This window comes from Cetorhinus maximus, chromosome 26, assembly GCF_964194155.1.
Source record: "Cetorhinus maximus chromosome 26, sCetMax3.hap1.1, whole genome shotgun sequence".
Taxonomy (NCBI): domain Eukaryota; kingdom Metazoa; phylum Chordata; class Chondrichthyes; order Lamniformes; family Cetorhinidae; genus Cetorhinus; species Cetorhinus maximus.
This window is the reverse complement of record NC_135904.1, coordinates 7833149-7977327: the sequence shown is the minus strand read 5'-3', so window position 1 is coordinate 7977327 and position 144179 is coordinate 7833149.

The following is a 144179-nucleotide window of genomic DNA, read 5'->3' as shown; positions in this document are numbered from 1 at the left end:
ACACTGCGCACACTGACACTGGTCACACTGACACAGCGCACACTAACACTGCGTACACTGACACTGCTCACATTGGAACTGCTCACATTGGCACTGCGCACACTGACACTGCGCGCACGGACACTGCTCACACTGACACATCGCACACTGACACTGCGCACACTGACACTGCACACACTGACACTGCTCACACTGACACCACGCACACTGACACCACGCACACTGAGACAGCACATGCTGACACTGCGTACACTGACACTGCTCACACTGACACTGCGCACACTAACACTGCGCACACTGACACTGCTCACATTGGCACTGCTCACATTGGCACTGTGCACACTGACACTGCGCATCACTGACACTGCGCACACTGACACAGCACACACTGACACTGCTCATACTGACACTGCTCACACTGATTCTGCTCACACTGACACTGCTCACACTGACACTGCTCATGCTGACTCTGCGCACGCTGACACTGCGCACACTGACACTGCGCACACTGACACTGTACGCACTTAAACTGCGCACACTGACACTGTACACACTTAAACTGCACACACTGACACTGCGCACACTGACGCTGCGCACACTGACACTGCTCACACTGACCTGCGCACGCTGACACTGCGCACACTGACACTGCTCACACTGACACTGCTCACACGGACACTGCTCACACTGACACTGCTCACACTGACACTGCTCACACTGACACTGCTCACATGGACACTGCTCACACTGACACTGCTCACACTGACACTGCGCACACTGACACTGCGCACACAGACACTGCGCACACTGACACTGCTCACATTGGCACCGCTCACATTGGCACTGCGCACACTGACACTGCGCTCACTGACACTGCTCACACTGACACTGCTCACACTGACAATGCTCACACTGAAACAGCGTACACTGAAACTGCTCACACTGACACTGCTCACATTGGCACTGCTCACATTGGCACTGCGCACACTGACACTGCGCTCACTGACACTGCGCACACTGACACAGCACACACTGACACTGCTCATACTGACACTGCTCACACTGATTCTGCTCACACTGACACTGCTCACACTGACACTGCTCATGCTGACACTGCTCACACTTACACAGTGCGTGCTGACACCGCGCACACTGGCACTACGCACACTGACACTGCTCACACTGACACTGCTCACACTGACACTGCTCACGCTGACACCGCACACACCGAGACAGCACACACTGACACTGCACACACAGACACTGTGCACGCTGACACTGCTCACACTGACACTGCTCACACTGACACTGTGCACGCTGACACTGCTCACACTGACACAGCGCACACTAACACTGCGTACACTGACACTGCTCACATTGGCACTGCTCACATTGCCACTGCGCACACTGACACTGCGCGCACGGACACTGCGCACACTGACACAGCGCACACTGACACGGCTCATACTGACACTGCTCACACTGACACTGCTCACACAGACACCACGCACACTGAGACAGCACACGCTGACACTGCGTACACCGACACTGCTCACACTGACACTGCGCACACTAACACTGCGTACACCGACACTGCTCACATTGGCACTGCTCACATTGGCACTGTGCACACTGACACTGCGCATCACTGACACTGCGCACACTGACACAGCACACACTGACACTGTTCATACTGACACTGTTCACACTGATTCTGCTCACACAGACACTGCTCATGCTGACTCTGCGCACGCTGACACTGCGCACACTGACACCGCGCACACTGACACCGCGCACACTGACACTGCTCACACTGACACTGCGCACACTGACACATCGCACACTGACACTGCTCACACTGACACAGTGCACGCTGACACCGTGCAAACTGACACTGCGCACACTGACACTGATCACACTTACACAGTGCGTGCTGACACCTCGTACACAGACACAGCGCATACTGACACTGCTCACACTGACACTGCTCACACTGACGCTGCTCACACTGACACTGCTCACGCTGACACATCGCACACTGACACTGCGCACACTGACACTGCACACACTGACACTGCACACACAGACACTGTGCACGCTGACACTGCGCACACTGACACTGCGCACACTGAGACAGCACACACTGACACTGCACACACAGACACTGTGCACGCTGACACTGCGCACACTGACACTGCTCACACTGACACTGCTCACGCTGACCCTGCTGATGCTGAAAGTGCGCATGCTGACACTGCGCACGCTGGCACTGCGCACATTGACACTGCGCACACTGACACTGCTCACATTGGCACTGCGCACACTGACACTGCTCACATTGGCACTGCGCACACCGACACAGCGCACACTGACACTGCTCACACTGGCACTGCGCACACTGACACTGCTCACACTTTCACAGCACACACTGACACTGCTCATACTGACACATCTGACACTGACACTGGTCACGCTGACACTGAGCACGCTGACACTGCTGACACTGACACTGCGCACACTGACACTGCACACACTTAAACTGCGCACACTGACGCTGCGCACACTGACACTGCTGACACTGACACTGCGCACACTGACACTGCACACACTTAAACTGCGCACACTGACGCTGCGCACACTGACACTGCTCTCACTGACACTGCGCACACTGACGCTGCGCACACTGACACAGCGCACACTGACGCTGCTCACACTGACACTGCACACACTGACACTGCTCACACTGACACTGCGCACACTGACACTGCTCACACTGACACTGCGCACACTGACGCTGCGCACACTGACACTGCTCACACTGACACTGCACACACTGACACTGCTCACACGGACACTGCTCACACTGACACTGCTCACACTGACACTGCGCACCCTGACACTGCTCACACTGACAAAGCTCACACTGATACAGCGCACGCTGGCACTGCGCACACTGACAATGCGCACACTGACACTGCGCACACTGACACTGCTCACACAGACACTGCGCACACTGACACTGCTCACACTGACACTGCCCACACTGGCACTGCGCACGCTGACACTGCTCACACTGACACTGCTCACGCTGACACATCGCACACTGACACTGCGCACACTGACACTGCACACACTGACACTGCACACACAGACACTTTGCACGCTGACACTGCGCACACTGACACTGCGCACACTGAGACAGCACACACTGACACTGCACACACAGACACTGTGCACGCTGACACTGCGCACACTGACACTGCTCACACTGACACTGCGCATGCTGACACAGCGCACACTGACACTGCTCACGCTGACCCTGCTGATGCTGAAAGTGCGCATGCTGACACTGCGCACGCTGGCACTGCGCACATTGACACTGCGCACACTGACACTGCTCACATTGGCACTGCGCACACTGACACTGCTCACATTGGCACTGCGCACACCGACACAGCGCACACTGACACTGCTCACACTGGCACTGCGCACACTGACACTGCTCACACTTTCACAGCACACACTGACACTGCTCATACTGACACAGCTGACACTGACACTGGTCACGCTGACACTGAGCACGCTGACACTGCTGACACTGACACTGCGCACACTGACACTGCACACACTTAAACTGCGCACACTGACGCTGCGCACACTGACACTGCTGACACTGACACTGCGCACACTGACACTGCACACACTTAAACTGCGCACACTGACGCTGCGCACACTGACACTGCTCTCACTGACACTGCGCACACTGACGCTGCGCACACTGACACAGCGCACACTGACGCTGCTCACACTGACACTGCACACACTGACACTGCTCACACTGACACTGCGCACACTGACACTGCTCACACTGACACTGCGCACACTGACGCTGCGCACACTGACACTGCTCACACTGACACTGCACACACTGACACTGCTCACACGGACACTGCTCACACTGACACTGCTCACACTGACACTGCGCACCCTGACACTGCTCACACTGACAAAGCTCACACTGATACAGCGCACGCTGGCACTGCGCACACTGACAATGCGCACACTGACACTGCGCACACTGACACTGCTCACACAGACACTGCGCACACTGACACTGCTCACACTGACACTGCCCACACTGGCACTGCGCACGCTGACACTGCTCATGCTGACACTGGGCACACTGACCCTGCTGATGCTCACACTGCGCACACTGACACTGCGCACGCTGACACTGCACATGCTGACACAGCGCACACTGACACTGCTCACACTGACACTGCTCACGCTGACCCTGCTGATGCTGAAACTGCGCATGCTGACACTGCGCACAATGACACTGCTCACATTGGCACTGCGCACACTGACACTGCTCACATTGGCACTGCGCACACTGACACTGCTCACATTGGCACTGCGCACACTGACACTGCTCACATTGGCACTGCGCACACTGACACTGCGCACACTGACACTGCTCACACTGACACTGTGCACGCTGACACTGCACGCATTGACACTGCTCACACTGACACTGCGCACACTAACACTGCGCACACTGACACTGCTCACATTGGCACTGCTCACATTGGCACTGCGCACACTGACACTGCGCACACTGACACTGCGCACACTGACACTGCTCATACTGACACTGCTCACACTGACACTGCTCACGCTGACACTGCGCATGCTGACACTGTGCACAATGAGACAGTGCACACGGACACTGCATACACTGACACTGCTCACTCTGACACTGCGCACACTGACACTGCTGACACTGACACTGCGCACACTGACACTGCACACACTTAAACTGTGCAGACTGACACTGCGCACACTGACGCTGCGCACACTGACACTGCTCACACTGACACTGCGCACACTGACGCTGCACACACTGACCTGTGCACACTGACACTGCGCACACTGACGCTGCGCACACTGACACTGCTCACACTGACACTGCTCACACTGACACTGCTCACGCTGACACATCGCACACTGACACTGCGCACACTGACACTGCGCACACTGACACTGCTCACACTGACACCACGCACACTGGCACCACGCTCACTGAGACAGCACATGCTGACACTGCGTACACTGACACTGCTCACACTGACACTGCGCACACTAACACTGCGCACACTGACACTGCTCACATTGGCACTGCTCACGTTGGCACTGTGCACACTGACACTGCGCATCACTGACACTGCGCACACTGACACAGCGCACACTGACACTGCTCATACTGACACTGCTCACACTGATTCTGCTCACACTGACACTGCTCACACTGACACTGCTCATGCTGACTCTGCGCACGCTGACACTGCGCACACTGACACTGCGCACACTGACACTGTACACACTTAAACTGCGCACACTGACACTGTACACACTTAAACTGCACACACTGACACTGCGCACACTTTCACAGCACACACTGACACTGCTCATACTGACACAGCTGACACTGACACTGGTCACGCTGACACTGAGCACGCTGACACTGCTGACACTGACACTGCGCACACTGACACTGCACACACTTAAACTGCGCACACTGACGCTGCGCACACTGACACTGCTGACACTGACACTGCGCACACTGACACTGCACACACTTAAACTGCGCACACTGACGCTGCGCACACTGACACTGCTCTCACTGACACTGCGCACACTGACGCTGCGCACACTGACACAGCGCACACTGACGCTGCTCACACTGACACTGCACACACTGACACTGCTCACACTGACACTGCGCACACTGACACTGCTCACACTGACACTGCGCACACTGACGCTGCGCACACTGACACTGCTCACACTGACACTGCACACACTGACACTGCTCACACGGACACTGCTCACACTGACACTGCTCACACTGACACTGCGCACCCTGACACTGCTCACACTGACAAAGCTCACACTGATACAGCGCACGCTGGCACTGCGCACACTGACAATGCGCACACTGACACTGCGCACACTGACACTGCTCACACAGACACTGCGCACACTGACACTGCTCACACTGACACTGCCCACACTGGCACTGCGCACGCTGACACTGCTCATGCTGACACTGGGCACACTGACCCTGCTGATGCTCACACTGCGCACACTGACACTGCGCACGCTGACACTGCACATGCTGACACAGCGCACACTGACACTGCTCACACTGACACTGCTCACGCTGACCCTGCTGATGCTGAAACTGCGCATGCTGACACTGCGCACAATGACACTGCTCACATTGGCACTGCGCACACTGACACTGCTCACATTGGCACTGCGCACACTGACACTGCTCACATTGGCACTGCGCACACTGACACTGCTCACATTGGCACTGCGCACACTGACACTGCGCACACTGACACTGCTCACACTGACACTGTGCACGCTGACACTGCACGCATTGACACTGCTCACACTGACACTGCGCACACTAACACTGCGCACACTGACACTGCTCACATTGGCACTGCTCACATTGGCACTGCGCACACTGACACTGCGCACACTGACACTGCGCACACTGACACTGCTCATACTGACACTGCTCACACTGACACTGCTCACGCTGACACTGCGCATGCTGACACTGTGCACAATGAGACAGTGCACACGGACACTGCATACACTGACACTGCTCACTCTGACACTGCGCACACTGACACTGCTGACACTGACACTGCGCACACTGACACTGCACACACTTAAACTGTGCAGACTGACACTGCGCACACTGACGCTGCGCACACTGACACTGCTCACACTGACACTGCGCACACTGACGCTGCACACACTGACCTGTGCACACTGACACTGCGCACACTGACGCTGCGCACACTGACACTGCTCACACTGACACTGCTCACACTGACACTGCTCACGCTGACACATCGCACACTGACACTGCGCACACTGACACTGCGCACACTGACACTGCTCACACTGACACCACGCACACTGGCACCACGCTCACTGAGACAGCACATGCTGACACTGCGTACACTGACACTGCTCACACTGACACTGCGCACACTAACACTGCGCACACTGACACTGCTCACATTGGCACTGCTCACGTTGGCACTGTGCACACTGACACTGCGCATCACTGACACTGCGCACACTGACACAGCGCACACTGACACTGCTCATACTGACACTGCTCACACTGATTCTGCTCACACTGACACTGCTCACACTGACACTGCTCATGCTGACTCTGCGCACGCTGACACTGCGCACACTGACACTGCGCACACTGACACTGTACACACTTAAACTGCGCACACTGACACTGTACACACTTAAACTGCACACACTGACACTGCGCACACTTTCACAGCACACACTGACACTGCTCATACTGACACAGCTGACACTGACACTGGTCACGCTGACACTGAGCACGCTGACACTGCATACACTGACACTGCTCACTCTGACACTGCGCACACTGACACTACTGACACTGACACTGCGCACACTGACACTGCACAGACTTAAACTGTGCAGACTGACACTGCTCACACTGACACTGCGCACACTGACGCTGCGCACACTGACCTGTGCACACTGACACTGCGCACACTGACGCTGCGCACACTGACACTGCTCACACTGACACTGCGCTCACTGACACTGCGCACACTGACACTGCTCACACTGACACTGCTCACGCTGACACATCGCACACTGACACTGCGCACACTGACACTGCGCACACTGACACTGCTCACACTGACACCACGCACACTGACACTGCACACACTGACACTGCTCACACTGACACCACGCACACTGGCACCACGCTCACTGAGACAGCACACGCTGACACTGCGTACACTGACACTGCTCACACTGACACTGCGCACACTAACACTGCGCACACTGACACTGCTCACATTGGCACTGCTCACGTTGGCACTGTGCACACTGACACTGCGCACACTGACACTGCGCACACTGACACTGCGCACACTGACACTGCTCACATTGGCACTGCTCACGTTGGCACTGTGCACACTGACACTGCGCACACTGACACTGCGCACACTGACACAGCACACACTGACACTGTTCATACTGACACTGCTCACACTGATTCTGCTCACACTGACACTGCTCACACTGACACTGCTCATGCTGACTCTGCGCACGCTGACACTGCGCACACTGACACTGCGCACACTGACACTGTACACACTTAAACTGCGCACACTGACACTGTACACACTTAAACTGCACACACTGACACTGCGCACACTGACGCTGCGCACTCTGACACTGCTCACACTGACCTGCGCACGCTGACACTGCGCACACTGACACTGCTCACACTGACACTGCTCACACGGACACTGCTCACACTGACACTGCTCACACTGACACTGCTCACACTGACACTGCTCACATGGACACTGCTCACACTGACACTGCTCACACTGACACTGCGCACACTGACACTGCGCACACAGACACTGCGCACACTGACACTGCTCACATTGGCACCGCTCACATTGGCACTGCGCACACTGACACTGTGCTCACTGACACTGCTCACACTGACACTGCTCACACTGACAATGCTCACACTAAAACAGCGTACACTGAAACTGCTCACACTGACACTGCTCACATTGGCACTGCTCACATTGGCACTGCGCACACTGACACTGCGCTCACTGACACTGCTCACACTGACACTGCTCACACTGACAATGCTCACACTGAAACAGCGTACACTGAAACTGCTCACACTGACACTGCTCACATTGTCACTGCTCACATTGGCACTGCGCACACTGACACTGCGCTCACTGACACTGCGCACACTGACACAGCACACACTGACACTGCTCATACTGACACTGCGTACACTGATTCTGCTCACACTGACACTGCTCACACTGACACTGCTCATGCTGACACTGCTCACACTTACACAGTGCGTGCTGACACCGCGCACACTGGCACTGCGCACACTGACACTGCACACACTGACACTGCTCACACTGACACTGCTCACACTGACACCACGCACACTGAGACAGCACACGCTGACACTGCGTACACTGACACTGCTCACACTGACACTGCGCACACTAACACTGCGTACACTGACACTGCTCACGTTGGGACTGCTCACATTGGCACTGTGCACACTGACACTGCGCATCACTGACACTGCGCACACTGACACAGCACACACTGACACTGCTCATTCTGACACGGCTCACACTGATTCTGCTCACACTGACACTGCTCACACTGACACTGCTCATGCTGACTCTGCGCACGCTGACACTGCGCACACTGACACTGCGCACACTGACACTGTACACACTTAAACTGCGCACACTGACACTGTACACACTTAAAGTGCACACACTGACACTGCGCACACTGACGCTGCGCACACTGACACTGCTCACACTGACCTGCGCACGCTGACACTGCGCACACTGACACTGCTCACACTGACACTGCTCACACGGACACTGCTCACACTGACACTGCTCACACTGACACTGCTCACACTGACACTGCTCACATGGACACTGCTCACACTGACACTGCTCACACTGACACTGCGCACACTGACACTGCGCACACAGACACTGCGCACACTGACACTGCTCACATTGGCACCGCTCACATTGGCACTGCGCACACTGACACTGCGCTCACTGACACTGCTCACACTGACACTGCTCACACTGACAATGCTCACACTGAAACAGCGTACACTGAAACTGCTCACACTGACACTGCTCACATTTGCACTGCTCACATTGGCACTGCGCACACTGACACTGCGCTCACTGACACTGCGCACACTGACACAGCACACACTGACACTGCTCATACTGACACTGCTCACACTGATTCTGCTCACACTGACACTGCTCACACTGACACTGCTCATGCTGACACTGCTCACACTTACACAGTGCGTGCTGACACCGCGCACACTGGCACTGCGCACACTGACACTGCTCACACTGACACTGCTCACACTGACACTGCTCACGCTGACACCGCACACACCGAGACAGCACACACTGACACTGCACACACAGACACTGTGCCCGCTGACACTGCGCACACTGCCACTGGTCACACTGACACAGCGCACACTAACACTGCGTACACTGACACTGCTCACATTGGCACTGCTCACATTGCCACTGCGCACACTGACACTGCGCGCACGGACACTGCGCACACTGACACAGCGCACACTGACACGGCTCATACTGACACTGCTCACACTGACACTGCTCACACAGACACCACGCACACTGAGACAGCACACGCTGACACTGCGTACACTGACACTGCTCACACTGACACTGCGCACACTAACACTGCATACACCGACACTGCTCACATTGGCACTGCTCACATTGGCACTGTGCACACTGACACTGCGCATCACTGACACTGCGCACACTGACACAGCACACACTGACACTGTTCATACTGACACTGTTCACACTGATTCTGCTCACACTGACACTGCTCACACTGACACTGCTCATGCTGACTCTGCGCACGCTGACACTGCGCACACTGACACTGCGCACACTGACACTGCGCACACTGACACTGTACACACTTAAACTGCACACACTGACACTGCGCACACTGACGCTGCGCACACTGACACTGCTCACACGGACACTGCTCACACGGACACTGCTCACACTGACACTGCTCACACTGACACTGCTCACATGGACACTGCTCACATGGACACTGCTCACATGGTTACTGCTCACACTGACACTGCTCACACTGACACTGCGCACACTGACACTGCGCACACTGACACTGCTCACATTGGCACCGCTCACATCGGCACCGCTCACATTGGCACTGCGCTCACTGACACTGCGCTCACTGACACTGCTCACACTGACAATGCTCACACTGACAATGCTCACACTGAAACAGCGTACACTGAAACTGCTCACACTGACACTGCTCACATTGGCACTGCTCACATTGGCACTGCGCACACTGACACTGCGCTCACTGACACTGCGCACACTGACACTGCTCACACAGACACTGCGCACACTGAAACATCGCACACTGACACGGCTCACACAGACACAGTGCACGCTGACACTGCGTACACTGACACTGCGCACACTGACACTGCTCACACTGACACATCACACACTGACACTGCTCACACTTACACAGTGCGTGCTGACACCGCTCACACTGACACAGCGCATACCGACACTGCTCACACTGACACTGCTCACACTGACACTGCTCACACTTACACAGTGCGTGCTGACACCGCGCACACTGAAACTGCGCACATTGACACTGCTCACACTGACACTGCGCACACTGACACTGCTCACGCTGACACATCGCACACTGACACTGCGCACACTGACACTGCGCACACTGACACTGCACACACTGACACTGCTCACACTGACACCTCGCACACTGAGACAGCACACACTGAGACTGCACACACACACACTGTGCACGCTGACACTGCGCACACTAACACTGCGTACACTGACACTGCTCACATTAGCACTGCTCACATTGGCACTGCGCACACTGACACTGCGCACACTGACACTGCGCACACTGACACTGTACACACTTAACCTGTGCACACTGACACTGTACACACTTAAACTGCGCACGCTGACCATGCTCATGCTTACACTGCTCACACTGACCTGCGCACACTGACGCAGCGCACACTGACACTGCGCACGCTGACACTGCGCGCACTGACACTGCTCATACTGACAGTGCGCACACTGACACAGCACACACTGACACTGCTCACACTGACACTGCACACATTGACACTGCGCACGCTGACACTGCGTACACTGAGACATCGCACACTGACACTGCTCACACTGACACTGCACACATTGACACTGCTCACGCTGACACTGCGTACACTGACACATCGCACACTGACACTGCTCACACTGACACAGTGCATGCTGAAACCGCGCACACTGACACAGCGCATACTGACACTGCTCACACTGACACTGCTCACACTGACACTGCTCACACTGACACTGTGCATGCTGACACTGCGCACACTGACACTGCTCACTCTGACACTACTCACATTGGCACTGCTCACATTGGCACTGCGCACACTGACACTGCGCACACTGACACGGCGCACACTGACACTGCTCATACTGACACTGCTCACACTGACACTGCTCACACTGACACTGCTCACGCTGACACTGCGCATGCTGACACTGTGCACACAGACACTGCGCACACTGACACTGCTCACACTGACACTGCTCACACTGACACTGCTCACGCTGACACTGCGCTCACTGACACTGCGCATGCTGACACTGTGCACACAGACACTGCGCACACTGACACTGCTCACACTGACACTGTGCACACAGACACCGCGCACACTGACACTGCTCACACTGACACTGCGCTCACTGACACTGCGCACACTGACACTGCTCACACTGACACTGCTCACACTGACACTGCTCACACTGACACTGCTCACACTGACACCACGCACACTGGCACCATGCACACTGGCACCACGCTCACTGAGACAGCACACGCTGACACTGCGCACACTGACACTGCTCACACTGACACCACGCACACTGGCACCACGCTCACTGAGACAGCACACGCTGACACTGCGTACACTGACACTGCTCACACTGACACTGCGCACACTAACACTGCGCACACTGACACTGCTCACATTGGCACTGCTCACGTTGGCACTGTGCACACTGACACTGCGCATCACTGACACTGCGCACACTGACACAGCACACACTGACACTGCTCATACTGACACTGCTCACACTGATTCTGCTCACACTGACACTGCTCACACTGACACTGCTCATGCTGACTCTGCGCACGCTGACACTGCGCACACTGACACTGCGCACACTGACACTGTACACACTTAAACTGCGCACACTGACACTGTACACACTTAAACTGCACACACTGACACTGCGCACACTGACGCTGCGCACACTGACACTGCTCACACTGACCTGCGCACGCTGACACTGCGCACACTGACACTGCTCACACTGACACTGCTCACACGGACACTGCTCACACTGACACTGCTCACACTGACACTGCTCACACTGACAATGCTCACACTAAAACAGCGTACACTGAAACTGCTCACACTGACACTGCTCACATTGGCACTGCTCACATTGGCACTGCGCACACTGACACTGCGCTCACTGACACTGCTCACACTGACACTGCTCACACTGACAATGCTCACACTGAAACAGCGTACACTGAAACTGCTCACACTGACACTGCTCACATTGTCACTGCTCACATTGGCACTGCGCACACTGACACTGCGCTCACTGACACTGCGCACACTGACACAGCACACACTGACACTGCTCATACTGACACTGCGTACACTGATTCTGCTCACACTGACACTGCTCACACTGACACTGCTCATGCTGACACTGCTCACACTTACACAGTGCGTGCTGACACCGCGCACACTGGCACTGCGCACACTGACACTGCTCACACTGACACTGCTCACACTGACACTGCTCACACTGACACTGCTCACACTGACACCACGCACACTGAGACAGCACACGCTGACACTGCGTACACTGACACTGCTCACACTGACACTGCGCACACTAACACTGCGTACACTGACACTGCTCACGTTGGCACTGCTCACGTTGGCACTGTGCACACTGACACTGCGCATCACTGACACTGCGCACACTGACACAGCACACACTGACACTGCTCATACTGACACTGCTCACACTGATTCTGCTCACACTGACACTGCTCACACTGACACTGCTCATGCTGACTCTGCGCACGCTGACACTGCGCACACTGACACTGCGCACACTGACACTGTACACACTTAAACTGCGCACACTGACACTGTACACACTTAAACTGCACACACTGACACTGCGCACACTGACGCTGCGCACACTGACACTGCTCACACTGACCTGCGCACGCTGACACTGCGCACACTGACACTGCTCACACTGACACTGCTCACACGGACACTGCTCACACTGACACTGCTCACACTGACACTGCTCACACTGACACTGCTCACATGGACACTGCTCACACTGACACTGCTCACACTGACACTGCGCACACTGACACTGCGCACACAGACACTGCGCACACTGACACTGCTCACATTGGCACCGCTCACATTGGCACTGCGCACACTGACACTGTGCTCACTGACACTGCTCACACTGACACTGCTCACACTGACAATGCTCACACTAAAACAGCGTACACTGAAACTGCTCACACTGACACTGCTCACATTGGCACTGCTCACATTGGCACTGCGCACACTGACACTGCGCTCACTGACACTGCTCACACTGACACTGCTCACACTGACAATGCTCACACTGGAACAGCGTACACTGAAACTGCTCACACTGACACTGCTCACATTGTCACTGCTCACATTGGCACTGCGCACACTGACACTGCGCTCACTGACACTGCGCACACTGACACAGCACACACTGACACTGCTCATACTGACACTGCGTACACTGATTCTGCTCACACTGACACTGCTCACACTGACACTGCTCATGCTGACACTGCTCACACTTACACAGTGCGTGCTGACACCGCGCACACTGGCACTGCGCACACTGACACTGCTCACACTGACACTGCTCACACTGACACTGCTCACACTGACACCACGCACACTGAGACAGCATACGCTGACACTGCGTACACTGACACTGCTCACACTGACACTGCGCACACTAACACTGCGTACACTGACACTGCTCACGTTGGCACTGCTCACATTGGCACTGTGCACACTGACACTGCGCATCACTGACACTGCGCACACTGACACAGCACACACTGACACTGCTCATTCTGACACTGCTCACACTGATTCTGCTCACACTGACACTGCTCACACTGACACTGCTCATGCTGACTCTGCGCACGCTGACACTGCGCACACTGACACTGCGCACACTGACACTGTACACACTTAAACTGCGCACACTGACACTGTACACACTTAAAGTGCACACACTGACACTGCGCACACTGACGCTGCGCACACTGACACTGCTCACACTGACCTGCGCACGCTGACACTGCGCACACTGACACTGCTCACACTGACACTGCTCACACGGACACTGCTCACACTGACACTGCTCACACTGACACTGCTCACACTGACACTGCTCACATGGACACTGCTCACACTGACACTGCGCACACTGACACTGTACACACTTAAACTGCACACACTGACACTGCGCACACTGACGCTGCGCACACTGACACTGCGCACACTGACACTGCGCACACAGACACTGCGCACACTGACACTGCTCACATTGGCACCGCTCACATTGGCACTGCGCACACTGACACTGCGCTCACTGACACTGCTCACACTGACACTGCTCTCACTGACAATGCTCACACTGAAACAGCGTACACTGAAACTGCTCACACTGACACTGCTCACATTGGCACTGCTCACATTGGCACTGCGCACACTGACACTGCGCTCACTGACACTGCGCACACTGACACAGCACACACTGACACTGCTCATACTGACACTGCTCACACTGATTCTGCTCACACTGACACTGCTCACACTGACACTGCTCATGCTGACACTGCTCACACTTACACAGTGCGTGCTGACACCGCGCACACTGGCACTGCGCACACTGACACTGCTCACACTGACACTGCTCACACTGACACTGCTCACGCTGACACCGCACACACCGAGACAGCACACACTGACACTGCACACACAGACACTGTGCCCGCTGACACTGCGCACACTGCCACTGGTCACACTGACACAGCGCACACTAACACTGCGTACACTGACACTGCTCACATTGGCACTGCTCACATTGCCACTGCGCACACTGACACTGCGCGCACGGACACTGCGCACACTGACACAGCGCACACTGACACGGCTCATACTGACACTGCTCACACTGACACTGCTCACACAGACACCACGCACACTGAGACAGCACACGCTGACACTGCGTACACTGACACTGCTCACACTGACACTGCGCACACTAACACTGCATACACCGACACTGCTCACATTGGCACTGCTCACATTGGCACTGTGCACACTGACACTGCGCATCACTGACACTGCGCACACTGACACAGCACACACTGACACTGTTCATACTGACACTGTTCACACTGATTCTGCTCACACTGACACTGCTCACACTGACACTGCTCATGCTGACTCTGCGCACGCTGACACTGCGCACACTGACACTGCGCACACTGACACTGCGCACACTGACACTGTACACACTTAAACTGCACACACTGACACTGCGCACACTGACGCTGCGCACACTGACACTGCGCACACTGACGCTGCGCACACTGACACTGCTCACACGGACACTGCTCACACGGACACTGCTCACACTGACACTGCTCACACTGACACTGCTCACACTGACACTGCTCACATGGACACTGCTCACATGGTTACTGCTCACACTGACACTGCTCACACTGACACTGCGCACACTGACACTGCGCACACTGACACTGCTCACATTGGCACCGCTCACATCGGCACCGCTCACATTGGCACTGCGCTCACTGACACTGCGCTCACTGACACTGCTCACACTGACAATGCTCACACTGACAATGCTCACACTGAAACAGCGTACACTGAAACTGCTCACACTGACACTGCTCACATTGGCACTGCTCACATTGGCACTGCGCACACTGACACTGCGCTCACTGACACTGCGCACACTGACACTGCTCACACAGACACTGCGCACACTGACACATCGCACACTGACACGGCTCACACAGACACAGTGCACGCTGACACTGCGTACACTGACACGGCGCACACTGACACTGCTCACACTGACACATCACACACTGACACTGCTCACACTTACACAGTGCGTGCTGACACCGCTCACACTGACACAGCGCATACCGACACTGCTCACACTGACACTGCTCACACTGACACTGCTCACACTTACACAGTGCGTGCTGACACCGCGCACACTGAAACTGCGCACATTGACACTGCTCACACTGACACTGCGCACACTGACACTGCTCACGCTGACACATCGCACACTGACACTGCGCACACTGACACTGCTCACACTGACACATCGCACACTGACACTGCGCACACTGACACTGCGCACAGTGACACTGCACACACTGACACTGCGCACGCTGACACTGCACACACTGACACTGCTCACACTGACACCTCGCACACTGAGACAGCACACACTGAGACTGCACACACACACACTGTGCACGCTGACACTGCGCACACTAACACTGCGTACACTGACACTGCTCACATTAGCACTGCTCACATTGGCACTGCGCACACTGACACTGCGCACACTGACACTGCGCACACTGACACTGTACACACTTAACCTGTGCACACTGACACTGTACACACTTAAACTGCGCACGCTGACCATGCTCATGCTTACACTGCTCACACTGACACTGCGCACACTGACACTGCTCACACTGACCTGCGCACACTGACGCAGCGCACACTGACACTGCGCACGCTGACACTGCGCGCACTGACACTGCTCATACTGACAGTGCGCACACTGACACAGCACACACTGACACTGCTCACACTGACACTGCACACATTGACACTGCTCACGCTGACACTGCGTACACTGACACATCGCACACTGACACTGCTCACACTGACACAGTGCATGCTGAAACCGCGCACACTGACACTGCGCACACTGACACTGCTCACACTTACACAGTGCGTGCTGACACCGCGCACACTGACACAGCGCATACTGACACTGCTCACACTGACACTGCTCACACTGACACTGCTCACACTGACACTGTGCATGCTGACACTGCGCACACTGACACTGCTCACTCTGACACTACTCACATTGGCACTGCTCACATTGGCACTGCGCACACTGACACTGCGCACACTGACACGGCGCACACTGACACTGCTCATACTGACACTGCTCACACTGACACTGCTCACACTGACACTGCTCACGCTGACACTGCGCATGCTGACACTGTGCACACAGACACTGCGCACACTGACACTGCTCACACTGACACTGCCCACACTGGCACTGCACACGCTGACACTGCTCACGCTGACACTGCGCACACGGCCACTGTGGACGCTGACACTGCTCTCACTGACACTGCTGACACTGACACTGCTCACACTGTCCCTGCGCACGCTGGCCCGCCGCACGCTGGAACTGCCCACGCTGACACTGCTCATACTGGCACTGCGCACGCTGACAATGTGCACGCTGACACTGCTCCCACTGACACTGCGCACACTGACACAGCGCACACTGACACTGCACACACTGACCCTGCTGATGCTCACACTGCGCACACTGACACTGCGCACGCTAACACTGCTCACACTGACACTGCGCATGCTCACACTGCGCACACTGACACTGCTCACATTGGCATTGCGCACACTGACACTGCTCACATTGGCACTGCGCACACTGACACTGTGCACACTGATACTGCTCACGCTGACACTGCGCACAATGACACTGCGCACACTGACACTGCTCACACTGACCTGCGCACACTGACGCTGCGCACACTGACACTGCGCACCCTGACACTGCGCACACTGACACTGCTCATACTGACAGTGCGCACACTGACGCTGCGCACACTGACACTGCTCACACTGACGCTGCGCACACTGATACTGCTCACGCTGACACTGCGCACTATGACACTGCGCACACTGACACTGCTCACACTGACCTGCGCACACTGACGCTGTGCACACTGACACTGCGCACGCTGACACTGCTCACCCTGACCTGCGCACACTGACACTGCACACCCTGACACTGCGCAAGCTGACACTGCTCATACTGACAGTGCGCACACTGACGCTGCGCACACTGACACTGCTCACACTGACGCTGCGCACACTGATACTGCTCATGCTGACACTGCGCACAATAACACTGCGCACACTGACACTGCTCACACGGACCTGCGCACACTGACGCTGCGCACACTGACGCTGCGCACACTGATACTGCTAACGCTGACACTGCGCACACTGACACAGCACACACTGACACTGCTCAAACTGACACTGCACACACTGACACTGATCACACTGACACTGCCCACACTGACACATCGCACACTGACACTGCTCACACTGAGACAGCAGACACTGACACTGCACACAAAGACACTGTGCTCGCTGACACTGCGCACGCTGGCACTGCTCACACTGACACTGCTCACACTGACGCTGCTCACACTGACACTGCTCTCACTGACCTGCGCACACTGACGCTGCGCACACTGACACTGCGCACGCTGACACTGCGGACACTGACACTGCTCATACTGACAGTGCGCACACTGACACAGCACACACTGACACTGCTCACACTGACACTGCACACATTGACACTGCTCACGCTGACACTGCGCACACTGACACAGCACACACTGACACTGCTCACACTGACACCGCACACATTGACACTGCTCACGCTGACACTGCGCACACTGACACATCGCACACTGACACTGCTCACACTGACACCGCGCACACTGACACTGCTCACACTGACACTGCGCACACTGACACATCGCACACTGACACTGCTCACACTGACACAGTGCACGCTGACACCGTGCAAACTGACACTGCGCACACTGACACTGATCACACTTACACAGTGCGTGCTGACACCTCGTACACAGACACAGCGCATACTGACACTGCTCACACTGACACTGCTCACACTGACGCTGCTCACACTGACACTGCTCACGCTGACACATCGCACACTGACACTGCGCACACTGACACTGCACACACTGACACTGCACACACAGACACTGTGCACGCTGACACTGCGCACACTGACACTGCGCACACTGAGACAGCACACACTGACACTGCACACACAGACACTGTGCACGCTGACACTGCGCACACTGACACTGCTCACACTGACACTGCGCATGCTGACACAGCGCACACTGACACTGCTCACGCTGACCCTGCTGATGCTGAAAGTGCGCATGCTGACACTGCGCACGCTGGCACTGCGCACATTGACACTGCGCACACTGACACTGCTCACATTGGCACTGCGCACACTGACACTGCTCACATTGGCACTGCGCACACCGACACAGCGCACACTGACACTGCTCACACTGGCACTGCGCACACTGACACTGCGCACACTGACACTGCGCACACTTTCACAGCACACACTGACACTGCTCATACTGACACAGCTGACACTGACACTGGTCACGCTGACACTGAGCACGCTGACACTGCTGACACTGACACTGCGCACACTGACACTGCACACACTTAAACTGCGCACACTGACGCTGCGCACACTGACACTGCTGACACTGACACTGCGCACACTGACACTGCACACACTTAAACTGCGCACACTGACGCTGCGCACACTGACACTGCTCTCACTGACACTGCGCACACTGACGCTGCGCACACTGACACAGCGCACACTGACGCTGCTCACACTGACACTGCACACACTGACACTGCTCACACTGACACTGCGCACACTGACACTGCTCACACTGACACTGCGCACACTGACGCTGCGCACACTGACACTGCTCACACTGACACTGCACACACTGACACTGCTCACACGGACACTGCTCACACTGACACTGCTCACACTGACACTGCGCACCCTGACACTGCTCACACTGACAAAGCTCACACTGATACAGCGCACGCTGGCACTGCGCACACTGACAATGCGCACACTGACACTGCGCACACTGACACTGCTCACACAGACACTGCGCACACTGACACTGCTCACACTGACACTGCCCACACTGGCACTGCGCACGCTGACACTGCTCATGCTGACACTGGGCACACTGACCCTGCTGATGCTCACACTGCGCACACTGACACTGCGCACGCTGACACTGCACATGCTGACACAGCGCACACTGACACTGCTCACACTGACACTGCTCACGCTGACCCTGCTGATGCTGAAACTGCGCATGCTGACACTGCGCACAATGACACTGCTCACATTGGCACTGCGCACACTGACACTGCTCACATTGGCACTGCGCACACTGACACTGCTCACATTGGCACTGCGCACACTGACACTGCTCACATTGGCACTGCGCACACTGACACTGCGCACACTGACACTGCTCACACTGACACTGTGCACGCTGACACTGCACGCATTGACACTGCTCACACTGACACTGCGCACACTAACACTGCACACACTGACACTGCTCACATTGGCACTGCTCACATTGGCACTGCGCACACTGACACTGCGCACACTGACACTGCGCACACTGACACTGCTCATACTGACACTGCTCACACTGACACTGCTCACGCTGACACTGCGCATGCTGACACTGTGCACAATGAGACAGTGCACACGGACAATGCATACACTGACACTGCTCACTCTGACACTGCGCACACTGACACTGCTGACACTGACACTGCGCACACTGACACTGCACACACTTAAACTGTGCAGACTGACACTGCGCACACTGACGCTGCGCACACTGACACTGCTCACACTGACACTGCGCACACTGACGCTGCACACACTGACCTGTGCACACTGACACTGCGCACACTGACGCTGCGCACACTGACACTGCTCACACTGACACTGAGCTCACTGACACTGCTCACACTGACACTGCTCACACTGACACTGCTCACACTGACACTGCTCACACTGACACTGCTCACACTGACACTGCTCACGCTGACACATCGCACACTGACAATGCGCACACTGACACTGCGCACACTGACACTGCTCACACTGACACCACGCACACTGGCACCACGCTCACTGAGACAGCACATGCTGACACTGCGCACACTGACACTGCTCACACTGACACTGCGCACACTCACACTGCGCACACTGACACTGCTCACATTGGCACTGCTCACGTTGGCACTGTGCACACTGACACTGCGCATCACTGACACTGCGCACACTGACACAGCACACACTGACACTGCTCACACTGACACTGCTCACACTGATTCTGCTCACACTGACACTGCTCACACTGACACTGCTCATGCTGACTCTGCGCACGCTGACACTGCGCACACTGACACTGCGCACACTGACACTGTACACACTTAAACTGCGCACACTGACACTGTACACACTTAAACTGCACACACTGACACTGCGCACACTTTCACAGCACACACTGACACTGCTCATACTGACACAGCTGACACTGACACTGGTCACGCTGACACTGAGCACGCTGACACTGCTGACACTGACACTGCGCACACTGACACTGCACACACTTAAACTGCGCACACTGACGCTGCGCACACTGACACTGCTGACACTGACACTGCGCACACTGACACAGCACACACTTGAACTGCGCACACTGACGCTGCGCACACTGACACTGCTCTCACTGACACTGCGCACACTGACGCTGCGCACACTGACACAGCGCACACTGACGCTGCTCACACTGACACTGCACACACTGACACTGCTCACACTGACACTGCGCACACTGACACTGCTCACACTGACACTGCGCACACTGACGCTGCGCACACTGACACTGCTCACACTGACACTGCACACACTGACACTGCTCACACGGACACTGCTCACACTGACACTGCTCACACTGACACTGCGCGCCCTGACACTGCTCACACTGACAAAGCTCACACTGATACAGCGCACGCTGGCACTGCGCACACTGACAATGCGCACACTGACACTGCGCACACTGACACTGCTCACACAGACACTGCGCACACTGACACTGCTCACACTGACACTGCCCACACTGGCACTGCGCACGCTGACACTGCTCATGCTGACACTGGGCACACTGACCCTGCTGATGCTCACACTGCGCACACTGACACTGCGCACGCTGACACTGCACATGCTGACACAGCGCACACTGACACTGCTCACACTGACACTGCTCACGCTGACCCTGCTGATGCTGAAACTGCGCATGCTGACACTGCGCACAATGACACTGCTCACATTGGCACTGCGCACACTGACACTGCTCACATTGGCACTGCGCACACTGACACTGCTCACATTGGCACTGCGCACACTGACACTGCTCACATTGGCACTGCGCACACTGACACTGCGCACACTGACACTGCTCACACTGACACTGTGCACGCTGACACTGCACGCATTGACACTGCTCACACTGACACTGCGCACACTAACACTGCGCACACTGACACTGCTCACATTGGCACTGCTCACATTGGCACTGCGCACACTGACACTGCGCACACTGACACTGCGCACACTGACACTGCTCACACTGACACTGCTCACGCTGACACTGCGCATGCTGACACTGTGCACAATGAGACAGTGCACACGGACACTGCATACACTGACACTGCTCACTCTGACACTGCGCACACTGACACTGCTGACACTGACACTGCGCACACTGACACTGCACACACTTAAACTGTGCAGACTGACACTGCGCACACTGACGCTGCGCACACTGACACTGCTCACACTGACACTGCGCACACTGACGCTGCACACACTGACCTGTGCACACTGACACTGCGCACACTGACGCTGCGCACACTGACACTGCTCACACTGACACTGCGCTCACTGACACTGCGCACACTGACACTGCTCACACTGACACTGCTCACGCTGACACATCGCACACTGACACTGCGCACACTGACACTGCGCACACTGACACTGCTCACACTGACACCACGCACACTGGCACCACGCTCACTGAGACAGCACACGCTGACACTGCGTACACTGACACTGCTCACACTGACACTGCGCACACTAACACTGCGCACACTGACACTGCTCACATTGGCACTGCTCACGTTGGCACTGTGCACACTGACACTGCGCATCACTGACACTGCGCACACTGACACAGCACACACTGACACTGCTCATACTGACACTGCTCACACTGATTCTGCTCACACTGACACTGCTCACACTGACACTGCTCATGCTGACTCTGCGCACGCTGACACTGCGCACACTGACACTGCGCACACTGACACTGTACACACTTAAACTGCGCACACTGACACTGTACACACTTAAACTGCACACACTGACACTGCGCACACTGACGCTGCGCACACTGACACTGCTCACACTGACCTGCGCACGCTGACACTGCGCACACTGACACTGCTCACACTGACACTGCTCACACGGACACTGCTCACACTGACACTGCTCACACTGACACTGCTCACACTGACACTGCTCACATGGACACTGCTCACACTGACACTGCTCACACTGACACTGCGCACACTGACACTGCGCACACAGACACTGCGCACACTGACACTGCTCACATTGGCACCGCTCACATTGGCACTGCGCACACTGACACTGTGCTCACTGACACTGCTCACACTGACACTGCTCACACTGACAATGCTCACACTAAAACAGCGTACACTGAAACTGCTCACACTGACACTGCTCACATTGGCACTGCTCACATTGGCACTGCGCACACTGACACTGCGCTCACTGACACTGCTCACACTGACACTGCTCACACTGACAATGCTCACACTGAAACAGCGTACACTGAAACTGCTCACACTGACACTGCTCACATTGTCACTGCTCACATTGGCACTGCGCACACTGACACTGCGCTCACTGACACTGCGCACACTGACACAGCACACACTGACACTGCTCATACTGACACTGCGTACACTGATTCTGCTCACACTGACACTGCTCACACTGACACTGCTCATGCTGACACTGCTCACACTTACACAGTGCGTGCTGACACCGCGCACACTGGCACTGCGCACACTGACACTGCTCACACTGACACTGCTCACGCTGACACCGCACACACCGAGACAGCACACACTGACACTGCACACACAGACACTGTGCCCGCTGACACTGCGCACACTGCCACTGGTCACACTGACACAGCGCACACTAACACTGCGTACACTGACACTGCTCACATTGGCACTGCTCACATTGGCACTGCGCACACTGACACTGCGCGCACGGACACTGCGCACACTGACACAGCGCACACTGACACGGCTCATACTGACACTGCTCACACTGACACTGCTCACACAGACACCACGCACACTGAGACAGCACACGCTGACACTGCGTACACTGACACTGCTCACACTGACACTGCGCACACTAACACTGCGTACACCGACACTGCTCACATTGGCACTGCTCACATTGGCACTGTGCACACTGACACTGCGCATCACTGACACTGCGCACACTGACACAGCACACACTGACACTGTTCATACTGACACTGTTCACACTGATTCTGCTCACACTGACACTGCTCACACTGACACTGCTCATGCTGACTCTGCGCACGCTGACACTGCGCACACTGACACTGCGCACACTGACACTGTACACACTTAAACTGCACACACTGACACTGCGCACACTGACGTTGCGCACACTGACACTGCTCACACTGACCTGCGCACGCTGACACTGCGCACACTGACACTGCTCACACGGACACTGCTCACACTGACACTGCTCACACTGACACTGCTCACACTGACACTGCTCACATGGACACTGCTCACATGGACACTGCTCACACTGACACTGCTCACACTGACACTGCGCACACTGACACTGCGCACACTGACACTGCTCACATTGGCACCGCTCACATTGGCACCGCTCACATTGGCACTGCGCTCACTGACACTGCGCTCACTGACACTGCTCACACTGACAATGCTCACACTGACAATGCTCACACTGAAACAGCGTACACTGAAACTGCTCACACTGACACTGCTCACATTGGCACTGCTCACATTGCAACTGCGCACACTGACACTGCGCTCACTGACACTGCGCACACTGACACTGCTCACACAGACACTGCGCACACTGACACATCGCACACTGACACGGCTCACACAGACACAGTGCACGCTGACACTGCGTACACTGACACTGCGCACACTGACACTGCTCACACTGACACATCACACACTGACACTGCTCACACTTACACAGTGCGTGCTGACACCGCTCACACTGACACAGCGCATACCGACACTGCTCACACTGACACTGCTCACACTGACACTGCTCACACTTACACAGTGCGTGCTGACACCGCGCACACTGAAACTGCGCACATTGACACTGCTCACACTGACACTGCGCACACTGACACTGCTCACGCTGACACATCGCACACTGACACTGCGCACACTGACACTGCACACACTGACACTGCTCACACTGACACCTCGCACACTGACACTGCACACACTGACACTGCTCACACTGACACCTCGCACACTGACACTGCACACACTGACACTGCTCACACTGACACTGCGCACACTGACACTGCGCACAGTGACACTGCACACACTGACACTGCTCACACTGACACTGCGCACACTGACACTGCTCACACTGACACCTCGCACACTGAGACAGCACACACTGAGACTGCACACACACACACTGTGCACGCTGACACTGCGCACACTAACACTGCGTACACTGACACTGCTCACATTAGCACTGCTCACATTGGCACTGCGCACACTGACACTGCGCACACTGACACTGCGCACACTGACACTGTACACACTTAACCTGCGCACACTGACACTGTACACACTTAAACTGCGCACGCTGACAATGCTCATGCTTACACTGCGCACACTGACACTGCGCGCACTGACACTGATCACACTGACACTGCGCGCACTGACACTGCTCATACTGACAGTGCGCACACTGACACAGCACACACTGACACTGCTCACGCTGACACTGCGTACACTGACACATCGCACACTGACACTGCTCACACTGACACAGTGCATGCTGAAACCGCGCACACTGACACTGCGCACACTGACACTGCTCACACTTACACAGTGCGTGCTGACACCGCGCACACTGACACAGCACATACTGACACTGCTCACACTGACACTGCTCACACTGACACTGCTCACACTGACACTGTGCATGCTGACACTGCGCACACTGACACTGCTCACTCTGACACTACTCACATTGGCACTGCTCACATTGGCTCTGCGCACACTGACACTGCGCACACTGACACTGCTCATACTGACACTGCTCACACTGACACTGCTCACGCTGACACTGCGCATGCTGACACTGTGCACACAGACACTGCGCACACTGACACTGCTCACACTGACACTGCCCACACTGGCACTGCACACGCTGACACTGCTCACGCTGACACTGCGCACACGGCCACTGTGGACGCTGACACTGCTCTCACTGACACTGCTGACACTGACACTGCTCACACTGTCCCTGCGCACGCTGGCCCGCCGCACGCTGGAACTGCGCACGCTGACACTGCTCATACTGGCACTGCGCACGCTGACAATGTGCACGCTGACACTGCTCCCACTGACACTGCGCCCACTGACACTGCGCACACTGACACAGCGCACACTGACACTGCACACACTGACCCTGCTGATGCTCACACTGCGCACACTGACACTGCGCACGCTAACACTGCTCACACTGACACTGCGCATGCTCACACTGCGCACACTGACACTGCTCACATTGGCATTGCGCACACTGACACTGCTCACATTGGCACTGCGCACACTGACACTGTGCACACTGATACTGCGCACCCTGACACTGCGCACACTGACACTGCTCATACTGACAGTGCGCACACTGACGCTGCGCACACTGACACTGCTCACACTGACGCTGCGCACACTGATACTGCTCACGCTGACACTGCGCACGATGACACTGCGCACACTGACACTGCTCACACTGACCTGCGCACACTGACGCTGTGCACACTGACACTGCGCACGCTGACACTGCTCACCCTGACCTGCGCACACTGACACTACACACCCTGACACTGCGCAAGCTGACACTGCTCATACTGACAGTGCGCACACTGACGCTGCGCACACTGACACTGCTCACACTGACGCTGCGCACACTGATACTGCTCATGCTGACACTGCGCACAATAACACTGCGCACACTGACACTGCTCACACGGACCTGCGCACACTGACGCTGCGCACACTGACGCTGCGCACACTGATACTGCTAACGCTGACACTGCGTACACTGACACATCGCACACTGACACTGATCACACTGACACTGCCCACACTGACACATCGCACACTGACACTGCTCACACTGACACTGCCCACACTGAGACAGCACACACTGACACTGCACACAAAGACACTGTGCTCGCTGACACTGCGCACGCTGGCACTGCTCACACTGACACTGCTCACACTGACGCTGCTCACACTGACACTGCTCACACTGACACAGTGCACGCTGACACCGCGCACACTGACACTACGCACACTGACACTGCCCATACTGACAGTGCGCACACTGACACAGCACACACTGACACTGCGCACACTGACACTGCTCACGCTGACCCTGCTGATGCTGACGCTGCGCATGCTGACACTGCGCACGCTGGCACTGCGCACACTGACACTGCGCACACTGACACTGCTCACATTGGCACTGCGCACACTGACACTGCTCACATTGGCACTGCGCACACTGACACTGCGCACACTGACACTGCTCACACTGACACTGCTCACACTTACACAGTGCGTGCTGACACCACGCACACTGACACAGCGCACACTGATACTACTCACACTGACACTGCGCACACTGACACTGCTCACACTGACACTGCTCACACTTACACAGTGCGTGCTGACACCGCGCACACTGACACTGCGCACACTGACACTGCTCACGCTGACACATCGCACACTGACACTGCGCACACTGACACTGCACACACTGACACTGCTCACACTGACACTGCTCACACTGACACCGCGCACACTGAGACAGCACGCACTGACATTGCACACACAGACACTGTGCTCGCTGACACTGCGCACACTGACACTGCTCACACTGACACTGCGCACACTAACACTGCGTACACTGACACTGCTCACACTTACACAGTGCGTGCTGACACCGCGCACACTGACACTGCGCACACTGACACTGCACACACTGACACTGCTCACACTGACACTGCTCACGCTGACCCTGCTGATGCTGACACTGCGCATGCTGACACTGCGCACGCTGGCACTGCGCACACTGACACTGCGCACACTGACACTGCTCACATTGGCACTGCGCACACTGACACTGCTCACATTGGCACTGCGCACACTGACACTGCGCACACTGACACTGCTCACACTGACACTGCTCACACTGACGCTGCGCACACTGATACTGCTCACGCTGACACTGCGCACAATGACACTGCGCACACTGACACTGCTCACACAGACCTGCGCACACTGACGCTGCGCACACTGACACTGCGCACCTTGACACTGCGCACACTGACACTGCTCATACTGACAGTGCGCACACTGACACAGCACACACTGACACTGCTCACACTGACACTGCGAAAACTGACACATCGCACACTGACACTGCTCACACTGACACAGTGCACGCTGACACCGCGCACACTGACACTGCGCACACTGACGCTGCGCACACTGACACTGCGCACACTGACACAGCTCACACTGACACTGCTCACGCTGACACATCGCACACTGACACTGCGCACACTGACACTGCACACACTGACACTGCGCACACTGACACTGCTCACACTGACACAGCGCACACTGACACTGCTCACATTGGCACTGTGCACACTGACGCTGCGCACACTGACACTGCTCACACTGACACTGCACACACTGACACTGCACACACTGACGCTGCGCACACTGACACTGCGCACACTAACACTGCGTACACTGACACTGCTCACACTTACACAGTGCGTGCTGACACCGCGCACACTGACACTGCGCACACTGACACTGCTCACACTGACACTGCTCACGCTGACCCTGCTGATGCTGACACTGCGCATGCTGACACTGCGCACGCTGGCACTGCGCACACTGACACTGCGCACACTGACACTGCTCACATTGGCACTGCGCACACTGACACTGCTCACACTGACACTGCGCACACTGACACATCGCACACTGACAGTGCTCACACTGACACAGTGCACGCTGACACCGCGCACACTGACACTGCACACACTGACACTGCTCACACTTACACATTGCGTGCTGACACCGCGCACACTGACACAGCGCATACTGACACTGCTCACACTGACACTGCTCACACTTACACAGTGCGTGCTGACACCGCGCACACTGGCACTGCGCACACTGACACTGCTCACACTGACACTGCTCACACTGACACTGCTCATGCTGACACCGCACACACCGAGACAGCACACACTGACACTGCACACACAGACACTGTGCCCGCTGACACTGCGCACACTGCCACTGGTCACACTGACACAGCGCACACTAACACTGCGTACACTGACACTGCTCACATTGGCACTGCTCACATTGGCACTGCGCACACTGACACTGCGCGCACGGACACTGCGCACACTGACACAGCGCACACTGACACTGCTCATACTGACACTGCTCACACTGACACTGCTCACACTGACACCACGCACACTGAGACAGCACACGCTGACACTGCGTACACTGACACTGCTCACACTGACACTGCGCACACTAACACTGCGTACACTGACACTGCTCACATTGGCACTGCTCACATTGGCACTGTGCACACTGACACTGCGCATCACTGACACTGCGCACACTGACACAGCACACACTAACAATGCTCAAACTGACACTGCTCACACTGATTCTGCTCACACTGACACTGCTCACACTGACACTGCTCATGCTGACTCTGCGCACGCTGACACTGCGCACACTGACACTGTACACACTTAAACTGCGCACACTGACACTGTACACACTTAAACTGCACACACTGACACTGCGCACACTGACGCTGCGCACACTGACACTGCTCACACTGACCTGCGCACGCTGACACTGCGCACACTGACACTGCTCACACGGACACTGCTCACACTGACACTGCTCACACTGACACTGCTCACATGGACACTGCTCACATGGACACTGCTCACACTGACACTGCTCACACTGACACTGCGCACACTGACACTGCGCACACTGAAACTGCTCACATTGGCACCGCTCACATTGGCACCGCTCACATTGGCACTGCGCTCACTGACACTGCGCTCACTGACACTGCTCACACTGACAATGCTCACACTGACAATGCTCACACTGAAACAGCGTACACTGAAACTGCTCACACTGACACTGCTCACATTGGCACTGCTCACATTGGCACTGCGCACACTGACACTGCGCTCACTGACACTGCGCACACTGACACTGCTCACACAGACACTGCGCACACTGACACATCGCACACTGACACGGCTCACACAGACACAGTGCACGCTGAGACTGCGTACACTGACACTGCGCACACTGACACTGCTCACACTGACACTGCGCACACTGACACTGCGCACACTGACACTGCTCACATTGGCACCGCTCACATTGGCACCGCTCACATTGGCACTGCGCTCACTGACACTGCGCTCACTGACACTGCTCACACTGACAATGCTCACACTGACAATGCTCACACTGAAACAGCGTACACTGAAACTGCTCACACTGACACTGCTCACATTGGCACTGCTCACATTGCAACTGCGCACACTGACACTGCGCTCACTGACACTGCGCACACTGACACTGCTCACACAGACACTGCGCACACTGACACATCGCACACTGACACGGCTCACACAGACACAGTGCACGCTGACACTGCGTACACTGACACTGCGCACACTGACACTGCTCACACTGACACATCACACACTGACACTGCTCACACTTACACAGTGCGTGCTGACACCGCTCACACTGACACAGCGCATACCGACACTGCTCACACTGACACTGCTCACACTGACACTGCTCACACTTACACAGTGCGTGCTGACACCGCGCACACTGAAACTGCGCACATTGACACTGCTCACACTGACACTGCGCACACTGACACTGCTCACGCTGACACATCGCACACTGACACTGCGCACACTGACACTGCACACACTGACACTGCTCACACTGACACCTCGCACACTGACACTGCACACACTGACACTGCTCACACTGACACCTCGCACACTGACACTGCACACACTGACACTGCTCACACTGACACTGCGCACACTGACACTGCGCACAGTGACACTGCACACACTGACACTGCTCACACTGACACTGCGCACACTGACACTGCTCACACTGACACCTCGCACACTGAGACAGCACACACTGAGACTGCACACACACACACTGTGCACGCTGACACTGCGCACACTAACACTGCGTACACTGACACTGCTCACATTAGCACTGCTCACATTGGCACTGCGCACACTGACACTGCGCACACTGACACTGCGCACACTGACACTGTACACACTTAACCTGCGCACACTGACACTGTACACACTTAAACTGCGCACGCTGACAATGCTCATGCTTACACTGCGCACACTGACACTGCGCGCACTGACACTGATCACACTGACACTGCGCGCACTGACACTGCTCATACTGACAGTGCGCACACTGACACAGCACACACTGACACTGCTCACGCTGACACTGCGTACACTGACACATCGCACACTGACACTGCTCACACTGACACAGTGCATGCTGAAACCGCGCACACTGACACTGCGCACACTGACACTGCTCACACTTACACAGTGCGTGCTGACACCGCGCACACTGACACAGCACATACTGACACTGCTCACACTGACACTGCTCACACTGACACTGCTCACACTGACACTGTGCATGCTGACACTGCGCACACTGACACTGCTCACTCTGACACTACTCACATTGGCACTGCTCACATTGGCTCTGCGCACACTGACACTGCGCACACTGACACTGCTCATACTGACACTGCTCACACTGACACTGCTCACGCTGACACTGCGCATGCTGACACTGTGCACACAGACACTGCGCACACTGACACTGCTCACACTGACACTGCCCACACTGGCACTGCACACGCTGACACTGCTCACGCTGACACTGCGCACACGGCCACTGTGGACGCTGACACTGCTCTCACTGACACTGCTGACACTGACACTGCTCACACTGTCCCTGCGCACGCTGGCCCGCCGCACGCTGGAACTGCGCACGCTGACACTGCTCATACTGGCACTGCGCACGCTGACAATGTGCACGCTGACACTGCTCCCACTGACACTGCGCCCACTGACACTGCGCACACTGACACAGCGCACACTGACACTGCACACACTGACCCTGCTGATGCTCACACTGCGCACACTGACACTGCGCACGCTAACACTGCTCACACTGACACTGCGCATGCTCACACTGCGCACACTGACACTGCTCACATTGGCATTGCGCACACTGACACTGCTCACATTGGCACTGCGCACACTGACACTGTGCACACTGATACTGCGCACCCTGACACTGCGCACACTGACACTGCTCATACTGACAGTGCGCACACTGACGCTGCGCACACTGACACTGCTCACACTGACGCTGCGCACACTGATACTGCTCACGCTGACACTGCGCACGATGACACTGCGCACACTGACACTGCTCACACTGACCTGCGCACACTGACGCTGTGCACACTGACACTGCGCACGCTGACACTGCTCACCCTGACCTGCGCACACTGACACTACACACCCTGACACTGCGCAAGCTGACACTGCTCATACTGACAGTGCGCACACTGACGCTGCGCACACTGACACTGCTCACACTGACGCTGCGCACACTGATACTGCTCATGCTGACACTGCGCACAATAACACTGCGCACACTGACACTGCTCACACGGACCTGCGCACACTGACGCTGCGCACACTGACGCTGCGCACACTGATACTGCTAACGCTGACACTGCGTACACTGACACATCGCACACTGACACTGATCACACTGACACTGCCCACACTGACACATCGCACACTGACACTGCTCACACTGACACTGCCCACACTGAGACAGCACACACTGACACTGCACACAAAGACACTGTGCTCGCTGACACTGCGCACGCTGGCACTGCTCACACTGACACTGCTCACACTGACGCTGCTCACACTGACACTGCTCACACTGACACAGTGCACGCTGACACCGCGCACACTGACACTACGCACACTGACACTGCCCATACTGACAGTGCGCACACTGACACAGCACACACTGACACTGCGCACACTGACACTGCTCACGCTGACCCTGCTGATGCTGACGCTGCGCATGCTGACACTGCGCACGCTGGCACTGCGCACACTGACACTGCGCACACTGACACTGCTCACATTGGCACTGCGCACACTGACACTGCTCACATTGGCACTGCGCACACTGACACTGCGCACACTGACACTGCTCACACTGACACTGCTCACACTTACACAGTGCGTGCTGACACCACGCACACTGACACAGCGCACACTGATACTACTCACACTGACACTGCGCACACTGACACTGCTCACACTGACACTGCTCACACTTACACAGTGCGTGCTGACACCGCGCACACTGACACTGCGCACACTGACACTGCTCACGCTGACACATCGCACACTGACACTGCGCACACTGACACTGCACACACTGACACTGCTCACACTGACACTGCTCACACTGACACCGCGCACACTGAGACAGCACGCACTGACATTGCACACACAGACACTGTGCTCGCTGACACTGCGCACACTGACACTGCTCACACTGACACTGCGCACACTAACACTGCGTACACTGACACTGCTCACACTTACACAGTGCGTGCTGACACCGCGCACACTGACACTGCGCACACTGACACTGCACACACTGACACTGCTCACACTGACACTGCTCACGCTGACCCTGCTGATGCTGACACTGCGCATGCTGACACTGCGCACGCTGGCACTGCGCACACTGACACTGCGCACACTGACACTGCTCACATTGGCACTGCGCACACTGACACTGCTCACATTGGCACTGCGCACACTGACACTGCGCACACTGACACTGCTCACACTGACACTGCTCACACTGACGCTGCGCACACTGATACTGCTCACGCTGACACTGCGCACAATGACACTGCGCACACTGACACTGCTCACACAGACCTGCGCACACTGACGCTGCGCACACTGACACTGCGCACCTTGACACTGCGCACACTGACACTGCTCATACTGACAGTGCGCACACTGACACAGCACACACTGACACTGCTCACACTGACACTGCGAAAACTGACACATCGCACACTGACACTGCTCACACTGACACAGTGCACGCTGACACCGCGCACACTGACACTGCGCACACTGACGCTGCGCACACTGACACTGCGCACACTGACACAGCTCACACTGACACTGCTCACGCTGACACATCGCACACTGACACTGCGCACACTGACACTGCACACACTGACACTGCGCACACTGACACTGCTCACACTGACACAGCGCACACTGACACTGCTCACATTGGCACTGTGCACACTGACGCTGCGCACACTGACACTGCTCACACTGACACTGCACACACTGACACTGCACACACTGACGCTGCGCACACTGACACTGCGCACACTAACACTGCGTACACTGACACTGCTCACACTTACACAGTGCGTGCTGACACCGCGCACACTGACACTGCGCACACTGACACTGCTCACACTGACACTGCTCACGCTGACCCTGCTGATGCTGACACTGCGCATGCTGACACTGCGCACGCTGGCACTGCGCACACTGACACTGCGCACACTGACACTGCTCACATTGGCACTGCGCACACTGACACTGCTCACACTGACACTGCGCACACTGACACATCGCACACTGACAGTGCTCACACTGACACAGTGCACGCTGACACCGCGCACACTGACACTGCACACACTGACACTGCTCACACTTACACATTGCGTGCTGACACCGCGCACACTGACACAGCGCATACTGACACTGCTCACACTGACACTGCTCACACTTACACAGTGCGTGCTGACACCGCGCACACTGGCACTGCGCACACTGACACTGCTCACACTGACACTGCTCACACTGACACTGCTCATGCTGACACCGCACACACCGAGACAGCACACACTGACACTGCACACACAGACACTGTGCCCGCTGACACTGCGCACACTGCCACTGGTCACACTGACACAGCGCACACTAACACTGCGTACACTGACACTGCTCACATTGGCACTGCTCACATTGGCACTGCGCACACTGACACTGCGCGCACGGACACTGCGCACACTGACACAGCGCACACTGACACTGCTCATACTGACACTGCTCACACTGACACTGCTCACACTGACACCACGCACACTGAGACAGCACACGCTGACACTGCGTACACTGACACTGCTCACACTGACACTGCGCACACTAACACTGCGTACACTGACACTGCTCACATTGGCACTGCTCACATTGGCACTGTGCACACTGACACTGCGCATCACTGACACTGCGCACACTGACACAGCACACACTAACAATGCTCAAACTGACACTGCTCACACTGATTCTGCTCACACTGACACTGCTCACACTGACACTGCTCATGCTGACTCTGCGCACGCTGACACTGCGCACACTGACACTGTACACACTTAAACTGCGCACACTGACACTGTACACACTTAAACTGCACACACTGACACTGCGCACACTGACGCTGCGCACACTGACACTGCTCACACTGACCTGCGCACGCTGACACTGCGCACACTGACACTGCTCACACGGACACTGCTCACACTGACACTGCTCACACTGACACTGCTCACATGGACACTGCTCACATGGACACTGCTCACACTGACACTGCTCACACTGACACTGCGCACACTGACACTGCGCACACTGAAACTGCTCACATTGGCACCGCTCACATTGGCACCGCTCACATTGGCACTGCGCTCACTGACACTGCGCTCACTGACACTGCTCACACTGACAATGCTCACACTGACAATGCTCACACTGAAACAGCGTACACTGAAACTGCTCACACTGACACTGCTCACATTGGCACTGCTCACATTGGCACTGCGCACACTGACACTGCGCTCACTGACACTGCGCACACTGACACTGCTCACACAGACACTGCGCACACTGACACATCGCACACTGACACGGCTCACACAGACACAGTGCACGCTGAGACTGCGTACACTGACACTGCGCACACTGACACTGCTCACACTGACACATCACACACTGACACTGCTCACACTTACACAGTGCGTGCTGACACCGCGCACACTGACTGCGCACACTGAAACTGCGCACATTGACACTGCTCACACTGACACTGCGCACACTGACACTGCTCACGCTGACACATCGCACACTGACACTGCGCACACTGACACTGCGCACACTGACACTGCACACACTGACACTGCTCACACTGACACCTCGCACACTGAGACAGCACACACTGAGACTGCACACACACACACTGTGCACGCTGACACTGCGCACACTAACACTGCGTACACTGACACTGCTCACATTGGCACTGCTCACATTGGCACTGCGCACACTGACACTGCGCACACTGACACTGCGCACACTGACACTGTACACACTTAACCTGCGCACACTGACACTGTACACACTTAAACTGCGCACGCTGACAATGCTCATGCTGACACTGTGCACACTGACACAGCGCACACTAACACTGCGCACACTGACACTGCGCACACTGACACTGCTCACACTGACACTGCTCACACTGACACTGCACACATTGACACTGCTCACGCTGACACTGCGTACACTGACGCTGCGCACACTGACACTGCTCACACTGACACTGGTCACACTGACACAGCGCACACTAACACTGCGTACACTGACACTGCTCACATTGGCACTGCTCACATTGGCACTGCGCACACTGACACTGCGCGCACGGACACTGCTCACACTGACACAGCTCACACTGACACTGCTCATACTGACACTGCTCACACTGACACATCGCACACTGACACTGCGCACACTGACACTGCTCACACTGACACTGCTCACACTGACACTGCTCACACTGACACCACGCACACTGAGACAGCACACGCTGACACTGCGTACACTGACACTGCTCACACTGACACTGCTCACACTGACGCTGCCCACACTGACACTGTGCACACTGACACTGCGCACACTGACACTGCTCACACTGACACCACGCACACTGGCACCACGCTCACTGAGACAGCACACGCTGACACTGCGTACACTGACACTGCTCACACTGACACTGCGCACACTAACACTGCGTACACTGACACTGCTCACGTTGGCACTGCTCACATTGGCACTGTGCACACTGACACTGCGCATCACTGACACTGCTCACACTGACACTGCTCACACTGACACTGCGCACACTGACACAGCACACACTGACACTGCTCATTCTGACACTGCTCACACTGATTCTGCTCACACTGACACTGCTCACACTGACACTGCTCATGCTGACTCTGCGCACGCTGACACTGCGCACACTGACACTGCGCACACTGACACTGTACACACTTAAACTGCGCACACTGACACTGTACACACTTAAAATGCACACACTAACACTGCGCACACTGACACTGCGCACACTGACACTGCTCACACTAACCTGCGCACGCTGACACTGCGCACACTGACACTGCTCACACTGACACTGCTCACACGGACACTGCTCACACTGACACTGCTCACACTGACACTGCTCACACTGACACTGCTCACATGGACACTGCTCACACTGACACTGCTCACACTGACACTGCGCACACTGACACTGCGCACACTGACACTGCTCACATTGGCACCGCTCACATTGGCACTGCGTACACTGACACTGCGCTCACTGACACTGCTCACACTGACACTCCTCACACTGACAATGCTCACACTGAAACAGCGTACACTGAAACTGCTCACACTGACACTGCTCACATTGGCACTGCTCACATTGGCACTGCGCACACTGACACTGCGCTCACTGACACTGCGCACACTGACACAGCACACACTGACACTGCTCATACTGACACTGCTCACACTGATTCTGCTCACACTGACACTGCTCACACTGACACTGCTCATGCTGACACTGCGCACCCTGACACTGTGCACACTGACCCTGCGCGCACTGACACTGTACACACTTAAACTGCACACACTGACACTGTACACACTTAAACTGCACACACTGACACTGCTCACACTGACGCTGCGCACACTGACACTGCTCACACTGACACTGCGCACACTGACGCTGCGCACACTGATACTGCTCACGCTGACACTGCACACAATGACACAGCGCACACTGACACTGCTCACACTGACCTGCGCACGCTGACACTGCGCACACTGACACTGCTCACACTGACACTGCTCACACGGACACTGCGCACACTGACACTGCTCACACTGACACTGCTCACACTGAAACAGCGTACACTGACACTGCACACACTGACACTGCTCACACGGACACTGCTCACACTGACACTGCTCACACTGACACTGCGCACACTGACACTGCACACACTGACACTGCTCACACTGACAAAACTCACACTGATACAGCGCACGCTGGCACTGCGCACACTGACACTGCGCACACTGACACTGCGCACACTGACACTGCTCACACAGACACTGCGCACACTGACACTGCTCACACTGACACTGCCCACACTGGCACTGCGCACGCTGACACTGCTCACGCTGACTCTGCGCACACGGACACTGTGGACGCTGACACTGCTCTCACTGACACTTCTCACACAGACACTGCGCACGCTGACACTGCACACAATGAGACAGTGCACACCGACACTGCATACACTGATACTGCTCACACTGACAGTGCGCACACTGACCCTGCACACACTGAAACTGCGCACACTGACACTGCGCACACTGACGCTGCGCACACTGACACTGCTCACACTGACACTGCTCACACTGACACTGCACATCCTGACACTGCTCACACGGACACTGCTCACACTGACACTGCTCACACTGACACTGCGCACACTGACACTGCGCACACAGACGCTGCGCACACTGACACTGCTCACACTGACAAAGCTCACACTGATACAGCGCACACTGGCACTGCGCACACTGACACTGCCCACACTGGCACTGCGCACGCTGACACTGCGCACACGGACACTGCGCACGCTGACACTGCGCACACTGACACTGCTCACACTGACACTGCTCACACGGACACTGCGCACACTGACACTGCTCACACTGACACTGCTCACACTGAAACAGCGTACACTGACACTGCTCACACTGACACTGCTCACACTGACACTGCACACACTGACACTGCTCACACGGACACTGCTCACACTGACACTGCTCACACTGACACTGCGCACACCGACACTGCGCACACAGACACTGCACACACTGACACTGCTCACACTGACAAAGCTCACACTGATACAGCGCACGCTGGCACTGCGCACACTGACACTGCGCACACTGACACTGCGCACACTGACACTGCCCACACAGACACTGCGCACACTGACACTGCTCACACTGACACTGCCCACACTGGCACTGCGCACGCTGACACTGCTCACGCTGACTCTGCGCACACGGACACTGTGGACGCTGACACTGCTCTCACTGACACTTCTCACACAGACACTGCGCACGCTGACACTGCACACAATGAGACAGTGCACACCGACACTGCATACACTGACACTGCTCACACTGACAGTGCGCACACTGACACTGCACACACTGAAACTGCGCACACTGACACTGCGCACACTGACGCTGCGCACACTGACACTGCTCACACTGACACTGCTCACACTGACACTGCACATCCTGACACTGCTCACACGGACACTGCTCACACTGACACTGCTCACACTGACACTGCGCACACTGACACTGCACACACAGACGCTGCGCACAGTGCTGCTCACACTGACAAAGCTCACACTGATACAGCGCACACTGGCACTGCGCACACTGACACTGCCCTCACTGGCACTGCGCACGCTGACACTGCGCACACGGACACTGTGGACGCTGACACTGCTATCAATGACTCTGCTCACACTGACCCTGCTCACACTGTCCCGGCGCACGCTGGGACTGCTCACACTGGCACTGCGCACGCTGACACTGCTCATACTGGCACTGCGCACGCTGACAATGTGCACGCTGACACTGCTCCCACTGACACTGCGCACACTGACACTGCTCACACTGGCACTGCGCACGCTGACACTGCTCATGCTGACACTGCGCACACGGACACTGTGGACGCTGAAACTGCTCTCACTGACACTGCTCACACTGACACTGCGCACACTGACACTGCACACACTTAAACTGCGCACACTGACACTGCGCACACTGACGCTGCGCACACTGACACTGCTCACCCTGACACTGCGCACACTGACGCTGCGCACACTGACGCTGCGCACACTGACACTGCTCACACTGGCCTGCGCACATTGACTCTGCACACATTGACACTGCTCACGCTGACACTGCGTACACTGACGCTGCGCCACTGACACTGCTCACACTAACACTGCTCACACTGACACTGCTCACACTGACACTGCTCACACTGACCTGCGCACACTGACGCTGCGCACACTGACACTACGCACGCTGACACTGCTCACACTGACCTGCGCACACTGACACTGCACACACTGACACTGCTCACACTGACACTGCTCACACTGACACTGTGCACACTGACACAGCGCACACTAACACTGCGCACACTGACACTGCGCACACTGACACTGCTCACACTGACACTGCTCACACTGACACTGCACACATTGACACTGCTCACGCTGACACTGCGTACACTGACGCTGCGCACACTGACACTGCTCACACTGACACTGGTCACACTGACACAGCGCACACTAACACTGCGTACACTGACACTGCTCACATTGGCACTGCTCACATTGGCACTGCGCACACTGACACTGCGCGCACGGACACTGCTCACACTGACACAGCTCACACTGACACTGCTCATACTGACACTGCTCACACTGACACATCGCACACTGACACTGCGCACACTGACACTGCTCACACTGACACTGCTCACACTGACACTGCTCACACTGACACCACGCACACTGAGACAGCACACGCTGACACTGCGTACACTGACACTGCTCACACTGACACTGCTCACACTGACGCTGCCCACACTGACACTGTGCACACTGACACTGCGCACACTGACACTGCTCACACTGACACCACGCACACTGGCACCACGCTCACTGAGACAGCACACGCTGACACTGCGTACACTGACACTGCTCACACTGACACTGCGCACACTAACACTGCGTACACTGACACTGCTCACGTTGGCACTGCTCACATTGGCACTGTGCACACTGACACTGCGCATCACTGACACTGCTCACACTGACACTGCTCACACTGACACTGCGCACACTGACACAGCACACACTGACACTGCTCATTCTGACACTGCTCACACTGATTCTGCTCACACTGACACTGCTCACACTGACACTGCTCATGCTGACTCTGCGCACGCTGACACTGCGCACACTGACACTGCGCACACTGACACTGTACACACTTAAACTGCGCACACTGACACTGTACACACTTAAAATGCACACACTAACACTGCGCACACTGACACTGCGCACACTGACACTGCTCACACTAACCTGCGCACGCTGACACTGCGCACACTGACACTGCTCACACTGACACTGCTCACACGGACACTGCTCACACTGACACTGCTCACACTGACACTGCTCACACTGACACTGTTCACATGGACACTGCTCACACTGACACTGCTCACACTGACACTGCGCACACTGACACTGCGCACACTGACACTGCTCACATTGGCACCGCTCACATTGGCACTGCGTACACTGACACTGCGCTCACTGACACTGCTCACACTGACACTCCTCACACTGACAATGCTCACACTGAAACAGCGTACACTGAAACTGCTCACACTGACACTGCTCACATTGGCACTGCTCACATTGGCACTGCGCACACTGACACTGCGCTCACTGACACTGCGCACACTGACACAGCACACACTGACACTGCTCATACTGACACTGCTCACACTGATTCTGCTCACACTGACACTGCTCACACTGACACTGCTCATGCTGACACTGCGCACCCTGACACTGTGCACACTGACCCTGCGCGCACTGACACTGTACACACTTAAACTGCACACACTGACACTGTACACACTTAAACTGCACACACTGACACTGCTCACACTGACGCTGCGCACACTGACACTGCTCACACTGACACTGCGCACACTGACGCTGCGCACACTGATACTGCTCACGCTGACACTGCACACAATGACACAGCGCACACTGACACTGCTCACACTGACCTGCGCACGCTGACACTGCGCACACTGACACTGCTCACACTGACACTGCTCACACGGACACTGCGCACACTGACACTGCTCACACTGACACTGCTCACACTGAAACAGCGTACACTGACACTGCACACACTGACACTGCTCACACGGACACTGCTCACACTGACACTGCTCACACTGACACTGCGCACACTGACACTGCACACACTGACACTGCTCACACTGACAAAACTCACACTGATACAGCGCACGCTGGCACTGCGCACACTGACACTGCGCACACTGACACTGCGCACACTGACACTGCTCACACAGACACTGCGCACACTGACACTGCTCACACTGACACTGCCCACACTGGCACTGCGCACGCTGACACTGCTCACGCTGACTCTGCGCACACGGACACTGTGGACGCTGACACTGCTCTCACTGACACTTCTCACACAGACACTGCGCACGCTGACACTGCACACAATGAGACAGTGCACACCGACACTGCATACACTGATACTGCTCACACTGACAGTGCGCACACTGACCCTGCACACACTGAAACTGCGCACACTGACACTGCGCACACTGACGCTGCGCACACTGACACTGCTCACACTGACACTGCTCACACTGACACTGCACATCCTGACACTGCTCACACGGACACTGCTCACACTGACACTGCTCACACTGACACTGCGCACACTGACACTGCGCACACAGACGCTGCGCACACTGACACTGCTCACACTGACAAAGCTCACACTGATACAGCGCACACTGGCACTGCGCACACTGACACTGCCCACACTGGCACTGCGCACGCTGACACTGCGCACACGGACACTGCGCACGCTGACACTGCGCACACTGACACTGCTCACACTGACACTGCTCACACGGACACTGCGCACACTGACACTGCTCACACTGACACTGCTCACACTGAAACAGCGTACACTGACACTGCTCACACTGACACTGCTCACACTGACACTGCACACACTGACACTGCTCACACGGACACTGCTCACACTGACACTGCTCACACTGACACTGCGCACACCGACACTGCGCACACAGACACTGCACACACTGACACTGCTCACACTGACAAAGCTCACACTGATACAGCGCACGCTGGCACTGCGCACACTGACACTGCGCACACTGACACTGCGCACACTGACACTGCCCACACAGACACTGCGCACACTGACACTGCTCACACTGACACTGCCCACACTGGCACTGCGCACGCTGACACTGCTCACGCTGACTCTGCGCACACGGACACTGTGGACGCTGACACTGATCTCACTGACACTTCTCACACAGACACTGCGCACGCTGACACTGCACACAATGAGACAGTGCACACCGACACTGCATACACTGACACTGCTCACACTGACAGTGCGCACACTGACACTGCACACACTGAAACTGCGCACACTGACACTGCGCACACTGACGCTGCGCACACTGACACTGCTCACACTGACACTGCTCACACTGACACTGCACATCCTGACACTGCTCACACGGACACTGCTCACACTGACACTGCTCACACTGACACTGCGCACACTGACACTGCACACACAGACGCTGCGCACAGTGCTGCTCACACTGACAAAGCTCACACTGATACAGCGCACACTGGCACTGCGCACACTGACACTGCCCTCACTGGCACTGCGCACGCTGACACTGCGCACACGGACACTGTGGACGCTGACACTGCTATCAATGACTCTGCTCACACTGACCCTGCTCACACTGTCCCGGCGCACGCTGGGACTGCTCACACTGGCACTGCGCACGCTGACACTGCTCATACTGGCACTGCGCACGCTGACAATGTGCACGCTGACACTGCTCCCACTGACACTGCGCACACTGACACTGCTCACACTGGCACTGCGCACGCTGACACTGCTCATGCTGACACTGCGCACACGGACACTGTGGACGCTGAAACTGCTCTCACTGACACTGCTCACACTGACACTGCGCACACTGACACTGCACACACTTAAACTGCGCACACTGCCACTGCGCACACTGACGCTGCGCACACTGACACTGCTCACACTGACACTGCGCACACTGACGCTGCGCACACTGACGCTGCGCACACTGACACTGCTCACACTGGCCTGCGCACATTGACTCTGCACACATTGACACTGCTCACGCTGACACTGCGTACACTGACGCTGCGCCACTGACACTGCTCACACTAACACTGCTCACACTGACACTGCTCACACTGACACTGCTCACACTGACCTGCGCACACTGACGCTGCGCACACTGACACTACGCACGCTGACACTGCTCACACTGACCTGCGCACACTGACACTGCACACACTGACACTGCTCACACTGACACTGCTCACACTGACACTGCGCACACTGACACTGCTCACACTGACGTGCGCACACTGACGCTGCGCACACTGACACCGCGCACGCTGACACTGCACACACTGACACTGCTCATGCTGACAGTGCGCACACGGACACATCGCACACTGACACTGCTCACACTGACACTTTGCACACTGACACATCGCACACTGACACGGCTCACACAGACACAGTGCACGCTGACACTGCGTACACTGACACTGCGCACACTGACACTGCTCACACTGACACATCGCACACTGACACTGCTCACACTTACACAGTGCGTGCTGACACCGCTCACACTGACACAGCGCATACCGACACTGCTCACACTGACACTGCTCACACTGACACTGCTCACACTTACACAGTGCGTTCTGACACCGCGCACACTGACACTGCGCACATTGACACTGCTCACACTGACACTGCGCACACTGACACTACTCACGCTGACACTGCTCACACTGACACTGCGCACACTGACACTGCGCACACTGACACTGCGCACGCTGACACATCGCACACTGACACTGCTCACACTGACACTGCTCACACTGACACCGCGCACACCGAGACAGCACACACTGACACTGCGCACACAGACACTGTGCACGCTGACACTGCTCACACTGACACTGCTCACGCTGACACATCGCACACTGACACTGCGCACACTGACACTGCACACACTGACACTGCTCACACTGACACTGCTCACACTGACACTGCACACACTGACACTGCTCACACTGACACCACGCACACTGACACCACGCACACTGAGACAGCACACGCTGACACTGCGTACACTGACACTGCTCACACTGACACTGCGCACACTAACACTGCGCACACTGACACTGCTCACATTGGCACTGCTCACATTGACACTGTGCACACTGACACTGCGCATCACTGACACTGCGCACACTGACACAGCACACACTGACACTGCTCATTCTGACACTGCTCACACTGATTCTGCTCACACTGACACTGCTCACACTGACACTGCTCATGCTGACTCTGCGCACGCTGACACTGCGCACACTGACACTGCGCACACTGACACTGTACACACTTAAACTGCACACACTGACACTGCGCACACTGACGCTGCGCACACTGACACTGCTCACACTGACCTGCGCACGCTGACACTGCGCACACTGACACTGCTCACACTGACACTGCTCACACGGACACTGCTCACACTGACACTGCTCACACTGACACTGCTCACACTGACACTGCTCACATGGACACTGCTCACACTGACACTGCTCACACTGACACTGCGCACACTGACACTGCGCACACAGACACTGCGCACACTGACACTGCTCACATTGGCACCGCTCACATTGGCACTGCGCACACTGACACTGCGCTCACTGACACTGCTCACACTGACACTGCTCACACTGACAATGCTCACACTGAAACAGCGTACACTGAAACTGCTCACACTGACACTGCTCACATTGGCACTGCTCACATTGGCACTGCGCACACTGACACTGCGCTCACTGACACTGCGCACACTGACACTGCTCACACTGACACTGCACATCCTGACACTGCTCACACGGACACTGCTCACACTGACACTGCTCACACTGACACTGCGCACACTGACACTGCGCACACAGACGCTGCGCACACTGACACTGCTCACACTGACAAAGCTCACACTGATACAGCGCACACTGGCACTGCGCACACTGACACTGCCCACACTGGCACTGCGCACGCTGACACTGCGCACACGGACACTGCGCACGCTGACACTGCGCACACTGACACTGCTCACACTGACACTGCTCACACGGACACTGCGCACACTGACACTGCTCACACTGACACTGCTCACACTGAAACAGCGTACACTGACACTGCTCACACTGACACTGCTCACACTGACACTGCACACACTGACACTGCTCACACGGACACTGCTCACACTGACACTGCTCACACTGACACTGCGCACACCGACACTGCGCACACAGACACTGCACACACTGACACTGCTCACACTGACAAAGCTCACACTGATACAGCGCACGCTGGCACTGCGCACACTGACACTGCGCACACTGACACTGCGCACACTGACACTGCCCACACAGACACTGCGCACACTGACACTGCTCACACTGACACTGCCCACACTGGCACTGCGCACGCTGACACTGCTCACGCTGACTCTGCGCACACGGACACTGTGGACGCTGACACTGCTCTCACTGACACTTCTCACACAGACACTGCGCACGCTGACACTGCACACAATGAGACAGTGCACACCGACACTGCATACACTGACACTGCTCACACTGACAGTGCGCACACTGACACTGCACACACTGAAACTGCGCACACTGACACTGCGCACACTGACGCTGCGCACACTGACACTGCTCACACTGACACTGCTCACACTGACACTGCACATCCTGACACTGCTCACACGGACACTGCTCACACTGACACTGCTCACACTGACACTGCGCACACTGACACTGCACACACAGACGCTGCGCACAGTGCTGCTCACACTGACAAAGCTCACACTGATACAGCGCACACTGGCACTGCGCACACTGACACTGCCCTCACTGGCACTGCGCACGCTGACACTGCGCACACGGACACTGTGGACGCTGACACTGCTATCAATGACTCTGCTCACACTGACCCTGCTCACACTGTCCTGGCGCACGCTGGGACTGCTCACACTGGCACTGCGCACGCTGACACTGCTCATACTGGCACTGCGCACGCTGACAATGTGCACGCTGACACTGCTCCCACTGACACTGCGCACACTGACACTGCTCACACTGGCACTGCGCACGCTGACACTGCTCATGCTGACACTGCGCACACGGACACTGTGGACGCTGAAACTGCTCTCACTGACACTGCTCACACTGACACTGCGCACACTGACACTGCACACACTTAAACTGCGCACACTGACACTGCGCACACTGACGCTGCGCACACTGACACTGCTCACACTGACACTGCGCACACTGACGCTGCGCACACTGACGCTGCGCACACTGACACTGCTCACACTGGCCTGCGCACATTGACTCTGCACACATTGACACTGCTCACGCTGACACTGCGTACACTGACGCTGCGCCACTGACACTGCTCACACTAACACTGCTCACACTGACACTGCTCACACTGACACTGCTCACACTGACCTGCGCACACTGACGCTGCGCACACTGACACTACGCACGCTGACACTGCTCACACTGACCTGCGCACACTGACACTGCACACACTGACACTGCTCACACTGACACTGCTCACACTGACACTGCGCACACTGACACTGCTCACACTGACGTGCGCACACTGACGCTGCGCACACTGACACCGCGCACGCTGACACTGCACACACTGACACTGCTCATGCTGACAGTGCGCACACGGACACAGCACACACTGACACTCCTCACACTGACACGGCACACATTGGCACTGCTCACGCTGACACTGCGTACACTGACACATCGCACACTGACACTGCTCACACTGACACTTTGCACACTGACACATCGCACACTGACACGGCTCACACAGACACAGTGCACGCTGACACTGCGTACACTGACACTGCGCACACTGACACTGCTCACACTGACACATCGCACACTGACACTGCTCACACTTACACAGTGCGTGCTGACACCGCTCACACTGACACAGCGCATACCGACACTGCTCACACTGACACTGCTCACACTGACACTGCTCACACTTACACAGTGCGTTCTGACACCGCGCACACTGACACTGCGCACATTGACACTGCTCACACTGACACTGCGCACACTGACACTGCTCACGCTGACACTGCTCACACTGACACTGCGCACACTGACACTGCTCACACTGACACTGCTCACGCTGACACATCGCACACTGACACCACGCACACTGACACTGCTCACACTGACACTGCTCACGCTGACACATCGCACACTGACACTGCGCACACTGACACTGCTCACACTGACACTGCTCACACTGACACTGCTCACACTGACACTGCGTACACTGACACTGCGCACACTGACACTGCTCACATTGGCACTGCTCACATTGGCACTGCGCACACTGACACTGCGCATCACTGACACTGCGCACACTGACACAGCTCACACTGACCTGCGCACGCTGACACTGCGCACACTGACACTGCTCACACTGACACTGCTCACACTGACCTGCGCACGCTGACACTGCGCACACTGACACTGCTCACACTGACACTGCTCACACGGACACTGCTCACACTGACACTGCTCACACTGACACTGCTCACACTGACACTGCTCACATGGACACTGCTCACACTGACACTGCGCACACAGACACTGCGCACACTGACACTGCTCACATTGGCACCGCTCACATTGGCACTGCGCACACTGACACTGCGCTCACTGACACTGCTCACACTGACACTGCTCACACTGACAATGCTCACACTGAAACAGCGTACACTGAAACTGCTCACACTGACACTGCTCACATTGGCACTGCTCACATTGGCACTGCGCACACTGACACTGCGCTCACTGACACTGCGCACACTGACACAGCACACACTGACACTGCTCATACTGACACTGCTCACACTGATTCTGCTCACACTGACACTGCTCACACTGACACTGCTCATGCTGACACTGCTCACACTTACACAGTGCGTGCTGACACCGCGCACACTGGCACTGCGCACACTGACACTGCTCACACTGACACTGCTCACACTGACACTGCTCACGCTGACACCGCACACACCGAGACAGCACACACTGACACTGCACACACAGACACTGTGCCCGCTGACACTGCGCACACTGCCACTGGTCACACTGACACAGCGCACACTAACACTGCGTACACTGACACTGCTCACATTGGCACTGCTCACATTGCCACTGCGCACACTGACACTGCGCATCACTGACACTGCTCACACTGACACTGCTCACACAGACACCACGCACACTGAGACAGCACGCGCTGACACTGCGCACACTGGCACTGCGCACACTGGCACTGCGCACACTGGCACTGCGCACACTGACACTGCCCACACTGGCACTGCGCACGCTGACACTGCGCACACGGACACTGTGGACGCTGACACTGCTATCAATGACTCTGCTCACACTGACCCTGCTCACACTGTCCCGGCGCACGCTGGGACTGCTCACGCTGACAATGTGCACGCTGACACTGCTCCCACTGACACTGCGCACACTGACACTGCTCACACTGGCACTGCGCACGCTGACACTGCTCATGCTGACACTGCGCACACGGACACTGTGGACGCTGAAACTGCTCTCACTGACACTGCTCACACAGACACTGTGCACACTGACACTGCGCACAATGAGACAGTGCACACGGACACTGCATTCACTGACACTGCTCACACTGACACTGCACACACTGACACTGCACACACTTAAACTGCGCACACTGACACTGCGCACACTGACGCTGCGCACACTGACACTGCTCACACTGACACTGCGCACACTGACGCTGCACACACTGACGCTGCGCACACTGACACTGCTCACACTGGCCTGCGCACATTGACTCTGCACACATTGACGCTGCTCACGCTGACACTGCGTACACTGACGCTGCGCCACTGACACTGCTCACACTAACACTGCTCACACTGACACTGCTCACACTGACACTGCTCACACTGACCTGCGCACACTAACGCTGCGCACACTGACACTACGCACGCTGACACTGCTCACACTGACACTGCGCACACTGACACTGCTCACACTGACGTGCGCACACTGACGCTGCGCACACTGACACCGCGCACGCTGACACTGCACACACTGACACTCCTCACACTGACACGGCACACATTGGCACTGCTCACGCTGACACTGCGTACACTGACACATCGCACACTGACACTGCTCACACTGACACTTTGCACACTGACACATCGCACACTGACACGGCTCACACAGACACAGTGCACGCTGACACTGCGTACACTGACACTGCGCACACTGACACTGCTCACACTGACACATCGCACACTGACACTGCTCACACTTACACAGTGCGTGCTGACACCGCTCACACTGACACAGCGCATACCGACACTGCTCACACTGACACTGCTCACACTGACACTGCTCACACTTACACAGTGCGTTCTGACACCGCGCACACTGACACTGCGCACATTGACACTGCTCACACTGACACTGCGCACACTGACACTGCTCACGCTGACACTGCTCACACTGACACTGCGCACACTGACACTGCTCACGCTGACTCTGCGCACACGGACACTGTGGACGCTGACACTGCTCTCACTGACACTTCTCACACAGACACTGCGCACGCTGACACTGCACACAATGAGACAGTGCACACCGACACTGCATACACTGACACTGCTCACACTGACAGTGCGCACACTGACACTGCACACACTGAAACTGCGCACACTGACACTGCGCACACTGACGCTGCGCACACTGACACTGCTCACACTGACACTGCTCACACTGACACTGCACATCCTGACACTGCTCACACGGACACTGCTCACACTGACACTGCTCACACTGACACTGCGCACACTGACACTGCACACACAGACGCTGCGCACAGTGACACTGCTCACACTGACAAAGCTCACACTGATACAGCGCACACTGGCACTGCGCACACTGACACTGCCCTCACTGGCACTGCGCACACTGACACTGCGCACACGGACACTGTGGATGCTGACACTGCTATCAATGACTCTGCTCACACTGACCCTGCTCACACTGTCCCGGCGCACGCTGGGACTGCTCACACTGGCACTGCGCACGCTGACACTGCTCATACTGGCACTGCGCACGCTGACAATGTGCACGCTGACACTGCTCCCACTGACACTGCGCACACTGACACTGCTCACACTGGCACTGCGCACGCTGACACTGCTCATGCTGACACTGCGCACACGGACACTGTGGACGCTGAAACTGCTCTCACTGACACTGCTCACACTGACACTGCGCACACTGACACTGCACACACTTAAACTGCGCACACTGACACTGCGCACACTGACGCTGCGCACACTGACACTGCTCACACTGACACTGCGCACACTGACGCTGCGCACACTGACGCTGCGCACACTGACACTGCTCACACTGGCCTGCGCACATTGACTCTGCACACATTGACACTGCTCACGCTGACACTGCGTACACTGACGCTGCGCCACTGACACTGCTCACACTAACACTGCTCACACTGACACTGCTCACACTGACACTGCTCACACTGACCTGCGCACACTGACGCTGCGCACACTGACACTACGCACGCTGACACTGCTCACACTGACCTGCGCACACTGACACTGCGCACACTGACACTGCTCACACTGACACTGCTCACACTGACACTGCGCACACTGACACTGCTCACACTGACGTGCGCACACTGACGCTGCGCACACTGACACCGCGCACGCTGACACTGCACACACTGACACTGCTCATGCTGACAGTGCGCACACGGACACAGCACACACTGACACTCCTCACACTGACACGGCACACACTGACACTGCGCACGCTGACACTGCACACATTGGCACTGCTCACGCTGACACTGCGTACACTGACACATCGCACACTGACACTGCTCACACTGACACTTTGCACACTGACACATCGCACACTGACACGGCTCACACAGACACAGTGCACGCTGACACTGCGTACACTGACACTGCGCACACTGACACTGCTCACACTGACACATCGCACACTGACACTGCTCACACTTACACAGTGCGTGCTGACACCGCTCACACTGACACAGCGCATACCGACACTGCTCACACTGACACTGCTCACACTGACACTGCTCACACTTACACAGTGCGTTCTGACACCGCGCACACTGACACTGCGCACATTGACACTGCTCACACTGACACTGCGCACACTGACACTGCTCACGCTGACACTGCTCACACTGACACTGCGCACACTGACACTGCGCACACTGACACTGCGCACGCTGACACATCGCACACTGACACTGCTCACACTGACACTGCTCACACTGACACCGCGCACACCGAGACAGCACACACTGACACTGCGCACACAGACACTGTGCACGCTGACACTGCTCACACTGACACTGCTCACGCTGACACATCGCACACTGACACTGCGCACACTGACACTGCACACACTGACACTGCTCACACTGACACTGCTCACACTGACACTGCACACACTGACACTGCTCACACTGACACCACGCACACTGACACCACGCACACTGAGACAGCACATGCTGACACTGCGTACACTGACACTGCTCACACTGACACTGCGCACACTAACACTGCGCACACTGACACTGCTCACATTGGCACTGCTCACATTGGCACTGTGCACACTGACACTGCGCATCACTGACACTGCGCACACTGACACAGCACACACTGACACTGCTCATACTGACACTGCTCACACTGATTCTGCTCACACTGACACTGCTCACACTGACACTGCTCATGCTGACTCTGCGCACGCTGACACTGCGCACACTGACACTGCGCACACTGACACTGTACACACTTAAACTGCACACACTGACACTGCGCACACTGACGCTGCGCACACTGACACTGCTCACACTGACCTGCGCACGCTGACACTGCGCACACTGACACTGCTCACACTGACACTGCTCACACTGACACTGCTCACACTGACACTGCTCACACTGACACTGCTCACATGGACACTGCTCACACTGACACTGCTCACACTGACACTGCGCACACTGACACTGCGCACACAGACACTGCGCACACTGACACTGCTCACATTGGCACCGCTCACATTGGCACTGCGCACACTGACACTGCGCTCACTGACACTGCTCACACTGACACTGCTCACACTGACAATGCTCACACTGAAACAGCGTACACTGAAACTGCTCACACTGACACTGCTCACATTGGCACTGCTCACATTGGCACTGCGCACACTGACACTGCGCTCACTGACACTGCGCACACTGACACAGCACACACTGACACTGCTCATACTGACACTGCTCACACTGATTCTGCTCACACTGACACTGCTCACACTGACACTGCTCATGCTGACACTGCTCACACTTACACAGTGCGTGCTGACACCGCGCACACTGGCACTGCGCACACTGACACTGCTCACACTGACACTGCTCACACTGACACTGCTCACGCTGACACCGCACACACCGAGACAGCACACACTGACACTGCACACACAGACACTGTGCCCGCTGACACTGCGCACACTGCCACTGGTCACACTGACACAGCGCACACTAACACTGCGTACACTGACACTGCTCACATTGGCACTGCTCACATTGCCACTGCGCACACTGACACTGCTCATCACTGACACTGCTCACACTGACACTGCTCACACAGACACCACGCACACTGAGACAGCACACGCTGACACTGCGCACACTGGCACTGCGCACACTGGCACTGCGCACACTGGCACTGCGCACACTGACACTGCCCACACTGGCACTGCGCACGCTGACACTGCGCACATGGACACTGTGGACGCTGACACTGCTATCAATGACTCTGCTCACACTGACCCTGCTCACACTGTCCCGGCGCACGCTGGGACTGCTCACGCTGACAATGTGCACGCTGACACTGCTCCCACTGACACTGCGCACACTGACACTGCTCACACTGGCACTGCGCACGCTGACACTGCTCATGCTGACACTGCGCACACGGACACTGTGGACGCTGAAACTGCTCTCACTGACACTGCTCACACAGACACTGTGCACACTGACACTGCGCACAATGAGACAGTGCACACGGACACTGCATTCACTGACACTGCTCACACTGACACTGCACACACTGACACTGCACACACTTAAACTGCGCACACTGACACTGCGCACACTGACGCTGCGCACACTGACACTGCTCACACTGACACTGCGCACACTGACGCTGCACACACTGACACTGCTCACACAGGCCTGCGCACATTGACTCTGCACACATTGACGCTGCTCACGCTGACACTGCGTACACTGACGCTGCGCCACTGACACTGCTCACACTAACACTGCTCACACTGACACTGCTCACACTGACCTGCGCACACTGACGCTGCGCACACTGACACTACGCACGCTGACACTGCTCACGCTGACACTGCGTACACTGACGCTGCGCACACTGACACTGCTCACACTGACACTGCTCACACTGACACTGCGCACACTGACACTGCTCACACTGACGTGCGCACACTGACGCTGCGCACACTGACACCGCGCACGCTGACACTGCTCACACTTACACAGTGCGTGCTGACACCGCTCACACTGACACAGCGCATACCGACACTGCTCACACTGACACTGCTCACACTGACACTGCTCACACTTACACAGTGCGTTCTGACACCGCGCACACTGAAACTGCGCACATTGACACTGCTCACACTGACACTGCGCACACTGACACTGCTCACACTGACACTGCGCACATTGACACTGCTCACACTGACACTGCGCACACTGACAATGCTCACGCTGACACTGCTCACACTGACACTGCGCACACTGACACTGCTCACGCTGACACATCGCACACTGACACCGCGCACACTGACACTGCACACACTGACACTGCTCACACTGACACTGCTCACACTGACACCGCGCACACCGAGACAGCACACACTGACACTGCGCACACAGACACTGTGCACGCTGACACTGCGCACACTGACACTGGTCACACTGACACAGCGCACACTAACACTGCGTACACTGACACTGCTCACATTGGAACTGCTCACATTGGCACTGCGCACACTGACACTGCGCGCACGGACACTGCGCACACTGATACTGCGCGCACGGACACTGCTCACACTGACACTGCTCACACTGACACTGCTCACACTGACACTGCACACACTGACACTGCTCACACTGATACCACGCACACTGACACCACGCACACTGAGACAGCACATGCTGACACTGCGTACACTGACACTGCTCACACTGACACTGCGCACACTAACACTGCGCACACTGACACTGCTCACATTGGCACTGCTCACATTGGCACTGTGCACACTGACACTGCGCATCACTGACACTGCGCATCACTGACACAGCACACACTGACACTGCTCATACTGACACTGCTCACACTGATTCTGCTCACACTGACACTGCTCACACTGACACTGCTCATGCTGACTCTGCGCACGCTGACACTGCGCACACTGACACTGCGCACACTGACACTGTACGCACTTAAACTGCGCACACTGACACTGTACACACTTAAACTGCACACACTGACACTGCGCACACTGACGCTGCGCACACTGACACTGCTCACACTGACCTGCGCACGCTGACACTGCGCACACTGACACTGCTCACACTGACACTGCTCACACGGACACTGCTCACACTGACACTGCTCACACTGACACTGCTCACACTGACACTGCTCACATGGACACTGCTCACACTGACACTGCTCACACTGACACTGCGCACACTGACACTGCGCACACTGACACTGCTCACATTGGCACTGCTCACATTGGCACTGTGCACACTGACACTGCGCATCACTGACACTGCGCACACTGACACAGCACACACTGACACTGCTCATACTGACACTGGTAACACTGATTCTGCTCACACTGACACTGCTCACACTGACACTGCTCATGCTGACTCTGCGCACGCTGACACTGCGCACACTGACACTGCGCACACTGACACTGTACACACTTAAACTGCACACACTGACACTGCGCACACTGACGCTGCGCACACTGACACTGCTCACACTGACCTGCGCACGCTGACACTGCGCACACTGACACTGCTCACACTGACACTGCTCACACGGACACTGCTCACACTGACACTGCTCACACTGACACTGCTCACACTGACACTGCTCACATGGACACTGCTCACACTGACACTGCTCACACTGACACTGCGCACACTGACACTGCGCACACAGACACTGCGCACACTGACACTGCTCACATTGGCACCGCTCACATTGGCACTGCGCACACTGACACTGCGCTCACTGACACTGCTCACACTGACACTGCTCACACTGACAATGCTCACACTGAAACAGCGTACACTGAAACTGCTCACACTGACACTGCTCACATTGGCACTGCTCACATTGGCACTGCGCACACTGACACTGCGCTCACTGACACTGCGCACACTGACACAGCACACACTGACACTGCTCATACTGACACTGCTCACACTGATTCTGCTCACACTGACACTGCTCACACTGACACTGCTCATGCTGACACTGCTCACACTTACACAGTGCGTGCTGACACCGCGCACACTGGCACTGCGCACACTGACACTGCTCACACTGACACTGCTCACACTGACACTGCTCACGCTGACACCGCACACACCGAGACAGCACACACTGACACTGCACACACAGACACTGTGCCCGCTGACACTGCGCACACTGCCACTGGTCACACTGACACAGCGCACACTAACACTGCGTACACTGACACTGCTCACATTGGCACTGCTCACATTGCCACTGCGCACACTGACACTGCGCATCACTGACACTGCTCACACTGACACTGCTCACACAGACACCACGCACACTGAGACAGCACACGCTGACACTGCGCACACTGGCACTGCGCACACTGGCACTGCGCACACTGGCACTGCGCACACTGACACTGCCCACACTGGCACTGCGCACGCTGACACTGCGCACACGGACACTGTGGACGCTGACACTGCTATCAATGACTCTGCTCACACTGACCCTGCTCACACTGTCCCGGCGCACGCTGGGACTGCTCACGCTGACAATGTGCACGCTGACACTGCTCCCACTGACACTGCGCACACTGACACTGCTCACACTGGCACTGCGCACGCTGACACTGCTCATGCTGACACTGCGCACACGGACACTGTGGACGCTGAAACTGCTCTCACTGACACTGCTCACACAGACACTGTGCACACTGACACTGCGCACAATGAGACAGTGCACACGGACACTGCATTCACTGACACTGCTCACACTGACACTGCACACACTGACACTGCACACACTTAAACTGCGCACACTGACACTGCGCACACTGACGCTGCGCACACTGACACTGCTCACACTGACACTGCGCACACTGACACTGCACACACTGACGCTGCGCACACTGACACTGCTCACACTGGCCTGCGCACATTGACTCTGCACACATTGACGCTGCTCACGCTGACACTGCGTACACTGACGCTGCGCCACTGACACTGCTCACACTAACACTGCTCACACTGACACTGCTCACACTGACACTGCTCACACTGACCTGCGCACACTAACGCTGCGCACACTGACACTACGCACGCTGACACTGCTCACACTGACACTGCGCACACTGACACTGCTCACACTGACGTGCGCACACTGACGCTGCGCACACTGACACCGCGCACGCTGACACTGCACACACTGACACTCCTCACACTGACACGGCACACATTGGCACTGCTCACGCTGACACTGCGTACACTGACACATCGCACACTGACACTGCTCACACTGACACTTTGCACACTGACACATCGCACACTGACACGGCTCACACAGACACAGTGCACGCTGACACTGCGTACACTGACACTGCGCACACTGACACTGCTCACACTGACACATCGCACACTGACACTGCTCACACTTACACAGTGCGTGCTGACACCGCTCACACTGACACAGCGCATACCGACACTGCTCACACTGACACTGCTCACACTGACACTGCTCACACTTACACAGTGCGTTCTGACACCGCGCACACTGACACTGCGCACATTGACACTGCTCACACTGACACTGCGCACACTGACACTGCTCACGCTGACACTGCTCACACTGACACTGCGCACACTGACACTGCTCACGCTGACTCTGCGCACACGGACACTGTGGACGCTGACACTGCTCTCACTGACACTTCTCACACAGACACTGCGCACGCTGACACTGCACACAATGAGACAGTGCACACCGACACTGCATACACTGACACTGCTCACACTGACAGTGCGCACACTGACACTGCACACACTGAAACTGCGCACACTGACACTGCGCACACTGACGCTGCGCACACTGACACTGCTCACACTGACACTGCTCACACTGACACTGCACATCCTGACACTGCTCACACGGACACTGCTCACACTGACACTGCTCACACTGACACTGCGCACACTGACACTGCACACACAGACGCTGCGCACAGTGACACTGCTCACACTGACAAAGCTCACACTGATACAGCGCACACTGGCACTGCGCACACTGACACTGCCCTCACTGGCACTGCGCACGCTGACACTGCGCACACGGACACTGTGGACGCTGACACTGCTATCAATGACTCTGCTCACACTGACCCTGCTCACACTGTCCCGGCGCACGCTGGGACTGCTCACACTGGCACTGCGCACGCTGACACTGCTCATACTGGCACTGCGCACGCTGACAATGTGCACGCTGACACTGCTCCCACTGACACTGCGCACACTGACACTGCTCACACTGGCACTGCGCACGCTGACACTGCTCATGCTGACACTGCGCACACGGACACTGTGGACGCTGAAACTGCTCTCACTGACACTGCTCACACTGACACTGCGCACACTGACACTGCACACACTTAAACTGCGCACACTGACACTGCGCACACTGACGCTGCGCACACTGACACTGCTCACACTGACACTGCGCACACTGACGCTGCGCACACTGACGCTGCGCACACTGACACTGCTCACACTGGCCTGCGCACATTGACTCTGCACACATTGACACTGCTCACGCTGACACTGCGTACACTGACGCTGCGCCACTGACACTGCTCACACTAACACTGCTCACACTGACACTGCTCACACTGACACTGCTCACACTGACCTGCGCACACTGACGCTGCGCACACTGACACTACGCACGCTGACACTGCTCACACTGACCTGCGCACACTGACACTGCACACACTGACACTGCTCACACTGACACTGCTCACACTGACACTGCGCACACTGACACTGCTCACACTGACGTGCGCACACTGACGCTGCGCACACTGACACCGCGCACGCTGACACTGCACACACTGACACTGCTCATGCTGACAGTGCGCACACGGACACAGCACACACTGACACTCCTCACACTGACACGGCACACATTGGCACTGCTCACGCTGACACTGCGTACACTGACACATCGCACACTGACACTGCTCACACTGACACTTTGCACACTGACACATCGCACACTGACACGGCTCACACAGACACAGTGCACGCTGACACTGCGTACACTGACACTGCGCACACTGACACTGCTCACACTGACACATCGCACACTGACACTGCTCACACTTACACAGTGCGTGCTGACACCGCTCACACTGACACAGCGCATACCGACACTGCTCACACTGACACTGCTCACACTGACACTGCTCACACTTACACAGTGCGTTCTGACACCGCGCACACTGACACTGCGCACATTGACACTGCTCACACTGACACTGCGCACACTGACACTGCTCACGCTGACACTGCTCACACTGACACTGCGCACACTGACACTGCTCACACTGACACTGCTCACACTGACACTGCTCACATGGACACTGCTCACACTGACACTGCTCACACTGACACTGCGCACACTGACACTGCTCACGCTGACACTGCTCACACTGACACTGCGCACACTGACACTGCTCACACTGACACTGCTCACACTGACACTGCTCACATGGACACTGCTCACACTGACACTGCTCACACTGACACTGCGCACACTGACACTGCGCACACAGACACTGCGCACACTGACACTGCTCACATTGGCACCGCTCACATTGGCACTGCGCACACTGACACTGCGCTCACTGACACTGCTCACACTGACACTGCTCACACTGACAATGCTCACACTGAAACAGCGTACACTGAAACTGCTCACACTGACACTGCTCACATTGGCACTGCTCACATTGGCACTGCGCACACTGACACTGCGCTCACTGACACTGCGCACACTGACACAGCACACACTGACACTGCTCATACTGACACTGCTCACACTGATTCTGCTCACACTGACACTGCTCACACTGACACTGCTCATGCTGACACTGCTCACACTTACACAGTGCGTGCTGACACCGCGCACACTGGCACTGCGCACACTGACACTGCTCACACTGACACTGCTCACACTGACACTGCTCACGCTGACACCGCACACACCGAGACAGCACACACTGACACTGCACACACAGACACTGTGCCCGCTGACACTGCGCACACTGCCACTGGTCACACTGACACAGCGCACACTAACACTGCGTACACTGACACTGCTCACATTGGCACTGCTCACATTGCCACTGCGCACACTGACACTGCGCATCACTGACACTGCTCACACTGACACTGCTCACACAGACACCACGCACACTGAGACAGCACACGCTGACACTGCGCACACTGGCACTGCGCACACTGGCACTGCGCACACTGGCACTGCGCACACTGACACTGCCCACACTGGCACTGCGCACGCTGACACTGCGCACACGGACACTGTGGACGCTGACACTGCTATCAATGACTCTGCTCACACTGACCCTGCTCACACTGTCCCGGCGCACGCTGGGACTGCTCACGCTGACAATGTGCACGCTGACACTGCTCCCACTGACACTGCGCACACTGACACTGCTCACACTGGCACTGCGCACGCTGACACTGCTCATGCTGACACTGCGCACACGGACACTGTGGACGCTGAAACTGCTATCACTGACACTGCTCACACAGACACTGTGCACACTGACACTGCGCACAATGAGACAGTGCACACGGACACTGCATTCACTGACACTGCTCACACTGACACTGCACACACTGACACTGCACACACTTAAACTGCGCACACTGACACTGCGCACACTGACGCTGCGCACACTGACACTGCTCACACTGACACTGCGCACACTGACGCTGCGCACACTGACACTGCTCACACTGGCCTGCGCACATTGACTCTGCACACATTGACGCTGCTCACGCTGACACTGCGTACACTGACGCTGCGCCACTGACACTGCTCACACTAACACTGCTCACACTGACACTGCTCACACTGACCTGCGCACACTGACGCTGCGCACACTGACACTACGCACGCTGACACTGCTCACGCTGACACTGCGTACACTGACGCTGCGCACACTGACACTGCTCACACTGACACTGCTCACACTGACACTGCGCACACTGACACTGCTCACACTGACGTGCGCACACTGACGCTGCGCACACTGACACCGCGCACGCTGACACTGCTCACACTTACACAGTGCGTGCTGACACCGCTCACACTGACACAGCGCATACCGACACTGCTCACACTGACACTGCTCACACTGACACTGCTCACACTTACACAGTGCGTTCTGACACCGCGCACACTGAAACTGCGCACATTGACACTGCTCACACTGACACTGCGCACACTGACACTGCTCACACTGACACTGCGCACATTGACACTGCTCACACTGACACTGCGCACACTGACACTGCTCACGCTGACACTGCTCACACTGACACTGCGCACACTGACACTGCTCACGCTGACACATCGCACACTGACACCGCGCACACTGACACTGCACACACTGACACTGCTCACACTGACACTGCTCACACTGACACCGCGCACACCGAGACAGCACACACCGACACTGCGCACACAGACACTGTGCACGCTGACACTGCGCACACTGACACTGGTCACACTGACACAGCGCACACTAACACTGCGTACACTGACACTGCTCACATTGGAACTGCTCACATTGGCACTGCGCACACTGACACTGCGCGCACGGACACTGCGCACACTGACACTGCGCGCACGGACACTGCTCACACTGACACTGCTCACACTGACACTGCTCACACTGACACTGCACACACTGACACTGCTCACACTGACACCACGCACACTGACACCACGCACACTGAGACAGCACATGCTGACACTGCGTACACTGACACTGCTCACACTGACACTGCGCACACTAACACTGCGCACACTGACACTGCTCACATTGGCACTGCTCACATTGGCACTGTGCACACTGACACTGCGCATCACTGACACTGCGCACACTGACACAGCACACACTGACACTGCTCATACTGACACTGCTCACACTGATTCTGCTCACACTGACACTGCTCACACTGACACTGCTCATGCTGACTCTGCGCACGCTGACACTGCGCACACTGACACTGCGCACACTGACACTGTACGCACTTAAACTGCGCACACTGACACTGTACACACTTAAACTGCACACACTGACACTGCGCACACTGACGCTGCGCACACTGACACTGCTCACACTGACCTGCGCACGCTGACACTGCGCACACTGACACTGCTCACACTGACACTGCTCACACGGACACTGCTCACACTGACACTGCTCACACTGACACTGCTCACACTGACACTGCTCACATGGACACTGCTCACACTGACACTGCTCACACTGACACTGCGCACACTGACACTGCGCACACAGACACTGCGCACACTGACACTGCTCACATTGGCACCGCTCACATTGGCACTGCGCACACTGACACTGCGCTCACTGACACTGCTCACACTGACACTGCTCACACTGACAATGCTCACACTGAAACAGCGTACACTGAAACTGCTCACACTGACACTGCTCACATTGGCACTGCTCACATTGGCACTGCGCACACTGACACTGCGCTCACTGACACTGCGCACACTGACACAGCACACACTGACACTGCTCATACTGACACTGCTCACACTGATTCTGCTCACACTGACACTGCTCACACTGACACTGCTCATGCTGACACTGCTCACACTTACACAGTGCGTGCTGACACCGCGCACACTGGCACTGCGCACACTGACACTGCTCACACTGACACTGCTCACACTGACACTGCTCACGCTGACACCGCACACACCGAGACAGCACACACTGACACTGCACACACAGACACTGTGCCCGCTGACACTGCGCACACTGCCACTGGTCACACTGACACAGCGCACACTAACACTGCGTACACTGACACTGCTCACATTGGCACTGCTCACATTGCCACTGCGCACACTGACACTGCGCGCACGGACACTGCGCACACTGACACAGCGCACACTGACACGGCTCATACTGACACTGCTCACACTGACACTGCTCACACAGACACCACGCACACTGAGACAGCACACGCTGACACTGCGTACACTGACACTGCTCACACTGACACTGCGCACACTAACACTGCGTACACCGACACTGCTCACATTGGCACTGCTCACATTGGCACTGTGCACACTGACACTGCGCATCACTGACACTGCGCACACTGACACAGCACACACTGACACTGTTCATACTGACACTGTTCACACTGATTCTGCTCACACTGACACTGCTCACACTGACACTGCTCATGCTGACTGCGCACGCTGACACTGCGCACACTGACACTGCGCACACTGACACTGCGCACACTGACACTGTACACACTTAAACTGCACACACTGACACTGCGCACACTGACGCTGCGCACACTGACACTGTGCACACTGACGCTGCGCACACTGACACTGCTCACACTGACACTGCTCACACGGACACTGCTCACACTGACACTGCTCACACTGACACTGCTCACATGGACACTGCTCACATGGTTACTGCTCACACTGACACTGCTCACACTGACACTGCGCACACTGACACTGCGCACACTGACACTGCTCACATTGGCACCGCTCACATTGGCACCGCTCACATTGGCACTGCGCTCACTGACACTGCGCTCACTGACACTGCTCACACTGACAATGCTCACACTGACAATGCTCACACTGAAACAGCGTACACTGAAACTGCTCACACTGACACTGCTCACATTGGCACTGCTCACATTGGCACTGCGCACACTGACACTGCGCTCACTGACACTGCGCACACTGACACTGCTCACACAGACACTGCACACACTGACGCATCGCACACTGACACGGCTCACACAGACACAGTGCACGCTGACACTGCGTACACTGACACTGCGCACACTGACACTGCTCACACTGACACATCACACACTGACACTGCTCACACTTACACAGTGCGTGCTGACACCGCTCACACTGACACAGCACATACCGACACTGCTCACACTGACACTGCTCACACTGACACTGCTCACACTTACACAGTGCGTGCTGACACCGCGCACACTGAAACTGCGCACATTGACACTGCTCACACTGACACTGCGCACACTGACACTGCTCACGCTGACACATCGCACACTGACACTGCGCACACTGACACTGCTCACACTGACACTGCGCACACTGACACTGCGCACACTGACACTGCACACACTGACACTGCTCACACTGACACCTCGCACACTGAGACAGCACACACTGAGACTGCACACACACACACTGTGCACGCTGACACTGCGCACACTAACACTGCGTACACTGACACTGCTCACATTAGCACTGCTCACATTGGCACTGCGCACACTGACACTGCGCACACTGACACTGCGCACACTGACACTGTACACACTTAACCTGCGCACACTGACACTGTACACACTTAAACTGCGCACGCTGACAATGCTCATGCTTACACTGCTCACACTGACACTGCGCACACTGACACTGCTCACACTGACCTGCGCACACTGACGCAGCGCACACTGACACTGCGCACGCTGACACTGCGCGCACTGACACTGCTCATACTGACAGTGCGCACACTGACACAGCACACACTGACACTGCTCACACTGACACAGTGCATTCTGAAACCGCGCACACTGACACCGCGCACACTGACACAGCGCATACTGACACTGCTCACACTGACACTGCTCACACTGACACTGCTCACACTGTCACTGTGCATGCTGACACTGCGCACACTGACACTGCTCACTCTGACACTACTCACATTGGCACTGCTCACATTGGCACTGCGCACACTGACACTGCTCACTCTGACACTACTCACATTGGCACTGCGCACACTGACACTGCTCACTCTGACACTACTCACATTGGCACTGCTCACATTGGCACTGCGCACACTGACACTGCGCACACTGACACGGCGCACACTGACACTGCTCATACTGACACTGCTCACACTGACACTGCGCACACTGACACGGCGCACACTGACACTGCTCATACTGACACAGCGCACACTGACACTGCTCACGCTGACACTGCGCATGCTGACACTGTGCACACAGACACTGCGCACACTGACACTGCTCATACTGACACTGCTCACACTGACACTGCTCACACTGACACTGCTCACACTGACACTGCTCACACTGACACTGCTCACGCTGACACTGCGCATGCTGACACTGTGCACACAGACACTGCGCACACTGACACTGCTCATACTGACACTGCTCACACTGACACTGCTCACACTGACACTGCTCACGCTGACACTGCGCATGCTGACACTGTGCACACAGACACTGCGCACACTGACACTGCGCACACTGACACTGCTCACACTGACACTGCCCACACTGGCACTGCACACGCTGACACTGCTCACGCTGACACTGCGCACACGGCCACTGTGGACGCTGACACTGCTCTCACTGACACTGCTGACACTGACACTGCTCACACTGACACTGCTCTCACTGACACTGCTGACACTGACACTGCTCACACTGTCCCTGCGCACGCTGGCCCGCCGCACGCTGGAACTGCGCACGCTGACACTGCTCATACTGGCACTGCGCACGCTGACAATGTGCACGCTGACACTGCTCCCACTGACACTGCGCACACTGACACAGCGCACACTGACACTGCACACACTGACCCTGCTGATGCTCACACTGCGCACACTGACACTGCGCACGCTAACACTGCTCACACTGACACTGCGCATGCTCACACTGCGCACACTGACACTGCTCACATTGGCATTGCGCACACTGACACTGCTCACGCTGACACTGCGCACAATGACACTGCGCTCACTGACACTGCTCACACTGACCTGCGCACACTGACGCTGCGCACACTGACACTGCGCACACTGACACTGTGCACACTGATACTGCTCACGCTGACACTGCGCACAATGACACTGCGCTCACTGACACTGCTCACACTGACCTGCGCACACTGACGCTGCGCACACTGACACTGCGCACCCTGACACTGCGCACACTGACACTGCTCATACTGACAGTGCGCACACTGACGCTGCGCACACTGACACTGCGCACGCTGACACTGCTCACCCTGACCTGCGCACACTGACACTGCACACCCTGACACTGCGCAAGCTGACACTGCTCATACTGACAGTGCGCACACTGACGCTGCGCACACTGACACTGCTCACACTGACACTGCGCACACTAACACTGCGCACACTGACACTGCTCACATTGGCACTGCTCACATTGGCACTGTGCACACTGACACTGCGCATCACTGACACTGCACACACTGACACAGCACACACTGACACTGCTCATACTGACACTGCTCACACTGATTCTGCTCACACTGACACTGCTCACACTGACACTGCTCATGCTGACTCTGCGCACGCTGACACTGCGCACACTGACACTGCGCACACTGACACTGTACACACTTAAACTGCGCACACTGACACTGTACACACTTAAAGTGCACACACTGACACTGCGCACACTGACGCTGCGCACACTGACACTGCTCACACTGACCTGCGCACGCTGACACTGCGCACACTGACACTGCTCACACTGACACTGCTCACATGGACACTGCTCACACTGACACTGCTCACACTGACACTGCTCACATGGACACTGCTCACACTGACACTGCTCACACTGACACTGCGCACACTGACACTGCGCACACAGACACTGCGCACACTGACACTGCTCACATTGGCACCGCTCACATTGGCACTGCGCACACTGACACTGCGCTCACTGACACTGCTCACACTGACACTGCTCACACTGACAATGCTCACACTGAAACAGCGTACACTGAAACTGCTCACACTGACACTGCTCACATTGGCACTGCTCACATTGGCACTGCGCACACTGACACTGCGCTCACTGACACTGCGCACACTGACACTGCTCACACAGACACTGCGCACACTGACACATCGCACACTGAAACGGCTCACACAGACACAGTGCACGCTGAGACTGCGTACACTGACACTGCGCACACTGACACTGCTCACACTGACACATCACACACTGACACTGCTCACACTTACACAGTGCGTGCTGACACCGCTCACACTGACACAGCGCATACCGACACTGCTCACACTGACACTGCTCACACTGACACTGCTCACACTTACACAGTGCGTGCTGACACCGCGCACACTGACTGCGCACACTGAAACTGCTCACGCTGACACATCGCACACTGACACTGCGCACACTGACACTGCGCACACTGACGCTGCGCACACTGACACTGCTCACACGGACACTGCTCACACGGACACTGCTCACACTGACACTGCTCACACTGACACTGCTCACACTGACACTGCTCACATGGACACTGCTCACATGGTTACTGCTCACACTGACACTGCTCACACTGACACTGCGCACACTGACACTGCGCACACTGACACTGCTCACATTGGCACCGCTCACATCGGCACCGCTCACATTGGCACTGCGCTCACTGACACTGCGCTCACTGACACTGCTCACACTGACAATGCTCACACTGACAATGCTCACACTGAAACAGCGTACACTGAAACTGCTCACACTGACACTGCTCACATTGGCACTGCTCACATTGGCACTGCGCACACTGACACTGCGCTCACTGACACTGCGCACACTGACACTGCTCACACAGACACTGCGCACACTGACACATCGCACACTGACACTGCTCACACTGACACTGCGCACACTGACACTGCGCACACTGAAACATCGCACACTGACACTGCGCACACTGACACTGCTCACACTGACACATCACACACTGACACTGCTCACACTTACACAGTGCGTGCTGACACCGCTCACACTGACACAGCGCGTACCGACACTGCTCACACTGACACTGCTCACACTGACACTGCTCACACTTACACAGTGCGTGCTGACACCGCGCACACTGAAACTGCGCACATTGACACTGCTCACACTGACACTGCGCACACTGACACTGCTCACGCTGACACATCGCACACTGACACTGCGCACACTGACACTGCACACACTGACACTGCTCACACTGACACCTCGCACACTGAGACAGCACACACTGAGACTGCACACACACACACTGTGCACGCTGACACTGCGCACACTAACACTGCGTACACTGACACTGCTCACATTAGCACTGCTCACATTGGCACTGCGCACACTGACACTGCGCACACTGACACTGCGCACACTGACACTGTACACACTTAACCTGTGCACACTGACACTGTACACACTTAAACTGCGCACGCTGACCATGCTCATGCTTACACTGCTCACACTGACACTGCGCACACTGACACTGCTCACACTGACCTGCGCACACTGACGCAGCGCACACTGACGCAGCGCACACTGACACTGCGCACGCTGACACTGCGCGCACTGACACTGCTCATACTGACAGTGCGCACACTGACACAGCACACACTGACACTGCTCACACTGACACTGCACACATTGACACTGCTCACGCTGACACTGCGTACACTGACACATCGCACACTGACACTGCTCACACTGACACAGTGCATGCTGAAACCGCGCACACTGACACTGCGCACACTGACCCTGCTCACACTGACACTGCTCACACTGACACTGCTCACACTGACACTGTGCATGCTGACACTGCGCACACTGACACTGCTCACTCTGACACTACTCACATTGGCACTGCTCACATTGGCACTGCGCACACTGACACTGCGCACACTGACACGGCGCACACTGACACTGCTCATACTGACACTGCTCACACTGACACTGCGCACACTGAAACTGCTCACACTGACACTGCTCACACTGACACTGCGCATGCTGACACTGTGCACACAGACACTGCGCACACTGACACTGCGCACACTGACACTGCTCACACTGACACTGCTCACACTGACACTGCCCACACTGGCACTGCACACGCTGACACTGCTCACGCTGACACTGCGCACACGGCCACTGTGGACGCTGACACTGCTCTCACTGACACTGCTGACACTGACACTGCTCACACTGTCCCTGCACACGCTGGAACTGCGCACGCTGACACTGCTCATACTGGCACTGCGCACGCTGACAATGTGCACGCTGACACTGCTCCCACTGACTCTGCGCACACTGACACAGCGCACACTGACACTGCACACACTGACCCTGCTGATGCTCACACTGCGCACACTGACACTGCGCACACTGACACTGCTCACACTGACACTGCGCATGCTCACACTGCGCACACTGACACTGCTCACATTGGCATTGCGCACACTGACACTGCTCACATTGGCACTGCGCACACTGACACTGTGCACACTGATACTGCTCACGCTGACACTGCGCACAATGACACTGCGCACACTGACACTGCTCACACTGACCTGCGCACACTGACGCTGCGCACACTGACACTGCGCACACTGACACTGCTCATACTGACAGTGCGCACACTGACGCTGCGCACACTGACACTGCTCACACTGACGCTGCGCACACTGATACTGCTCACGCTGACACTGCGCACTATGACACTGCGCACACTGACACTGCTCACACTGACCTGCGCACACTGACGCTGTGCACACTGACACTGCGCACGCTGACACTGCTCACCCTGACCTGCGCACACTGACACTGCACACCCTGACACTGCGCAAGCTGACACTGCTCATACTGACAGTGCGCACACTGACGCTGCGCACACTGACACTGCTCACACTGACGCTGCGCACACTGATACTGCTCATGCTGACATTGTGCACAATAACACTGCGCACACTGACACTGCTCACACGGACCTGCGCACACTGACGCTGCGCACACTGACGCTGCGCACACTGATACTGCTAACGCTGACACTGCGCACACTGACACAGCGCACACTGACACTGCTCATACTGACACTGCACACATTGACACTGCTCACGCTGACACTGCGTACACTGACACAGCGCACACTGACACTGATCACACTGACACTGCCCACACTGACACATCGCACACTGACACTGCTCACACTGACACTGCCCACACTGAGACAGCAGACACTGACACTGCACACAAAGACACTGTGCTCGCTGACACTGCGCACGCTGGCACTGCTCACACTGACACTGCTCACACTGACGCTGCTCACACTGACACTGCTCTCACTGACCTGCGCACACTGACGCTGCGCACACTGACACTGCGCACGCTGACACTGCGGACACTGACACTGCTCATACTGACAGTGCGCACACTGACACAGCACACACTGACACTGCTCACACTGACACTGCACACATTGACACTGCTCACGCTGACACTGCGCACACTGACACAGCACACACTGACATTGCTCACACTGACAGTGCGCACACTGACACAGCACACACTGACACTGCTCACACTGACACCGCACACATTGACACTGCTCACGCTGACTCTGCGTATACTGACACATCGCACACTGACACTGCTCACACTGACACTGCGCACACTGACACATCGCACACTGACACTGCTCACACTGACACAGTGCACGCTGACACCGTGCAAACTGACACTGCGCACACTGACACTGATCACACTTACACAGTGCGTGCTGACACTGCGCACACTGACACAGCGCATACTGACACTGCTCACACTGACACTGCTCACACTGACACTGCTCACACTGACACTGCTCACGCTGACACATCGCACACTGACACTGCGCACACTGACACTGCACACACTGACACTGCACACACAGACACTGTGCACGCTGACACTGCGCACACTGACACTGCGCACACTGAGACAGCACACACTGACACTGCACACACAGACACTGTGCACGCTGACACTGCGCACACTGACACTGCTCACACTGACACTGCGCATGCTGACACAGCGCACACTGACACTGCTCACGCTGACCCTGCTGATGCTGAAAGTGCGCATGCTGACACTGCGCACGCTGGCACTGCGCACATTGACACTGCGCACACTGACACTGCTCACATTGGCACTGCGCACACTGACACTGCTCACATTGGCACTGCGCACACCGACACAGCGCACACTGACACTGCTCACACTGGCACTGCGCACACTGACACTGCGCACACTGACACTGCGCACACTTTCACAGCACACACTGACACTGCTCATACTGACACAGCTGACACTGACACTGGTCACGCTGACACTGAGCACGCTGACACTGCTGACACTGACACTGCGCACACTGACACTGCACACACTTAAACTGCGCACACTGACGCTGCGCACACTGACACTGCTGACACTGACACTGCGCACACTGACACTGCACACACTTAAACTGCGCACACTGACGCTGCGCACACTGACACTGCTCTCACTGACACTGCGCACACTGACGCTGCGCACACTGACACAGCGCACACTGACGCTGCTCACACTGACACTGCACACACTGACACTGCTCACACTGACACTGCGCACACTGACACTGCTCACACTGACACTGCGCACACTGACGCTGCGCACACTGACACTGCTCACACTGACACTGCACACACTGACACTGCTCACACGGACACTGCTCACACTGACACTGCTCACACTGACACTGCGCACCCTGACACTGCTCACACTGACACTGCTCACGCTGACACATCGCACACTGACACTGCGCACACTGACACTGCACACACTGACACTGCACACACAGACACTGTGCACGCTGACACTGCGCACACTGACACTGCGCACACTGAGACAGCACACACTGACACTGCACACACAGACACTGTGCACGCTGACACTGCGCACACTGACACTGCTCACACTGACACTGCGCATGCTGACACAGCGCACACTGACACTGCTCACGCTGACCCTGCTGATGCTGAAAGTGCGCATGCTGACACTGCGCACGCTGGCACTGCGCACATTGACACTGCGCACACTGACACTGCTCACATTGGCACTGCGCACACTGACACTGCTCACATTGGCACTGCGCACACCGACACAGCGCACACTGACACTGCTCACACTGGCACTGCGCACACTGACACTGCGCACACTGACACTGCGCACACTTTCACAGCACACACTGACACTGCTCATACTGACACAGCTGACACTGACACTGGTCACGCTGACACTGAGCACGCTGACACTGCTGACACTGACACTGCGCACACTGACACTGCACACACTTAAACTGCGCACACTGACGCTGCGCACACTGACACTGCTGACACTGACACTGCGCACACTGACACTGCACACACTTAAACTGCGCACACTGACGCTGCGCACACTGACACAGCGCACACTGACGCTGCTCACACTGACACTGCACACACTGACACTGCTCACACTGACACTGCGCACACTGACACTGCTCACACTGACACTGCGCACACTGACGCTGCGCACACTGACACTGCTCACACTGACACTGCACACACTGACACTGCTCACACGGACACTGCTCACACTGACACTGCTCACACTGACACTGCGCACCCTGACACTGCTCACACTGACAAAGCTCACACTGATACAGCGCACGCTGGCACTGCGCACACTGACAATGCGCACACTGACACTGCGCACACTGACACTGCTCACACAGACACTGCGCACACTGACACTGCTCACACTGACACTGCCCACACTGGCACTGCGCACGCTGACACTGCTCATGCTGACACTGGGCACACTGACCCTGCTGATGCTCACACTGCGCACACTGACACTGCGCACGCTGACACTGCACATGCTGACACAGCGCACACTGACACTGCTCACACTGACACTGCTCACGCTGACCCTGCTGATGCTGAAACTGCGCATGCTGACACTGCGCACAATGACACTGCTCACATTGGCACTGCGCACACTGACACTGCTCACATTGGCACTTCGCACACTGACACTGCTCACATTGGCACTGCGCACACTGACACTGCTCACATTGGCACTGCGCACACTGACACTGCGCACACTGACACTGCTCACACTGACACTGTGCACGCTGACACTGCACACATTGACACTGCTCACACTGACACTGCGCACACTAACACTGCGCACACTGACACTGCTCACATTGGCACTGCTCACATTGGCACTGCGCACACTGACACTGCGCACACTGACACTGCGCACACTGACACTGCTCATACTGACACTGCTCACACTGACACTGCTCACGCTGACACTGCGCATGCTGACACTGTGCACAATGAGACAGTGCACACGGACACTGCATACACTGACACTGCTCACTCTGACACTGCGCACACTGACACTGCTGACACTGACACTGCGCACACTGACACTGCACACACTTAAACTGTACAGACTGACACTGCGCACACTGACGCTGCGCACACTGACACTGCTCACACTGACACTGCGCACACTGACGCTGCACACACTGACCTGTGCACACTGACACTGCGCACACTGACGCTGCGCACACTGACACTGCTCACACTGACACTGCGCTCACTGACACTGCGCACACTGACACTGCTCACACTGACACTGCTCACGCTGACACATCGCACACTGACACTGCGCACACTGACACTGCGCACACTGACACTGCTCACACTGACACCACGCACACTGGCACCACGCTCACTGAGACAGCGCACACTGACACATCGCACACTGACACTGCGCACACTGACACTGTGCACGCTGACACTGCGTACACTGACACTGCTCACACTGACACTGCGCACACTAACACTGCGCACACTGACACTGCTCACATTGGCACTGCTCACGTTGGCACTGTGCACACTGACACTGCGCATCACTGACACTGCGCACACTGACACAGCACACACTGACACTGCTCATACTGACACTGCTCACACTGATTCTGCTCACACTGACACTGCTCACACTGACACTGCTCATGCTGACTCTGCGCACGCTGACACTGCGCACACTGACACTGCGCACACTGACACTGTACACACTTAAACTGCGCACACTGACACTGTACACACTTAAACTGCACACACTGACACTGCGCACACTGACGCTGCGCACACTGACACTGCTCACATTGACCTGCGCACGCTGACACTGCGCACACTGACACTGCTCACACTGACACTGCTCACACGGACACTGCTCACACTGACACTGCTCACACTGACACTGCTCACACTGACACTGCTCACATGGACACTGCTCACACTGACACTGCTCACACTGACACTGCGCACACTGACACTGCGCACACAGACACTGCGCACACTGACACTGCTCACATTGGCACCGCTCACATTGGCACTGCGCACACTGACACTGCGCTCACTGACACTGCTCACACTGACACTGCTCACACTGACAATGCTCACACTGAAACAGCGTACACTGAAACTGCTCACACTGACACTGCTCACATTGGCACTGCTCACATTGGCACTGCGCACACTGACACTGCGCTCACTGACACTGCTCACACTGACACTGCTCACACTGACAATGCTCACACTGAAACAGCGTACACTGAAACTGCTCACACTGACACTGCTCACATTGTCACTGCTCACATTGGCACTGCGCACACTGACACTGCGCTCACTGACACTGCGCACACTGACACAGCACACACTGACACTGCTCATACTGACACTGCGTACACTGATTCTGCTCACACTGACACTGCTCACACTGACACTGCTCATGCTGACACTGCTCACACTTACACAGTGCGTGCTGACACCGCGCACACTGGCACTGCGCACACTGACACTGCTCACACTGACACTGCTCACACTGACACTGCTCACGCTGACACCGCACACACCGAGACAGCACACACTGACACTGCACACACAGACACTGTGCCCGCTGACACTGCGCACACTGCCACTGGTCACACTGACACAGCGCACACTAACACTGCGTACACTGACACTGCTCACATTGGCACTGCTCACATTGCCACTGCGCACACTGACACTGCGCGCACGGACACTGCTCACACTGACACAGCGCACACTGACACGGCTCATACTGACACTGCTCACACTGACACTGCTCACACAGACACCACGCACACTGAGACAGCACACGCTGACACTGCGTACACTGACACTGCTCACACTGACACTGCGCACACTAACACTGCGTACACCGACACTGCTCACATTGGCACTGCTCACATTGGCACTGTGCACACTGACACTGCGCATCACTGACACTGCGCACACTGACACAGCACACACTGACACTGTTCATACTGACACTGTTCACACTGATTCTGCTCACACTGACACTGCTCACACTGACACTGCTCATGCTGACTCTGCGCACGCTGACACTGCGCACACTGACACTGCGCACACTGACACTGTACACACTTAAACTGCACACACTGACACTGCGCACACTGACGCTGCGCACACTGACACTGCTCACACTGACCTGCGCACGCTGACACAGCGCACACTGACACTGCTCACACGGACACTGCTCACACTGACACTGCTCACACTGACACTGCTCACACTGACACTGCTCACATGGACACTGCTCACGTGGACACTGCTCACACTGACACTGCTCACACTGACACTGCGCACACTGACACTGCGCACACTGACACTGCTCACATTGGCACCGCTCACATTGGCACCGCTCACATTGGCACTGCGCTCACTGACACTGCGCTCACTGACACTGCTCACACTGACAATGCTCACACTGACAATGCTCACACTGAAACAGCGTACACTGAAACTGCTCACACTGACACTGCTCACATTGGCACTGCTCACATTGCAACTGCGCACACTGACACTGCGCTCACTGACACTGCGCACACTGACACTGCTCACACAGACACTGCGCACACTGACACATCGCACACTGACACGGCTCACACAGACACAGTGCACGCTGACACTGCGTACACTGACACTGCGCACACTGACACTGCTCACACTGACACATCACACACTGACACTGCTCACACTTACACAGTGCGTGCTGACACCGCTCACACTGACACAGCGCGTACCGACACTGCTCACACTGACACTACGCACACTGACACTGCTGACACTGACACTGCGCACACTGACGCTGCGCACACTGACACTGCTCACACTGACACTGCGCACACTGACGCTGCGCACACTGACACTGCTCACACTGACACTGCGCTCACTGACACTGCTCACGCTGACACATCGCACACTGACACTGCTCACACTGACACTGCGCACACTGACACTGCTCACACTGACACCACGCACACTGGCACCACGCTCACTGAGACAGCACACGCTGACACTGCGTACACTGACACTGCTCACACTGACACTGCGCACACTAACACTGCGCACACTGACACTGCTCACATTGGCACTGCTCACGTTGGCACTGTGCACACTGACACTGCGCATCACTGACACTGCGCACACTGACACAGTACACACTGACACTGCTCATACTGACACTGCTCACACTGATTCTGCTCACACTGACACTGCTCACACTGACACTGCTCATGCTGACTCTGCGCACGCTGACACTGCGCACACTGACACTGCGCACACTGACACTGTAAACACTTAAACTGCGCACACTGACACTGTACACACTTAAACTGCACACACTGACACTGCGCACACTGACGCTGCGCACACTGACACTGCTCACATTGACCTGCGCACGCTGACACTGCGCACACTGACACTGCTCACACTGACACTGCTCACACGGACACTGCTCACACTGACACTGCTCACACTGACACTGCTCACACTGACACTGCTCACATGGACACTGCTCACACTGACACTGCTCACACTGACACTGCGCACACTGACACTGCGCACACAGACACTGCGCACACTGACACTGCTCACATTGGCACCGCTCACATTGGCACTGCGCACACTGACACTGCGCTCACTGACACTGCTCACACTGACACTGCTCACACTGACAATGCTCACACTGAAACAGCGTACACTGAAACTGCTCACACTGACACTGCTCACATTGGCACTGCTCACATTGGCACTGCGCACACTGACACTGCGCTCACTGACACTGCTCACACTGACACTGCTCACACTGACAATGCTCACACTGAAACAGCGTACACTGAAACTGCTCACACTGACACTGCTCACATTGTCACTGCTCACATTGGCACTGCGCACACTGACACTGCGCTCACTGACACTGTGCACACTGACACAGCACACACTGACACTGCTCATACTGACACTGCGTACACTGATTCTGCTCACACTGACACTGCTCACACTGACACTGCTCATGCTGACACTGCTCACACTTACACAGTGCGTGCTGACACCGCGCACACTGGCACTGCGCACACTGACACTGCTCACACTGACACTGCTCACACTGACGCTGCTCATGCTGACACCGCACACACCGAGACAGCACACACTGACACTGCACACACAGACACTGTGCCCGCTGACACTGCGCACACTGCCACTGGTCACACTGACACAGCGCACACTAACACTGCGTACACTGACACTGCTCACATTGGCACTGCTCACATTGCCACTGCGCACACTGACACTGCGCGCACGGACACTGCGCACACTGACACAGCGCACACTGACACGGCTCATACTGACACTGCTCACACTGACACTGCTCACACAGACACCACGCACACTGAGACAGCACACGCTGACACTGCGTACACTGACACTGCTCACACTGACACTGCGCACACTAACACTGCGTACACCGACACTGCTCACATTGGCACTGCTCACATTGGCACTGTGCACACTGACACTGCGCATCACTGACACTGCGCACACTGACACAGCACACACTGACACTGTTCATACTGACACTGTTCACACTGATTCTGCTCACACTGACACTGCTCATGCTGACTCTGCGCACGCTGACACTGCGCACACTGACACTGCGCACACTGACACTGTACACACTTAAACTGCGCACACTGACACTGTACACACTTAAACTGCACACACTGACACTGCGCACACTGACGCTGCGCACACTGACACTGCTCACATTGACCTGCGCACGCTGACACTGCGCACACTGACACTGCTCACACTGACACTGCTCACACGGACACTGCTCACACTGACACTGCTCACACTGACACTGCTCACACTGACACTGCTCACATGGACACTGCTCACACTGACACTGCTCACACTGACACTGCGCACACTGACACTGCGCACACAGACACTGCGCACACTGACACTGCTCACATTGGCACCGCTCACATTGGCACTGCGCACACTGACACTGCGCTCACTGACACTGCTCACACTGACACTGCTCACACTGACAATGCTCACACTGAAACAGCGTACACTGAAACTGCTCACACTGACACTGCTCACATTGGTACTGCTCACATTGGCACTGCGCACACTGACACTGCGCTCACTGACACTGCTCACACTGACACTGCTCACACTGACAATGCTCACACTGAAACAGCGTACACTGAAACTGCTCACACTGACACTGCTCACATTGTCACTGCTCACATTGGCACTGCGCACACTGACACTGCGCTCACTGACACTGCGCACACTGACACAGCACACACTGACACTGCTCATACTGACACTGCGTACACTGATTCTGCTCACACTGACACTGCTCACACTGACACTGCTCATGCTGACACTGCTCACACTTACACAGTGCGTGCTGACACCGCGCACACTGGCACTGCGCACACTGACACTGCTCACACTGACACTGCTCACACTGACGCTGCTCACGCTGACACCGCACACACCGAGACAGCACACACTGACACTGCACACACAGACACTGTGCCCGCTGACACTGCGCACACTGCCACTGGTCACACTGACACAGCGCACACTAACACTGCGTACACTGACACTGCTCACATTGGCACTGCTCACATTGCCACTGCGCACACTGACACTGCGCGCACGGACACTGCGCACACTGACACAGCGCACACTGACACGGCTCATACTGACACTGCTCACACTGACACTGCTCACACAGACACCACGCACACTGAGACAGCACACGCTGACACTGCGTACACTGACACTGCTCACACTGACACTGCGCACACTAACACTGCGTACACCGACACTGCTCACATTGGCACTGCTCACATTGGCACTGTGCACACTGACACTGCGCATCACTGACACTGCGCACACTGACACAGTACACACTGACACTGTTCATACTGACACTGTTCACACTGATTCTGCTCACACTGACACTGCTCACACTGACACTGCTCATGCTGACTCTGCGCACGCTGACACTGCGCACACTGACACTGCGCACACTGACACTGTACACACTTAAACTGCACACACTGACACTGCGCACACTGACGCTGCGCACACTGACACTGCTCACACTGACCTGCGCACGCTGACACTGCGCACACTGACACTGCTCACACGGACACTGCTCACACTGACACTGCTCACACTGACACTGCTCACACTGACACTGCTCACATGGACACTGCTCACATGGACACTGCTCACACTGACACTGCTCACACTGACACTGCGCACACTGACACTGCGCACACTGACACTGCTCACATTGGCACCGCTCACATTGGCACCGCTCACATTGGCACTGCGCTCACTGACACTGCGCTCACTGACACTGCTCACACTGACAATGCTCACACTGACAATGCTCACACTGAAACAGCGTACACTGAAACTGCTCACACTGACACTGCTCACATTGGCACTGCTCACATTGCAACTGCGCACACTGACACTGCGCTCACTGACACTGCGCACACTGACACTGCTCACACAGACACTGCGCACACTGACACATCGCACACTGACACGGCTCACACAGACACAGTGCACGCTGACACTGCGTACACTGACACTGCGCACACTGACACTGCTCACACTGACACATCACACTGACACTGCTCACACTTACACAGTGCGTGCTGACACCGCTCACACTGACACAGCGCGTACCGACACTGCTCACACTGACACTGCTCACACTGACACTGCTCACACTTACACAGTGCGTGCTGACACCGCGCACACTGAAACTGCGCACACTGACACTGCTCACGCTGACACATCGCACACTGACACTGCGCACACTGACACTGCGCACAGTGACACTGCGCACACTGACACTGCGCACACTGACACTGCTCACACTGACACCTCGCACACTGAGACAGCACACACTGAGACTGCACACACACACACTGTGCACGCTGACACTGCGCACACTAACACTGCGTACACTGACACTGCTCACATTAGCACTGCTCACATTGGCACTGCGCACACTGACACTGAACACACTGACACTGCTCACACTGACACTGCGCACACTGACACTGCTCACACTGACACCTCGCACACTGAGACAGCACACACTGAGACTGCACACACACACACTGTGCACGCTGACACTGCGCACACTAACACTGCGTACACTGACACTGCTCACATTAGCACTGCTCACATTGGCACTGCGCACACTGACACTGCGCACACTGACACTGCGCACACTGACACTGTACACACTTAACCTGCGCACACTGACACTGTACACACTTAAACTGCGCACGCTGACAATGCTCATGCTTACACTGCGCACGCTGACACTGCGCGCACTGACACTGCTCATACTGACAGTGCGCACACTGACACAGCACACACTGACACTGCTCACACTGACACTGCACACATTGACACTGCTCACGCTGACACTGCGTACACTGACACATCGCACACTGACACTGCTCACACTGACACAGTGCATGCTGAAACCGCGCACACTGACACTGCGCACACTGACACTGCTCACACTTACACAGTGCGTGCTGACACCGCGCACACTGACACAGCGCACACTGACACTGCTCACACTGACACTGCTCACACTGACACTGTGCATGCTGACACTGCGCACACTGACACTGCTCACTCTGACACTACTCACATTGGCACTGCTCACATTGGCACTGCGCACACTGACACGGCGCACACTGACACTGCTCATACTGACACTGCTCACGCTGACACTGCTCACGCTGACACTGTGCACACAGACACTGCGCACACTGACACTGCTCACACTGACACTGCCCACACTGGCACTGCACACGCTGACACTGCTCACGCTGACACTGCGCACACGGCCACTGTGGACGCTGACACTGCTCTCACTGACACTGCTGACACTGACACTGCTCACACTGTCCCTGCGCACGCTGGCCCGCCGCACGCTGGAACTGCGCACGCTGACACTGCTCATACTGGCACTGCGCACGCTGACAATGTGCACGCTGACACTGCTCCCACTGACACTGCGCCCACTGACACTGCGCACACTGACACAGCGCACACTGACACTGCACACACTGACCCTGCTGATGCTCACACTGCGCACACTGACACTGCGCACGCTAACACTGCTCACACTGACACTGCGCATGCTCACACTGCGCACACTGACACTGCTCACATTGGCATTGCGCACACTGACACTGCTCACATTGGCACTGCTCACGTTGGCACTGTGCACACTGACACTGCGCATCACTGACACTGCGCACACTGACACAGTACACACTGACACTGCTCATACTGACACTGCTCACACTGATTCTGCTCACACTGACACTGCTCACACTGACACTGCTCATGCTGACTCTGCGCACGCTGACACTGCGCACACTGACACTGCGCACACTGACACTGTACACACTTAAACTGCGCACACTGACACTGTACACACTTAAACTGCACACACTGACACTGCGCACACTGACGCTGCGCACACTGACACTGCTCACATTGACCTGCGCACGCTGACACTGCGCACACTGACACTGCTCACACTGACACTGCTCACACGGACACTGCTCACACTGACACTGCTCACACTGACACTGCTCACACTGACACTGCTCACATGGACACTGCTCACACTGACACTGCTCACACTGACACTGCGCACACTGACACTGCGCACACAGACACTGCGCACACTGACACTGCTCACATTGGCACCGCTCACATTGGCACTGCGCACACTGACACTGCGCTCACTGACACTGCTCACACTGACACTGCTCACACTGACAATGCTCACACTGAAACAGCGTACACTGAAACTGCTCACACTGACACTGCTCACATTGGCACTGCTCACATTGGCACTGCGCACACTGACACTGCGCTCACTGACACTGCTCACACTGACACTGCTCACACTGACAATGCTCACACTGAAACAGCGTACACTGAAACTGCTCACACTGACACTGCTCACATTGTCACTGCTCACATTGGCACTGCGCACACTGACACTGCGCTCACTGACACTGTGCACACTGACACAGCACACACTGACACTGCTCATACTGACACTGCGTACACTGATTCTGCTCACACTGACACTGCTCACACTGACACTGCTCATGCTGACACTGCTCACACTTACACAGTGCGTGCTGACACCGCGCACACTGGCACTGCGCACACTGACACTGCTCACACTGACACTGCTCACACTGACGCTGCTCACGCTGACACCGCACACACCGAGACAGCACACACTGACACTGCACACACAGACACTGTGCCCGCTGACACTGCGCACACTGCCACTGGTCACACTGACACAGCGCACACTAACACTGCGTACACTGACACTGCTCACATTGGCACTGCTCACATTGCCACTGCGCACACTGACACTGCGCGCACGGACACTGCGCACACTGACACAGCGCACACTGACACGGCTCATACTGACACTGCTCACACTGACACTGCTCACACAGACACCACGCACACTGAGACAGCACACGCTGACACTGCGTACACTGACACTGCTCACACTGACACTGCGCACACTAACACTGCGTACACCGACACTGCTCACATTGGCACTGCTCACATTGGCACTGTGCACACTGACACTGCGCATCACTGACACTGCGCACACTGACACAGCACACACTGACACTGTTCATACTGACACTGTTCACACTGATTCTGCTCACACTGACACTGCTCATGCTGACTCTGCGCACGCTGACACTGCGCACACTGACACTGCGCACACTGACACTGTACACACTTAAACTGCGCACACTGACACTGTACACACTTAAACTGCACACACTGACACTGCGCACACTGACGCTGCGCACACTGACACTGCTCACATTGACCTGCGCACGCTGACACTGCGCACACTGACACTGCTCACACTGACACTGCTCACACGGACACTGCTCACACTGACACTGCTCACACTGACACTGCTCACACTGACACTGCTCACATGGACACTGCTCACACTGACACTGCTCACACTGACACTGCGCACACTGACACTGCGCACACAGACACTGCGCACACTGACACTGCTCACATTGGCACCGCTCACATTGGCACTGCGCACACTGACACTGCGCTCACTGACACTGCTCACACTGACACTGCTCACACTGACAATGCTCACACTGAAACAGCGTACACTGAAACTGCTCACACTGACACTGCTCACATTGGCACTGCTCACATTGGCACTGCGCACACTGACACTGCGCTCACTGACACTGCTCACACTGACACTGCTCACACTGACAATGCTCACACTGAAACAGCGTACACTGAAACTGCTCACACTGACACTGCTCACATTGTCACTGCTCACATTGGCACTGCGCACACTGACACTGCGCTCACTGACACTGCGCACACTGACACAGCACACACTGACACTGCTCATACTGACACTGCGTACACTGATTCTGCTCACACTGACACTGCTCACACTGACACTGCTCATGCTGACACTGCTCACACTTACACAGTGCGTGCTGACACCGCGCACACTGGCACTGCGCACACTGACACTGCTCACACTGACACTGCTCACACTGACGCTGCTCACGCTGACACCGCACACACCGAGACAGCACACACTGACACTGCACACACAGACACTGTGCCCGCTGACACTGCGCACACTGCCACTGGTCACACTGACACAGCGCACACTAACACTGCGTACACTGACACTGCTCACATTGGCACTGCTCACATTGCCACTGCGCACACTGACACTGCGCGCACGGACACTGCGCACACTGACACAGCGCACACTGACACGGCTCATACTGACACTGCTCACACTGACACTGCTCACACAGACACCACGCACACTGAGACAGCACACGCTGACACTGCGTACACTGACACTGCTCACACTGACACTGCGCACACTAACACTGCGTACACCGACACTGCTCACATTGGCACTGCTCACATTGGCACTGTGCACACTGACACTGCGCATCACTGACACTGCGCACACTGACACAGCACACACTGACACTGTTCATACTGACACTGTTCACACTGATTCTGCTCACACTGACACTGCTCACACTGACACTGCTCATGCTGACTCTGCGCACGCTGACACTGCGCACGCTGACACTGCGCACACTGACACTGTACACACTTAAACTGCACACACTGACACTGCGCACACTGACGCTGCGCACACTGACACTGCTCACACTGACCTGCGCACGCTGACACTGCGCACACTGACACTGCTCACACGGACACTGCTCACACTGACACTGCTCACACTGACACTGCTCACACTGACACTGCTCACATGGACACTGCTCACATGGACACTGCTCACACTGACACTGCTCACACTGACACTGCGCACACTGACACTGCGCACACTGACACTGCTCACATTGGCACCGCTCACATTGGCACCGCTCACATTGGCACTGCGCTCACTGACACTGCGCTCACTGACACTGCTCACACTGACAATGCTCACACTGACAATGCTCACACTGAAACAGCGTACACTGAAACTGCTCACACTGACACTGCTCACATTGGCACTGCTCACATTGCAACTGCGCACACTGACACTGCGCTCACTGACACTGCGCACACTGACACTGCTCACACAGACACTGCGCACACTGACACATCGCACACTGACACGGCTCACACAGACACAGTGCACGCTGACACTGCGTACACTGACACTGCGCACACTGACACTGCTCACACTGACACATCACACTGACACTGCTCATACTTACACAGTGCGTGCTGACACCGCTCACACTGACACAGCGCGTACCGACACTGCTCACACTGACACTGCGCACACTGACACTGCTCACACTGACCTGCGCACACTGACGCAGCGCACACTGACGCAGCGCACACTGACACTGCGCACGCTGACACTGCGCGCACTGACACTGCTCATACTGACAGTGCGCACACTGACACAGCACACACTGACACTGCTCACACTGACACTGCACACATTGACACTGCTCACGCTGACACTGCGTACACTGACACATCGCACACTGACACTGCTCACACTGACACAGTGCATGCTGAAACCGCGCACACTGACACTGCGCACACTGACACTGCTCACACTGACACTGCTCACACTGACACTGCTCACACTGACACTGTGCATGCTGACACTGCGCACACTGACACTGCTCACTCTGACACTACTCACATTGGCACTGCTCACATTGGCACTGCGCACACTGACACTGCGCACACTGACACGGCGCACACTGACACTGCTCACACTGACACTGCTCACACTGACACTGCTCACACTGACACTGCTCACGCTGACACTGCGCATGCTGACACTGTGCACACAGACACTGCGCACACTGACACTGCGCACACTGACACTGCTCACACTGACACTGCTCACACTGACACTGCCCACACTGGCACTGCACACGCTGACACTGCTCACGCTGACACTGCGCACACGGCCACTGTGGACGCTGACACTGCTCTCACTGACACTGCTGACACTGACACTGCTCACACTGTCCCTGCGCACGCTGGAACTGCGCACGCTGACACTGCTCATACTGGCACTGCGCACGCTGACAATGTGCACGCTGACACTGCTCCCACTGACTCTGCGCACACTGACACAGCGCACACTGACACTGCACACACTGACCCTGCTGATGCTCACACTGCGCACACTGACACTGCGCACACTGACACTGCTCACACTGACACTGCGCATGCTCACACTGCGCACACTGACACTGCTCACATTGGCATTGCGCACACTGACACTGCTCACATTGGCACTGCGCACACTGACACTGTGCACACTGATACTGCTCACGCTGACACTGCGCACAATGACACTGCGCACACTGACACTGCTCACACTGACCTGCGCACACTGACACTGCGCACACTGACACTGCGCACCCTGACACTGCGCACACTGACACTGCTCATACTGACAGTGCGCACACTGACGCTGCGCACACTGACACTGCTCACACTGACGCTGCGCACACTGATACTGCTCACGCTGACACTGCGCACTATGACACTGCGCACACTGACACTGCTCACACTGACCTGCGCACACTGACGCTGTGCACACTGACACTGCGCACGCTGACACTGCTCACCCTGACCTGCGCACACTGACACTGCACACCCTGACACTGCGCAAGCTGACACTGCTCATACTGACAGTGCGCACACTGACGCTGCGCACACTGACACTGCTCACACTGACGCTGCGCACACTGATACTGCTCATGCTGACATTGTGCACAATAACACTGCGCACACTGACACTGCTCACACGGACCTGCGCACACTGACGCTGCGCACACTGACGCTGCGCACACTGATACTGCTAACGCTGACACTGCGCACACTGACACAGCGCACACTGACACTGCTCATACTGACACTGCACACATTGACACTGCTCACACTGACACAGCGCACACTGACACTGATCACACTGACACTGCCCACACTGACACATCGCACACTGACACTGCTCACACTGACACTGCCCACACTGAGACAGCAGACACTGACACTGCACACAAAGACACTGTGCTCGCTGACACTGCGCACGCTGGCACTGCTCACACTGACACTGCTCACACTGACGCTGCTCACACTGACACTGCTCTCACTGACCTGCGCACACTGACGCTGCGCACACTGACACTGCGCACGCTGACACTGCGGACACTGACACTGCTCATACTGACAGTGCGCACACTGACACAGCACACACTGACACTGCTCACACTGACACTGCACACATTGACACTGCTCACGCTGACACTGCGCACACTGACACTGCTCATACTGACAGTGCGCACACTGACACAGCACACACTGACACTGCTCACACTGACACCGCACACATTGACACTGCTCACGCTGACTCTGCGTATACTGACACATCGCACACTGACACTGCTCACACTGACACTGCGCACACTGACACATCGCACACTGACACTGCTCACACTGACACAGTGCACGCTGACACCGTGCAAACTGACACTGCGCACACTGACACTGATCACACTTACACAGTGCGTGCTGACACTGCGCACACTGACACAGCGCATACTGACACTGCTCACACTGAGACTGCTCACACTGACGCTGCTCACACTGACACTGCTCACACTGACACTGCTCACGCTGACACATCGCACACTGACACTGCGCACACTGACACTGCACACACTGACACTGCACACACAGACACTGTGCACGCTGACACTGCGCACACTGACACTGCGCACACTGAGACAGCACACACTGACACTGCACACACAGACACTGTGCACGCTGACACTGCGCACACTGACACTGCTCACACTGACACTGCGCATGCTGACACAGCGCACACTGACACTGCTCACGCTGACCCTGCTGATGCTGAAAGTGCGCATGCTGACACTGCGCACGCTGGCACTGCGCACATTGACACTGCGCACACTGACACTGCTCACATTGGCACTGCGCACACTGACACTGCTCACATTGGCACTGCGCACACCGACACAGCGCACACTGACACTGCTCACACTGGCACTGCGCACACTGACACTGCGCACACTGACACTGCGCACACTTTCACAGCACACACTGACACTGCTCATACTGACACAGCTGACACTGACACTGGTCACGCTGACACTGAGCACGCTGACACTGCTGACACTGACACTGCGCACACTGACACTGCACACACTTAAACTGCGCACACTGACGCTGCGCACACTGACACTGCTGACACTGACACTGCGCACACTGACACTGCACACACTTAAACTGCGCACACTGACGCTGCGCACACTGACACTGCTCTCACTGACACTGCGCACACTGACGCTGCGCACACTGACACAGCGCACACTGACGCTGCTCACACTGACACTGCACACACTGACACTGCTCACACTGACACTGCGCACACTGACACTGCTCACACTGACACTGCGCACACTGACGCTGCGCACACTGACACTGCTCACACTGACACTGCACACACTGACACTGCTCACACGGACACTGCTCACACTGACACTGCTCACACTGACACTGCGCACCCTGACACTGCTCACACTGACAAAGCTCACACTGATACAGCGCACGCTGGCACTGCGCACACTGACAATGCGCACACTGACACTGCGCACACTGACACTGCTCACACAGACACTGCGCACACTGACACTGCTCACACTGACACTGCCCACACTGGCACTGCGCACGCTGACACTGCTCATGCTGACACTGGGCACACTGACCCTGCTGATGCTCACACTGCGCACACTGACACTGCGCACGCTGACACTGCACATGCTGACACAGCGCACACTGACACTGCTCACACTGACACTGCTCACGCTGACCCTGCTGATGCTGAAACTGCGCATGCTGACACTGCGCACAATGACACTGCTCACATTGGCACTGCGCACACTGACACTGCTCACATTGGCACTTCGCACACTGACACTGCTCACATTGGCACTGCGCACACTGACACTGCTCACATTGGCACTGCGCACACTGACACTGCGCACACTGACACTGCTCACACTGACACTGTGCACGCTGACACTGCACGCATTGACACTGCTCACACTGACACTGCGCACACTAACACTGCGCACACTGACACTGCTCACATTGGCACTGCTCACATTGGCACTGCGCACACTGACACTGCGCACACTGACACTGCGCACACTGACACTGCTCATACTGACACTGCTCACACTGACACTGCTCACGCTGACACTGCGCATGCTGACACTGTGCACAATGAGACAGTGCACACGGACACTGCATACACTGACACTGCTCACTCTGACACTGCGCACACTGACACTGCTGACACTGACACTGCGCACACTGACACTGCACACACTTAAACTGTGCAGACTGACACTGCGCACACTGACGCTGCGCACACTGACACTGCTCACACTGACACTGCGCACACTGACGCTGCACACACTGACCTGTGCACACTGACACTGCGCACACTGACGCTGCGCACACTGACACTGCTCACACTGACACTGCGCTCACTGACACTGCGCACACTGACACTGCTCACACTGACACTGCTCACGCTGACACATCGCACACTGACACTGCGCACACTGACACTGCTCACACTGACACCACGCACACTGGCACCACGCTCACTGAGACAGCGCACACTGACACATCGCACACTGACACTGCGCACACTGACACTGTGCACGCTGACACTGCGTACACTGACACTGCTCACACTGACACTGCGCACACTAACACTGCGCACACTGACACTGCTCACATTGGCACTGCTCACGTTGGCACTGTGCACACTGACACTGCGCATCACTGACACTGCGCACACTGACACAGCACACACTGACACTGCTCATACTGACACTGCTCACACTGATTCTGCTCACACTGACACTGCTCACACTGACACTGCTCATGCTGACTCTGCGCACGCTGACACTGCGCACACTGACACTGCGCACACTGACACTGTACACACTTAAACTGCGCACACTGACACTGTACACACTTAAACTGCACACACTGACACTGCGCACACTGACGCTGCGCACACTGACACTGCTCACATTGACCTGCGCACGCTGACACTGCGCACACTGACACTGCTCACACTGACACTGCTCACACGGACACTGCTCACACTGACACTGCTCACACTGACACTGCTCACACTGACACTGCTCACATGGACACTGCTCACACTGACACTGCTCACACTGACACTGCGCACACTGACACTGCGCACACAGACACTGCGCACACTGACACTGCTCACATTGGCACCGCTCACATTGGCACTGCGCACACTGACACTGCGCTCACTGACACTGCTCACACTGACACTGCTCACACTGACAATGCTCACACTGAAACAGCGTACACTGAAACTGCTCACACTGACACTGCTCACATTGGCACTGCTCACATTGGCACTGCGCACACTGACACTGCGCTCACTGACACTGCTCACACTGACACTGCTCACACTGACAATGCTCACACTGAAACAGCGTACACTGAAACTGCTCACACTGACACTGCTCACATTGTCACTGCTCACATTGGCACTGCGCACACTGACACTGCGCTCACTGACACTGCGCACACTGACACAGCACACACTGACACTGCTCATACTGACACTGCGTACACTGATTCTGCTCACACTGACACTGCTCACACTGACACTGCTCATGCTGACACTGCTCACACTTACACAGTGCGTGCTGACACCGCGCACACTGGCACTGCGCACACTGACACTGCTCACACTGACACTGCTCACACTGACACTGCTCACGCTGACACCGCACACACCGAGACAGCACACACTGACACTGCACACACAGACACTGTGCCTGCTGACACTGCGCACACTGCCACTGGTCACACTGACACAGCGCACACTAACACTGCGTACACTGACACTGCTCACATTGGCACTGCTCACATTGCCACTGCGCACACTGACACTGCGCGCACGGACACTGCTCACACTGACACAGCGCACACTGTCACGGCTCATACTGACACTGCTCACACTGACACTGCTCACACAGACACCACGCACACTGAGACAGCACACGCTGACACTGCGTACACTGACACTGCTCACACTGACACTGCGCACACTAACACTGCGTACACCGACACTGCTCACATTGGCACTGCTCACATTGGCACTGTGCACACTGACACTGCGCATCACTGACACTGCGCACACTGACACAGCACACACTGACACTGTTCATACTGACACTGTTCACACTGATTCTGCTCACACTGACACTGCTCACACTGACACTGCTCATGCTGACACTGTACACACTTAAACTGCACACACTGACACTGCGCACACTGACGCTGCGCACACTGACACTGCTCACACTGACCTGCGCACGCTGACACTGCGCACACTGACACTGCTCACACGGACACTGCTCACACTGACACTGCTCACACTGACACTGCTCACACTGACACTGCTCACATGGACACTGCTCACGTGGACACTGCTCACACTGACACTGCTCACACTGACACTGCGCACACTGACACTGCGCACACTGACACTGCTCACATTGGCACCGCTCACATTGGCACCGCTCACATTGGCACTGCGCTCACTGACACTGCGCTCACTGACACTGCTCACACTGACAATGCTCACACTGACAATGCTCACACTGAAACAGCGTACACTGAAACTGCTCACACTGACACTGCTCACATTGGCACTGCTCACATTGCAACTGCGCACACTGACACTGCGCTCACTGACACTGCGCACACTGACACTGCTCACACAGACACTGCGCACACTGACACATCGCACACTGACACGGCTCACACAGACACAGTGCACGCTGACACTGCGTACACTGACACTGCGCACACTGACACTGCTCACACTGACACATCACACACTGACACTGCTCACACTTACACAGTGCGTGCTGACACCGCTCACACTGACACAGCGCATACCGACACTGCTCACACTGACACTGCTCACACTGACACTACGCACACTGACACTGCTGACACTGACACTGCGCACACTGACGCTGCGCACACTGACACTGCACACACTGACACTGCTCACACTGACACTGCTCACGCTGACACATCGCACACTGACACTGCGCACACTGACACTGCGCACACTGACACTGCTCACACTGACACCACGCACACTGGCACCACGCTCACTGAGACAGCACACGCTGACACTGCGTACACTGACACTGCTCACACTGACACTGCGCACACTAACACTGCGCACACTGACACTGCTCACATTGGCACTGCTCACGTTGGCACTGTGCACACTGACACTGCGCATCACTGACACTGCGCACACTGACACAGTACACACTGACACTGCTCATACTGACACTGCTCACACTGATTCTGCTCACACTGACACTGCTCACACTGACACTGCTCATGCTGACTCTGCGCACGCTGACACTGCGCACACTGACACTGCGCACACTGACACTGTACACACTTAAACTGCGCACACTGACACTGTACACACTTAAACTGCACACACTGACACTGCGCACACTGACGCTGCGCACACTGACACTGCTCACATTGACCTGCGCACGCTGACACTGCGCACACTGACACTGCTCACACTGACACTGCTCACACGGACACTGCTCACACTGACACTGCTCACACTGACACTGCTCACACTGACACTGCTCACATGGACACTGCTCACACTGACACTGCTCACACTGACACTGCGCACACTGACACTGCGCACACAGACACTGCGCACACTGACACTGCTCACATTGGCACCGCTCACATTGGCACTGCGCACACTGACACTGCGCTCACTGACACTGCTCACACTGACACTGCTCACACTGACAATGCTCACACTGAAACAGCGTACACTGAAACTGCTCACACTGACACTGCTCACATTGGCACTGCTCACATTGGCACTGCGCACACTGACACTGCGCTCACTGACACTGCTCACACTGACACTGCTCACACTGACAATGCTCACACTGAAACAGCGTACACTGAAACTGCTCACACTGACACTGCTCACATTGTCACTGCTCACATTGGCACTGCGCACACTGACACTGCGCTCACTGACACTGTGCACACTGACACAGCACACACTGACACTGCTCATACTGACACTGCGTACACTGATTCTGCTCACACTGACACTGCTCACACTGACACTGCTCATGCTGACACTGCTCACACTTACACAGTGCGTGCTGACACCGCGCACACTGGCACTGCGCACACTGACACTGCTCACACTGACACTGCTCACACTGACGCTGCTCACGCTGACACCGCACACACCGAGACAGCACACACTGACACTGCACACACAGACACTGTGCCCGCTGACACTGCGCACACTGCCACTGGTCACACTGACACAGCGCACACTAACACTGCGTACACTGACACTGCTCACATTGGCACTGCTCACATTGCCACTGCGCACACTGACACTGCGCGCACGGACACTGCGCACACTGACACAGCGCACACTGACACGGCTCATACTGACACTGCTCACACTGACACTGCTCACACAGACACCACGCACACTGAGACAGCACACGCTGACACTGCGTACACTGACACTGCTCACACTGACACTGCGCACACTAACACTGCGTACACCGACACTGCTCACATTGGCACTGCTCACATTGGCACTGTGCACACTGACACTGCGCATCACTGACACTGCGCACACTGACACAGCACACACTGACACTGTTCATACTGACACTGTTCACACTGATTCTGCTCACACTGACACTGCTCATGCTGACTCTGCGCACGCTGACACTGCGCACACTGACACTGCGCACACTGACACTGTACACACTTAAACTGCGCACACTGACACTGTACACACTTAAACTGCACACACTGACACTGCGCACACTGACGCTGCGCACACTGACACTGCTCACATTGACCTGCGCACGCTGACACTGCGCACACTGACACTGCTCACACTGACACTGCTCACACGGACACTGCTCACACTGACACTGCTCACACTGACACTGCTCACACTGACACTGCTCACATGGACACTGCTCACACTGACACTGCTCACACTGACACTGCGCACACTGACACTGCGCACACAGACACTGCGCACACTGACACTGCTCACATTGGCACCGCTCACATTGGCACTGCGCACACTGACACTGCGCTCACTGACACTGCTCACACTGACACTGCTCACACTGACAATGCTCACACTGAAACAGCGTACACTGAAACTGCTCACACTGACACTGCTCACATTGGCACTGCTCACATTGGCACTGCGCACACTGACACTGCGCTCACTGACACTGCTCACACTGACACTGCTCACACTGACAATGCTCACACTGAAACAGCGTACACTGAAACTGCTCACACTGACACTGCTCACATTGTCACTGCTCACATTGGCACTGCGCACACTGACACTGCGCTCACTGACACTGCGCACACTGACACAGCACACACTGACACTGCTCATACTGACACTGCGTACACTGATTCTGCTCACACTGACACTGCTCACACTGACACTGCTCATGCTGACACTGCTCACACTTACACAGTGCGTGCTGACACCGCGCACACTGGCACTGCGCACACTGACACTGCTCACACTGACACTGCTCACACTGACGCTGCTCACGCTGACACCGCACACACCGAGACAGCACACACTGACACTGCACACACAGACACTGTGCCCGCTGACACTGCGCACACTGCCACTGGTCACACTGACACAGCGCACACTAACACTGCGTACACTGACACTGCTCACATTGGCACTGCTCACATTGCCACTGCGCACACTGACACTGCGCGCACGGACACTGCGCACACTGACACAGCGCACACTGACACGGCTCATACTGACACTGCTCACACTGACACTGCTCACACAGACACCACGCACACTGAGACAGCACACGCTGACACTGCGTACACTGACACTGCTCACACTGACACTGCGCACACTAACACTGCGTACACCGACACTGCTCACATTGGCACTGCTCACATTGGCACTGTGCACACTGACACTGCGCATCACTGACACTGCGCACACTGACACAGCACACACTGACACTGTTCATACTGACACTGTTCACACTGATTCTGCTCACACTGACACTGCTCACACTGACACTGCTCATGCTGACTCTGCGCACGCTGACACTGCGCACACTGACACTGCGCACACTGACACTGTACACACTTAAACTGCACACACTGACACTGCGCACACTGACGCTGCGCACACTGACACTGCTCACACTGACCTGCGCACGCTGACACTGCGCACACTGACACTGCTCACACGGACACTGCTCACACTGACACTGCTCACACTGACACTGCTCACACTGACACTGCTCACATGGACACTGCTCACATGGACACTGCTCACACTGACACTGCTCACACTGACACTGCGCACACTGACACTGCGCACACTGACACTGCTCACATTGGCACCGCTCACATTGGCACCGCTCACATTGGCACTGCGCTCACTGACACTGCGCTCACTGACACTGCTCACACTGACAATGCTCACACTGACAATGCTCACACTGAAACAGCGTACACTGAAACTGCTCACACTGACACTGCTCACATTGGCACTGCTCACATTGCAACTGCGCACACTGACACTGCGCTCACTGACACTGCGCACACTGACACTGCTCACACAGACACTGCGCACACTGACACATCGCACACTGACACGGCTCACACAGACACAGTGCACGCTGACACTGCGTACACTGACACTGCGCACACTGACACTGCTCACACTGACACATCACACTGACACTGCTCACACTTACACAGTGCGTGCTGACACCGCTCACACTGACACAGCGCGTACCGACACTGCTCACACTGACACTGCTCACACTGACACTGCTCACACTTACACAGTGCGTGCTGACACCGCGCACACTGAAACTGCGCACACTGACACTGCTCACGCTGACACATCGCACACTGACACTGCGCACACTGACACTGCGCACAGTGACACTGCGCACACTGACACTGCGCACACTGACACTGCTCACACTGACACCTCGCACACTGAGACAGCACACACTGAGACTGCACACACACACACTGTGCACGCTGACACTGCGCACACTAACACTGCGTACACTGACACTGCTCACATTAGCACTGCTCACATTGGCACTGCGCACACTGACACTGCACACACTGACACTGCTCACACTGACACTGCGCACACTGACACTGCTCACACTGACACCTCGCACACTGAGACAGCACACACTGAGACTGCACACACACACACTGTGCACGCTGACACTGCGCACACTAACACTGCGTACACTGACACTGCTCACATTAGCACTGCTCACATTGGCACTGCGCACACTGACACTGCGCACACTGACACTGCGCACACTGACACTGTACACACTTAACCTGCGCACACTGACACTGTACACACTTAAACTGCGCACGCTGACAATGCTCATGCTTACACTGCGCACGCTGACACTGCGCGCACTGACACTGCTCATACTGACAGTGCGCACACTGACACAGCACACACTGACACTGCTCACACTGACACTGCACACATTGACACTGCTCACGCTGACACTGCGTACACTGACACATCGCACACTGACACTGCTCACACTGACACAGTGCATGCTGAAACCGCGCACACTGACACTGCGCACACTGACACTGCTCACACTTACACAGTGCGTGCTGACACCGCGCACACTGACACAGCGCACACTGACACTGCTCACACTGACACTGCTCACACTGACACTGTGCATGCTGACACTGCGCACACTGACACTGCTCACTCTGACACTACTCACATTGGCACTGCTCACATTGGCACTGCGCACACTGACACGGCGCACACTGACACTGCTCATACTGACACTGCTCACGCTGACACTGCTCACGCTGACACTGTGCACACAGACACTGCGCACACTGACACTGCTCACACTGACACTGCCCACACTGGCACTGCACACGCTGACACTGCTCACGCTGACACTGCGCACACGGCCACTGTGGACGCTGACACTGCTCTCACTGACACTGCTGACACTGACACTGCTCACACTGTCCCTGCGCACGCTGGCCCGCCGCACGCTGGAACTGCGCACGCTGACACTGCTCATACTGGCACTGCGCACGCTGACAATGTGCACGCTGACACTGCTCCCACTGACACTGCGCCCACTGACACTGCGCACACTGACACAGCGCACACTGACACTGCACACACTGACCCTGCTGATGCTCACACTGCGCACACTGACACTGCGCACGCTAACACTGCTCACACTGACACTGCGCATGCTCACACTGCGCACACTGACACTGCTCACATTGGCATTGCGCACACTGACACTGCTCACATTGGCACTGCGCACACTGACACTGTGCACACTGATACTGCGCACCCTGACACTGCGCACACTGACACTGCTCATACTGACAGTGCGCACACTGACGCTGCGCACACTGACACTGCTCACACTGACGCTGCGCACACTGATACTGCTCACGCTGACACTGCGCACGATGACACTGCGCACACTGACACTGCTCACACTGACCTGCGCACACTGACGCTGTGCACACTGACACTGCGCACGCTGACACTGCTCACCCTGACCTGCGCACACTGACACTGCACACCCTGACACTGCGCAAGCTGACACTGCTCATACTGACAGTGCGCACACTGACGCTGCGCACACTGACACTGCTCACACTGACGCTGCGCACACTGATACTGCTCATGCTGACACTGCGCACAATAACACTGCGCACACTGACACTGCTCACACGGACCTGCGCACACTGACGCTGCGCACACTGACGCTGCGCACACTGATACTGCTAACGCTGACACTGCATACACTGACACATCGCACACTGACACTGATCACACTGACACTGCCCACACTGACACATCGCACACTGACACTGCTCACACTGACACTGCCCACACTGAGACAGCACACACTGACACTGCACACAAAGACACTGTGCTCGCTGACACTGCGCACGCTGGCACTGCTCACACTGACACTGCTCACACTGACGCTGCTCACACTGACACTGCTCACACTGACACAGTGCACGCTGACACCGCGCACACTGACACTACGCACACTGACACTGCCCATACTGACAGTGCGCACACTGACACAGCACACACTGACACTGCGCACACTGACACTGCACAGATTGACACTGCTCACACTGACACTTCTCACGCTGACCCTGCTGATGCTGACGCTGCGCATGCTGACACTGCGCACGCTGGCACTGCTCACACTGACGCTGCGCACACTGATACTGCTCACGCTGACACTGCGCACGATGACACTGCGCACACTGACACTGCTCACACTGACCTGCGCACACTGACGCTGTGCACACTGACACTGCGCACGCTGACACTGCTCACCCTGACCTGCGCACACTGACACTGCACACCCTGACACTGCGCAAGCTGACACTGCTCATACTGACAGTGCGCACACTGACGCTGCGCACACTGACACTGCTCACACTGACGCTGCGCACACTGATACTGCTCATGCTGACACTGCGCACAATAACACTGCGCACACTGACACTGCTCACACGGACCTGCGCACACTGACGCTGCGCACACTGACGCTGCGCACACTGATACTGCTAACGCTGACACTGCATACACTGACACATCGCACACTGACACTGATCACACTGACACTGCCCACACTGACACATCGCACACTGACACTGCTCACACTGACACTGCCCACACTGAGACAGCACACACTGACACTGCACACAAAGACACTGTGCTCGCTGACACTGCGCACGCTGGCACTGCTCACACTGACACTGCTCACACTGACGCTGCTCACACTGACACTGCTCACACTGACACAGTGCACGCTGACACCGCGCACACTGACACTACGCACACTGACACTGCCCATACTGACAGTGCGCACACTGACACAGCACACACTGACACTGCGCACACTGACACTGCACAGATTGACACTGCTCACACTGACACTTCTCACGCTGACCCTGCTGATGCTGACGCTGTGCATGCTGACACTGCGCACGCTGGCACTGCGCACACTGACACTGCGCACACTGACACTGCTCACATTGGCACTGCGCACACTGACACTGCTCACATTGGCACTGCGCACACTGACACTGCGCACACTGACACTGCTCACACTGACACTGCTCACACTTACACAGTGCGTGCTGACACCACGCACACTGACACAGCGCACACTGATACTACTCACACTGACACTGCGCACACTGACACTGCTCACACTGACACTGCTCACACTTACACAGTGCGTGCTGACACCGCGCACACTGACACTGCGCACACTGACACTGCTCACACTGACACATCGCACACTGACACTGCGCACACTGACACTGCACACACTGACACTGCTCACAGTGACACTGCACACACTGACACTGCGCACACTGACACTGCACACACTGACACCGCTCACACTGACACTGCTCACACTGACACCGCGCACACTGAGACAGCACGCACTGACATTGCACACACAGACACTGTGCTCGCTGACACTGCGCACACTGACACTGCTCACACTGACACTGCGCACACTAACACTGCGTACACTGACACTGCTCACACTTACACAGTGCGTGCTGACACCGCGCACACTGACACTGCGCACACTGACACTGCTCACACTGACACTGCTCACGCTGACCCTGCTGATGCTGACACTGCGCATGCTGACACTGCGCACGCTGGCACTGCGCACACTGACACTGCGCACACTGACACTGCTCACATTGGCACTGCGCACACTGACACTGCTCACATTGGCACTGCGCACACTGACACTGCGCACACTGACACTGCTCACACTGACGCTGCGCACACTGATACTGCTCACGCTGACACTGCTCACATTGGCACTGCGCACACTGACACTGCTCACATTGGCACTGCGCACACTGACACTGCGCACACTGACACTGCTCACACAGACCTGCGCACACTGACGCTGCGCACACTGACACTGCGCACCTTGACACTGCGCACACTGACACTGCTCACACAGACCTGCGCACACTGACGCTGCGCACACTGACACTGCGCACACTGACACTGCTCATACTGACACTGCGCACACTGACACTGCTCATACTGACAGTGCGCACACTGACACAGCACACACTGACACTGCGCACACTGACAATGCGCACGCTGACACCGCGCACACTGACACTGCGCACACTGACGCTGCGCACACTGACACTGCTCACACTGACACAGCGCACACTGACACTGCTCACGCTGACACTGCGCACACTGACACTGCGCACACTGACCTGCACACACTGACACTGCTCACACTGACACAGCGCACACTGACACTGCGCACACTGACACTGCTCACACTGACATGGCTCACACTGACACTGCTCACGCTGACACTGTGCACGCTGACACTGCGCACACTGACACAGCGCACACTGACACTGCTCACGCTGACACATCGCACACTGACACTGCGCACACTGACACTGCACACACTGACACTGCGCACACTGACACTGCTCACACTGACACAGCGCACACTGACACTGCTCACATTGGCACTGTGCACACTGACGCTGCGCACACTGACACTGCTCACACTGACACAGCGCACACTGACACTGCTCACACTGACACTGCGCACACTAACACTGCGTACACTGACACTGCTCACACTTACACAGTGCGTGCTGACACCGCGCACACTGACACTGCGCACACTGACACTGCTCACACTGACACTGCTCACGCTGACCCTGCTCACGCTGACACTGCGCACGCTGGCACTGCGCACACTGACACTGCGCACACTGACACTGCTCACATTGGCACTGCGCACACTGACACTGCTCACACTGACACTGCTCACACTGACACTACGCACACTGACACAGCACACACTGACACTGCTCACACTGACACAGCGCACACTGACACTGCTCACGCTGACACAGCACACACTGACACTGCTCACACTGACGCTGCTCACGCTGACACTGCTCACACTGACACTGCGCACACTGACACTGCGCACACTGACACTGCTCACACTGACACTGCTCACACTGACACTGCGCACACTGACACTGCGCACACTGACACTGCTCACACTGACACAGCGCACACTGACACTGCTCACATTGGCACTGTGCACACTGACGCTGCTCACACTGACACAGCGCACACTGACACTGCTCACACTGACACAGCGCACACTGACACTGCTCACACTGACACAGCGCACACTGACACTGCTCACGCTGACACATTGCACACTGACACTGCGCACACTGACACTGCACACACTGACACTGCACACACTGACGCTGCGCACACTGACACTGCGCACACTAACACTGCGTACACTGACACTGCTCACACTTACACAGTGCGTGCTGACACCGCGCACACTGACACTGCGCACACTGACACTGCTCACACTGACACTGCTCACGCTGACCCTGCTGATGCTGACACTGCGCATGCTGACACTGCGCACGCTGGCACTGCGCACACTGACACTGCGCACACTGACACTGCTCACATTGGCACTGCGCACACTGACACTGCTCACACTGACACTGCTCACACTGACACTACGCACACTGACACTGCTCATACTGACACTGCTCACACTGACACTACGCACACTGACACTGCTCACACTGACACTGCTCACACTGACACTACGCACACTGACACTGCTCACACTGACACTGCACACATTGACACTGCTCACGCTGACACTGCTCACGCTGACACTGCACACATTGGCACTGCGCACACTGACACTGCACACACGGACACTGCTCACACTGACACTGCTCACACTGACACCGCGCACACTGAGACAGCACACACTGACACTGCACACACAGACACTGTGCTCGCTGACACTGCGCACACTGACACTGCTCACACTGACACTGCGCACACTAACACTGCGTACACTGACACTGCTCACACTTACACAGTGCGTGCTGACACCGCGCACACTGACACTGCGCACACTGACACTGCTCACACTGACACTGCTCACGCTGACACTGCTCACATTGGCACTGCGCACACTGACACTGCTCACATTGGCACTGCGCACACTGACACTGCGCACACTGACACTGCTCACACTTACACATCGCACACTGACACTGCTCACGCTGACACATCGCACACTGACACTGCGCACACTGACACTGCACACACTGACACTGCTCACACTGACACTGCTCTCACTGACAGTGCGCACACTGACACAGCACACACTGACACTGCTCACACTGACCTGCGCACGCTGACACTGCGCACACTGACACTGCTCACACGGACACTGCTCACACTGACACTGCTCACACTGACACTGCTCACACTGACACTGCTCACATGGACACTGCTCACATTGGCACCGCTCACATTGGCACTGCGCTCACTGACACTGCGCTCACTGACACTGCTCACACTGACAATGCTCACACTGACAATGCTCACACTGAAACAGCGTACACTGAAACTGCTCACACTGACACTGCTCACATTGGCACTGCTCACATTGCAACTGCGCACACTGACACTGCTCACATTGGCACTGCTCACACTGACACTGCGCACACTGACACTGCGCTCACTGACACTGCGCACACTGACACTGCTCACACAGACACTGCGCACACTGACACATCGCACACTGACACGGCTCACACAGACACAGTGCACGCTGACACTGCGTACACTGACACTGCGTACACTGACACTGCTCACACTTACACAGTGCGTGCTGACACCGCGCACACTGACACTGCGCACACTGACACTGCTCACACTGACACTGCTCACGCTGACCCTGCTGATGCTGACACTGCGCATGCTGACACTGCGCACGCTGGCACTGCGCACACTGACACTGCGCACACTGACACTGCTCACATTGGCACTGCGCACACTGACACTGCTCACACTGACACTGCTCACACTGACACTACGCACACTGACACTGCTCATACTGACACTGCTCACACTGACACTACGCACACTGACACTGCTCACACTGACACTGCTCACACTGACACTACGCACACTGACACTGCTCACACTGACACTGCTCACGCTGACACTGCTCACGCTGACACTGCACACATTGGCACTGCGCACACTGACACTGCACACACGGACACTGCTCACACTGACACTGCTCACACTGACACCGCGCACACTGAGACAGCACACACTGACACTGCACACACAGACACTGTGCTCGCTGACACTGCGCACACTGACACTGCTCACACTGACACTGCGCACACTAACACTGCGTACACTGACACTGCTCACACTTACACAGTGCGTGCTGACACCGCGCAAACTGACACTGCGCACACTGACACTGCTCACACTGACACTGCTCACGCTGACACTGCGCATGCTGACACTGCTCACACTGACACTGCTCACATTGGCACTGCGCACACTGACACTGCTCACATTGGCACTGCGCACACTGACACTGCGCACACTGACACTGCTCACACTTACACTGCTCACGCTGACACTGCGCATGCTGACACTGCTCACACTGACACTGCTCACATTGGCACTGCGCACACTGACACTGCTCACGCTGACACATCGCACACTGACACTGCTCACACTGACACTGCTCTCACTGACAGTGCGCACACTGACACAGCACACACTGACACTGCTCACACTGACCTGCGCACGCTGACACTGCGCACACTGACACTGCTCACACGGACACTGCTCACACTGACACTGCTCACACTGACACTGCTCACACTGACACTGCTCACACGGACACTGCTCACATGGACACTGCTCACACTGACACTGCTCACACTGACACTGCGCACACTGACACTGCGCACACTGACACTGCTCACATTGGCACCGCTCACATTGGCACCGCTCACATTGGCACTGCGCTCACTGACACTGCGCTCACTGACACTGCTCACACTGACAATGCTCACACTGACAATGCTCACACTGAAACAGCGTACACTGAAACTGCTCACACTGACACTGCTCACATTGGCACTGCTCACATTGCAACTGCGCACACTGACACTGCTCACATTGGCACTGCTCACACTGACACTGCGCACACTGACACTGCGCTCACTGACACTGCGCACACTGACACTGCTCACACAGATACTGCGCACACTGACACATCGCACACTGACACGGCTCACACAGACACAGTGCACGCTGACACTGCGTACACTGACACTGCGCACACTGACACTGCTCACACTGACACATCACACACTGACACTGCTCACACTTACACAGTGCGTGCTGACACCGCTCACACTGACACAGCGCGTACCGACACTGCTCACACTGACACTGCTCACACTGACACTGCTCACACTTACACAGTGCGTGCTGACACCGCGCACACTGAAACTGCGCACACTGACACTGCGCACACTGACACTGCTCACACTTACACAGTGCGTGCTGACACCGCGCACACTGACACCGCGCACACTGACACTGCTCACACTGACACTGCGCACACTGACACTGCTCACACTGACACTGCTCACGCTGACACATCGCACACTGACACCGCGCACACTGACACTGCTCACACTGACACTGCTCACACTGACACTGCGCACGCTGACACTGCGGACGCTGACATTGCTCACACTGACACTGCGCACGCTGACACTGCGGACGCTGACATTGCTCACACTGACACTGCCCACACTGACTCTGCTCACACTGACACTGCCCACACTGACTCTGCTCACACTGACACTGCGCACACTGACACTGCTCACACTGACGCTGCTCACACTGACACTGCTCACACTGACACTGCGCACACAGACACTGTGCACGCTGACACTGCGCACACTGACACTGGTCACACTGACACAGCGCACACTGACACTGCGCACACTGACACAGCGCACACTGACGCTGCGCACACTGACACTGCTCACACTGACACTGCTCACACTGACACCGCGCACACCGAGACAGCACACACTGACACTGCGCACACTGACACTGCGCACACAGACACTGTGCACGCTGACACTGCGCACACTGACACTGGTCACACTGACACAGCGCACACTGACACTGCGCACACTGACACTGCTCACACTGACACTGCTCACGCTGACACATCGCACACTGACACTGCGCACACTGACACTGCGCACACTGACACTGCGCACACTGACACTGCACACACTGACACTGCGCACACTGACACTGCTCACACTGACACTGCACACACTGACACTGCTCACACTGACACCACGCACACTGACACCACGCACACTGAGACAGCACAGGCTGACACTGCGTACACTGACACTGCTCACACTGACACTGCGCACACTAACACTGCGCACACTGACACTGCTCACATTGGCACTGCTCACATTGGCACTGTGCACACTGACACTGCGCATCACTGACACTGCGCACACTGACACAGCACACACTGACACTGCTCATACTGACACTGCTCACACTGATTCTGCTCACACTGACACTGCTCACACTGACACTGCTCATGCTGACTCTGCGCACGCTGACACTGCGCACACTGACACTGCGCACACTGACACTGTACGCACTTAAACTGCGCACACTGACACTGTACACACTTAAACTGCACACACTGACACTGCGCACACTGACGCTGCGCACACTGACACTGCTCACACTGACCTGCGCACGCTGACACTGCGCACACTGACACTGCTCACACTGACACTGCTCACACGGACACTGCTCACACTGACACTGCTCACACTGACACTGCTCACACTGACACTGCTCACATGGACACTGCTCACACTGACACTGCTCACACTGACACTGCGCACACTGACACTGCGCACACAGACACTGCGCACACTGACACTGCTCACATTGGCACCGCTCACATTGGCACTGCGCACACTGACACTGCGCTCACTGACACTGCTCACACTGACACTGCTCACACTGACAATGCTCACACTGAAACAGCGTACACTGAAACTGCTCACACTGACACTGCTCACATTGGCACTGCTCACATTGGCACTGCGCACACTGACACTGCGCTCACTGACACTGCGCACACTGACACAGCACACACTGACACTGCTCATACTGACACTGCTCACACTGATTCTGCTCACACTGACACTGCTCACACTGACACTGCTCATGCTGACACTGCTCACACTTACACAGTGCGTGCTGACACCGCGCACACTGGCACTGCGCACACTGACACTGCTCACACTGACACTGCTCACACTGACACTGCTCACGCTGACACCGCACACACCGAGACAGCACACACTGACACTGCACACACAGACACTGTGCCCGCTGACACTGCGCACACTGCCACTGGTCACACTGACACAGCGCACACTAACACTGCGTACACTGACACTGCTCACATTGGCACTGCTCACATTGCCACTGCGCACACTGACACTGCGCATCACTGACACTGCTCACACTGACACTGCTCACACAGACACCACGCACACTGAGACAGCACACGCTGACACTGCGCACACTGGCACTGCGCACACTGGCACTGCGCACACTGGCACTGCGCACACTGACACTGCCCACACTGGCACTGCGCACGCTGACACTGCGCACACGGACACTGTGGACGCTGACACTGCTATCAATGACTCTGCTCACACTGACCCTGCTCACACTGTCCCGGCGCACGCTGGGACTGCTCACGCTGACAATGTGCACGCTGACACTGCTCCCACTGACACTGCGCACACTGACACTGCTCACACTGGCACTGCGCACGCTGACACTGCTCATGCTGACACTGCGCACACGGACACTGTGGACGCTGAAACTGCTCTCACTGACACTGCTCACACAGACACTGTGCACACTGACACTGCGCACAATGAGACAGTGCACACGGACACTGCATTCACTGACACTGCTCACACTGACACTGCACACACTGACACTGCACACACTTAAACTGCGCACACTGACACTGCGCACACTGACGCTGCGCACACTGACACTGCTCACACTGACACTGCGCACACTGACGCTGCACACACTGACGCTGCGCACACTGACACTGCTCACACTGACACTGCGCACACTGACACTGCGCACATTGACTCTGCACACATTGACGCTGCTCACGCTGACACTGCGTACACTGACGCTGCGCCACTGACACTGCTCACACTGACACTGCGCACACTGACGCTGCGCCACTGACACTGCTCACACTAACACTGCTCACACTGACACTGCTCACACTGACACTGCTCACACTGACCTGCGCACACTGACGCTGCGCACACTGACACTACGCACGCTGACACTGCTCACGCTGACCTGCGCACACTGACACTGCTCACACTGACACTGCTCACACTGACACTGCGCACACTGACACTGCTCACACTGACGTGCGCACACTGACACTGCTCACACTGACACTGCTCACACTGACACTGCGCACACTGACACTGCTCACACTGACGTGCGCACACTGACGCTGCGCACACTGACACCGCGCACGCTGACACTGCTCACACGGACACTGCTCACGCTGACACTGCTCACACGGACACTGCTCACACTGACACTGCTCACACGGACACTGCTCACACTGACACTGCTCACACTGACACTGCTCACACTGACACTGCTCACATGGACACTGCTCACACTGACACTGCTCACACTGACACTGCTCACACTGACACTGCTCACACGGACACTGCTCACACTGACACTGCTCACACTGACACTGCTCACACTGACACTGCTCACATGGACACTGCTCACACTGACACTGCTCACGCTGACACTGCTCACACGGACACTGCTCACACTGACACTGCTCACACTGACACTGCTCACACTGACACTGCTCACATGGACACTGCTCACACTGACACTGCTCACACTGACACTGCTCACACGGACACTGCTCACACTGACACTGCTCACACTGACACTGCTCACACTGACACTGCTCACATGGACACTGCTCACACTGACACTGCTCACACTGACACTGCGCACACTGACACTGCGCACACAGACACTGCGCACACTGACACTGCTCACATTGGCACCGCTCACATTGGCACTGCGCACACTGACACTGCGCTCACTGACACTGCTCACACTGACACTGCTCACACTGACAATGCTCACACTGAAACAGCGTACACTGAAACTGCTCACACTGACACTGCTCACATTGGCACTGCTCACATTGGCACTGCGCACACTGACACTGCGCTCACTGACACTGCGCACACTGACACAGCACACACTGACACTGCTCATACTGACACTGCTCACACTGATTCTGCTCACACTGACACTGCTCACACTGACACTGCTCATGCTGACACTGCTCACACTTACACAGTGCGTGCTGACACCGCGCACACTGGCACTGCGCACACTGACACTGCTCACACTGACACTGCTCACACTGACACTGCTCACGCTGACACCGCACACACCGAGACAGCACACACTGACACTGCACACACAGACACTGTGCCCGCTGACACTGCGCACACTGCCACTGGTCACACTGACACAGCGCACACTAACACTGCGTACACTGACACTGCTCACATTGGCACTGCTCACATTGCCACTGCGCACACTGACACTGCGCATCACTGACACTGCTCACACTGACACTGCTCACACAGACACCACGCACACTGAGACAGCACACGCTGACACTGCGCACACTGGCACTGCGCACACTGGCACTGCGCACACTGGCACTGCGCACACTGACACTGCCCACACTGGCACTGCGCACGCTGACACTGCGCACACGGACACTGTGGACGCTGACACTGCTATCAATGACTCTGCTCACACTGACCCTGCTCACACTGTCCCGGCGCACGCTGGGACTGCTCACGCTGACAATGTGCACGCTGACACTGCTCCCACTGACACTGCGCACACTGACACTGCTCATGCTGACACTGCGCACACGGACACTGTGGACGCTGAAACTGCTCTCACTGACACTGCTCACACAGACACTGTGCACACTGACACTGCGCACAATGAGACAGTGCACACGGACACTGCATTCACTGACACTGCTCACACTGACACTGCACACACTGACACTGCACACACTTAAACTGCGCACACTGACACTGCGCACACTGACGCTGCGCACACTGACACTGCTCACACTGACACTGCGCACACTGACGCTGCACACACTGACGCTGCGCACACTGACACTGCACACATTGACGCTGCTCACGCTGACACTGCGTACACTGACGCTGCGCCACTGACACTGCTCACACTGACACTGCGCACACTGACGCTGCGCCACTGACACTGCTCACACTAACACTGCTCACACTGACACTGCTCACACTGACACTGCTCACACTGACCTGCGCACACTGACGCTGCGCACACTGACACTACGCACGCTGACACTGCTCACACTGACCTGCGCACACTGACACTGCACACATTGACACTGCTCACGCTGACACTGCGTACACTGACGCTGCGCACACTGACACTGCTCACACTGACACTGCTCACACTGACACTGCGCACACTGACACTGCTCACACTGACGTGCGCACACTGACGCTGCGCACACTGACACCGCGCACGCTGACACTGCGTACACTGACACATCGCACACTGACACTGCTCACACAGACACTGCGCACACTGACACTGCTCACATTGGCACCGCTCACACTGACACTTTGCACACTGACACATCGCACACTGACACGGCTCACACAGACACAGTGCACGCTGACACTGCGTACACTGACACTGCGCACACTGACACTGCTCACACTGACACATCGCACACTGACACTGCTCACACTTACACAGTGCGTGCTGACACCGCTCACACTGACACAGCGCATACCGAGACTGCTCACACTGACACTGCTCACACTGACACTGCTCACACTTACACAGTGCGTTCTGACACCGCGCACACTGACACTGCGCACATTGACACTGCTCACACTGACACTGCGCACACTGACACTGCTCACGCTGACACTGCTCACACTGACACTGCGCACACTGACACTGCTCACGCTGACACATCGCACACTGACACCGCGCACACTGACACTGCACACACTGACACTGCTCACACTGACACTGCTCACACTGACACCGCGCACACCGAGACAGCACACACTGACACTGCGCACACAGACACTGTGCACGCTGACACTGCGCACACTGACACTGGTCACACTGACACAGCGCACACTAACACTGCGTACACTGACACTGCTCACATTGGAACTGCTCACATTGGCACTGCGCACACTGACACTGCGCGCACGGACACTGCGCACACTGACACTGCGCGCACGGACACTGCTCACACTGACACTGCTCACACTGACACTGCACACACTGACACTGCTCACACTGACACCACGCACACTGACACCACGCACACTGAGACAGCACATGCTGACACTGCGTACACTGACACTGCTCACACTGACACTGCGCACACTAACACTGCGCACACTGACACTGCTCACATTGGCACTGCTCACATTGGCACTGTGCACACTGACACTGCGCATCACTGACACTGCGCACACTGACACAGCACACACTGACACTGCTCATACTGACACTGCTCACACTGATTCTGCTCACACTGACACTGCTCACACTGACACTGCTCATGCTGACTCTGCGCACGCTGACACTGCGCACACTGACACTGCGCACACTGACACTGTACGCACTTAAACTGCGCACACTGACACTGTACACACTTAAACTGCACACACTGACACTGCGCACACTGACGCTGCGCACACTGACACTGCTCACACTGACCTGCGCACGCTGACACTGCGCACACTGACACTGCTCACACTGACACTGCTCACACGGACACTGCTCACACTGACACTGCTCACACTGACACTGCTCACACTGACACTGCTCACATGGACACTGCTCACACTGACACTGCTCACACTGACACTGCGCACACTGACACTGCGCACACAGACACTGCGCACACTGACACTGCTCACATTGGCACCGCTCACATTGGCACTGCGCACACTGACACTGCGCTCACTGACACTGCTCACACTGACACTGCTCACACTGACAATGCTCACACTGAAACAGCGTACACTGAAACTGCTCACACTGACACTGCTCACATTGGCACTGCTCACATTGGCACTGCGCACACTGACACTGCGCTCACTGACACTGCGCACACTGACACAGCACACACTGACACTGCTCATACTGACACTGCTCACACTGATTCTGCTCACACTGACACTGCTCACACTGACACTGCTCATGCTGACACTGCTCACACTTACACAGTGCGTGCTGACACCGCGCACACTGGCACTGCGCACACTGACACTGCTCACACTGACACTGCTCACACTGACACTGCTCACGCTGACACCGCACACACCGAGACAGCACACACTGACACTGCACACACAGACACTGTGCCCGCTGACACTGCGCACACTGCCACTGGTCACACTGACACAGCGCACACTAACACTGCGTACACTGACACTGCTCACATTGGCACTGCTCACATTGCCACTGCGCACACTGACACTGCGCGCACGGACACTGCGCACACTGACACAGCGCACACTGACACGGCTCATACTGACACTGCTCACACTGACACTGCTCACACAGACACCACGCACACTGAGACAGCACACGCTGACACTGCATACACTGACACTGCTCACACTGACACTGCGCACACTAACACTGCGTACACCGACACTGCTCACATTGGCACTGCTCACATTGGCACTGTGCACACTGACACTGCGCATCACTGACACTGCGCACACTGACACAGCACACACTGACACTGTTCATACTGACACTGTTCACACTGATTCTGCTCACACTGACACTGCTCACACTGACACTGCTCATGCTGACTGCGCACGCTGACACTGCGCACACTGACACTGCGCACACTGACACTGTACACACTTAAACTGCACACACTGACACTGCGCACACTGACGCTGCGCACACTGACACTGTGCACACTGACGCTGCGCACACTGACACTGCTCACACTGACACTGCTCACACGGACACTGCTCACACTGACACTGCTCACACTGACCCTGCTCACATGGACACTGCTCACATGGTTACTGCTCACACTGACACTGCTCACACTGACACTGCGCACACTGACACTGCGCACACTGACACTGCTCACATTGGCACCGCTCACATTGGCACCGCTCACATTGGCACTGCGCTCACTGACACTGCGCTCACTGACACTGCTCACACTGACAATGCTCACACTGACAATGCTCACACTGAAACAGCGTACACTGAAACTGCTCACACTGACACTGCTCACATTGGCACTGCTCACATTGGCACTGCGCACACTGACACTGCGCTCACTGACACTGCGCACACTGACACTGCTCACACAGACACTGCGCACACTGACACATCGCACACTGACACGGCTCACACAGACACAGTGCACGCTGACACTGCGTACACTGACACTGCGCACACTGACACTGCTCACACTGACACATCACACACTGACACTGCTCACACTTACACAGTGCGTGCTGACACCGCTCACACTGACACAGCGCATACCGACACTGCTCACACTGACACTGCTCACACTGACACTGCTCACACTTACACAGTGCGTGCTGACACCGCGCACACTGAAACTGCGCACATTGACACTGCTCACACTGACACTGCGCACACTGACACTGCTCACGCTGACACATCGCACACTGACACTGCGCACACTGACACTGCGCACACTGACACTGCACACACTGACACTGCTCACACTGACACCTCGCACACTGAGACAGCACACACTGAGACTGCACACACACACACTGTGCACGCTGACACTGCGCACACTAACACTGCGTACACTGACACTGCTCACATTAGCACTGCTCACATTGGCACTGCGCACACTGACACTGCGCACACTGACACTGCGCACACTGACACTGTACACACTTAACCTGCGCACACTGACACTGTACACACTTAAACTGCGCACGCTGACAATGCTCATGCTTACACTGCTCACACTGACACTGCGCACACTGACACTGCTCACACTGACCTGCGCACACTGACGCAGCGCACACTGACACTGCGCACGCTGACACTGCGCGCACTGACACTGCTCATACTGACAGTGCGCACACTGACACAGCAAACACTGACACTGCTCACACTGACACTGCACACATTGACACTGCTCACGCTGACACTGCGTACACTGACACATCGCACACTGACACTGCTCACACTGACACAGTGCATTCTGAAACCGCGCACACTGACACTGCGCACACTGACACTGCTCACACTTACACAGTGCGTGCTGACACCGCGCACACTGACACAGCGCACACTGACACAGCGCATACTGACACAGCGCATACTGACACTGCTCACACTGACACTGCTCACACTGACACTGCTCACACTGACACTACTCACATTGGCACTGCTCACATTGGCACTGCGCACACTGACACTGCGCACACTGACACGGTGCACACTGACACTCCTCATACTGACACTGCTCACTCTGACACTACTCACATTGGCACTGCTCACACTGACACTGCTCATACTGACACTGCTCACACTGACACTGCTCACACTGACACTGCTCACACTGACACTGCTCATACTGACACTGCTCACACTGACACTGCTCACACTGACACTGCTCACGCTGACACTGCGCATGCTGACACTGTGCACACAGACACTGCGCACACTGACACTGCTCACACTGACACTGCCCACACTGGCACTGCACACGCTGACACTGCTCACGCTGACACTGCGCACACGGCCACTGTGGACGCTGACACTGCTCTCACTGACACTGCTGACACTGACACTGCTCACACTGTCCCTGCGCACGCTGGCCCGCCGCACGCTGGAACTGCGCACGCTGACACTGCTCATACTGGCACTGCGCACGCTGACAATGTGCACGCTGACACTGCTCCCACTGACACTGCGCACACTGACACAGCGCACACTGACACTGCACACACTGACCCTGCTGATGCTCACACTGCGCACACTGACACTGCGCACGCTAACACTGCTCACACTGACACTGCGCATGCTCACACTGCGCACACTGACACTGCTCACATTGGCATTGCGCACACTGACACTGCTCACATTGGCACTGCGCACACTGACACTGTGCACACTGATACTGCTCACGCTGACACTGCGCACAATGACACTGCGCACACTGACACTGCTCACACTGACCTGCGCACACTGACGCTGCGCACACTGACACTGCGCACCCTGACACTGCGCACACTGACACTGCTCATACTGACAGTGCGCACACTGACGCTGCGCACACTGACACTGCTCACACTGACGCTGCGCACACTGATACTGCTCACGCTGACACTGCTCACACTGACGCTGCGCACACTGACACTGCGCACCCTGACACTGCGCACACTGACACTGCTCATACTGACAGTGCGCACACTGACGCTGCACACACTGACACTGCTCACACTGACGCTGCGCACACTGATACTGCTCACGCTGACACTGCGCACGATGACACTGCGCACACTGACACTGCTCACACTGACCTGCGCACACTGACGCTGTGCACACTGACACTGCGCACGCTGACACTGCTCACCCTGACCTGCGCACACTGACACTGCACACCCTGACACTGCGCAAGCTGACACTGCTCATACTGACAGTGCGCACACTGACGCTGCGCACACTGACACTGCTCACACTGACACTGCGCACACTAACACTGCGCACACTGACACTGCTCACATTGGCACTGCTCACATTGGCACTGTGCACACTGACACTGCGCATCACTGACACTGCGCACACTGACACAGCACACACTGACACTGCTCATACTGACACTGCTCACACTGATTCTGCTCACACTGACACTGCGCACACTGACACTGCTCATGCTGACTCTGCGCACGCTGACACTGCGCACACTGACACTGCGCACACTGACACTGTACACACTTAAACTGTGCACACTGACACTGTACACACTTAAAGTGCACACACTGACACTGCGCACACTGACGCTGCGCACACTGACACTGCTCACACTGAACTGCGCACGCTGACACTGCGCACACTGACACTGCTCACACTGACACTGCTCACATGGACACTGCTCACACTGACACTGCTCACACTGACACTGCTCACACTGACACTGCTCACATGGACACTGCTCACACTGACACTGCTCACACTGACACTGCGCACACTGACACTGCGCACACAGACACTGCGCACACTGACACTGCTCACATTGGCACCGCTCACATTGGCACTGCGCACACTGACACTGCGCTCACTGACACTGCTCACACTGACACTGCTCACACTGACAATGCTCACACTGAAACAGCGTACACTGAAACTGCTCACACTGACACTGCTCACATTGGCACTGCTCACATTGGCACTGCGCACACTGACACTGCGCTCACTGACACTGCGCACACTGACACAGCACACACTGACACTGCTCATACTGACACTGCTCACACTGATTCTGCTCACACTGACACTGCTCACACTGACACTGCTCATGCTGACACTGCTCACACTTACACAGTGCGTGCTGACACCGCGCACACTGGCACTGCGCACACTGACACTGCTCACACTGACACTGCTCACACTGACACTGCTCACGCTGACACCGCACACACCGAGACAGCACACACTGACACTGCACACACAGACACTGTGCCCGCTGACACTGCGCACACTGCCACTGGTCACACTGACACAGCGCACACTAACACTGCGTACACTGACACTGCTCACATTGGCACTGCTCACATTGCCACTGCGCACACTGACACTGCGCGCACGGACACTGCGCACACTGACACAGCGCACACTGACACGGCTCATACTGACACTGCTCACACTGACACTGCTCACACAGACACCACGCACACTGAGACAGCACACGCTGACACTGCGTACACTGACACTGCTCACACTGACACTGCGCACACTAACACTGCATACACCGACACTGCTCACATTGGCACTGCTCACATTGGCACTGTGCACACTGACACTGCGCATCACTGACACTGCGCACACTGACACAGCACACACTGACACTGTTCATACTGACACTGTTCACACTGATTCTGCTCACACTGACACTGCTCACCCTGACACTGCTCATGCTGACTCTGCGCACGCTGACACTGCGCACACTGACATTGCGCACACTGACACTGCGCACACTGACACTGTACACACTTAAACTGCACACACTGACACTGCGCACACTGACGCTGCGCACACTGACACTGCGCACACTGACGCTGCGCACACTGACACTGCTCACACGGACACTGCTCACACGGACACTGCTCACACTGACACTGCTCACACTGACACTGCTCACACTGACACTGCTCACATGGACACTGCTCACATGGTTACTGCTCACACTGACACTGCTCACACTGACACTGCGCACACTGACACTGCGCACACTGACACTGCTCACATTGGCACCGCTCACATCGGCACCGCTCACATTGGCACTGCGCTCACTGACACTGCGCTCACTGACACTGCTCACACTGACAATGCTCACACTGACAATGCTCACACTGAAACAGCGTACACTGAAACTGCTCACACTGACACTGCTCACATTGGCACTGCTCACATTGGCACTGCGCACACTGACACTGCGCTCACTGACACTGCGCACACTGACACTGCTCACACAGACACTGCGCACACTGAAACATCGCACACTGACACGGCTCACACAGACACAGTGCACGCTGACACTGCGTACACTGACACTGCGCACACTGACACTGCTCACACTGACACATCACACACTGACACTGCTCACACTTACACAGTGCGTGCTGACACCGCTCACACTGACACAGCGCATACCGACACTGCTCACACTGACACTGCTCACACTGACACTGCTCACGCTGACACATCGCACACTGACACTGCTCACACTGACACTGCGCACACTGACACTGCACACACTGACACTGCTCACACTGACACCTCGCACACTGAGACAGCACACACTGAGACTGCACACACACACTGTGCACGCTGACACTGCGCACACTAACACTGCGTACACTGACACTGCTCACATTAGCACTGCTCACATTGGCACTGCGCACACTGACACTGCGCACACTGACACTGCGCACGCTGACCATGCTCATGCTTACACTGCTCACACTGACACTGCGCACACTGACACTGCTCACACTGACCTGCGCACACTGACGCAGCGCACACTGACACTGCGCACGCTGACACTGCGCGCACTGACACTGCTCATACTGACAGTGCGCACACTGACACAGCACACACTGACACTGCTCACACTGACACTGCACACATTGACACTGCTCACGCTGACACTGCGTACACTGACACATCGCACACTGACACTGCTCACACTGACACAGTGCATGCTGAAACCGCGCACACTGACACAGCGCATACTGACACTGCTCACACTGACACTGCTCACACTGACACTGTGCATGCTGACACTGCGCACACTGACACTGCGCACACTTACACAGTGCGTGCTGACACCGCGCACACTGACACAGCGCATACTGACACTGCTCACACTGACACTGCTCACACTGACACTGTGCATGCTGACACTGCGCACACTGACACTGCTCACTCTGACACTACTCACATTGGCACTGCTCACATTGGCACTGCGCACACTGACACTGCGCACACTGACACGGCGCACACTGACACTGCTCATACTGACACTGCTCACACTGACACTGCTCACACTGACACTGCTCACGCTGACACTGCGCATGCTGACACTGTGCACACAGACACTGCGCACACTGACACTGCTCACACTGACACTGCCCACACTGGCACTGCACACGCTGACACTGCTCACGCTGACACTGCGCACACGGCCACTGTGGACGCTGACACTGCTCTCACTGACACTGCTGACACTGACACTGCTCACACTGTCCCTGCGCACGCTGGAACTGCGCACGCTGACACTGCTCATACTGGCACTGCGCACGCTGACAATGTGCACGCTGACACTGCTCCCACTGACACTGCGCACACTGACACAGCGCACACTGACACTGCACACACTGACCCTGCTGATGCTCACACTGCGCACACTGACACTGCGCACACTGACACTGCTCACACTGACACTGCGCATGCTCACACTGCGCACACTGACACTGCTCACATTGGCATTGCGCACACTGACACTGCTCACATTGGCACTGCGCACACTGACACTGTGCACACTGATACTGCTCACGCTGACACTGCGCACAATGACACTGCGCACACTGACACTGCGCACACTGACACTGCTCATACTGACAGTGCGCACACTGACGCTGCGCACACTGACACTGCTCACACTGACGCTGCGCACACTGATACTGCGCACCCTGACACTGCGCACACTGACACTGCTCATACTGACAGTGCGCACACTGACGCTGCGCACACTGACACTGCTCACACTGACGCTGCGCACACTGATACTGCTCACGCTGACACTGCGCACTATGACACTGCGCACACTGACACTGCGCACACTGACACTGCTCATACTGACAGTGCGCACACTGACGCTGCGCACACTGACACTGCTCACACTGACGCTGCGCACACTGATACTGCTCACGCTGACACTGCGCACTATGACACTGCGCACACTGACACTGCTCACACTGACCTGCGCACACTGACGCTGTGCACACTGACACTGCGCACGCTGACACTGCTCACCCTGACCTGCGCACACTGACACTGCACACCCTGACACTGCGCAAGCTGACACTGCTCATACTGACAGTGCGCACACTGACGCTGCGCACACTGACACTGCTCACACTGACGCTGCGCACACTGATACTGCTCATGCTGACACTGTGCACAATAACACTGCGCACACTGACACTGCTCACACGGACCTGCGCACACTGACGCTGCGCACACTGACGCTGCGCACACTGATACTGCTAACGCTGACACTGCGCACACTGACACAGCACACACTGACACTGCTCAAACTGACACTGCACACATTGACACTGCTCACGCTGACACTGCGTACACTGACACATCGCACACTGACACTGATCACACTGACACATCGCACACTGACACTGCTCACACTGACACTGCCCACACTGAGACAGCAGACACTGACACTGCACACAAAGACACTGTGCTCGCTGACACTGCGCACGCTGGCACTGCTCACACTGACACTGCTCACACTGACGCTGCTCACACTGACACTGCTCTCACTGACCTGCGCACACTGACGCTGCGCACACTGACACTGCGCACGCTGACACTGCGGACACTGACACTGCTCATACTGACAGTGCGCACACTGACACAGCACACACTGACACTGCTCACACTGACACTGCACACATTGACACTGCTCACGCTGACACTGCTCACACTGACACATCACACACTGACACTGCTCATACTGACAGTGCGCACACTGACACAGCACACACTGACACTGCTCACACTGACACCGCACACATTGACACTGCTCACGCTGACTCTGCGTATACTGACACATCGCACACTGACACTGCTCACACTGACACTGCGCACACTGACACATCGCACACTGACACTGCTCACACTGACACAGTGCACGCTGACACCGTGCAAACTGACACTGCGCACACTGACACTGATCACACTTACACAGTGCGTGCTGACACTGCGCACACTGACACTGCTCACACTGACACTGCTCACACTGACGCTGCTCACACTGACACTGCTCACACTGACACTGCTCACGCTGACACATCGCACACTGACACTGCGCACACTGACACTGCACACACTGACACTGCACACACAGACACTGTGCACGCTGACACTGCGCACACTGACACTGCGCACACTGAGACAGCACACACTGACACTGCACACACAGACACTGTGCACGCTGACACTGCGCACACTGACACTGCTCACACTGACACTGCGCATGCTGACACAGCGCACACTGACACTGCTCACGCTGACCCTGCTGATGCTGAAAGTGCGCATGCTGACACTGCGCACGCTGGCACTGCGCACATTGACACTGCGCACACTGACACTGCTCACATTGGCACTGCGCACACTGACACTGCTCACATTGGCACTGCGCACACCGACACAGCGCACACTGACACTGCTCACACTGGCACTGCGCACACTGACACTGCGCACACTGACACTGCGCACACTTTCACAGCACACACTGACACTGCTCATACTGACACAGCTGACACTGACACTGGTCACGCTGACACTGAGCACGCTGACACTGCTCACACTGGCACTGCGCACACTGACACTGCGCACACTGACACTGCGCACACTTTCACAGCACACACTGACACTGCTCATACTGACACAGCTGACACTGACACTGGTCACGCTGACACTGAGCACGCTGACACTGCTGACACTGACACTGCGCACACTGACACTGCACACACTTAAACTGCGCACACTGACGCTGCGCACACTGACACTGCTGACACTGACACTGCGCACACTGACACTGCACACACTTAAACTGCGCACACTGACGCTGCGCACACTGACACTGCTCTCACTGACACTGCGCACACTGACGCTGCGCACACTGACACAGCGCACACTGACGCTGCTCACACTGACACTGCACACACTGACACTGCTCACACTGACACTGCGCACACTGACACTGCTCACACTGACACTGCGCACACTGACGCTGCGCACACTGACACTGCTCACACTGACACTGCACACACTGACACTGCTCACATGGACACTGCTCACACTGACACTGCTCACACTGACACTGCGCACCCTGACACTGCTCACACTGACAAAGCTCACACTGATACAGCGCACGCTGGCACTGCGCACACTGACAATGCGCACACTGACACTGCGCACACTGACACTGCTCACACAGACACTGCGCACACTGACACTGCTCACACTGACACTGCCCACACTGGCACTGCGCACGCTGACACTGCTCATGCTGACACTGGGCACACTGACCCTGCTGATGCTCACACTGCGCACACTGACACTGCGCACGCTGACACTGCACATGCTGACACAGCGCACACTGACACTGCTCACACTGACACTGCTCACGCTGACCCTGCTGATGCTGAAACTGCGCATGCTGACACTGCGCACAATGACACTGCTCACATTGGCACTGCGCACACTGACACTGCTCACATTGGCACTTCGCACACTGACACTGCTCACATTGGCACTGCGCACACTGACACTGCTCACATTGGCACTGCGCACACTGACACTGCGCACACTGACACTGCTCACACTGACACTGTGCACGCTGACACTGCACGCATTGACACTGCTCACACTGACACTGCGCACACTAACACTGCGCACACTGACACTGTTCACATTGGCACTGCTCACATTGGCACAGAGCACACTGACACTGCGCACACTGACACTGCGCACACTGACACTGCTCATACTGACACTGCTCACACTGACACTGCTCACACTGACACTGCGCATGCTGACACTGTGCACAATGAGACAGTGCACACGGACACTGCATACACTGACACTGCGCACACTGACACTGCGCACACTGACACTGCTGACACTGACACTGCGCACACTGATACTGCACACACTTAAACTGTGCAGACTGACACTGCGCACACTGACGCTGCGCACACTGACACTGCTCACACTGACACTGCGCACACTGACGCTGCACACACTGACCTGTGCACACTGACACTGCGCACACTGACGCTGCGCACACTGACACTGCTCACACTGACACTGCGCTCACTGACACTGCGCACACTGACACTGCTCACACTGACACTGCTCACGCTGACACATCGCACACTGACACTGCGCACACTGACACTGCGCACACTGACACTGCTCACACTGACACCACGCACACTGGCACCACGCTCACTGAGACAGCACACGCTGACACTGTGTACACTGACACTGCTCACACTGACACTGCGCACACTAACACTGCGCACACTGACACTGCTCACATTGGCACTGCTCACGTTGGCACTGTGCACACTGACACTGCGCATCACTGACACTGCGCACACTGACACAGCACACACTGACACTGCTCATACTGACACTGCTCACACTGATTCTGCTCACACTGACACTGCTCACACTGACACTGCTCACACTGACACTGCTCATGCTGACTCTGCGCACGCTGACACTGCGCACACTGACACTGCGCACACTGACACTGTACACACTTAAACTGCGCACACTGACACTGTACACACTTAAACTGCACACACTGACACTGCGCACACTGACGCTGCGCACACTGACACTGCTCACATTGACCTGCGCACGCTGACACTGCGCACACTGACACTGCTCACACTGACACTGCTCACACGGACACTGCTCACACTGACACTGCTCACACTGACACTGCTCACACTGACACTGCTCACATGGACACTGCTCACACTGACACTGCTCACACTGACACTGCGCACACTGACACTGCGCACACAGACACTGCGCACACTGACACTGCTCACATTGGCACCGCACACATTGGCACTGCGCACACTGACACTGCGCTCACTGACACTGCTCACACTGACACTGCTCACACTGACAATGCTCACACTGAAACAGCGTACACTGAAACTGCTCACACTGACACTGCTCACATTGGCACTGCTCACATTGGCACTGCGCACACTGACACTGCGCTCACTGACACTGCTCACACTGACACTGCTCACACTGACAATGCTCACACTGAAACAGCGTACACTGAAACTGCTCACACTGACACTGCTCACATTGTCACTGCTCACATTGGCACTGCGCACACTGACACTGCGCTCACTGACACTGCGCACACTGACACAGCACACACTGACACTGCTCATACTGACACTGCGTACACTGATTCTGCTCACACTGACACTGCTCACACTGACACTGCTCATGCTGACACTGCTCACACTTACACAGTGCGTGCTGACACCGCGCACACTGGCACTGCGCACACTGACACTGCTCACACTGACACTGCTCACACTGACACTGCTCACGCTGACACCGCACACACCGAGACAGCACACACTGACACTGCACACACAGACACTGTGCCCGCTGACACTGCGCACACTGCCACTGGTCACACTGACACAGCGCACACTAACACTGCGTACACTGACACTGCTCACATTGGCACTGCTCACATTGCCACTGCGCACACTGACACTGCGCGCACGGACACTGCGCACACTGACACAGCGCACACTGACACGGCTCATACTGACACTGCTCACACTGACACTGCTCACACAGACACCACGCACACTGAGACAGCACACGCTGACACTGCGTACACTGACACTGCTCACACTGACACTGCGCACACTAACACTGCGTACACCGACACTGCTCACATTGGCACTGCTCACATTGGCACTGTGCACACTGACACTGCGCATCACTGACACTGCGCATCACTGACACTGCGCACACTGACACAGCACACACTGACACTGTTCATACTGACACTGTTCACACTGATTCTGCTCACACTGACACTGCTCACACTGACACTGCTCATGCTGACTCTGCGCACGCTGACACTGCGCACACTGACACTGCGCACACTGACACTGTACACACTTAAACTGCACACACTGACACTGCGCACACTGACGCTGCGCACACTGACACTGCTCACACTGACCTGCGCACGCTGACACTGCGCACACTGACACTGCTCACACGGACACTGCTCACACTGACACTGCTCACACTGACACTGCTCACACTGACACTGCTCACATGGACACTGCTCACATGGACACTGCTCACACTGACACTGCTCACACTGACACTGCGCACACTGACACTGCGCACACTGACACTGCTCACATTGGCACCGCTCACATTGGCACCGCTCACATTGGCACTGCGCTCACTGACACTGCGCTCACTGACACTGCTCACACTGACAATGCTCACACTGACAATGCTCACACTGAAACAGCGTACACTGAAACTGCTCACACTGACACTGCTCACATTGGCACTGCTCACATTGCAACTGCGCACACTGACACTGCGCTCACTGACACTGCGCACACTGACACTGCTCACACAGACACTGCGCACACTGACACATCGCACACTGACACGGCTCACACAGACACAGTGCACGCTGACACTGCGTACACTGACACTGCGCACACTGACACTGCTCACACTGACACATCACACACTGACACTGCTCACACTTACACAGTGCGTGCTGACACCGCTCACACTGACACAGCGCGTACCGACACTGCTCACACTGACACTGCGCACACTGACACTGCTGACACTGACACTGCGCACACTGACACTGCACACACTTAAACTGTGCAGACTGACACTGCGCACACTGACGCTGCGCACACTGACACTGCTCACACTGACACTGCGCACACTGACGCTGCACACACTGACCTGTGCACACTGACACTGCGCACACTGACGCTGCGCACACTGACACTGCTCACACTGACACTGCGCTCACTGACACTGCGCACACTGACACTGCTCACACTGACACTGCTCACGCTGACACATCGCACACTGACACTGCTCACACTGACACTGCGCTCACTGACACTGCGCACACTGACACTGCTCACACTGACACCACGCACACTGGCACCACGCTCACTGAGACAGCACACGCTGACACTGCGTACACTGACACTGCTCACACTGACACTGCGCACACTAACACTGCGCACACTGACACTGCTCACATTGGCACTGCTCACGTTGGCACTGTGCACACTGACACTGCGCATCACTGACACTGCGCACACTGACACAGCACACACTGACACTGCTCATACTGACACTGCTCACACTGATTCTGCTCACACTGACACTGCTCACACTGACACTGCTCATGCTGACTCTGCGCACGCTGACACTGCGCACACTGACACTGCGCACACTGACACTGTACACACTTAAACTGCGCACACTGACACTGTACACACTTAAACTGCACACACTGACACTGCGCACACTGACGCTGCGCACACTGACACTGCTCACATTGACCTGCGCACGCTGACACTGCGCACACTGACACTGCTCACACTGACACTGCTCACACGGACACTGCTCACACTGACACTGCTCACACTGACACTGCTCACACTGACACTGCTCACATGGACACTGCTCACACTGACACTGCTCACACTGACACTGCGCACACTGACACTGCGCACACAGACACTGCGCACACTGACACTGCTCACATTGGCACCGCTCACATTGGCACTGCGCACACTGACACTGCGCTCACTGACACTGCTCACACTGACACTGCTCACACTGACAATGCTCACACTGAAACAGCGTACACTGAAACTGCTCACACTGACACTGCTCACATTGGCACTGCTCACATTGGCACTGCGCACACTGACACTGCGCTCACTGACACTGCTCACACTGACACTGCTCACACTGACAATGCTCACACTGAAACAGCGTACACTGAAACTGCTCACACTGACACTGCTCACATTGTCACTGCTCACATTGGCACTGCGCACACTGACACTGCGCTCACTGACACTGCGCACACTGACACAGCACACACTGACACTGCTCATACTGACACTGCGTACACTGATTCTGCTCACACTGACACTGCTCACACTGACACTGCTCATGCTGACACTGCTCACACTTACACAGTGCGTGCTGACACCGCGCACACTGGCACTGCGCACACTGACACTGCTCACACTGACACTGCTCACACTGACGCTGCTCACGCTGACACCGCACACACCGAGACAGCACACACTGACACTGCACACACAGACACTGTGCCCGCTGACACTGCGCACACTGCCACTGGTCACACTGACACAGCGCACACTAACACTGCGTACACTGACACTGCTCACATTGGCACTGCTCACATTGCCACTGCGCACACTGACACTGCGGGCACGGACACTGCGCACACTGACACAGTGCACACTGACACGGCTCATACTGACACTGCTCACACTGACACTGCTCACACAGACACCACGCACACTGAGACAGCACACGCTGACACTGCGTACACTGACACTGCTCACACTGACACTGCGCACACTAACACTGCGTACACCGACACTGCTCACATTGGCACTGCTCACATTGGCACTGTGCACACTGACACTGCGCATCACTGACACTGCGCACACTGACACAGCACACACTGACACTGTTCATACTGACACTGTTCACACTGATTCTGCTCACACTGACACTGCTCACACTGACACTGCTCATGCTGACTCTGCGCACGCTGACACTGCGCACACTGACACTGCGCACACTGACACTGTACACACTTAAACTGCACACACTGACACTGCGCACACTGACGCTGCGCACACTGACACTGCTCACACTGACCTGCGCACGCTGACACTGCGCACACTGACACTGCTCACACGGACACTGCTCACACTGACACTGCTCACACTGACACTGCTCACACTGACACTGCTCACATGGACACTGCTCACATGGACACTGCTCACACTGACACTGCTCACACTGACACTGCGCACACTGACACTGCGCACACTGACACTGCTCACATTGGCACCGCTCACATTGGCACCGCTCACATTGGCACTGCGCTCACTGACACTGCGCTCACTGACACTGCTCACACTGACAATGCTCACACTGACAATGCTCACACTGAAACAGCGTACACTGAAACTGCTCACACTGACACTGCTCACATTGGCACTGCTCACATTGCAACTGCGCACACTGACACTGCGCTCACTGACACTGCGCACACTGACACTGCTCACACAGACACTGCGCACACTGACACATCGCACACTGACACGGCTCACACAGACACAGTGCACGCTGACACTGCGTACACTGACACTGCGCACACTGACACTGCTCACACTGACACATCACACACTGACACTGCTCACACTTACACAGTGCGTGCTGACACCGCTCACACTGACACAGCGCGTACCGACACTGCTCACACTGACACTGCTCACACTGACACTGCTCACACTTACACAGTGCGTGCTGACACCGCGCACACTGAAACTGCGCACATTGACACTGCTCACACTGACACTGCGCACACTGACACTGCTCACGCTGACACATCGCACACTGACACTGCGCACACTGACACTGCGCACAGTGACACTGCACACTGACACTGCTCACACTGACACTGCGCACACTGACACTGCTCACACTGACACCTCGCACACTGAGACAGCACACACTGAGACTGCACACACACACACTGTGCACGCTGTGCACACTAACACTGCGTACACTGACACTGCTCACATTAGCACTGCTCACATTGGCACTGCGCACACTGACACTGCGCACACTGACACTGCGCACACTGACACTGTACACACTTAACCTGCGCACACTGACACTGTACACACTTAAACTGCGCACGCTGACAATGCTCATGCTTACACTGCGCACGCTGACACTGCCCGCACTGACACTGCTCATACTGACAGTGCGCACACTGACACAGCACACACTGACACTGCTCACACTGACACTGCACACATTGACACTGCTCACGCTGACACTGCGTACACTGACACATCGCACACTGACACTGCTCACACTGACACAGTGCATGCTGAAACCGCGCACACTGACACTGCGCACACTGACACTGCTCACACTTACACAGTGCGTGCTGACACCGCGCACACTGACACAGCGCACACTGACACTGCTCACACTGACACTGCTCACACTGACACTGTGCATGCTGACACTGCGCACACTGACACTGCTCACTCTGACACTACTCACATTGGCACTGCTCACATTGGCACTGCGCACACTGACACTGCGCACACTGACACGGCGCACACTGACACTGCTCATACTGACACTGCTCACGCTGACACTGCTCACGCTGACACTGTGCACACAGACACTGCGCACACTGACACTGCTCACACTGACACTGCCCACACTGGCACTGCACACGCTGACACTGCTCACGCTGACACTGCGCACACGGCCACTGTGGACGCTGACACTGCTCTCACTGACACTGCTGACACTGACACTGCTCACACTGTCCCTGCGCACGCTGGCCCGCCGCACGCTGGAACTGCGCACGCTGACACTGCTCATACTGGCACTGCGCACGCTGACAATGTGCACGCTGACACTGCTCCCACTGACACTGCGCCCACTGACACTGCGCACACTGACACAGCGCACACTGACACTGCACACACTGACCCTGCTGATGCTCACACTGCGCACACTGACACTGCGCACGCTAACACTGCTCACACTGACACTGCGCATGCTCACACTGCGCACACTGACACTGCTCACATTGGCATTGCGCACACTGACACTGCTCACAATGGCACTGCGCACACTGACACTGTGCACACTGATACTGCGCACCCTGACGCTGCGCACACTGACACTGCTCACACTGACGCTGCGCACACTGATACTGCTCACGCTGACACTGCGCACGATGACACTACGCACACTGACACTGCTCACACTGACCTGCGCACACTGACGCTGTGCACACTGACACTGCGCACGCTGACACTGCTCACCCTGACCTGCGCACACTGACACTGCACACCCTGACACTGCGCAAGCTGACACTGCTCATACTGACAGTGCGCACACTGACGCTGCGCACACTGACACTGCTCACACTGACGCTGCGCACACTGATACTGCTCATGCTGACACTGCGCACAATAACACTGCGCACACTGACACTGCTCACACGGACCTGCGCACACTGACGCTGCGCACACTGACGCTGCGCACACTGATACTGCTAACGCTGACACTGCGTACACTGACACATCGCACACTGACACTGATCACACTGACACTGCTCACACTGACACATCGCACACTGACACTGCTCACACTGACACATCGCACACTGACACTGATCACACTGACACTGCTCACACTGACACATCGCACACTGACACTGATCACACTGACACTGCCCACACTGACACATCGCACACTGACACTGCTCACACTGACACTGCCCACACTGAGACAGCACACACTGACACTGCACACAAAGACACTGTGCTCGCTGACACTGCGCACGCTGGCACTGCTCACACTGACACTGCTCACACTGACGCTGCTCACACTGACACTGCTCACACTGACACAGTGCACGCTGACACTGCGCACACTGACACTACGCACACTGACACTGCCCATACTGACAGTGCGCACACTGACACAGCACACACTGACACTGCGCACACTGAAACTGCACAGATTGACACTGCTCACACTGACACTTCTCACGCTGACCCTGCTGATGCTGACGCTGCGCATGCTGACACTGCGCACGCTGGCACTGCTCACACTGACGCTGCGCACACTGATACTGCTCACGCTGACACTGCGCACGATGACACTGCGCACACTGACACTGCTCACACTGACCTGCGCACACTGACGCTGTGCACACTGACACTGCGCACGCTGACACTGCTCACCCTGACCTGCGCACACTGACACTGCACACCCTGACACTGCGCAAGCTGACACTGCTCATACTGACAGTGCGCACACTGACGCTGCGCACACTGACACTGCTCACACTGACGCTGCGCACACTGATACTGCTCATGCTGACACTGCGCACAATAACACTGCGCACACTGACACTGCTCACACGGACCTGCGCACACTGACGCTGCGCACACTGACGCTGCGCACACTGATACTGCTAACGCTGACACTGCATACACTGACACATCGCACACTGACACTGATCACACTGACACTGCCCACACTGACACATCGCACACTGACACTGCTCACACTGACACTGCCCACACTGAGACAGCACACACTGACACTGCACACAAAGACACTGTGCTCGCTGACACTGCGCACGCTGGCACTGCTCACACTGACACTGCTCACACTGACGCTGCTCACACTGACACTGCTCACACTGACACAGTGCACGCTGACACCGCGCACACTGACACTACGCACACTGACACTGCCCATACTGACAGTGCGCACACTGACACAGCACACACTGACACTGCGCACACTGACACTGCACAGATTGACACTGCTCACACTGACACTTCTCACGCTGACCCTGCTGATGCTGACGCTGTGCATGCTGACACTGCGCACGCTGGCACTGCGCACACTGACACTGCGCACACTGACACTGCTCACATTGGCACTGCGCACACTGACACTGCTCACATTGGCACTGCGCACACTGACACTGCGCACACTGACACTGCTCACACTGACACTGCTCACACTTACACAGTGCGTGCTGACACCACGCACACTGACACAGCGCACACTGATACTACTCACACTGACACTGCGCACACTGACACTGCTCACACTGACACTGCTCACACTTACACAGTGCGTGCTGACACCGCGCACACTGACACTGCGCACACTGACACTGCTCACACTGACACATCGCACACTGACACTGCGCACACTGACACTGCACACACTGACACTGCTCACAGTGACACTGCACACACTGACACTGCGCACATTGGCACTGCGCACACTGACACTGCTCACATTGGCACTGCGCACACTGACACTGCTCACATTGGCACTGCGCACACTGACACTGCGCACACTGACACTGCTCACACTGACGCTGCGCACACTGATACTGCTCACACTGACGCTGCGCACACTGATACTGCTCACGCTGACACTGCTCATATTGGCACTGCGCACACTGACACTGCTCACATTGGCACTGCGCACACTGACACTGCTCACACAGACCTGCGCACACTGACGCTGCGCACACTGACACTGCGCACCTTGACACTGCGCACACTGACACTGCTCATACTGACACTGCGCACACTGACACTGCTCATACTGACAGTGCGCACACTGACAAAGCACACACTGACACTGCTCACACTGACACAGTGCACGCTGACACCGCGCACACTGACACTGCGCACACTGACGCTGCGCACACTGACACTGCTCACACTGACACATCGCACACTGACACTGCTCACGCTGACACTGCGCACACTGACACTGCGCACACTGACACTGCGCACACTGACCTGCACACACTGACACTGCTCACACTGACACAGCGCACACTGACAATGCTCACACTGACACTGCGCACACTGACACTGCTCACACTGACACTGCTCACGCTGACACTGTGCACGCTGACACTGCGCACACTGACACTGCTCACACTGACACAGCGCACACTGACACTGCTCACACTGACACTGCGCACACTAACACTGCGTACACTGACACTGCTCACACTTACACAGTGCGTGCTGACACCGCGCACACTGACACTGCGCACACTGACACTGCTCACACTGACACTGCTCACGCTGACCCTGCTCACGCTGACACTGCTCACACTGACACTGCTCACACTAACACTGCGCACACTGACACTGCGCACACTGACACTGCTCACACTGATGCTGCGCACACTGACACTGCTCACACTGACACAGCGCACACTGACACTGCTCACGCTGACGCTGCTCACGCTGACACTGCTCACACTGACACTGCTCACACTAACACTGCGCACACTGACACTGCGCACACTGACACTGCTCACGCTGACACTGCTCACACTAACACTGCGCACACTGACACTGCGCACACTGACACTGCTCACACTGACACAGCGCACACTGACACTGCTCACATTGGCACTGTGCACACTGACGCTGCTCACACTGACACAGCGCACACTGACACTGCTCACACTGACACAGCGCACACTGACACTGCTCACACTGACACAGCGCACACTGACACTGCTCACACTGACACTGCACACACTGACACTGCACACACTGACGCTGCGCACACTGACACTGCGCACACTAACACTGCGTACACTGACACTGCTCACACTTACACAGTGCGTGCTGACACCGCGCACACTGACACTGCGCACACTGACACTGCTCACACTGACACTGCTCACGCTGACCCTGCTGATGCTGACACTGCGCATGCTGACACTGCGCACGCTGGCACTGCGCACACTGACACTGCGCACACTGACACTGCTCACATTGGCACTGCGCACACTGACACTGCTCACACTGACACTGCTCACACTGACACTACGCACACTGACACTGCTCATACTGACACTGCTCACACTGACACTGCGCACACTGACACTGCTCACACTGACACTGCACACATTGACACTGCGCACACTGACACTGCACACACGGACACTGCTCACACTGACACTGCTCACACTGACACCGCGCACACTGAGACAGCACACACTGACACTGCACACACAGACACTGAGCTCGCTGACACTGCGCACACTGACACTGCTCACACTGACACTGCGCACACTAACACTGCGCACACTGACACTGCTCACACTTACACAGTGCGTGCTGACACCGCGCACACTGACACTGCGCACACTGACACTGCTCACACTGACACTGCTCACGCTGACACTGTGCACGCTGACACTGCACATGCTGACACTGCGCACGCTGGCACTGCACACACTGACACTGCGCACACTGACACTGCTCACATTGGCACTGCGCACACTGACACTGCTCACATTGGCACTGCGCACACTGACACAGAGCACACTGACACTGCTCACACTGACACTGCTCACACTTACACAGTGCATGCTGACACCGCGCACACTGACACTGCTCACACTGACACTGCTCACACTGACACTGCGCACACTGACACTGCGCACACTGACACTGCGCACACTGACACTGCTCACACTGACACTGCACACACTGACACTGCTCACACTGACACTGCGCACGCTGACACTGCTCACACTGACACTGCTCACACTGACACTGCTCACACTGACACTGCGCACACTGACACTGCGCACACTGACACTGCGCACACTGACACTGCTCACACTGACACTGCACACACTGACACTGCTCACACTGACACTGCGCACGCTGACACTGCTCACACTGACACTGCTCACACTGACACATCGCACACTGACACATCGCACACTGACACTGCTCACACTTACACAGTGCACGCTGACACCGCGCACACTGACTGCGCACACTGACACTGTTCACACTTACACAGTGCGTGCTGACACCGCGCACACTGAGACAGCACACACTGACACTGCTCACACTGACACTGCTCACACTGACACCGCGCACACTGAGACAGCACGCACTGACACTGCACACACAGACACTGTGCTCGCTGACACTGCGCACACTGACACTGCTCGCACTGACACTGCGCACACTAACACTGCGTACACTGACACTGCTCACACTTACACAGTGCGTGCTGACACCGCGCACACTGACACTGCGCACACTGACACTGCTCACACTGACATTGCTCACGCTGACCCTGCTGATGCTGACACTGCGCATGCTGACACTGCGCACGCTGGCACTGCGCACACTGACACTGCGCACACTGACACTGCTCACATTGGCACTGCGCACACTGACACTGCTCACATTGGCACTGCTCACACTGACACTGCTCACACTGACGCTGCGCACACTGATACTGCTCACGCTGACACTGCGCACAATGACACTGCGCACACTGACACTGCTCACACAGACCTGCGCACACTGACGCTGCGCACACTGACACTGCGCACCTTGACACTGCGCACACTGACACTGCTCATACTGACAGTGCGCACACTGACACAGCACACACTGACACTGCTCACACTGACACTGCACACATTGACACTGCTCACGCTGACACTGCGTACACTGACACATCGCACACTGACACTGCTCACACTGACACTGCGCACACTGACACATCGCACACTGACACTGCTCACACTGACACAGTGCATCCTGACACTGCGCACACTGACACTGCTCACACTGACACTGCGCACACTGACACATCGCACACTGACACTGCTCACACTGACACTGTGCACGCTGACACCGCGCACACTGACACTGCGCACACTGACGCTGCGCACACTGACACTGCTCACACTGATGCTGCTCACACTGACACTGCACACACTGACACTGCTCACACTGACACTGCGCACACTGACACTGCTCACACTGACACTGCACACACTGACACTGCTCACACTGACACTGCTCACACTGACAAAGCTCACACTGATTCAGCGCATGCTGGCACTGCGCACACTGACAATGAGCACACTGACACTGCGCACACTGACACTGCTCACACAGACACTGCGCACACTGACACTGCTCACACTGACACTGTCCACACTGGCACTGCGCACACTGACACTGCTCATGCTGACACTGCGCACACTGACCCTGCTGATGCTCACACTGCGCACACTGACACTGCGCACGCTGACACTGCTCACACTGACACTGCGCATGCTGACACATCGCACACTGACACTGCTCACACTGACACAGTGCATCCTGACACTGCGCACACTGACACTGCTCACACTGACACTGCGCACACTGACACATCGCACACTGACACTGCTCACACTGACACTGTGCACGCTGACACCGCGCACACTGACACTGCGCACACTGACGCTGCGCACACTGACACTGCTCACACTGATGCTGCTCACACTGACACTGCACACACTGACACTGCTCACACTGACACTGCGCACACTGACACTGCTCACACTGACACTGCACACACTGACACTGCTCACACTGACACTGCTCACACTGACACTGCTCACACTGACAAAGCTCACACTGATTCAGCGCATGCTGGCACTGCGCACACTGACAATGAGCACACTGACACTGCGCACACTGACACTGCTCACACAGACACTGCGCACACTGACACTGCTCACACTGACACTGTCCACACTGGCACTGCGCACACTGACACTGCTCATGCTGACACTGCGCACACTGACCCTGCTGATGCTGAAACTGCGCATGCTGACACTGCGCACGCTGGCACTGCGCACGCTGGCACTGCGCACACTGACACTGCTCACTTTGGCACTGCGCACACTGACACTGCTCACATTGGCACTGCGCACACTGACACTGCTCACTTTGGCACTGCGCACACTGACACTGCTCACGTTGGCACTGCGCACACTGACACTGCACACACTGACACTGCTCACACTGACACTGCTCACATTGGCACTGCGCACACTGACACTGCTCACATTGGCACTGCGCACACTGACACTGCGCACACTGACACTGCACACACTGACACTGCTCACACTTACACAGTGCGTCCTGACACCTCGCACACTGACACAGCGCACACTGACACTGCTCACACTGACACTGCGCACACTGACAGTGCTCACACTGACACTGCTCACACTTACACAGTGCGTGCTGACACCGCGCACACTGACACTGCGCACACTGACACTGCTCACGCTGACACATCGCACACTGACACTGCACACACTGACACTGCTCACACTGACACTGCTCACGCTGACACTGCGCACACTGACGCTGCGCACAATGACACTGCGCACACTGACACTGCTCACACTGACCTGCGCACACTGACGCTGCGCACAATGACACTGCGCACACTGACACTGCTCACACTGACCTGCGCACAATGACACTGCGCACACTGACACTGCTCACACTGACCTGCGCACAATGACACTGCGCACACTGACACTGCTCACACTGACACTGCGCACACTGACACTGCTCACACTGACCTGCGCACACTGACACTGCGCACAATGACACTGCGTACACTGACACTGCGCACCTTGACACTGCGCACACTGACACTGCTCATACTGACAGTGCGCACACTGACACAGCACACACTGACACTGCTCACACTGACACTGCGCACACTGACACTGCACACACTGACACTGCTCATACTGACACTGCTCACACTGATTCTGCTCACACTGACACTGCTCACACTGACACTGCTCATGCTGACACTGCGCACGCTGACACTGTGCACACTGACACTGCACGCACTGACACTGTACACACTTAAACTGCACACACTGACACTGTACACACTTAATCTGCACACACTGACACTGCTCACACTGACGTTGCGCACATTGACACTGATCACACTGACACTGCGCACACTGACGCTGCGCACACTGATACTTCTCACGCTGACACTGCGCACAATGACACTGCGCTCACTGACACTCCACACACTGACCTGCGCACACTGACACAGCACACACTGACACTGCTCACACTGACACTGGTCATACTGACAGTGCGCACACTGACGCTGCGCACACTGATACTTCTCACGCTGACACTGCGCACCCTGACACTGCGCACACTGACACTGTTCATACTGACAGTGCGCACACTGACACAGCACACACTGACACTGCTCACACTGACACTGCACACATTGACACTGCTCACGCTGACACTGCGTACACTGACACATCGCACACTGACACTGCTCACACTGACACTGCTGACACTGAAACATCGCACACTGACACTGCTCACAATGACACAGTGCATGCTGACACTGCGCACACTGACACTGCTCACACTGACACTGCGCACACTGACACATCGCACACTGACACTGCTCACACTGACACAGTGCACGCTGACCCCGCGCACACTGACACTGCGCACACTGACACTGCTCACACTTACACAGTGCGTGCTGACACCGCGCACACTGACACAGCGCATACTGACACTGCTCACACTGACACTGCGCACACTGACGCTGCGCACACTGACACTGCTCACACTGACGCTGCTCACACTGACACTGCACACACTGACACTGCTCACACTGACACTGCGCACACTGACACTGCTCACACTGACACTGCACACACTGACATTGCTCACACTGACACTGCTCACACTGACACTGCTCACACTGACATAGCTCACACTGATTCAGCGCACACTGGCACTGCGCACACTGACAATGCGCACACTGACACTGCGCACACTGACACTGCTCACACAGACACTGCGCACACTGACACTGCTCACACTGACACTGCCCACACTGGCACTGCGCACACTGACACTGCTCATGCTGACACTGCGCACACTGACCCTGCTGATGCTCACACTGCGCACACTGACACTGCGCACGCTGACACTGCTCACACTGACACTGCGCATGCTGACACAGCGCACACTGACACTGCTCACACTGACACTGCTCACGCTGACCCTGCTGATGCTGAAACTGCGCATGCTGACACTGCGCACGCTGGCACTGCGCACACTGACACTGCTCACACTGACACTGGTCACATTGGCACTGCGCACACTGACACTGCTCACGTTGGCACTGCGCACACTGACACTGCGCACACTGACACTGCTCATACTGACACTGTGCATGCTGACACTGCGCACACTGACACTGCTCACACTGACACTGCTCACATTGGCACTGCTCACATTGGCACTGCGCACACTGTCACTGCGCACACTGACACTGCTCACACTGACACTGCTCACAATGACACTGCTCAAACTGACATTGCGCATGCTGACACTGCGCACAATGAGACAGTGCACACTGACACTGCTCACGCTGACACTGCTGACACTGACACTGCGCACACTGACACTGCACACACTTAAACTGTGCACACTGACACTGCGCACACTGACACTGCACACACTTAAACTGTGCACACTGAGACTGCGCACACTGACACTGCTCACACTGACACTGCGCACACTGACGCTGCGCACACTGACACTGCTCACACTGACCTGCGCACACTGACACTGCTGACACTGACACTGCTCACACTTACACAGTGCGTGCTGACACCGCGCACACTGACACTGCGCGCACTGACACTGCTCACACTGACACAGCGCACACTGACACTGCTCACACTGACACATCGCACACTGACACTGCGCACACTGACACTGCACACACTGACACAGCGCACACTGACACTGCTCACACTGACACTGCTCACACTTACACAGTGCGTGCTGACACAGTGCACACTGACACTGCGCACACTGACACTGCTCACACTGACACCTCGCACACTGACACTGTTCACACTGACACTGCTCACACTGACACTGCACACACAGACACTGTGCTCGCTGACACTGCGCACACTGACACTGCTCACACTGACACTGCGCACACTAACACTGCTCACACTGACACTGCTCACACTTACACAGTGCGTGCTGAAACCGCGCACACTGACACTGCGCACACTGACACTGCTCACACAGACACTGCTCACGCTGACCCTGCTTATGCTGACACTGCGCATGCTGACACTGCGCACGCTGGCACTGCGCACACTGACACTGCGCACACTGACACTGCGCACACTGACACTGCGCACACTGACACGGCTCACACTGACGCTGCGCACACTGATACTGCTCACGCTGACACTGCTCACAATGACACTGCGCACACTGACACTGGTCACACTGACCTGCGCACACTGACGCTGCGCACACTGACACTGCGCACCCTGACACTGCGCACACTGACACTGCTCATACTGACAGTGCGCACACTGACACAGCACACACTGACAATGCTCACACTGACACTGCTCACACTGACACTGCGTACACTGACACATCGCACACTGACACTGCTCATGCTGATACTGCGCACACTGACACATCGCACACTGACACTGCTCACACTTACATAGTGCATGCAGACACCGCACACACTGACACTTCGCACACTGACACTGCTCACACTGACACCGCGCACACTGACACGTCGCACACTGACACTGCTCACACTGACAATGCGCACGCTGACACATCGCACACTGACACTGCGCACACTGACACTGCTCACACTGACACTGCTCACGCTGACCCTGCTGATGCTGACACTGCGCATGCTGACACTGCGCGCGCTGGCACTGCACACACTGACACTGCTCATATTGGCACTGCGCACACTGACACTGCTCACATTGGTACTGCGCACACTGACACTGCGCACACTGACGCTGCTCACACTGACACTGTGCATGCTGACACTGCGCACACTGACACTGCTAACACTGACTCAGTGCACGCTGACACCGCGCACACTGACACTGCGCACACTGACACTGCTCACACTGACACAGCTCACACTGACATTGCTCACACTGACACTGCGCACACTGACGCTGCGCACACTGACACTGCTCACACTGACGCTGCGCACACTGATACTGCTTATGCTGACACTGCGCACAATGACACTGCGCACACTGACACTGCTCACACTGACACTGCACACACTGACACTGCTCACACTGACACTGCGCACACTGGCGCTGCGCACACTGACACTGCTCACACTGACACTGCACACACTGACACTGCTCACACGGACACTGCTCACACTGACACTGCTCACACTGACACTGCGCACACTGACACTGATCACACTGACACTGCGCACACTCACACAGACACTGCTCATAGTGACACTGCTCACATCGACACTGCGCACACTGACACTGCTCACACTTACACAGTGCGTGCTGACATCGCGTACACTGACACAGCGCATACTGACACTGCTCACACTGACACTGCTCACACTGACCTGCGCACACTGATGCTGCGCACACTGACACTGCTCACGCTGACCTGTGCACACTGACACTGCGCATACTGACACTGCGCACGCTGACACTGCTCACACGGACACTGTGGACGCTGACACTGCTCTCACTGACACTGCTCACACTGACCCTGCTCACACTGGCCCGGCGCACGCTGGGACTGCGCACGCTGGCACTGCGCACGCTGACACTGCTCATACTGGCACTGCGCACGCTGACAATGTGCACGCTGACACTGCTCCCACTGACACTGCGCACACAGACCCTGCTGATGCTCAAACTGCGCACACTGACACTGCGCATGCTGACACTGCGCAAACTGACACTGCTCACACTGACACTGCTCACACGGACACTGCTCACACTGACACTGCGCACACTGACACTGATCACACTGACACTGCGCACACTCACACAGACACTGCTCATAGTGACACTGCTCACACTGACACAGCGCACACTGACACTGCTCACATCGACACTGCGCACACTGACACTTCTCACACTTACACAGTGCGTGCTGACACCGCGTACACTGACACTGCTCACACTGACACTGCTCACACTGACACAGCTCACACTGACCTGCGCACACTGACGCTGCGCACACTGACACTGCGCACGCTGACACTGCGCGCACTGACACTGCTCACACTGACCTGTGCACACTGACGCTGCGCACACTGACACTGCGCACGCTGACACTGCTCACACGGACACTGTGGACGCTGACACTGCTCTCACTGACACTGCTCACACTGACCCTGCTCACACTGGCCCGGCGCACGCTGGGACTGCGCACGCTGGCACTGCGCACGCTGACACTGCTCATACTGGCACTGCGCACACTGACAATGTGCACGCTGACACTGCTCCCACTGACACTGCGCACACTGACCCTGCTGATGCTCACACTGCGCACACTGACACTGCGCACGCTGACACTGCTCACACTGACACTGCGCACGCTGACACTGCTCACACTGACACTGCGCATGCTGACACTGCGCAAACTGACACT